We start from the raw sequence: 144,179 nt of genomic DNA on the forward strand, positions 1-144,179 counted from the left end.
TTCTAACTATTCTACTGGAATAGTTATGGTTCTCGAAATTTATGGAAGAGGAAAGTGTTTCTGGAAGAGGAAAGTGTTTTGGTTCTCGAAATTCCGAATATAATTCACCAATCTAGTAGCAAGGGTACAGTGCAAACGTTAAATTCCTGTCCCTCACATGATTTTCAAGCGAAAGTTAATGCCAGTTAATTTTGCGTTCTCTTATACTGGCATGACAACCCCTCTTGGTATCTCTCTTCCACCTTACAAGGTTAGGGCTGCCTTTCCAACCGTCATGTTCCCAGATATCGCTTGAAAAATTATGATACCTGTTTTCACTTACCTCAAAAATATTTATTTTTTTGAATAAGTTGTCCGAAAAGAAGCTTATTTATTAAGAGTATTTAAACATCATTTATAAGAAATTCCTCTCCTACTGAAATTAAATTTCGGTGTAAGAAAATGACAAACAATTTCAATGAAGGAACAGTGTAAGCTTAAATTGATTTCTTTCACTGGGAAGTGGAATCAAGAGTAAAATTTTTAATTTTGCTTATCTAATGTAGCAAGTTAACACACAATCTTCACAACAAGTGTCGGCCCCTGTCGGACGGTTATCACAATTTCTTTCTTTAATTGTATAGTACTGTATATTATTATTATTATTGCTCTTATATTATTTCTCCCTGATTGGGGGGATTCCACTCCATGACGGGTACTGCTACCAAGTACACAAGGTGGTTGTAATATTGTATCTGGTGTTACTGTTGTTCAGGATTATTATTATTATTATTATTATTATTATTATTATTAGTCATATGGTGCAAGGAAGCCTGAGGCTTATGCTGCACCAGCCAAAAAAATAAAATAAAATAAAATTCCGAGTTATCCTGAGAGAGAGAGAGAGAGAGAGAGAGAGAGAGAGAGAGAGAGAGAGAGAGAAGTAGAAAGGAATCACCAAGAAAAAGAAGAATGATGATGTCAAGCTCAGGACCCTGGGTGTAGCCAGCCCACACTTGCCAGATGTGAACCCCTTAGGGTGATTTAGCATATATAATGTAGTATGTTTTATGCACGTTTTATTCATGCATTTGAGTGAAAATGGTGTAGCTTGCTCGACAATTGATGGTGGACTGCAGTTAGTTTTATTAGATGACATTTGATTAGATGCATTCAACTGTGTTCTTTAACGGCTGGTTACACAATTTATGTAACAAAAATGGTGAGGTTGATAATTACAAGTGGACCCAGTGTTTTTAAGACAGTCAGAAAAGCTGATATGGTGAAATCCGTCTGAATGTCGAAATTCAGGTACACATATGGTTAAAGATAAGTTCTAAACTTATTTTTGAACTTTAAATATCCCTGACCGATCGCGGGGTTTAGAAAATTGCAAATGCTCCGATCCACAAATCCGCGAACGGTAAATATTTTGTAAATATTGGCAGTTGAAGTTTAACATTGACAAATGAAAGGTAGTGTATATGGGTAGCAATAATCGCAGAGTACCCTATCAGTTGTGTGATACTGCACTCACGGTAACGGAAAATGAAAAAGGCCTGGGGGGTAATTGTGCAGTCAGATATGAAATTCTCTGCAAAGTGCAGACATGCTGCTAGGACAACTCATAGGTTTTTGTCAGTTATGTACAGAAACTTTGCTAGCAGGGATATAAGGAGGCGATTGTCACTTTCTTCTTGAAGGAACTTGACCTGCCTTGGGTTTGCTGACCACCCTTCCCACCATTCCAATGAGAACTGGTATACAATTTTCCATTTTTGGGTAAAAAAAAATCTTATTCTTCGTGTTAGAATAGTGCATTAGTGGTCAAATTTTTCACTTTTTACATCCATAGATTCAATGTTGTTTTTAAAGATTCCGTCTGTTGCCCCATGAAATTGGTTTTATTAGCTGAAAATTAACTCGTTTTCCCATTTTTTTGCTGTCAACCATCTGAACGGCAAATAACCAAAAAAAAAAACTAAATATTACGCGCAAATAAACTGAAAATGGTATAGTTGACTGCAAAGCTTTCCAAAGGTGGGTGTGACAAAAGCAATGGGAGCTGTGTTGTGTCCCGACGGGTGTCATTCTCATTTCCTTTCACTACATATATTGACTTACCCTAATTGATTGACTGAAATAAAATGATTGACTAATACATTAAAATTTAAGACACTTATTCCTTCGTGTGCTTCATATTAAGCGGCCAGAAGAGTAATAACATGAACATGTTCTTTCTCTTTTAATAACTCATGTAGTTGATTTCAGATGGCCAGGACCACAGAGTATTACTACTCTGGCCAGCACCATGCACTAATATCCTGGCTCCATAGTTAATTTTTGCCCCCACTCCGCTTTCTTCTGTTATAGCCAAGTTATACCAAAGAATGCATTGGGACTCCCTTCTGTGTTGCTGCCTGGGGTGCATTCATTTAGTGATCCCTTGTTTCACGCCCCTGCAGCCTTGTACCTAGTTTTGTTTGTGCATCCGCACATCGTACATGTTTTGTCTTGAAATAAAGGAAGTTGTGGATCAGATGGAGGACATTTGGGGAAATGCGGTGCTGGAGGAAAAAAATATTATGGAACAATTGGACAAGAGAGGATCTAAGTGCTGTGCTGGATGAAGTAATTCCGAACAAATGTTGACTTCAAAATAAATACTGCATATTATAAATAAGAGCTTGTCCTACTATAAAATTAATTCGTGGGCACGCTAAATAAAACATCTGTTCATTTGAATTTTTTAGCGACCAACATCGTTATCCTCCTTTGTATAAAACAAAAGATTATTTTTACTGGTTTCCACAATACTTTTACAAGCTATGAAACAGTTGTTCACATGCACCAAGCAAATAGTCCATGCTTTTGAAACATATTGCTATTGTTTGATTTTTCATTAGAAACCATCAGTCCTTGCATGCTCCATCCACATTATTTACCATCAACTTAGAGAGAGAAAGAAAATATGGCTATCTTGATAATTACAAAATTCTGGGCAGTATATGGAATTATTTCTAGTACGTACACAAGGTGTCGACTACGAAAGCCCTGGCTTGCTGCATTGAAAATAGTTGATTCATCTCCAGTGATTTGCAGAACACAGACGGGGAACTAGTGATTCCCCATCTGTGTTCTGCAATCTCGTTTAGAGAGGAGCTCTGTATTCGAATCTCATCAGACTGCGGAAATCTCCACTCATCATTTGAGAGTGTAGATGATCAATTTCAAAAGTATTTAACTAAATAGTGGGCTTGTAACCTCTTAAATCCTAAGATACATTGGCAATCAGGGCTGCCTTTTGATGTTCGTAGGCCCTAGTACTGCATTACATTATATAACGCTTATTAAAATACTCTTGCTTTGATATCTAATTTTATTTTTAAAAAAATTCGAAAGCGGAGGTACTTCCACAACACTTATTCCAGAACTAACTTACTTGCTATTTGAAATTTGATGACAATGTTAATGATTTTGCTAACAGGATAAAGCCAAAGAAAGAATTTAGAGATCTGTGTTTTAAAAATATTTTGCTATTTTATTTTATTGCTGGAATAAAATCATTAATTCTATTGGAACTGTGTTTTTTTATCATTTTTTTTCCTTTTTTTCCCGTGGGCACAGTGCCTAATGGAATGGCCCTATTGGCACTAATCTGAAATTTTAGTATAAAGCGGATATGTTATTTACTTTGCTCTGGAAGAAAACCAAAGTGAGCATTTAATTGATGATAATATACCTCCATAGCTGAGTGGTCAGGGACGAGATTGGAACAGCATATGCTCTTTAAGTCGATCGGGGTTCCAGCCCCTGACTGCTAAATACGGTTGATCCAGCGTGGCGGGTGATGGTCCATTTTCCTCAACGTGACTTGTTGAGGAGCACAGAGAAGTAAGATATGTTACTACTCTGTGTTGAGGAGGTTCCATCCTGTGGTGGATTGACAATGACTGCAGATTTATTTATATATATATAACAAAACTGCAATTTTTAATCAAACCTGGTTAAAAACAATTTTTATTTATGTGCTTCCCATTTCGCGTCCTGGTTTCTGTCCATCATTTCTTTCAAAGATATGCATGATACAAGAAATAACATTACAAGAAGACGATTGCAATAAAAAAATTTTAAAAAAAGTACAGTACTATGGAAATTATAGAAGCATTGGAATGTTGGGAACCGAACACTGTTAAAGATGAACCATTTTCATTATCACAGAATTTGCGTTGTTTTTATGTCTTTTAAACCTCGACTTAACACAAAAACTTGTTTTTATTTCAAATTAATTCAGCCAAAGTGAAGCCGTGTAAAATTTGGCCAATGATTTTAAACAAGGTATATAACGGGTAAAAGTATTTGCTTCTGCCCATATATTAGGAATAAAAATTATTTTGCATCGAGCTCGCTTTCATCTACTTGTTTATTCAGTGAAAATGGTGTCTTTTATTTATCAGTAAAATTGTCAAAATCGGGACTACAATACCAATTGTAGAAATATGTGTTCTAGAATACCAATGCGAGTTATATCGTGGTGTTTAATTTATAAACATTAACTTTACATTACAATTTTTAACTTTATAAATTTTGTAATTGTGAACCCTTAATAAATTGAGTATGAAACTATATGATCTGAAAGAATAATGTTATAATATATATTAAATTGGTTTATCTAATTATAGCTTTCATTTTATTCATCATTAGTACTTTACTTTCAATAAGTTTTATAAATTTTTAAAATACTGGGATCTAATTTAAGTTGTGATGCGAGATTTTGATACTAAAATTTAAACTTGGAAACAGCATTCTTTGATACGTTAATTATTTATTTACAAATTTCTCACCCAGAGAGTATGCACACACTAGATAATGGTGAAAATGCCGAGAATTACAGGGAATCAATATGAAACAGTCATTAGTATTAAAATATATGCGAAATTATATATATACAGTATATCCTCAGTAAGAGGGTCAGAAAAACCTTTTCTGCTTGGGCGCGTAAAAACCTTGGTCCGGCTCTCAGGAAACGGAACAGAGGACTTCCAAGTAAGAGTACGAGGGAGAGGCAGTGAAAAATTAGATTTAGAACCAGAATTCATGCGGGGTATAGTGAAAGGTATTTGTTCAAGAAGAGACGGAGAATCGATAATAGAATTTATGATACTGTAGACCAAAAAGAGACCCATGGAGTTGTCGGCTGGAGTGAAGAGGATCGATTCTGAACCTACCACAATGAGCTCCATAGTTTCGACGATGATATGCAAGCCGAAAGCATAAGAATTTAATTTGACTTCTTTCCAGTCTGTGAGAAAGATATTCCTGTTGTGGGTACCAAATAATATCACAGTAATCAAAAATGGGAAGTATAAGCTGCTTGTAGAGAAGAATTATAACTTTGTCACTCTTGAAAATCGAGGAAGAACGCTTAATTAAGCGAAGAAGTTTGGAAGTCTGAGATATGTGATCAACATGGGAAGAGAGATGAAAGTTAGATTGAAATAGGACGCTGAAGTCTTTGAATGTGTCAGTACTTGCAATTAGAGAGTTTTCAATTAGAGAGCATTCGAGCGAAAGCAACATATTTTACATTTTAATGGGGTTACTGAATGGGGTATAGCTTTTTATGAAATATAGCTTTTTACTTCTTCCCCATCCCTTGATATCAATGCAGCTGCAGTATAATGAATGGGATATTTATTTAGCTTCAAATAATTAAAATTTAAAATTATATGACAGCAGCACATACGGAACTAAGTGATGTTCCTTCTTTATAATAATAAATGTCATTGTCTACTACATATGTACTTTGAATTAAACATATCTGAAAAGAAAGCTTCCAGAATACAAAAGAGGTATTGATTCCACCCAATACGAACGAGTTATTTGTTTCTGTAACAAATACGTTGACCTTCCACACTGCACTTAAAGGATTAGACAAATTGAGGGCAGAGGGCAATTAGCTGTACTTATCCTGAGCACCTTGGTTTAATCAGTACCGCTGTTTGACAGACCATGAAGTGTTCAAAATATATCTTCCTTCTGTCCTTCCTTCCTTCACAAGCCACAAGGGAAATGAGTAATTTCTTTTCGGCGCGACCCTGTCGCGTGCAAGGGGCTGGACAAAAGTCCCCGCCAAATACATCCCACTGGCAATTATGACAAATCACAGGTGGTGCCGCTAAAGTAGAATCAAACACTTCCGACTGAAATCACGTGAGCGTCGGAAAAGTCATTCTGTACTTGTTTACCCAGTAGTTTCAACATTGTGATGTGGTTCTAATGTCTAAAGGGTTTGGTCTGACCCCACCCAATGGCGGAAGTTTCAAATGGGAACATCTGTAAACAAGCTTGCTGTCCATTAACCATCCTGACCTCGTAATTCTCTAGGCCCTTTCAGAACACAATAAAACTTGTCCTTCTGTGGGATCCTCAGAAAAACAAAGGAACAGGACATGCGCAGTAAGCTGGATACAGTGCAAATTTGTTCCAAAGATTTTAATACTATCGTCTTGGAAATTTATTTTAAAAATATTATAATATATATTTAAATATATAAAATAATAAAAAATATATAAAGACATGCTCTGGGATAACCACACAGTCAGAGGAGTTCACAAGTTAGAGAGAATAATATAAACAGCACCGTATTTAGCAGCTACGGGCTTGAACCAGGTCAATTAAAATAATAGTTACGTTTCCATTATCTTAATGACAAAATTACAAAAATGTATATGATCACTGGGGGAATAATCTATGAGGGAAATAAAGCAGTATTCTGGGCAAGAATTAACCTTTAATCATACTATAGCATTAAAAAATCGACATTATTTTGATTATAAGGGGGAGGGGATATAACCGCTTTATTCCCTGTCTAAGACCACTCCTGAATATCATTAGGGAGAATGGAGTGGGAGCCATTTTTACCCCTGATTTTCACAGAAGTAAATTCTATATTTTTTTCTTTTTTTCAAACAACTAGTGTGACTGAAGAATAGACAAGGACTGAAAATTGAAATAAATACCCTTAAATTTTTTTTTTTTTTTAATCAAGTCCAGACATTTTGTCGCTTGAGGAGAGATTCAAATATGGCGTTCCAGCGGAAAAGGTGGGAAACAGGGTTAGTTGCTTAGGACCTCGTGTTTTATAGGGCCCCATGCATTTCAATTGATATAAATCGAGTTTTCTACCCACAAATCCAGTACGCAAAATAAACGAATGGTAAATTAAAAATTTCCCAGTTATGTCACTGAATAGAACATACTGTCTTATTTTTTTCTAGTGATGGGCATAACCTAGAGTCATTTAAATAATGGACTATGCCATTTTCATTATTAATTATGTGTAAATTAAGTGATTACGAAATCGAAAAAAGGAAAACTGAAAAACAAAATCAAGGGATTTGATCCGCTGTTTTCAAAATTTACAGATAAAGTGTTGGGACCACGTGGCTAATTATTGATTATACACATATATAATATATAAATAGTAAAAATTTAATATATATATATATATATATATATATATATATATATATGACTAAATCGAACTATTGCCTGAGCGGATTTCATAGTCGACTAATTTGCAAATAATCGATTATTAATCTTTGATTAACCCCTTTTACTATTTCATTCCTCGTTTGTTTTGTTTTCTCTGTGTTTGTATGTTTGTAAACTCCTCTGGCCCAGTACGACCCGGGCAGGGACTTTTCTTTTCTATCCTTTTCCCCCAACGCTAATTATTGCATCCAGGATCCCTTCTCTCCTGAACTGTAGGTCTCTATGGCCGACCCTAGTGCATTATCATGAAACATGATTATTCATTCTATTAGCTTCTCCGGGCAGTTTTTTTTTTTTTTTTTTTTTTTGTAAAGCCTAATTAAAAAAAAAATACCATGGTTTCAAAGAAACTGTTATAACTTTTTTCTGTATAAATCCAATATCAACATTTTAATTCAACATGCAGCCGGAAAATTCACTGGTTCCATTTCTTGTGATTCTTGCTTTACTGCAGTTAACGATCTGAATCACTAAATTTGAATCAAACTCATTGATCCTTTTATGTACCCAGTTTATTTGAAATTTAGACTTGTTGGTTGAACTGAATTGACTTATGTGTCATGTGAAATAGAGAACTGTAAATAAACTACCAGATGGGAGATTTAAAAAAACAACAAAACTTTCCTAAATTCTATGTAAAAAACACTGAGTGGAGAAGAGACAGCATGGGAACGCTGCTTTTTCAAATAGACTGAATAAATAAGACAGGGAAAATTCTGAAATATAGATCCTGAAATTAAATCAGAAGTTATGTAAAAGAATGCCAAACACATTTCGAAACCGTACGGCCCAAGATATTATAATAAGTGAATATAACAAGAAAATTGCTATAAAAATCTTAGCCACATTTACGTGTTAATGAAACGTAAATATTGCAAATATAGCATGCGGGATGAAATTCCTGAATAATTCACAAAGTAAATTTTATAGCAGATGGGCTGAGAGGTGGCAAATGAAGTTTAACATTGACAAATGTAAAGTACTACACATGGGAAACAGCAACCCCAGAGCAACGTATCAACTCTGTGGTACTACACTGACAGTGGTAGAGAATGAAAGGGACCTGGGGGTGGTTGTGCAGGCAGATATGAAGTTCTCTGAGCAGTGCAGACGGGCTGCAAGAGTAGCTCATGGTGTATTGTCAATGATATATAGGAATTTTTCTAGCAGGGATAAGGAGGTGATTATTCCCTTGTATAAGGCAATGGTCAGGCCACACCTAGGGTACTTACTGTATACAGGTCTGGAGGCCTCATTTCAAGAAGGATGTAGAGCTGCTGGAACGAGTACAGAGAAGGGCAACAAGATTAGTGAATGGAACAAAGGGGTGCTCTTACGAAGAAAGACTTAAGTTTTGCAAATTACAGTGTCTGGAGACTAGGCACCAGCGAGGTGATCTGATAGAGGTGTATAAAGCATTGAATGGTTTGAGCATGCTCAATGCTGATGGGATTCTTCCTCTCGCTCAGAATAATCACCTGAGAGGGCATAAATTCAAACTGAGGAAAGACAGATGTAGGATAGACGTGCGGAAATTTGCCTTTAGCCAGCGAGTGGTTGGTTGGTGGAACAGACTTCCATCCCTTGTCGTGGAAGTTGATAGCCTAAATAAGTTTAAGGCTCAGCTGGACAGGTATTTTGAACGAACAGAGGGGTGAAGTGGAAGTGTTTTTTTTTTTTTTTGGCTGATGCTGCATAAGCTTTCTTTCTTGCATCAAATGCCTCTACTAATGCTAAAATGCTAATGCTAATGCTATACTCCTAGCTCCAGCAAACAGTCAATCAAAAAGCATATTTTGAACGATCGCGGTGCATAGATTAAAAATATTTCTTTATATAAAAATAAAATTATTTTTTTTTATACTCTAATTTATAACACTTCGTTCGTTCAATTTTTCTGGCAAGGAATAATTACAAAATGAAAAATATTGTAAATCGTAAAGAAAATATTATAATGGATGATCATGGGTGTAATTTAAACGAGTTCCGGCTCATCTTAGGGGGTTACAGCAATGATTACTTTACACCCCCTCCCCCGGAGGGGGTGTAAAGTAATGTTCTCTTTTTTTTTCTTCTTTTATGTATTTTTTCTTCTCTCCAAATTACTCATGGTGAACCAACAGCTTGATTTTTAGTTCCAGTGAAATGATAGCATATTGGGGCATAATGTTTAGGGAATATGGGTAAATTCTGATTTCTGGTAGCGTTAGCCGTTTTTTAAACGGAGAGCAAAACATTTTGTTGTTGGTAGTGGTGTTAATACATGAAGGAAACCAACCACCTGTAAAAAAGCTCCTTTTATAATAATGATTTTGATTATTTTCAGTTTAATTTACGTTGTACTTTATTTCGTTAACGATAGAATATGATTATGCTGGTCATGACTGCTGGACCAGATCTTTTTATATTGAGAGAACATTTTCTTATAATTTTTTTGCTTAAATCTGTCTGCGAAATTTTGAAAGCAAAATTTCATATTGGTTTATTGAGTTGATAATCAAAACGCACCTTGAAGATTATTCCAAATGGTTCAAAACCTATGACTGAATTTCTTCCTTTTGTAAGAGTAAATTACCATTCAATTAATAGCCACTCTACGGATATCTCAACATCTGAGAAACTCAGTGTTGGAACTTTCACTTGATGGTAGGATGTCAGCAGTTAGAAGATTATTCTGCCTTCTGACAACATTTGATTTACATTTTGCTGTACGGTTCAAGATATTGAATCATACAGCAAAAAAGAAGCTGGCGCTGGCCTTCTCAATATTTCGGGATTATTTGAAAAAAAAGTTACTTGTTAAAAGACTTGGTGATGGCGGGTTATTACGTAGCAGAGTGGCGCAGTGGAAGCGTGCTGGGCCCATAACCCAGAGGTCCGTGGATCGAAACCACGCTCTGCTATATCATGTTTTTTTAACTACAACTTGTAAATCACTAATTTGTAAAGGACAGTTGGCATTATTAAGAGGAATTCATCACCAATATACGTTTTTAATTATATATATTTACTTATTTAGCTAGTATCTAATATAAGTATTATAAAACCTATTTTGTTTCTCATGGACAGAAACCACGTAACATTTCCAATCTAATTTATTAATTGGAATAATTTATAAAACGAATAAATTTTCAAAATCTTCACTTTACAACTTTCATTTGGTGAAGCACAGTTAAAAAAATGTTTAATTATTATTATTTTTTTTATTTAAACCTTAGCCGTTAATTGGCGCTGGTGTCTAATTGCGATAGTCGTGTTTGGTCAGTGTGAAAAGAATTATCACAACAGATTAGGAATTTGAATGCGACCTTTGCTACAATTACAAAAACTTCCATAAAAGGTAAGGGATGTTTCCTACACCATCTGTCTGACCTTTGACATTCAAGCTGCTCTTTTACCCAGTCTGACCATTCTATTTTCAAAATGTAAAATTAATTCAAGAAAGCTGCCATGTATGGTTATCATTTATCTTTATATTCAATGCCACTCCAGAGCTGTTATTTTCGTATACTTTTATTTATAAAAACACGATTTTGTAATTTCTGTTAAAGTTTCAATTGAAAACTAAATGTGCGATGTAGTTTTAGTTATATTATATAGTATATACAATACTGTACACGAAATGAAAAAAAAAGAAGAAAAAAGTATATGAGCCAAAACTATTACAATATACAGTATACACATGGTTGGTTATTTATGGGAATATGAAATTTAGAAATTAATAGCTTTTCTACAAAGATGTAATATATATAAATACGAATATTTCGTTATCATTTTGAAACTCTTAAGTCAGGTTTTACAAAAATGTACAAACGTTGCCATGGTAGTCGATTACGCGATTTCCTCAATTTTACAGCTTTTTTTTTTTTTTTTTTTTTTAAACAAGAAAAGTATTTTATTTTTACTGTGATTGACTTTTTTACATTTACTTTGAACTACTATTTAGGTTCGTCAAAACTAAGAGTTTGAAGTATGTGGCAAGATATTAATAAATACTTAAAAATTCGTTACAAATAAACACGTAAAAGATGATGCAGTCGATTTCGATCATAAATATAGAAGTTCTAAAATTCTAATCCTTAAATACAAATATAAATAAAATATTTGCTGTCTGTGATTTCTATTGAAGTAGATGATTGTGAACCATGCCTTTTTCCTACTACTCAGCAAGAAAATTTGCCAATCCTATTAATATAGATAATTAATCATATACGATTAATAGGAACTGGTTACTTATTTTTAATGCACCTAAACCAGATCTCCATTCATTCATTCATATTATTCCTTTATTCTTAATGACATAACATTGCATTTCAATATATCAAAAAAGTAACCTGCAGCCAGAGGTGTGCAGACCCTGGAAACTGGCACTAGCCCTTCTTAATATTTCAGGATTTTACAAAAAAAAGAGTTGGTTGTAAAAAAACTGGGCGTGCTGGGCCCATAATCCAGAGGTCCGTGGATCGAAGCCACCCTCTGCTTCATTTTACTTTTTTTTATAATTTTTAAACCACAGCTTGTTGTAATTACTGCATATTGTTGACTTTCTAATTTGTAAAGGACAGTTAGCATTATTAGGCCAACTGTCCATGTCCAATCTCTCATTTCAGTCATTTCTACTAAACCAATCCTCATTCACTTCGTATTTGTTTTTCATTCATATTTAGCCCGATTGCAGTTCGTTTTCCGGCCGAGGCAACCGCCAATTTTTGTGGTCCCTTTAAAACTACTGTCTACAATTGCACTCTCCATAATTTTATCCTTGTTACCGAGAAATAGTTTATTCATTTTCACACTTTTTCCGCCCAGTGACCTCCATCTATGACAAGAAATGGAACATGAATACGTATGTCATAGCATTGCATTACCCTGATGTAAGTCAATATCTAAACGCAGCAGAGTGGCGCAGTGGAAGCGTGCTGGGCCCATAACCCAGAGGTCCGTGGATCGAAACCACGCTCTGCTATTTGTGCTTTTTGATTAATTTTGAAATCAATAATTACGTAGCCCCTTTCTTTGGAACGCTCTTTGAACTTGAATAACTTAAACACTAAACAAGCTTTTCAGCTGATTCCTTTTGCAATAAGTTTTATTTAGCGGTATAATTGAGAGGGGGGGAGGAATTTTTACGAAGCGAAGGTAGCCGAGGGAAAGGTTTTGTATTTATAATTATTTACTTCAATATTAATACTTACTTCTTCTCTGAAACAGTTTACTTAACATTTTGAATCCCTAAATCAAGTTTAAAAAATTCACAAACGTTGCCATGGTAATCGAATAAGGGATTTCCTCACTTTTTTGTAGGAGGGATCGCTGGAACCTGGTGCTAGCCGTTTTTAATATTTTTGGGATTTAAAAAAAAAAGCTGCTTTTCAAAAATCCTGGTAATACAGATTATCATGTAGCAGAGTGGCGCAGTGGAAGCGTGCTGGGCCCATAACCCAGAGGTCCGTGGATCGAAACCACGTTCTGCTATAATTATTTACTTTTCTTATTATTTTTAAACCACAGCTTGTTGTAATTACTGCATATCGTTTAACTCTCTAATTTGTAAAGGACAGTTGGCAATATTAAGAGGAATTCATCATCAATTTCTCATTTGCACATAAACCTCCTCGCCAACATGGTATCTCTTTTTACATTCCTATTTAGCCCCGGTTCCAGGTCCTTTCTCACCCGAGATACTCGTGAATTTTTGTCGTCCGTTTAAAACTATTGTCTACAATTGCCCCCCCCCATAATTTTATCCTTGTTACCAAGAAATATTTTATTTGTTTTCATAGACACTGATTGATATTTTGGAATAAAACCAGGTTTATGAGAGCAATCAGCAATTCCGGACGACTGTAACTTCAACATAATTGCTGGTGTCTTCCAAGGCTAGTTGCACTCGATTTGCGCACCAAATTTTTATTATTGGTTATGACTTAATTATTGAAATATCCATATCTACTAATGTCCAGAGACCCTTTAGTTCACCTTTGTTAATTTCTGCGCTATCAGTAACTAGCGGCGTTTTTCAAAAATCCATTTATAATCAAATTATTATTTAAATTCCTTCACCCAATTAAATAACCCCTATCGCTTTTCTTTCAGTCAAAAATAAAGTTTTTCCTTTTTCCATTATCATTTATAATCTTGGCCAAAATGTAAATTTAGTCCATTTTTGATGGATCTACTGAACCATATTTTCTATACAGTAGCGTAGCTACCGTTTTTCTGGCCCGGAGCCAAAGAACATGTTCGGGCCCCTACTTAATTAATGAAAATTGCAAAAAGAGGAGACAGCCAAAGACGACGAGCCCCTAAAGGCTCGGAGGTAATTGCCTTGCCTGCCTACATGGTAGCTACGCCACTGATTCTGTGATAATGTGCAACAATTTTCAATTTTCTGTATGAAATTATCCCGATCCGCTTTACAGAATTAATAAATTTACTTACGATGGCTCGCCATGAGAGTTACATCATTTCCCTGATGTAAGTCAATATAAGCATTATCTAAACGTAGCAGAGTGGCGCAGTAGAAGCGTGCTGGGCCCATAACCCAGAGGTCCGTGGATCGAAACCACGCTCTGCTATGTGTTTATGTTTTTTCAGCTTTCAGTTAAGGGTTGCCAGCAGTATTATTTGACGCTGAAAATAATTTAATATACTGAAAATTTTATTTTTCTATTTTTGTTCAGTAATTCAAGTAACAGGTGTTTTCTTTTGCTTATAACCCTCCACCTCGGATAATTTTTCTTCGAGGCAACATCGATGGAAAATCTCACATGAAGTTTTGAACATTCAATGTTCAAAACCTTGAGTGAGGTTTTGAACAGTTTGACTAGGAGAGATAGTATTATTGTTAAGATAAATTATTGAAAATGATTCCCCCTTAATAAAAGAAATATCACAGGAATGGTGCAGTGAAAGCTTGCTGCCCCTCCCCTTAATTCAAATAATAAAAGATAATAAAGCTTTACAGATCAAAGACAATAGTCATGATTATAATAATAATTATTATTATTATTGTTGATGGAGAATTTTAAGCACGGCCTCAGGCAAACCGAACGAAATCTATTAGCTAAAAATGGATTTAATGATCCCACTTTTTTTTAACTTAAAGGCTTAAGAGCCGATATTTTAACTGACTCATTGAGATTCAGGACAGGTCCGAAGGTTACTATGCTTTATGGGCTGTTCTTGTTAGGTTTTAGGAGCATTGGCAGCTAAGGCCATAGTGCTCCGTATATATTGTCTGTAAATTTAGTGTGTTCTCAGGTCGATGTTCTGTTTGCTGGGCGAAAACCCCGAGTCTCCTGGAGAAGAAACCATGTTACCTCGCCTGAGGCCGACTAACTCAGCCCCGTTGTGAAAAAGACCTGTAAAAATACCTCCCATCATCAAGGGAATTCGAACTGGTGTCTTTTCCACCCGGTGTGGGGAAGACGAGATCCTACCAACTGTGCTACCCAGGAGGGCTGCTTTTTGGGCAAGATGGACAAAATCGTTAGGTAACTGTTTTTCGTTAAAACAATGAATGAATCATGTGGCCAGTTGGAGTATTGCGTAATAAAAGGGGTGTGAGTGAGAGCTGTTGTTCCAGACTATTATGGAAACAGTGGATGTTGAATTTCCGTCAGGGCTGGGTTTACCAGAGCGCACTGGCACAGTTATTGTCAAACTCGATGGGCGCCGGCTAATGATAACCCATTTACTGTATGGAGTAAAGTTTTTAACATTATTTAATTTGCTGTAAATATTGTTCATTTCTTTTATTGTATAACAATCTATTCGAAAATAACGGGTGCTTAAAAAAAATGCTAACTCTTGAGGGAAATTTGGTTTTCTTTGTACGAGATTTATATAGGGGAAAAAAATGGTTGCTGCGTGGATGGAGGTCTTTCAGTCATCCACGTTGGTTCGCAACAGATATTGAGAGCATTTCAACTGCGCCTAACCCTTAAGATTGACAATTTATCGCGTTCATTTACAAAGTCGTCAAAGCTGGTGAGTTGTTTACAATTACACAGGGAATAGCGGTCAAATTACAGAGCAAATAGAGGTCGAACCGCGAACAGGCGGTTCGACCTTATTTGTTCGACCCTTGAAAACATAGCTGTTACACAAGACGTTTTCTTGCGTAGTGCAAAGAAATTAACCAGGCGATACAGCACCTAGAATGTGATCTTCTCTGGGAAACTATGTGGAGAATCTTGAATAAGTACCTGGAAATGCGGCCATATCATTTGCAGATTATACAGGTCTTATCTCCTACCAACAAAGCCGCTCGTGTTGATGTTTGCAACATTTTCTTGGAGATGAAGAATTTTTAATCCGAAATTTACAGGCTAGTGGTATTCAGTGACGAGGCAACCTTTCACATAAGTGGACACGTATACAAACAACTGTGTCTTCTCGGGTGTTGAGAATCCTCATGTCTTGTGTGAACACGAACGAGCCAGTCCTAAAATTAATGTCTGGTGTGCAGTCAGTGCGGAAGGTTGTTGTTGTAGGATTTTAGGAGCATCAGCGACTAAGGCAATATTGCACCATACATACTGTCTGTAAATTGCGTGTGTTCTGTGGTATATTTTCTGTTTGCTGGACGAAAAATTCAAGTGTCCGGGGGGAGAGGGAAGAACCATGCTACCATCAACTGGAACTGACTAACTCAGCGACGTTGTGAAAAAGACACATAAAAATTCTTCATGTCATTAACGGGCTCCAATTCAGGTCTATTACACCCTGTGTGGGGAGGACAGCGATTGTACTAACTATGCTACCCACGAGGGCCTGCGGCAGCTGTAGGGCCGTACTTTTTTTTTTTTTTTTCAGAACACTACAATTAACAATGGCAACTTCTAGCACAAGTTGAAGAACTATGCTGAGTACAATCTAGCACTAGGAATCCGACTTACCGGGACTAAGAGCACTTTATTTTAGAACAATACACAGTGTATAATTGTACCCATTACACACCAGATTGGAGGTTAGTTGTATGACATACCACACAAATGTGTAATTGATGCTAAATCACTGATGGGCCGATAAACCACCAATAGCAGTCAATAACTGCATGAGCCAACAATCCTACACAAGGCTTTTGGCACGTCATGGAATTCGTACCAGGAATTAATAGCTTTTCTACAAAGATGTAATATATATAAATACGAATATTTTTATCATTTTGAAATTCTTAAGTGAGGTTTTACAAAAATGTACAAACGTTGCCATGGTAGTCGATTACGCGATTTCCTCAATTTTACATTTTTTTTTTTTTTTTAGCAAGAAAATGATTTTATTTTTACTGTGATTTTCAATTTTTATGCATATCTTTAATGAATTAATTTTTGTACATTTACTTTGAACTACTATTTAGGTTCATCCCAACTGAGAGTTTAAAATATATGGCTAGATATTAATAAATACTTAAAAATTAGTTACAAATAAAAAAGATGATGCAAGCGATTTCGATCATAAATGTATTAACCCAGAAAAACATAGAAGTTCTAAAATGCTAATCCTTAAATACAAATATAAATAAAATATTTGCTGTCTGTGATTTCTATTGAAGTAGATGATTGTTAACCATGCCATTTTCCTACACTCAGCGAGAAAATTTGCCAATGCTATTAATATAGACAATTAATAATATACGATTAATAGGAACTGGTTACTCATTTTTAATGCACCGAAACCAGATCTCCATTCATTCATTCATATTATTCCTTTATTCTTAATGACATAGCATTGCATTTCAATATATCAAAATGTGCAGACCCTGGAAACTGGCGCTAGCCCTTCTTAATATTTCAGGATTTTACAAAAAAAAAAAAAAATTGGTTGTATTAAAAACTTGGTACCGTGGCGCTGTGGAAGCGTGCTGGGCCCATAATCCACTGGTCATTCGATCGAAGCTACCCACTGATATATTTTTACTTTTTTTATAATTTTTAAACCACAGCTCGTTGTAATTACTGCATATCGTTTAACTCTCTAATTTGTAAAGGACAGTTGGCAATATTAAGAGGAATTCATCACCAATTTCTCATTTGCACATAAACCTCTTCGCCCATATCGTATCTGTTTTTTCCATTCCTATTTGTCCCCGGTTTCAGGTCCTTTCTCACCCGAGATAAACGTGAATTTTTGTCGTCCCTTTAAAACTATTGTCTACAATTTCCCCGCCCATAATTTTATCCTTGTTACCGAGAAATAGTGCTAGTGTCTTCCTAGGGTAGTTGCACTCGATATGCGCAACAGATTTTTATTATTGATTATGACTTAATTATTGAAATATCCATATATACTAATTTATAAATTAGTAGATTTATAATAATTAATAAAGGTGAACTAAAGGGTCCAGAAACCCTTTAGTTCACCTTTATTAATTTCTGCGCTATCAGTAACTAGAGGCGTTTTTTCAAAAATCCATTTATAATCACCAAAATTATTATTTAATGATTCCTTCACCCAGTTAAATAACCCCTATCGCTTTTCTTTCAGTCAAAAATAAAGTTTTTCCTTTTCCCATTATCATTTATAATCTTCGCCAAAATGCAAATTTTGTTCATTTTTGATGGATCTACTGAACCATATATTCTTTGCAGTAGCGCAGCTATCCTTTTTCGGGCCTGGAGGCAAAGAACATGTTCGGGCCCCTAATTTTAATTAATGAAAATTGCAAAAAGAGGAGACAACCAAAGACACCGGGCCCCTAAAGGCCGAGAGGTAATTTCCTTGCCTGCCTACATGGTAGCTATGCCACTGATTCTGTGATAATGCACAACAATTTTCAATTTTCTGTATGAAATTATCCCGATCCGCCTTAACAATAAAGTCTAATGTTTGCAACTGATTTACAGAATTAATATATTGCAAATTTACTTACGATGGCTCGCTATGAGAGTTACATCATTTCCCTGATCTAAGCCAAAGTTAAGCATTATCTAAACGTAGCAGAGTGGCGCAGTGGAAGCGTGCTGGGCCCATAACCCAGAGGTCCGTGGATCGAAACCACGCTCTGCTATGTTAGCATTAGCATTAGTAGAGGCATTTGATGGAAGAAAGCAAGCTTATGCAGCATCAGCCAAAAAAAAAAAAAAAAAAACCCACTTCACCCCTCTGTTCGTTCAAAATACCTGTCCAGCTGAGCCTTAAACTTATTTAGGCTATCAACCTCCACTACAAGGGATGGAAGTCTGTTGCACCAACCAACCACCCGCTGGCTAAAGGCAAATTTCCGCACATCTATCCTACATCTGTCTTTCCTCAATTTGAATTTATGCCCTCTCAGGTGATTTTTCTGAGCTAGAGGAAGAATCCCATCAGCAATGTGTTTATGTTTTTTCAGTTAAGGGTTGCCAGCAGTATTATTTGACGCTGCAACTAATTTAATATACAGAAATAAATTTTATTTATTTATTACTGTTTTTTCTATTTTTGTTCAGTAATTCAAGTAACAGGTGTTTTCTTTTGCTTATAACCCTCCACCTCGGATAATTTTTCTTCGAGGCAGCATCGATGGAAAATCTCACATGAAGTTTTGAACATTCAATGTTCAAAACCTTGAGTGAGGTTTTGAACAGTTTTACTAGGACAGATAGTATTATTGTTAAGATAAATTATTGGAAATGATTCCCCCTTAATAAAAGAAATCTCACAGGAATGGTGCAATAAAAGCTTTCTGCCCCTCCCCTTAATTCAAATAATAAAAGATAATAAAGTTTTACAGATCAAAGACAATAGTCATGATTATAATAATAATAATTATTATTGTTGATGGAGAATTCTGAGCACGGCCTCAGGCAACCGAACGAAATCTTAGCTCAAAATAGATTAAATGATCCCACTTTTTTTTTTTTAACTTAAAGGCTTAACCAATATTTTAACTGACTCCTTGAGATTCAGGATAGGTCCGGAGGTTACCATGCTTTATGGGCTGTTCTTGTTAGGTTTTAGGAGCATTGGTAGCTAAGGCCATAGTGCTCCGTATATATTGACTGTAAATTTAGTGTGTTCTCAGGTAGATTTTCTATTTGCTGGACGAAAACCCCGAGTCTCCACGAGAAAAAAACGATGCTACCTCGCCTGAGACCGACTAACTCAGCCACGTTGTGAAAAAGACCTATAAAAATTCGAACTGGTATCTTTTCCACCCGGTGTGGGGAGGACGAGATCCTACCAACTGTGCTACCCACGAGGGCTGCTTTATGGGCAAGATGGACAGGATTGTTAGATAACAGTTTTTTCGTTAAAACAATGAATAATGAATCATGTGGCCAGTTGGAGTATTGCGTAATAAAAGGGAAGTGAATGAGAGCTGTTGTTGCAGACTATTATGGAAACAGTGGATGTTGAATTTCCGTCAGGGCTGGGTTTACCAGAGCGCACTGGCACAGTTATTATCAAACTCGATGGGCGCCGGCTAATGATGACCCATTTACTGTAAGGAGTAAAGTTTTTAACATTATTTAATTTGCTGTAAATATTGTTCATTTCTTTTATTGCATAACAATCTATTCGTAAATTCCGGGTGCTTAAAAAATATATTAACTCTTAAGGGAGTAATTTGGTTTTCTTTGTACGAAATTTATATACAGGGTGATTCACTGCCAGTGCGACAAACTTGCAGGAGATGTAGGGGGCACAAAGACGAATCGGAATCACATAGTATTGCAGGGTCCGAAATGCCTTCGCCATGCGGTAAAGGACGTTGAACGGGAGGTCGCGTGAACAGCGATCCCGCTGGAAGTGAGCATTTGCGAACCGGTTCCCGAGGCAGTAAGATGGACGAGTATTCAAACGTTGAACTGGCCGACATGCACCTCGCGTATGGAGCTGAGGACTGTAACGGGCGCGCCGCTCTGCGCCTGTACCAGGAACGTTCCACGCACAGGCGTGCTCCTCATCATACGATTTTTGCACGTGTGCACAGGTTACGTGAGACTGGTTGTTTCACGAGAGGTACCATGAATCGAGAGCGAACGACGAGGACGCCAGACAATGAGGAGAATGTCCTATGTCTTGCAGAAGGCAATCCGAGTACGAGTACTCGACCGATAGGCCAACGATTCGGTATTTCCCAATCCACTGTATGGAGGATACTGTCAACAAACCAAGTGAGTTCATACCATCTGCAACGCGTCCAATCATTGGAGCCTGCGGATTATCCACTCTGGAGGGCCTTTGCTACTTGGTTTCTTCAACAGAAACGGTTCGCAAATGCTGACTTCCAGCGGGATCGCTGTTCACGCGACCTCCCGTTCAACGTCCTCTACCGCATGACGAAGGCATTTCGGACCCTGCAATGCTATGTGATTCCGATTCGTCTTTGTGCTCCCTACACCTCCTGCAAGTTTGTCGCACTGGTAGTGAATCACACTGTAGAAAAAAAAAAATAGTTGCTGCCTGGATGGAGGTCTTCCATCATCCACGTTAGTTCGCAACACATATTGAGAGCATTTCAACTGCGCCTCACCCTTAAGATTGATCGCATTCATTTACAAAGTCGTCAAAGCTGGTGAGTTGTTGACAATTACAGAGGGAACAGCGGTCAAATTACAGAGCGAATAGAGGTCGAACCGCGAACAGCCCGATCCCTTGAAAACATAGCTGTTACACAAGACGTTTTCTTGTGTATTCCAAAGAAATTACCAGGCGATACAGCACACAGAATGTGGTCTTCTCTGGGCAACTGTGTGGAAAATCTTCAATAAGCACCTGGAAATGCGGCCATATCATTTGCAGATTGTACAGGTCTTATCTCTTGCAAACAAAGCCGCTCGTGTTGATGTTTGCAACATTTTCTTGGAGATGAAGAATCTTTAATCTGAAATTTACAGGCTAGTGGTATTCAGTGACGAGGCAACCTTTCACATAAGTGGACACGTATACAAACAACTGTGTCTTCTCGGGTGGTGAGAATCCTCATGTCTTGTGTGAACACGAAAGAGCCAGTCCTAAAATTAATGTCTGGTGTGCAGTCACTGCGGAAGGTTCTTGTTGTAGGATTTTAGGAGCATCAGCGACTAAGGCCATATTGCTCCGTATATACTGTCTGTAAATTGCGTGTGTTCTGTGGTCTATTTTCTGTTTGCTGGACGAAAAATTCAAGTTTCCGGGGGGGGGGGGGGAAGAACCATGCTACCATCGCCTGGAACCGACTAACTCAGCGACGTTGTGAAAAAGACCCATAAAAATTCTTCACGTTATTGACGGGGCTCGAACTCAGGTCTATCCCACCCTGTGTGGGGAGGACAGCGATTATACTAACTGTGCTACCCACGAGGGCTTGAGGCAGCTGTAGGGCCGTACTTTTTTTTTTTTTTTTTGAGAACTCTACAATTAACAATGGCAACTTCTAGCACACGTTGAAGAACTATGCCGAGGACAATCTAGCACTAGGAATCCGACTTACCGGGAGTAAGAGCATTTTGTTTTAGAGCAATATACAGTGTATAATTATACCCATTACACACCAGATTGGAGGTTAGTTATATGACATACCACACAAATGTGTAATTTATTCTAAATCACTGATGGTCCGAAAAACCACCAATAGGAGGAATCGTACACGTGCGAGAAGTACTGTTTTGTTTTTAAAAATCCAACGGGTTAACGGGCAAGGAACTCGTGATGAATAAGTTATCTCCTACAATCTCGTCCCACATATTGATGCTAAACCCCCATTTGGAAACGAAATTGCCAAATGGTGTGAGGATTTTCCATGTATGGAGATTGTGCATGTTGAGTATCCCATCTCGTGTTATCTCGTCGATCCACAGGATATTGACAAGAAAGTCAGGGCTGTTATTGATGCGATTAAGGATCCATAAACAAAATTCGTAATTAAAGCGAGCAAGTGAATCTTCTGCTTGCAAATCCTTAACTCAGCATATGGTATGCTTACCCGTATTCATGCAGTGTGCGCCAAATGAAGGTTCTGGGATGGCCTGTTCTTGCAGCAACTCTTCGTGTGTTGCTGGAGGGATATAATGTCACGATGTCCCATTCACTCAAATTATGGTGGACGTTGACAAACACACACCAATTAGGGTATCGCCTTGTTGGAACGAGGTTGGTATTCGGTGACTACAGTTTGGCAGCTCTGTTATCTTCACAAACAGAAAAATGAGTGTTTGAATATCGTGCTGATGCTTTTCTAATCGCCATAATGTAAAGTTGCTGTACCACAGAAACAGTTCGTTCTTTGCATCCTTTGTTTCATCACGCGTTATATTGCTAGTTGCTCATTCCTGGTACTTCAAAATAAGTGTATACTTTTCTTCATGTATTTTAGCGAACCATTCACTTAATAAATATCGACATTGATTTCAAGGATACTCTGTATATGTGTATATAAAATGAATAATAAACAAAACCACAGTTCCTAAATCTTTTTTGTTTACGAGGAAGACATCAATGTCTGTTATTAACAGAAAATTAAAAACACTTAAAGCAAAAAATAAGAGTATAAACTTATTCAGACACACTGAAAAGTAAACTTATGTCAGGAGTGGGATTCGAACCCACGCCCACATACGTGGACCAGAATTCACATCACCTGTTGTTATACAGGGAAAGTTTCGAAACTTGAGTCTGGCGCCTTAGACCACTCGGCCATCCTGACATTACTATCACTTTTCTCTATTGCATTTATTTATGAGATAATTTTATATATATATATATATAATATTATGGTGCTTTTGTCAAAGTTGAACCTTTTCGACTCTTGTCAAATTGGAACTTTTCAACATTGACAAAAGCACTCATTGTGCAACCACATTGTCATTGTGCAACCTCTCATTGTCCTCCTAACTAACATAATAATACAAACTATACAAGGCATGTTTCGTTTACATGCAATTTTTTTCCTTTGTTTTCAAACCTCAGTAGTTTTAAACATTAATAAAAAAAACTGCCTTTTATAGAACTGTTTCAACAACGAAGCCAGCAACGGGCCTTAGAAATCGCACCACTCTATAAAAGGACTCGAACCCAGACATCTCCAAATGAGCGAGAACTCACAAATTCACCCTCCTACTCCTGGAATCATTCCGAACCAACGAAATAATCCAATTGACCACACCATTCATTATTTCTTGTTTTAATGAAAGCACTGTTACCTCACTCTCCCACTAATAACGCATCGTAATATTTTATCTGACTCTCCTGCTTCTCCTTCGTACGTAATTTGTGAATGGTCCCATATGCCCTTGTTTACAGACCAGAACTGTTAAATCTAATGCTGCGTATCCCCTGGCTCTAGATCACCAGCCTTGAAATATTCCACTTAAGTCCTTGTATATTGAAAATGTGGACTGAAAATTGAAAATCATTCATTTTGGAACAACATTTCGTCTTCTGGCCAGGGGCTTGCCATTATGGACGCCATAAACAAAAATAATTATTATAATAATCATAATTATTATCTTTGATCTGTAAAAGATTACAGATACCGTTAGGAACGATATCTCAAAGTGTGGTCTATGTATTTTTAAAACCCAAAGGTCAGATATTTGAAGAAATATTTATTACCATTTATAGTAAGTGCCCTGAATGAGAGAAAGGTCATATTCCAGTTTCCCACCTTCTGTTGTTGTGTGGTCAACTTGAAACCGATATTGTTATGTGATATTCAAGAATGAGTGAAAGAATAAATTAGATTGGAAAATTTGATTTATGTACGAATGAGAAATTAGTGGCAAGTTACAAATTGAAAGTGTTTGAAAAAAATCACATCCAAAAAGTTAAAACTCGGGGTGGTTTCGAACTATGGTTATGAACTAACATAACCATATGTGAGTCCATAACCAGGGAGAGTGAAGGGCACAGTATTAAGAAAATAAAACGCCTGTTACCTTAATTACTAAATGTATTAAAATAAAATACTGCATGTCACAAAAAAAGTAAACTGAAACTTTTTGGATTGAGGCACGAATACCATGAAGTGCCAAAAGCCTTCTGCAAAGATTGGCCCATACGTTTATTGTTGATGGAAGTTTTTAGGCGCATCAGTGACTTCATATGTAGATAATATAACTAGATAATATAACCTAGATAATATAACACTGACCCTAGAAAAAAAAAAAAATAATATACATATAGCAGAGCGTGGTTTCGATCCACGGACCTCTGGGTTATGGGCCCAGCACGCTTCCACTGCGCCACTCTGCTACATGGTATACTCACCTTCCAATTTCTTAAGATCATTTGATTCAACAAGCACTTTTTTTTTTTTTTTTTTAATTCCGAAATTTGCAACAAATTTCTATGGCATTAAAAAAGGAACAATATAAATGAATGAATGAATGAATGAATGGAGATTTGGTTTGGGTGCATTAACAATGAGCAACCATTATTAATTGTATAATCTGATATTCTATATTAATAACATTGGCAAAATTTCTCTCTCTTAGTCCAAGGAGAATCGCATAGATTACAATCACGTACTTAATAGAATCAATTGGCAAATATTTTATCCATATTTGTATTTAAGGATGGTATTTTAGAATTTACTTCCATTATTTTTTTCTTGGATAATCCATTTATGATCGAAATCGCTTGAATCACGTTTTACATGTTTCTAGACTGAGTCTAGCATACATGCGATCCCTAAGGGTATCTAGTGCTTCCATCACAGCTGTATATGATAGAACGGCAACAGTGGCTTCCTCCTCTTCTTCCCTTTTGCTTCAATTTTCTTGTTTCCAAGACCAGTACATAAAAACAATTTTTCATGGCTTGGGGCATCCGTTTTGTGGGATGTGAAATTTCTCTAGCGGGATCTGTACTTTACGCTTTCGCATAACCATGTCTCTGTTGAATTCTGTGAGCCACTCTTTTAAGAGGTTATCCAGGCGCTGTAGTTGAACGCATATTTCAGTGGTATTGACTGCAATTCATATTGGCATACTGGATTGGCTAATTTACCGATGATGGTTTCTATTATCTGTTCCTGTCCACTTGCACGCAACGAGGGCTGTTATGCTTACTTTTCTTACCTTGACACTAGATGGTTCCTCATTTGCGAACACGAGACCACCGCGCGGGATGACACGGTAATAGACCCCATCATCTTATAGATGTCCTCTGCTTTGTAGTGCTCATGGTGGTTAGGTCAAGCATTACGTAGCCAAGGCTTCGATGCCTCCTCGTTATGACTTTGCTTTTCGCTATATGATTTTTTGAATTGAACCTTTCATCACTGACACCATAAATGAATTCATTATCGATCAAACGTTCCTTGCACATCCAGTTGCTTAGCTAAAGTATCTGCTTTTTTCGAGGGGTGGCACAGGAATTGAAGTTCTAAGAGGCTTGGGTGCACCACGTTGACATGTTCTCTGGTTGAATCTCTTTGTCGTTTCTTGCTCAGATTAGCATTTCTTATAAATCGATCCATTATTGCCTACGTGGAAACAGGTACGTATGCATTACCTGGTATTTATGCTGCTGCTGCTGCTGCTTTTGGCAACCCACAACTGAAAAGACTGAAAAAAAAAAAAAAAAAAAAAAAAAATCACATATAGCAGAGCGTGGTTTCGATCCACGGACCTCTGGGTTATGGGCCCTGCACGCTTCCACTGCTTAATTTACACCATGCAAATACAGTGCTACGACCATGGCCGCGTTATGCAATTACACTGAAAATATTTTTACATATATTAAAGAGGCCGCAAATTAAAATATGGCCGGGGTCTGTTTCATCCTTAATCCGTCCCTGGCTATGACATTAAGACTGAACGAATAATATGAATGAATGGATGAAGATTTGGTTTGGGTTCCATAGAAATCAGCAGCCAGTTCCTATTATCAAAAATTCTCTCTTAATCTAAGGAGAATCGCGTGGATACAGTCTCATGCCCAATAGAAATCACAGGCAGAAAATCTGTTATTTATATTTGTATTTATGAATATAGTATTTTGGAATTACTTCCATGTCCCTCCCCCCCACCTTGGATAATACATTTATGATCGAAGTCACCAGAATCACCTTTTACTTGTTTATTTTAACTATTTTCAAAAATAATCAAAAACATTAATTTCAAAAAAAAAATAATGCTGCTTAAAAAAAAAAAAAAACCGCGTGTGTACCCTGTACGAACAAAAGATATTTTATATTATGTGAAATCATCTTTGAAGAAAATCAAAATCGTTTAAAATTTTAAAATTAAAGTTATTAACGATGTAATGTTTTATGCTCACGCCCGCTACTTTCTCTACTAAATCAACGTTACTTTGCAGCAAACTGGAAACCCAAGAGGGGATTTTGAACAATGCATCGATGGTGTGACTAGAAGAAAAATTATCAGAGGTGGAGGGTTATTGAATGTGTAAAGGTGGAGGGTTACATCAATTATAGAATGTACTGAACAAAAATAGAAAAAATAATAAATAAATAAAATTTTCAGTATATTAAATTAACTAAATATTTTTAAAAGATGACTATCAGTTATATAAGAAATAGTAATAATAATAATAAAATAAATCACAAAAAAGTAAACATCGAATAACCCCAGGGGCTCACATCTGGGGGTTATTAGTGTTCTGAGCTGGATATCATCATTCTTCTCTTTCTTGGTGATTCCCTTCTACTTCTGTAGTTGAAGGCAACTGAGAATGTTTTTTTTTTGGCTGGTGCAGCAAAAGCCTCAGGCTTCCTTGCGCCATAACTTATAAGATCTTAAGCAATCAGTGAGCACCCCATCCGGGTTTAAGATGGTATTTGATATGACCGCAGCGACTGCGTCCTTGAAAGCACAGACATATTTCTTATATTTGTTTCTTTTCTGCGGTGCACACAAGTTTCTTATATTTTGTTTTTGTTATATCACAAAAATAAGATACAGTATGTCATAAAAAATGTAAACAGGAGAAATAAAACCGGAGCTCCCGAACAAGTCTCGAAATTCAAATTTCCGGATTAAAATGGCACTCAAATCGAGTTATAATGCAACTGAAAGAATAGAATTTATGGGATACCTAGTTCCTGAGCAACGCGACGCTGTCATCTCTCTCGCTAGTGGACGAACCCACTGCTTGGCAGTTATATAGGTACACTGCATTCACGTAGACGGTAATTCGATGTCAGTATGGATAAACGTCATGAGTTAACTGACTTTGAAAGAGGGATGACAGTGGGTGCCCAACGCATGGGTCACTCTGTCGCGGAAGTGGTATAGAAATTGCACTATCCCCGTTCAACAGTATCAACAGTGTATCGGGATTACGCCATTTCTGGAATAACATCTCATAGTGGACAACGCTGTGGGCGGATGAACGTTACAGCACCCGTCATGTTAACAAGGAACTGCTCAGGAGAGTGGACGGTCAGTAAAGGTCTGAGGCGTGTTCAGCTGGCACACGTGGGACTTCTGGTACGTCTAGACCCATCTCTGAATGGTCCAGGTTACGTGTCCATCCTTGCAGACCATCTGCATCCCTTAATGGGCATCATGTACTCACAGGGCAATGGACTCTTACAGCAGGACAATGTGCTTCCCCACAAAGCCGTGGTGACTAGAACATGGTTCCAACAGCATGTCGCAGATTTTACCACCATGGAATGGCCTTCCCGCTCACCGGACATGAAGCCTGTGGAGCAACTTTTATGCTGTGGGAGGGTCCGTTTGTGGTTTCGATCCACGGACCTCTGGGTTATGGTTCCAGCACGCTTCCACTGCGCCACTCTGCTACATTTTCATAAAGCTCTTTTAGTAAGGGAAATGCAATCCTACGATACTATCATGCATAAATGAAAGTTTTCTTTTTTTTTAGGTTGGGGGCTCGTATTCCATTACGTGGCGAAAGCCTTCAGCAGGGATATTGGCCCATGCAGTTGTTGTTGGTGGTTTTTAGGCTCATCAGTAATTTACGATATTTTCAGCCTTTGTGTATTACGTCCTAAATGTGTGTGTTCACAGGAAGATTTGCATGTTGTTGTCCCGGAATTACTGGGAAAAACAATATTCCCTCTGCCTGAGATCAGTTACCTACCTCTCCGATTGGTTGAATGCTCGATTATTTAAACTTAGATCTTTTATCAACGACCATTCAGCTTTATAAAATTATCCATTTCACCCCCTCGGCTCCCTCTGAAACCAAGAGCAGTTTCAGAATTTTCTAAAGATATGGGAGTGAGTGTTTTGGGGAATCATTAAACTTTAATCATCAGGCAGTTGTAAAAATAATTTTGTTGATAAGGAAGGGGGGGGCTATAGCAATTTCAGCCTCTGTCTGGGGTTGCCCATGTGCCAACTTAATTTTACTGAAAAAATAAAAAGTGATTGTGTTTGCTAACGGTCAAGGACACATCCGTGAATCCCATAAATTGATTGTTTCCCATTCAAATTCTGTCCTCTTCTAGTTTGTTTATTTTTATAAAGTTTTGCTTCCAAGGGAACATTTTTCTTATTATAACCTTGGGAAATATACAATGTATTGATTATTTTAAAAATAAATTTTCAAAACAATCAATATAAAAATAATTTATTTTTATTTTATTGTTTTTTGGATGATTTTCAAATTTTTAAAAAAAATTTAAAACTTACAAAAAATTTTTCTGTATTGTTTATTGTAATTATCATTATACAATTAAAACATAATTTTTAATTGTCATATAGTAGAAAAAAAGTTAAATTTGAAAAACAATTTCAAAAGACGTGAGAATACCAATCTACAAATCGAAAATAAATCTGTTATTAATCAAATTTGTTTTTAATATAACATTACAAAACACCTACACCAAAAAAAAACACCTGAAATGATCATTATAAATGAAGATAATTGTAAATAAAATTTATGTCAGGAGTGGGATTCGAACCCACGCCCACATACGTGGACCAGAATTCACATCAACTGTCAGATAGTTGAAGGTATAGACAACCTTGAGTCTGGCGCCTTAGACCGCTCGGCCACCCTGACATTGCTCTTATGCTTCTCTATTGCTTTTATTTATGAGAGTAAAAATTAAAAGTTTTATTTTGTTTTCAAACCTTAGTAGTTTTAAACATAAAAAAAATAAAAAATGCCTTTAATAGAATCGTTTCAACAGCGAAACCAGCAAAGGGCCTTAGAAATTGCACCACTCTATAAAGGGACTCCAACCCAGACCTCCAAATGAGCGAGAAGGAATGACAAAGTCATCTTCCTACACCTGCAATCATTCAGAACCACCCGAACTTGTTGACTTATTCATTCTCCTCCTGGAAGTATCCGTCTGCTTCCAAAGGTTTCATGATCAAATTCATTTATTGTTTTAAGTTTCCAAAAAAAAATTATTCCAATTTGAGCTATCAATCAGTTGATAGTGGATAAACCTAGTTGGCAACAGTTTCAAATTATCTGTGGCATACTTAAACATTGTCTGACTATGCAACTTCTAATCTGGTTTAAGTAATGGATGAAATGTTATATTGTTCAAAATCAAAGTGGTATCCTTGAAATTGGGTAATAGGCCTGGCACAATATATTGCTGCGATATATTGTGTTTACAAAAAGATTTTTATGCAATAAACGAAAGGAGCAATATTTACAGCAAATGAAATGCAATGAAAAGCAAAAAACTTTACCCTTTACAGTAAATGAATTAGTCTGATGGCTTGCGTAACCATGGGGTCCGTAGTATGGCACCACTGGGACCCATCATTACACAAGGACCATTTGACCACACCATTCATTATTCAGTTTTAATGAAAAACTGTTACCTGACAGTCCTTCTCATAACACATCGTAATATTTTATCTGACTCTCCAGCTTCTTCTCAGTACGTAATCTTGTGAATGGTCGCATATGCTCTTGGTTACAAATCAGAACTGCTAAATCTCAGGCTGCTTGTCCCCCCTGGCTGTGTCGGCTCTACAACCCGCAATCTTAATCCACCTTAGGTCCTTGTAGATTGAAAATATGGACTGAAAATTGTAAATTGAAAATCATTTATTTATTTTGGGCAACATTTCGTCTTCTTGCCTGGGTCTTTGCCATTATGGATTCCATAAACAAAAATAATTATTATAATAATCTTAATTATTATCTTTGATCTGTAAAAGATTACAGACACATTCTGTTAGGAGCGATATCTGAAAGTGTGGTCTATGCATTTTTAAAACCCAAAGGTCAGATATTAGAAGAAACGTTTCTTACCATTTATAGTAAGTGTCATGAACGAGAGAAAGGTCATATTCCAATTTACCACCTTCCGGAGTTGTATGGTTAACTGGAAACCGATATCGTTATGTGACATTCAGGGATATGAGTGAAAGAATAAATGAGAGCGTAAAATTTGATTTATGTACAAATGAGAAATAAGTTACAAGTTACATTAACAATATTAATAATTCTGTGTAAAGTGGAAACGTAAAAAATGTACATAAAACTGAAAGTGTTAGAAAAAAATCACATCTGAAACGTTAAAACTAAGGGTGGTTTCGAACTGTGGTTATGGAACCATATGGTTATGTGATTCCATAACCTATCAAAACTATATGAAAATAAATAAAAATATACGAAAATATTTCTGGCAATAGAGATAAAATTATGGAGAGCAATTGTAACAAAACTTTTAGATATATCTCGGGGGGCTATCCTGACCCGGGGCTGCAAATATGAATAAAAGTAAGGATACGATTTGTTTTTATGCACATGAGAAATCTTAATCGAACAAAAATGACCATACAGAAGAGCGTGGTTTCGAACGACGGACCTCTGGATTATGGGCCCAGCACGCTTCCAGTGCACCCCTCTGCTCCCTTTCTATAATATTTTTTATTAAAATAAATGCAATCCTACGATACCATCATGTTGGGTTGAGGCACGAATACCATGACGTGAGAAAAGCCTTCTGCAGAGATATTGGCCCATGCATTTATTGATGATCATCGTTCTCCCTACACAGGATTGGATCGAATCTCGTCAATGAGACGAGTAACTTTTATGGACTTTTGACGAATAATAATAATAATATAAAATGGATCTTTTATCAACGACCTTTCCCTTTTATAAAATTATCCATTTCGGCAACCCTCACCCCCTTGCCCATTTATAACTAAACACGAACCAAGAGCCGTCCCAGAATTTTCTAAAGAGGTGGGAGTGAGTGTTTTGGTGAATAATTAATCATTCATCAGGTAGCTGCGAAAATAATTTTGTTCATAGGGGGGGGGGGATTAGCCCTTTCAGCCTCTGCCTGAGGCTGCCCATGTACCAACTTGATTTTATTGAAAAAAAAAAAAAAAAAAAACGCGGTTGTAACTGATACAGGTCAATAACCCATCAATGAATCCTATAAATTCATTATTCCCCATTCAAACTGTGTCCTCTCCGAGTTTGTTTATTTTGATAAAGCTTTGCTTCCAAGGGAACATTTTTCTTTTTATAATCTTGGGAAATATATAATTTATTGACTCTTTTAAAAATAAATTTTTCAAACAATCAATTAATATAAATTTTATTTATTTTTATTCATTGTTTTTCAAAAGTTTTAAAATTTTTTATAACTTACAAAAATCACATAAAATACTCTATTTTGCTGTATTGTTTATTATAATTATCATTTATACAATTAAAACATCATTTTTAATTGTCATGTAGTACAAAAGAAGGAAAATTTGAAAAACAATTTGAAAAGACGTGGAATACCAATCTGACAATCGAAAATAAATGTTATTAATATAAAATTACAAAACACCCAGAGCAAAAAAAAATAATAAAGTGATCATTATAAATGATGATAATAGTAAAAAAAACATTATGTCAGGAGTGGGATTCGAACCCACGCGGACCAGAATTCACATCAACTGTCAGATAGATGAAGGTATAGACAACCTTGAGTCTAGCGCCTTAGACCGCTCGGCCACCCTGACATTGTTCTTATTCTCTATTGCATTTATTTATGTGAGTAAGAATTAAAAGTTTTATTCTGTTTTCAAATCTCAGTAGTTTTAAACATAAAAAAATAAATAAATAAAAAAAAGTGCCTTTTATAGAATCATTTCAATAGCGAAACGAGCAAAGGCCTAAGAAATTGCACCACTCTATAAAGGCTACATCTGGAGGGTTGGTAACCCCCCCCCCCCAGAAACAATATACACATATTTTTTTTTTTTTTAATTTAAATATAAAAAATATTCACATACAAAATATAAATTCAATACATTGACTTCTTCGAACTAAACTTATAAAATAAAATGTCTTTAAAAAAAACAAATGTAGTCTAACAAAAAAAATATATATATATATTTTTTAAATTTTATTATTATTTTTTTTTCACAGAAAGGTTGAAATTCAGTATACGGCACCCCTCGTGTTACGCTACGTGACGAACAGAGGGTTGCGTGGTGGATGTGATTTCCGGCAACAGAGATAAAATTATGGAGAGCAATTGTAACTGTAACAAAACTTTTAGATATATCTCGGGGGGGGGGCATCTGGACCCGGGGCTGCAAATATGAATAAAAGTAAGGATACGATGCCGGACAGGATTTGTTTTTATGCACAAGAGAAATCTTAATCGAACAAAAATGACCATACAGAAGAGCGTGGTTTCGATCGAAGGAACTCTGGATTATGGGCCCAGCACGCTTCCACTGCGCCCCTCTGCTCCCTTTCTATATTTTTTATTAAAATAAATGCAATCCAACGATACAATCATGTTGGGTTGAGGCACGAATACCATGACGTGAGAAAAGGCTTCTGCAGAGATATTGGCCCATGCATTTATTGATCATCATCGTTCTCCCCACACAGGATCGGATCGAATCTCGTCAATGAGACGAGTAACTTTTATGGACTTTTAACGTCATTTCCGTTTCATAACAAAGAAAAACGGAGTAGGGGAGGAGATCGTGCAAAGGATCATGGTAAATGATCTTGGATGTCCTCAGAACTGGCATAAACTAGCCGGTTGCGGAAAAACGTTTATGATTCGGGGCATACCAATTAGGTGGCTTTGGACCAACCATTGCCACCCGTGGCAGAAACCTTTGGGTAACCAGAGAAATGGATATCTTGAGAGCAGTGATCTTGAATGTGCGCCGAGCTGGTTTATGCCAGCTTTGAGCACACCAAAGATCATTACATTACCCGTCGGTATTACTGAAGCGGTTGTATATTCCCACGAGGCGAATCATAAACGTTTTTCCGTAACCAGCGGGGCCTGTCAAGGATATTTGAATCAGTTCGCGATTGAGAGATAACAGACTCCAAATTACATGTATGAGTATCTTTTGCTTGTCATTGGCCATTCTCATTAAGTTGCAGAAGTCCTCGTTGGTCATCAAGTTTTCGCATTTCTTTGAATTGCGCTGATTGGGTTGAGCGTGGTGTGCTTTAGATCCTCATTCATCTGCTGTTTGGATGATTGTAAAAGTTTCGAAAGGGGTCTTCTTCTCGCAGTCGCGTTACAAGGCTATACAGGTCATTTTAGTCAGGGTCACCGTCGTCATTGTCTTGACACGTCTCTTAAATATTTCAATCGTTTTGCGAATGTCCAAGTCCGATTCAAACAATTTACGATCTAATATGAGCTCTCCATTGTCGTCGTAGATCTTGACATATTTCATCTTTGACAATATCTCTGTTTCCTCATTGCGAAATGAAATGTGGAGAATTACCATCTCGTGCTTGTACTTCTTAAGATCCTGAGCCGTGATGGTTTCGATAACGTATTATGCGTGGATACTGTCGTTTCTTGCAGATCTCGTTAGCGCTGCATGTGGAATTTGCGACAAATAATGACAGAGTAACATGATCCAACGTGATAGTATGATTGTAACAATACAAATACTTGTATTGTAGCAATCATACTATTCAACAAATGGCCGCAATCAAATGGGTAATTAGGCTATTGGCCTAACCTCTTCAAACGTTGATTCGGTACAGTAAGCAGCGGTCGCGTGTATACTATTTATCACTAACGTTGATTCGGTGGAGTAAGTAGTGGGCGTGAGTATAAATTACATTGTTCATGATTTCCGTTCTAGGTGTTCGAAATTTAGTAGATGTCGTCAAGGATGTTTACATATAAAACATCTTTCGTGCGAATAGGGCAAACACGCGATTTTTTTCAGAAAAACTGGCAAACCGACCAGATAACACTTGCAATAACTGTGCCACTGCGCTCTGGTAAATCTGGCCTTGACGGCAGTTCAACATCTGCTGTTTCCCAAAACAATCTGAAACAACAGCTCTCACCCATCCTTTTATTAAGGAATACTCCAACTCGCAACATGATTCCTTAGTCATTGTTTTAATGAAAAAACCTATCAGTTTTGCCCATATTGCCCATAACATATCGTAAACTTCAGTCTTGTCCTGGCTCTCAACACGTCAGTTAAACGATCGGCTCTTAAGTCCATGTAAATTGAAAAAGTTGGGTCATTTCATTCATTTTGGGCTATTAGATTTCATTCAGGTGGCGGTGGCCTGAGGCCGGGCTTAAAATGTCAGGCCTGTGTGGTTTCTTTTATTAAGGGAAATGCAATGCAGTTCAATGATTTCCAGTGATTCCTCGTAATACTAACTTTCCTATGTAAACATCTGCAACTTATAAGAGTGAATAAAACAATGTGCAGACATATTTCTTAAATTTTATGTCATAAAATGAATAAATAAATATTATTCGAAAACTTCGTTGACCAGAAGACAAAATTCGAAAACTGGAAGGTGCAAACTGGATAAACTCAATGTTTTAGTGTTAAATGATATTGGTGGTAACAATTAATGTAAAACTGAATGCAGGGGAAAAAAAATACTCAAATAGCAGAGCGTGGTTTCGATCCACGGACCTCTGGGTTATGGGCCCAGCACGCTTCCACTGCGCCACTCTGCTACGTTTAAGTTGTTCTTATATTGATTTATATCAGAGAAATGTAATGTTAAGACATTCATAAGTATCCGACTTCCACTGCTTGTGAATGTCGTAGATGGGGTAGACTGGTTGCAAAAAGAATAAAAATAAATAAAAGTATTTTTTGGCAACAGGGATAAAATTATGGGGTGGTAGTAGTAGCAGTAAACGAGACGTGTGAAGCTATCAACTTCCACAACGACAGATGAAAGTTTTTTCAAGCAATCAACTACCCGCTGGCTAAAGGCAAATATCCACACATCTATTCTATAACTATCTTTCCTCAATTTGAAAGTATGCCCCCTCGTAATCTGAGCAAGCGGAAGAATCCCATCAGCATTGAGCTTGCTGAACCCATTCAAGGCCTTATACACCTCAACCAGATCACCTAGCAGTGCCTGTTAGTGCCTAGTCTCCAGATGCTGCAATTTTCAGCAATTTAAGACCACTCGTTCGTTCCCCTCACTAATCTTGTTGTCCTTCTGTGTACTCGCTCAAGAAACTCTACATCCTTTCTAAAATAAGGCCTCCAGACCTGTGCGCAGTACTTAAGCCGTGGCCTGACCATTGCTTTATATAAAGGAATGATCACTTTATTTTCCCTACTAGCAAAATTCTTATATATCACTGACAATATAATGAGCTGCTCTGGCAGCCTCCCTCCACTGCTCAGAAAATTTCATATCTGACTACACTATTACTCCCAGGTCTTTTTCATTTTCTACCACCCTAAGTGTAGTAGTGCCACACAGTTGGTTCATTTCTGTGAGGGTACTTCTACCCATATCCAGTACTTTGCATTTGTTTCCAATGGTTTAAAGGGTAAAAAAATTCAGGTGTTCCTCGGGGGGGAGAAAAGACTGGGAACCGCGACCAAGTATGAATTAACAAAACAGATATAATGTGGGCGAAGATTAATTTAGAGGCAAATGAGATATTGGCGAGGACTATCTCCTAATATTATGAACTAAAGTTGGTGTTATTAGGAGATTAATTGGTATTAGTAAATAATATTAATATTACTTCTGATAATACCAACTGTTAAACAATACGCATTAATTACAACAAGCTGAGATTTAAACATTTTCAAACAATAATCAAAACATATAGCAGAGCGTGGTTTCGATCCACGGACCTCTGGGTTATGGGCCCAGCACGCTTCCACTGCGCCACTCTGCTACTTTTCAGTAACGCTGCTTCGTTAAGTGAAATGGAATCCTACGATACTATCATTCATAAATGAAAGGTTACTTTTGGGGGGGGGGCAAGTATTCCATTACGTGGCAGAGCTTTCTGCAGGGATATTGGCCCATGCAGTAATTATTGTTAGTGGTTTTTAGGCTCATCAGTAAGTTAGGATAGGCGATTTGGATGTGCAGGAACCCGGAATTACTTACTGGGAAAAACAATATTCTCTCTGCCTGAAATCAGTTAACTACCTCTCCGATTGGTTGAATAGTCGATTATATAAACATGGATCTTTTATCAACGACCCTTCCCTTTTGTAAAATTATCCATTTCGACAACCCCCACCCCTTCCCCATTTATAACTAAACACGAACCAAGAGCCGTCCCAGAGTTTTCTAAAGAGGTGGGAGTGAGTGTTTTGGTGAATAATTAATCTTTTATCAGATAGCTGTGAAAATAATTTTGTTCATAATGGGGCGGGGGGGATTAGCCCTTTCAGTCTCTGTCTAGGGCTGCCCCTGTACCAACTTGATTTTATTGAAAAAAGAACCCAAAAAACTGTGGTTGTAACTGATAAAGGTCAAGGACCCATCAATGAATACCATAAATTCATTATTCCCCTTTCAAACTGTGTCCTCTACGAGTTTGTTTATTTTGATAAAGCTTTGCTTCCAAGGGAACATTTTTCTTTTTATAATCTTGGGAAATATATAATTTATTGACTCTTTTAAAAACAAATTTTTAAAACAATCAATTAATATAAATTTTATTTATTTTTATTCATTGTTTTTCAAAAGTTTTAAAATTTTTTATAACTTACAAAAGATCACATAAAATACTCTTATTTTGCTGTATTGTTTATTATAATTATCATTTATACAATTAAAACATCAATTTTAATTGTCATGTAGTACAAAAGAAGGAAAATTTGAAAAACAATTTGAAAAGACGTGGAATACCAATCTGACAATCGAAAATAAATCTGTTATTAATATAAAATTAGAAAACACCTAGAGCAAAAAAAGTAATAAAGTGATCATTATAAATGATGATAATAGTAAAAAAATATTATGTCAGGAGTGGGATTCGAACCCACGCCCACATACGTGGACCAGAATTCACATCAACTGTCAGATAGTTGAAGGTATAGACAACCTTGAGTCTGGCGCCTTAGACCGCTCGACCACCCTGACATTGCTCTTACGTTCTTCTATTGCATTTATTTATGAGAGTAAGAATTAAAAGTTTTATTTTGTTTTCAAACCTCAATAGTTTTAAACATAAAAAAAATAAATAAATAAAGTGCCTTTTATAGAATCGTTTCAACAGCGAAACCAGCAAAGGTCTGACAAAACTGTAAACAAAAAAAAAATATATATATATTTTTTTTTTTAAATTTTATTATTATTTTTTTTCACAGAAAGGTTGAAATTGAGTATACGGTACCCCTCGTGTTACGCTACGTGACGAACAGAGGGTTGCGTGTTGGATATGATTTCCGGCAACAGAGATAAAATTATGGAGAGCAATTGTAACTGTAACAAAACTTTTAGATATATCTCGGGGGGCCATCTGGACCCGGGGCTACAAATATGAATAAAAGTAAGGATACCATGCCGGACAGGATTTGTTTTTGTTTTTAAGAAATCTTAATCGAACAAAAATGACCCTATAGCAGAGCGTGATTTCGATCGACGGACCTCTGGATTATGGGCCCAGCACGCTTCCACTGCGCCCCTCTGCTCCCTCTCTATAATATTTATTAAAATAAATGCACTCCTACGATACTATCATGTTGGGTTGAGGCACGAATACCATGACGTGAGAAAAGCCTTCTGCAGAGATAATTGGCCCATGCATTTATTGATGATCATCGTTCTCCCCACACAGGATTGGATCGAATCTCTTCAATGAGACAAGTAACTTTTATGGACATTTCGTTTCATAACAAAGAAAAACGGAGTAGGTTAGGAGATGATGCAAAGGATCATGGGAAATGATCTTGGATGTGCTCAGAGCTGGCATAAACTAGCCGGTTGCGGAAAAACGTTTATGATTCGGGGCATACTAAGTAGGTGGCTTTGGACCAACCATTGCTACACGTGGCACAAACTTTTTGGTAACCAGAGAAATGGATATCTTGAGAGCAGTGATTTTGAATGTGCGCAGAGCTGGTTTATGCCAGCTTTGAGCACACCAACGATCATTACATTACATGTGCTTCAACATTACAAGTTTAACCTTACCAGTTGAAGCGCATGTAATGTAAGCGTTACAGTACCCGTCGGTATTACTGAAGCGGTTGTATATTCCCTCCCACGAGGCGAATTATAAACGTTTTTCCGTAACCAGCTGGGCCTGTCAAGAATATTTTAATCGGTTCGTGATTGAGAGATAACAGACTCCAAATTACATGTATGAGTATCTTTTGCTTGTCATTGGCCATTCTCATTAAGTTGCAGAAGTCCTCGTTGGTCATCAAGTTTTCGCATTTCTTTGAATTGCGCTGATTCGGTTGAGCGTGGTGTGCTTTAGATCCTCATTCATCTGCTGTTTGGATGATTGTAAAAGTTTCGAAAGGGGTCTTCTTCTCGCAGTCGCGTTACAAGGCTATACAGGTCATGTTAGTCAGGGTCACCGTCGTCGTTGTCTTGACACGTCGTCTTAAATATTTCAATCGTTTTGCGAATGTCCAAGTCCGATTCACACAATTTACGATCTAATATGAGCTCTCCATTGTCGTCGTAGATTTTGACATATTTCATCTTTGGCAATGTCTCTGTTTCCTCACTGCGAAATGAAATGTGGAGTATTACCATCTCGTGCTTGTACTTCTTAAGATCCTGAGCCGTGATGGTTTCGATAACGTATTATGCGTGGATACTGTCTTTTCTTGCAGATCTCGTTAGCGCTGCATGTGGAATTTGCGACAAAGCATGACAGAGTAACATGATCCAACATGATAGTATGATTGTAACAATATAAATACTTGTATTGTTGCAATCATACTATTCAAGAAATGGCCGCAATCAAATGGGTAATTAGGCTATTGGCCTAACTTCTTCCAAACGTTGATTCGGTACAGTAAGCAGCGGTCGTTTGTATCCTATTTATCACTAACATTGATTCGGTGGAGTAAGTAGCGGGCGTGAGTATAAATTACATCGTTCATGATTTTCGTTCTAGCTCTTCGAAATTTAGTAGATGTCGTCAAGGATGTTTACATATAAAACATTTTTCGTGCGTATAGGCCTGTTTTTCAGAAAAACAGGCAAACCGACCAGACAACACTTGCAATAACTGTGCCACTGTGCTCTGGTAAATCTGGCCTTGACGGCGGTTCAACATCTGCTGTTACCCAAAACAATCTGCAACAACAGCTCTCACCCATCCTTTTATTAAGGAATACTCCAACTCGCAACATGATTCCTTGAGTCATTGTTTTAATGAAAAAACAGTAATCTAACAGTTCTGCCCATCTTGCCCATAACATATCGTAACTTCAGTCTTGGCCTGGCTCTCAACACGTCAGTTAAAAGATCGGCTCTTAAGTCCATGTAAATTTAAAAAGTTGGGTCATTTCATTCATTTTGGGCTATAAAGTTTCATTCAGTTGGCCTGAGGCCGGGCTTAAAATTCTGCATCAAGAATAATATTAATTATTATTATCATCATAACTATTATAATTTGTATTAGGGGATGGAACGCTTCCCACATGTCAGACCTGTTTGGTTTCTTTTATTAAGGGAAATGTAATGCAGTTCAATGATTTCCAGTGATTCCACATAATACTAACTTTCCTATGTAAACATTGTGCAGACATATTTCTTAAATTTTATGTCATAAAAAGAATAAATAAACATTATTCGAAAACTGGAAATTGCAAACTGGATAAAATCGACGTTTTATTGTTAAATGATATTGGTGGTAACAATTAATGTAAAACTGAATGGAGGAAAAAAATACTCAAATAACATAACGTGGTTTCGTTCTACGGACCTCTGGGTTATGGGCCCAGCACGCTTCCACTGCGCCACTCTGCTACGTTTAGGTTGTTCTTATATTGAACTTATATCAGAGAAATGTAATGCTAAGACATTCATAAGTATCCGACTTCCACTGCTTGTGAATGTCGTAGATGGGGCAGACGGGGTGGAAAAAGAATAAAAATATATAAAAGTATTTTTTGGCAACAAGGATAAAATTATGGGATGGTAGTAATCGAGACATGTGAAGCTATCAACTTCCACAACGACAGATGAAAGTTTTTTGAAGCAATCAACTACCCACTGGCTAAAGGTAAAGTTCAACACATCTATTCTATAACTATCTTTCCTCAATTTGAATTTACGCCCCCTCGTAATCTGAGCAAGAAGAAGAATCCCATCAGCATTGAGCTTGCTGAACCCATTCAAGGCCTTATACACCTCAACGAGATCACCTAGCAGGTGCCCAGTCTCCAGATGCTGCAATTTTCAGAAATTTAAGACCACTCGTTCGTTTCCCTCTCTAATTTTGTTGCCCTTCTGTGTACTCGCTCAAGCAACTCTACATCCTTTCTAAAATGAGGCCTCCAGACCTGTGCGCAGTACTTAAGGCGTGGCCTGACCATTCATTGCCTTATATAAAGGAATGATCACCTTTTCCCTACTAGCAAATTCTTGTATACCATTGACAATATAATGAGCTGCTCTGGCAGCCTCCCTCCACTGCTCAGAAAATTTTATATCTGACTACACAATTACTCCCAGATCTTTTTCATTTTCTACCACCCTAAGTGTAGTAGTGCCACACAGTTGGTTCATTTCTGTGAGGGTACTTCTACCCATATCCAGTACTTTGCATTTGTTTCCAATGGTTTGAAGGGTAAAAAAATTCAGGTGTTCTTCGGGGGGGGGGAAGACTGGGAACCGCGACCAAGTATGAATTAAAAAAACAGATATGATGTGGACGAGGATTAATTTAGAGGCAAATGAGATATTGGCGAGGACTCTCTCCTAATATTATGAACTAAAGTTGGTGTTATTAGGAGATTAATTGGTATTAGTAAATAATATTAATATTACTTCTGATAATACCAACTGTCAAGAAATACGCATTAATTACAACAAGCTGAGATTTAAACATTTTCAAACAATAATCAAAACATATAGCAGAGCGTGGTTTCGATCCACGGACCTCTGGGTTATGGGCCCAGCACGCTTCCACTGCGCCACTCTGCTACATTTCAGTAACGCTCCTTCGTTAAGTGAAATGCAATCCTACGATACTATCATTCATAAATGAAAGGTTAATTTTGGGGGGGGGGCACGTATTCCATTACGTGGCAGAGCCTTCTGCAGGGATATTGGCCCATGCAGTAATTATTGTTAGTGGTTTTTAGGCTCATCAGTAATTTAGGATAGGCGATTTGGATGTGCAGGAACCCGGAATTACTTACTGGGAAAAACAATATTCTCTCTGCTTGGGATCAGTTAACTACCTCTCCGATTGGTTGAATAGTCGATTATATAAACATGGATCTTTTATCAACGACCCTTCCCTTTTGTAAAATTATCCATTTCGGCAACCCCCACTCCCTTCCCCATTTATAACTAAACACGAACCAAGAGCCGTCCCAGAGTTTTCTAAAGAGGTGGGAGTGAGTGTTTTGGTGAATAATTAATCTTTTATCAGGTAGCTGTGAAAATAATTTTGTTCATAATGGAGGGGGGGGGGGGATTAGCCCTTTCAGTCTCTGTCTAGGGCTGCCCCTGTACCAACTTGATTTTATTGAAAAAAGAACCCAAAAAACTGTGGTTTTAACTGATAAAGGTCAAGGACCCGTCAATGAATACCATAAATTCATTGTTCCCCATTCAAACTGTGTCCTCTCCGAGTTTGTTTATTTTGATAAAGCTTTTCTTCCAAGGGAACATTTTTCTTTTTATAATCTTGGGAAATATATAATTTATTGACTTTTTTAAAAATAAATTTTTAAAACAATCAATTAATATAAATTTTATTTATTTTTATTCATTGTTTTTCAAAAGTTTTAAAAATTTTTATAACTTACAAAAATCACATAAAATACTCTATTTTGCTGTATTGTTTATTATAATTATCATTTATACAATTAAAACATCATTTTTAATTGTCATGTAGTACAAAAGAAGGAAAATTTGAAAAACAATTTGAAAAGACGTGGAATACCAATCTGACAATCGAAAATAAATCTGTTATTAATTACAAAACACATGGAGCAAAAAAAAAATAATAAAGTGATCATTATAAATGAAGATAATAGTAAAAAAAAAAATTATGTCAGGAGTGGGATTCGAACCCACGCCCACATACGTGGACCAGAATTCACATCAACTGTCAGATAGTTGAAGGTATAGACAACCTTGAGTCTGGCGCCTTAGACCGCTCGGCCACCCTGACATTGCGCTTATGTTTTTCTATTGCATTTATTTATGAGAGTAAGAATTAAAAGTTTTATTTTGTTTTCAAACCTCAGTAGTTTTAAACATAAAAAAAAAATAAATAAAAAAGTGCCTTTTATAGAATCGTTTCAACAGCGAAATCAGCAAAGGGCCTTAGAATTGCACCACGCTATAAAGGGTACATCTGGGTGTTGGGACCCCGCCCCCAGAAACAATATACACATATATTTTTTATTTTTTTTAAATATAAAATATATTCACATACAAAATATAAATTCAATACATTGACTTCTTCGAACTAAACTTATAAGATAAAATACTTACAGAAGCTTTCGACTCTGTGTGTGTCTCTTCCTCAGCCATGAATACATAAATACGTTAATATATGTATATAATATCGGTGTAGATACACCATACACAACTCTTAAAGAAAAACTATGTTAGTAGTGTAAAGGGCATCATTTCATCTGTATCTCATATTGTGCTCATCCTTCACAACGTGTTACCATGTATTGTACTACCTCAAATAAGTAACACTTCACTAATAGAGAAGATTATTGTCACTTATTCTCGATGGGCACCACCACCCAGACGGCACCGTTTCAAAGCTAGTTGGCTTTTCATCGGTGGGGGCCTTTCACACTACGATCGTAGTTTTTCTTTAAGAGTTGCGTATACTGTATCTCCACCGATATTATATAGATATAGAATCTTAAACTCTTAAAATATTATGCCTTGTTGCATTTAGTTTATTTAAATAAATACGTTACATATGGAAATCAAGAACGGTACCGCGTGGTCATGTTAGATAAACATAGCACGTGACCTCACTTAAACAGAAGCTTGTCTTACCACATAAACAAGCTTTTCTTACGTATTTTTGTATTCATTTCGAATTACCACGCAACCCGCATCTCTCTTCTCCCATTGGCTGAATAAATATCATTAGGAGGAAAATTATTTTGATGTATAGAAAGATAATAATAATAACAGAGGCCATAATAACCTCAAAGAAAGAAGAAAGAACCTGTACACCCTCACCCACCTGATGTACATAGATGACATCAAGCTCTACGGGGCAACCGAGAAGCAACTCCAGCAACCACTCCGGATCACGAAAGAATTCAGCAATGATATTCGGATGGAAATCGTTTAGACAAATGCAAGACTCACGCAATGCACCAGAGAAAATTAGTCAACCAAAAACTACCAGCTGCAGACTGGTAAAGAGATCGAAGCCGTGACAGAGGGAGAGGCCTAAAAATACCTTGGGATGATGCAGGCTCATCAGTTATAGCACAAGGAAATTAAGGCCTGCCTGACCGAAAATACCATCAGAAACTCAGAAGCCTGCTGAAAGCAAAGCTGAACGGAGGGAACACAATTAAAGCCATAAACACCTATGCGGTCTCAGTGCTAACATACTCCTTCGGGGTAATAGATTGGACTAACGCCGAGTTGGAGAATATCATGAGAAAGACAAGAACAATGATGACCAAGAGCCGCCAACACCACTCGAAGTCAGCCGTGAACAGACTGACAATTGCTCGGAAAGAAGGAGGAGGGGCCTGAGAGATCTCATTAAGCAACAGAAGACAGCGATTGCTAACCTGAAGGATTACTTCCAGAAACACACAGCGGCACTCCATCAGGCCATAAGGAAGATAGACAAGTGGTATATCCACTCAACCTAAGCAAGGAGTTCCCCCAACCAGGAGGCACAAACGAAGCTAGAAAGATGGGCAGAGAAGACACTCAATGGCAGACACTACAATGATCTCCATCAAGATCACATAGATAAAACTGCTTCCAATGCATGCTAGCGAGCAGGACGCTCTTCCCCGAGACTGAGGGATTCATGATCGCCATCCAAGACCAGGTAATGAACACCAGGAACTAGAAAAAATGCATCGCCAAGGAGCCCGGAGTGTCAGATGACACCTGCAGATGATGCCACCTGGCCTCAGAAACGATCCAACACATCACTGAGTACACTCGTAGACACGACAGGGTAGCCAGGTTAATACTTCAGAAGCTAGAAAGGAAATACCAGTTGATCAAAGAAAGCGTACCGTACTACAAGTACTACCCCGAGGCAGTACTAGAAACCCCAACCCACAAGCTGTACTGGAACCGCGCCATAATAACGCATAGGACAAACCCGCACAACAGACCGAACATAACCCCTTGTGGACAAGAAGAAAAAGACTACCTATCTGATTGACACAGTGGTACCCAACACTGGCAACCAGCAGAAAACTCATGGGTAAAAAATCAGGAAGTACACGAACCTAAGACAAGAGATCAAACAGATGTGGCATATGCAACAAGTAACGACCATCCCGATCATCATGTCGACCACTGGTACGGTACCAAAGACCCTACATAACAGCCTAGCAGCAATAGGTCTCCCAGCGAACACATACAAGGAACTCCAGAAAGTCGCAATCCTAAACACCTGTAGGATAGTCAGAGAGTTCCTCCACCAACAGTAGGACAAGACGTAAGAACAACGACCCTGTGTACTTGGTAGCAATACCCATCACAAGGTGGAACCCCCAATCAGGGAGAAATAAAATCACGGTCAGCTGTGTTTTTTTTTTTTTTTTTTTTTTGACATCGACGGCTTATTTACCAACGAAAAAACTCTTTCCGTTGTACCGTTGGTTCCTGACAAACATAACGCAAATCATTTGCATTATATGCAGGCTACATGTCCAATCCGGGACATTTTCTGGGACAGTTTTCAATGCGGGGCAAACGACTGAAATCCGAGACTGTCAGGCTTAATTCGGACCTCTGGTCACTTTAGTTTTGAGGGATGAGAAATTATCTAGCAGGATCCGTACCTTACGCTTTCGCATAACCATGACTTTTTTGAATTCTATGAGCCACTCTTTTCAGGGGTTATCCATGCTCTGCAATTGGAAGCATATGTCACCGCTATTGACTGCAATCCACATTGGCTGATTTACAAATGATGAGCAGCTTTCTATTATCTGTTCCCGTCCATTTGTGCGCAACGAGGGTTGCTATTCTTACTTTTCTTACCTTGGATCCAGATGGTAATTCATTTGCTAACACGAGACAACTGGGAGGCATGGCAATAGACCCCATCATAATTATAGATATCCTCTGCTTTGTAGTGCTCATGACGGTCAGGTCAAGCATTACGTAGCCAAGACTCCGCTACTTCCTTGTCATGACTTTGCTTTTTACCATGGAATTTTTTGAATTACATGGTAAAAAGCAAATGAATCCATTATCGATTAAACGTTCCTTGAACATCCAGTTTCTTAGCTAAAGTATGTGCTTTTTCGAGGGGTGGCCTGGGAATTGAAATGCTAAGAGGTTTGTGTCAACACGAAATAGGGCTTCGTTGACATCTTCTAGGTTGAATCTCTTTGTCATTTCTTTCTCGGATTAACATTTCTTATAAATCTATCTATGATTGCCTACGTGGAAACATAGATACAGTGTATGTATTGCTTGGTATTAATGTCTATGCTTGTGGGAAACATTTTCAAAAAACAGCAAATCGAAGAACAAATAATTAATGAAGTATTAAAAACATAGAACAACTAAAAATATATTTACCTGCAGGAAAACAATTAGCCAGTACAAGATACTACTGGTAACGGTCAACGGTTAACCCAAGCACGGTACTAAGTAGTATAGGTTCTAATGCCTCTCGTGCTTGGGGTTCACATAAAAAAAAAAAAAAGAACTCAAACTGAAGGGGGAAAAAAAAATCAATTATAGCAGAGCGTGGTTTCGATCCACGGACCTCTGGGTTATGGGCCCAGCACGCTTCCACTGCGCCACTCTGCTACATGTGGCAAACATGCTCTCATTAAGGGAAATGCAATACTACGATACCAGAATCATAAGCGAAAGATTTACTTATTTTTGGTTAGATTTGGACACGAATTCCATTGCGTGGCAAAAGCCATCTGCAGGGATATAGGGGCAAATGAGATATTGGCGAGGACTATCTCCTAATATTATGAACTACAGTTGGTGTTATTAGGAAATAACATTATTATTACTTCTGATAATACCAACTGTCAAACAATACGCATTAATTACAACAAGCTGAGATTTAAAAATTTTCAAACAATAATCAAAACATATTGCAGAGCGTGGTTTCCATCCACGGATCTCTGGGTTATGGGCCCAGCACGCTTCCACTGCGCCACTGTGCTACGTAACTTCCTCTTCAAGTTAAAAAGCAGCTTTTTTTTTTTTTTTTTTTTTTTAATTCCGAAATTTTAACAAGAGCTGGTGCAAGCTTCTGGGGCTCCCTCCTACACATCCGAGGATGAAGGTCACTTTTTTTGGTACTCGGAAATGCAATTCTATGACATTAATAGAGGAACAATATAGTCCAAGGAGAATCGCATAGATTACAATCACGTACTTAATATAATCAGATGGCAATTATTTTATCCATATTAGTATTTAAGGATACCGTATTTTTGAACTTCCTTTTTGTTTTTTGATCGAAATCACTTGAATCACGATTTATATGTTTATTTTTGAACTATTTTTTGAATATTTGATCATATATTAACAATTTCAAACTTTTAGTTATGACTTACATAGTGGAACAAAGTACATTAAACGAATTTAATTTATTAAACTAATTTTGTGGGATGTGAAATTATCTATCAGGATCTGTACCTTAACGCTTTCGCATAACCATGTCTTTGTTGAATTCTATGAGCCACTCTTTTAAGACGTTATCCAGGCTCTGTAGCTGGATGCATATTTCACTGGTATTGACTGCAATCCACATTGGCATACGGGATTAACAGATTTACCGATGGCGCTTTCGATCAGTTCCTGTCCACTTGCACGCAACGAAGGCTGTTACTCTTACTTTGTCTCCAGATGGTACTTCATTTGGTAACACCAGACCACCTCGCGGGAGAACACAGTAATAGACTCCGTAATAAACCCTTAAATGTCGCTTTTCTCCACTAACGATTAGGAAATTTGACTGGTGGAAAAATTCATGAAAATAAATAAAAATATACGAAAATACTTCCCAAAACAGTGTTAAATTATGGAGAACAATTGTAAACATCTGGATCCGGGGCTGCAAATATGAACCAATGTATGGATACGATGTCGGAGAGGACTGGTATTTATTCATATGAGAAGCCGGTAAAGAATTAAACAAAAAAGAACATATAGCAGAGCGTGGTTTCAATCTACGGACCTCTGGGTTATGGGCACAGCATTCTTCCACTGCGCCACTCTGCTAGGTTTCAATAACGCTCTTTCGTTAAGGGAAATGCAATCCTACGATACTATCATGCATAAATGAAAGGTTACTTTTGGGGGGGGGAACGTAATCCATTACGTGGCAGAGCCTTCTGCAGGGATATTGGCCCATGCAGTTATTGTTGTTAGTGGTTTTTAGGCTCGTCAGTAATTTAGGATAGGCGATTTGCATATTGTGCAGGAACCAGGAATTACTTACTGGGAAAAACAATATTCTCTCTGCCTGAGATCAGTTAACTACCTCTCCGATTGGTTGAATAGTCGATTATATAAACATGGATCTTTTATCAACGACCTTTCCCTTTTGTAAAATTATCCACTTCGGCAACCCCCACCCCCTTGCCCATTTATAACTAAACACGAACCAAGTGCCGTCCCAGAATTTTCTAAAGAGGTGGGAGTGAGTGTGTTGGTGAATCATTAAGCCTTCATCAGGTAGCTGTGAAAATAATTTGGTTCATAAGGGGGGGGGGGATTAGCCCTTTCAGCCTCTGTCTAGGGCTGCCCCTGTACCAACTTGATTTTATTGAAAAAAAAAAAAAAACAAAAAAATGTGGCTGTAACTGATAAAGGTCAAGGATCCATCAATGAATCCCATAAATTCATTGTTCCCCATTCGAACTGTGTCCTCTCCGAGTTTATTTATTTTGATAAAGCTTTGCTTCCAACGGAACATTTTTCTTTTTAAATAAATTTAAAATAAATTTATTTAAAATAAATTTATTTAAAATAAATTTTTAAAACAATCAATTAATATAAATTTTATTTATTTTTATTCATTGTTTTTCAAAAGTTTTAAAATTTTTTATAACTTACAAAAGATCACATAAAATACTCTTATTTTGCTGTATTGTTTATTATAATTATCATTTATACAATTAAAACATCATTTTTAATTGTCATGTAGTACAAAAGAAGGAAAATTTGAAAAACAATTTGAAAAGACGTGGAATACCAATCTGACAATCGAAAATAAATCTGTTATTAATATAAAATTATAAAACACCTAGAGCAAAAAAAATAATAAAGTGATCATTATAAATGATGATAATAGTAAAAAAATATTATGTCAGGAGTAGGATTCGAACCCACGCCCACATACGTGGACCAGAATTCACATCAACTGACAGATAGTTGAAGGTATAGACAACCTTGAGTCTGGCGCCTTAGACCGCTCGGCCACCCTGACATTGCTCTCATGGTTCTCTATTGCATTTATTTATGAGAGTAAGAATTAAAAGTTTTATTTTGTTTTCAAACCTCACTAGTTTTAAACATTAAAAAAGTGCCTTTTATAGAATCGTTTCAAAACAGAAACCAGCAAAGGGCCTAAGAAATTTCACCACTCTATAAAGGGTACATCTGGGGGATTGGGAAACCCCCCCCCCTAGAAACAATGTACACATATTTTTTAAAAGTTTTTTTACATATAAAAAATATTCACATACAAAATATAAATTCAATACATTGACTTCTTTGAACTAAACTTATAAAATAAAATATCTTAAAAAAAAAAAACGAATACAGCCTATATATATACAGGTAGCCAGGATCGGAGGAAGAATACATCAGAAGCTAGCAAGGAAATACCAGTTGATCGAAAAAAAGTGTTACTACAAGTACATGTACAAACCCCAGGCAGTACTAGAGACCCCAACCCACAAGCTGTACTGGGACTGCGCCATAATAACGGATAGAACAGTCCCGCACAACAGACTGGACATAACCGTTGTGGACAAGAAGGAAAAGGCTACCTATCTGATTGACATAGCTTTATCCAACACTGGAAACCTGCAGAAAACCCATGGGGAAAAAATCAGGAAGTACATCAACCTAAGACAGGAGATCAAAGAGATGTTGCATATGCAAAAAGTAACGACCATCCAGCTCATTGTGTCAACCACAGGTATTGTGACAAAACCGCACATAACAGCCTCGCAGCAATAGGTCTCCTAGCAAACACCTACAAGGAACTCCAGAAAGTCACAATCCTGAACACCTGTAGTCAGGTGTTCAGGATTTCCTAGTCAGGGAGTTCCTAGACCATCAGTAACACCAGACATAACAACAATCACCCTGTGTACTTGGTAGCAATACCCATCACGAGGTGGAACTCCCCATCAGAGAGAAATAATATAAAAGAGTAATAATAATAATAATAACAACAATACATTTGCATTGTATGCAGGCTACATGTCCAATCCGGGACATTTTCCTGGACAGTTTTCAATGCGGGGCAAACGACTGAAATCCGAGACTGTCAGGCTTAATCCGGACCTCTGGTCACTTTAGTTTTGAAGGATGAAAAATTATCTAGCAGGATCCGCACCTTACGCTTTCGCATAACCATGACTTTTTTGAATTCTATGAGCCACTCTTTTCAGAGGTTATCCATGCTCTGCAATTGGAAACATATTTCACTGCTGTTGACTGCAATCCACATTGGCTGATTTACAAATGATGAGCAGCTTTCTATTATCTGTTCCCGTCCATTTGTACGCAACGAGGGCTGTTATTCTTACTTTTCTTACCTTGGATCCAGATGGTAATTCATTTGCTAACACGAGACCACTGGGAGGCATGGCAATAGACCCCATCATAATTATAGATATCCTCTGCTTTGTAGTGCTCATGACGGTCAGGTCAAGCATTACGTAGCCAAGACTCCGCTACTTCCTTGTCATGACTTTGCTTTTTACCATGTAATTTTTTGAATTACATCGTAAAAAGCAAATGAATCCATTATCGATTAAACGTTCCTTGAACATCCAGTTTCTTAGCTAAAGTATGTGCTTTTTCGAGAGTTGGCCTGGGAATTGAAATGTTAAGAGGTTTGTGTGCAACACGAAATAGGGCTTAGTTTACATCTTCTCTCGTTGAATCTCTTTGTCGTGTCTTTCTCGGATTAACATTTCTTATAAATCTATCTATGATTGCCTACGTGGAAACATAGATACAGTGTATGTATTGCTTGTGGGAAACATCTTCCAAAAACAGCAAATCGAAGAACTAATTAATGAAGTATTAAAATCATAGAACAACTAAACATATATATATATATATATATATATATATATATATATATATATATATATATATGTATGTACCTACAGGAAAACAATTAGCCAGTACAAGATACTAGTGGTAACGGTCAACTCAAACTGAAGAAAAAAAAAAAAAAAATCACTAATAGCAGAGCGTGGTTTCGATCCACGGACCTCTGGGTTATGGGCCCAGCACGCTTCCACTGCGCCACTCTGCTACACGTGTCCAGCAGCTCTCTTTAAGGGATATGCAATTAACGATACCAGAATCATAAAAAAAAGATTTACTTATTTTTGGTTGTGTTGGGGCACGAATTCCATTGCGTGGCAAAAGCCATCTGCAGGGATATTGGCCCATGCAGTTATTGTTGTTGGTGGTTTTTAGGCTCAGTAACTTAGGATATACAGTATTATGCTTTGTTATTGACCGGGTTAGTGCCTTTTCACCACGTTTTGCTCGTAGTGGACTGTCCAAATCGATTATTGGTATCGTTTTAATTGTATATCATATTGTGAATACTTTCACAACGAGTGGTAGAGGTATTGCACTGCTTTGAATAAGTAACGCTTCACCAGTTGAGAAGACTAATGTTAATTATGCTCGGCGGATACTACCACCCAGACGGTACCGTTTGAAAAATGGTATGGGACAAAACATTGTGTTATCCCTATTAAACTTAGGAAAGCAAAAAGGTGTAGGAAAGTGACAGTAGGAGAGGAAGATTAAGAAATGCGGTCGAAAGAGAGAAGGGACAGTTACTCCTCACACTCACTCACTCACTGAACCAAGCCACTCATAAATCCCCCGAATAGGTAACACTTCCTCATTAGGGAAAACTTTTGTTACCTATTCGCGGTAAGGAGAGTCCCATAAAGATCCCACAAAGCCACACCATTTCGAAGCTGATTGGCTTCTCATCCGTGGGTGGGCAGGTGTTGCAATAGTGACGACCCATTTATGAAGTATAACTCCCCAATATGAGAGATGACTGATGGTTTGTAATAGTATAAACGCCCCATGCTTCATGCAAAATAATCGCATTAAGCTTTTGAGTATTACGTCCTAAATTTGTATTCACAGGACGATTGGCATGTTGTGCAGGAACCCGGAATTACTTACTGGGAAAAACAATATTCCCTCTGCCTGAGATCGACTAACTACCTCTCTGATTGGTTGAATACTCAATTATTTAAACTTGGATATTTTATCAATGACCGTTCTGTTTTGTAAAATTATTCATTTTGATTACCCTCTCCCTCTGCCCGTTTATAACTACAGGGTGTCTCAAAAATATTGGTACAAACGTTTAAGGGAGGTAGGGAGGTAACATCTAAAGGAATGTGAATCGCATAGGAACCCATAGCCGGAAACTTCACCGTAAGTCGGTAGATGGCGCTGTTCATCAGTTCGCGAGAGAGAAAATTTCTGGTTTACTCATTCAAGCAGTAGTCGCCGCACGAAGAGCATGCATCGATATACGAACTGTGAGCTGGCAGACATGCACCTAGTGTATGGATTAGCAGAGGGAAATGGACGAGCCGCTCAACAAATTTATGGAGAACGTTTCCCAGACAGACATGTACCGGACCACCGTTTGTTTGCGCGTGTGCATCAAAATTTGTGCGATTATGGGTCATTTAGAGGTAACAGGAGTAGTGCGGGCAGACCACGTTCGACGCGAATTCCCGCCATGGAAGACAGTGTGTTGAATGCCGTCCAGAATAATCCTACTACCAGCACACGTGCCGTTGCCTCTACCTCAGAAGTGTCTCGTTGCAGTGTACAGCGTGTCTGGCACGGCGATTCCTTACACCCCTTTCATCTCCAAAGGGTTCAGTTACTGCTCCCCCAAGATCATCCTGCACGTATGGCTTTTGCGCAGTGGTTTCTCCAAGAAAGTGTTCAAGACTTAAATTTTCCAGCCTATGTTTTGTTAACGGATAGGCTTATTTCACTCGGGAAGGCTTATTCAATCAGCGCAATGCTCATGTGTGGGCGCACGACAACCCACACGGTGTGCGCCCCCATGCGGCACAACATCGCTTCGCAATAAATGTGTGGGCAGGTATGGTCGGTGACTGCTTAGTCGGCCCATACCTGTTACCATCCCGCAATAACTTCGCTAAATATCGGATCTTTTTTGAACAAGTTCTACCAGGGTTACTTGACGATGTTCCAGAAAATGTGAGACACAATATTTGGTTTCAACATGATGGGGCGCCTGCCCATTATGGAAGGTGTGTTCGTGACCATTTGAACAGGCGTTTTGGGCGTCGATGGATTGGCCGTGGTGGACCGGTTGCGTGACCCCCACGCTCACCTGATTTCTTTCTGTGGTGGGCCCTCAAATCTATCGTGTATGAATCGCCTGTGGAGACAGATGGATCTCGTGGCGAGACTCGTCTTTGCTACTGTCAAAGGAACTCCGGGTGTGTTCGACCGTGTCTGCCAATCCGAGCTGCGTCGGTGTCACGCATGCATCGCGTCTCATGGTGGAACCTTCGAGCATCTGTTGTAACATCAAGAAATGCATCCATCTCGTACTCCATTGTTAATATTAGGTCAAATAAATGTTTGCCACTAATTACTGTCTTGTGTCATTTCTGCTTCTTGTGCCTCTGCTACTTCTTTCCCGTGACGTTTCCGGTTATGGGTTCCTATGCGAGTCGCATTCCTTTAGATGTTACCTACCTCCCCTAAACGTTTGTACCAATATTTTTGAGACATCCTGTATAAACGAACGAGAGCCATCGCAGAATTTTCTAAAGAGGTGGGAGTGAGTGTTTTGGGGATTCATTAAACTTTAATCATCAGGCAGTTGTAAAAATAATTTTGTTGATAAGGGGGAGGGGCTCTATAGCCCTTTCAGCCTCTGCCTGGGACTACCCCTGTACCAACTTGATTTTATTTTTAAAAAAATTGTGGTTGTGATTGCTAACGGTCAAGGACTCATACGTGAATCCCATTTATTGATCGTTCCTCATTCAAATTGTGTCCTCTCCGAGTTTGTTTATTTTTTTAAAGTTTTCCTTCCAAGGGAACATTTTTCTTCTTATAATTTTGAGACATGTACAATTTATTGATTGGCTAACTAAAAATAAATAAAGCGATCATTAAAAATGATGATAATAGTAAATAAAACATTATGTCAGGAGTGGGATTCGAAGCCACGCCCACATAGGTGGACCAGAATTCACATCAACTATCAGATAGTTGAAAATAGACAACCTTGAGTCTGGCGCCTTAGACCACTCGGCCACCCTGACATTGCTATCATTCTTTCCTCTTGCATTTATTTATCAGAGGAAGAATTAAAAGTTTTTTTTTTTTTTTCAAACCTCAGTAGTTTTAAACATTAATAATAATAATAAAGCTTGCTTTTTATAGAACCGTATCAACAGCAAAACCAACAAAGGGCCTTAGAAATTACACCACTGTATAAAGGGACACTAACCCAGACTTCTCCAAATGAGCGAGAAAGAATGATAAAGTCATCCTCCTCCTGGAAGTATCCGTCTACTTCCAAAACTATTTTGAGGGCTAGTGCAAGCTTCTTGGAATCGTCAGTTTTCACTCCTTTTTAGAGGTATGGAGGAATTTCTAAAGAGAGAAAGGTCATATTCCATTTTGGTAAATCATCAGTAAATCAGCCAGTCCAATATGCCAGCGTGGATTGCAGTAAATACCAGTGAAATACGTGTCCACTGCAGCTCCTAGATAATCTCTTGAAGAGTGGTTCATAGAAATCAACAAAGACATAGTTATGCGAAAGGGTAAGGTATGTATCCTGCAAGATAATTTCACATCCCACAAAGCTGATGTTAAGACCCAAGCCATGGAAAACTGTTTTTATGTACTGGTCTTGGAAACAAGAAAATTGAAACAAAAGAGGAGAAAGTCGCTGTTGCCATTCCTTCAAATACAGCTGTAATGGAAACACTATATACCCTTAGGAATCGCATCTATGCTAAAGGACCACAGCAACTGAGAAATCCTTTGGCTGCTTCATAAAACGGCCTAAGAGAAGAAATATGTAAAACCACTAAGAAAAAAAAAAAAAAAACTTTATTTACTTAATTGCATAGAAGAGACGTTTCCATTAGCTATTTTCGTACTGAGAATCTTTTGATTTCACAATTTATGCTATTATTCAATTTATATATATTGAATTTATAAGAAATTGAAATTTTTTTTTGCCGCTACTGCCGCATGCCAGCATATATTTCATGTCAGAAACAGATGCCCTACTTGTTGCGGTCTTTCCTGTGATTTCGATGGTTGACCCTTGATGAAGACATTAAAATCATGAGATTTTCAGCAATTAATACTAATTATTATTTTTTATTTTTCCATGTTTTCCGTAGTTCCAATCCCCGTTTTGTAGCTCATTTTGTATTCTTATTCTCTCAATTAACTTATATATATATATATATATATATATATGAAAGAACAAAAAATATATATATATATATCATAATATTTATTGGAATATGAAATTTAGAAATGAATAGCTTTTCTACAAAGGTGCTATATACATATATATATAGGAATATTTAGTTAATATTTTAAATCTCTAAGTCAAGTTCAAGAAAAAATGTGCAAACATTGTCATGATAATCAATTAAGGGATTTCCTCAATTTTCAAGATTTTTTTTAAAGCAAGAAAATGAATTTTTTTCTGTCATATTCAATTTTTATGCATAATTAATTTCATTTCATGTACTTTGTTCCACCACGTAAGTAACTGAAAGTTTGAAATTATGCTAAGATATAATCAACTATTTAAATAATAGAGAATAAACATGTAAAACGTGATTCAGGTGATTTCGATCATAAAGTTATTATCCAAGAAAAAAAAAAAAAAAACATATGGAAAAACATGGAATTATTAGTAGAAAGCCATCGCCAATTTCTCATTTGCACCTAAATGAATCCTTGCCCACATCGTATCCGTTTTTTAATTGATACTTGGCCCAGGGGGGCGCTTTTCCGGCCGAGGAACACCTGAATTTTCTCTGAGGTCTTTTAGCATTGAAAGGATGTTTTATGATGAATAGGGAGCTCACCCATTGCATCAATTTCGAACCTGGAGGACCAGGGTATCTTTTTTCGTCTGGTCTCTAGCTACAAACCTTTCTGGCTTGGGAGGCTCTACCGGTAGCAAGCTACCACCTTCATAACTCTGTAAATCATTGAGACTCCCTTGAATTTCGATGTTAGGTTGAGGAGAACCGTTGTAATAACGGAATAAATTCTAAGAAGAAGAAAAGGAACACCTGAATTTCTGCAACCTCTTTAAAACTATTGGCGACAATTTTATCCTTTATGCTAAAAAAAATAGTTTATTTCATTCTTTCCTGCCAGTCAGTGCCATCCACGACATTACCCTCTTATCCCTCCCCACCCTACTGCTTACTACTCTTACTCCTCCCTACTACAGGTTTTCCTAGCTCCTACTTGCCTCAGGGACATGTCTCTTGAATATTTTTCTCTTCATTCATTTGGGGCTTCTCCTGGCTCTGCCAGGGGCCAGCCTCGTCAGACGTTCTTATCCTCTTCTGGTGTAGTTCATTGTGCCGTGGACAGATGCTGGGAGGTGTCTTCCTTGGTGATCGCACCTCCCAATAACTAAGAAGCCAGATGAACAACACAAACAACACACCAACGCATAACTTACGGTACCCAACATAATTAATTCCTATCTGGCTTTGCAGAGTCTTGCATCTTCACAGTGCCACTAAGTGCGGTTTTGTGTGGATCCTTCGGAATGGATCCATTCTGCATGAAGCTGTATGCCTGAAAGTATAATAGTTTCAGCTGTTTTCACTCGTTTATGGGTTCAATTTCAATTATATACTGGAGGAATTTCTAAAAACTCCTTTAATCGGACAGGTAGTTAGCCGATCTCAGGCAGAGGGAATATTGTTTTTCACAGTAAATCATTCCGCGTAGGGGCACGAATATGATGAATTCCTTCATGGTATTCGTGCCCCCCCCCACAGTAAATCTTACATTTAAGCAAGATAGTATCGTAGGATTGCATTTGTCTTAATAAAAGATCTTATAGAAATGTAGCAGAGTGGCGCAGTGGAAGCGTGCTGGGCCCATAACCCAGAGGTCCGTGGATCGAAACCACGCTCTGCTATCTGATCCTTTTTGTTAGCTTCATCACCAATTTCTCATATGTATAAAAACTAATCCTCTCTGACATTATAATTTCAAATTGTTTCGAAGTAAACTATTATTACTCGAGTTTGATTTCTATTAATCGAAGGAATTATACCCATATAGGAGAGTGGCTAAATGGGAGCGTGCTGGCCCCATAACTGTAGTTTAAACCAAGCTCAATTTTAGCTACGATTTTTTTTTTTAAGTTTCAATCTTATGTACATTTTTTCCATTTTCACTTCATACAGAGAAATTAATATTATTAATGTAACTGGCCACTAATTTCTTAATTGCACATAAATCAAATATATTCAACAAATCAACATTCATATTCGTGAATGTCACATTTCGATATCGGTTTCCAGTTCCAGATGCCAAATTGGAATATGACCTTTCTCTCGTTCATGCCGCTTACTATGAATGGTAAGAAATATTTCTTCAAATATCTGACCTTTGGTTTTTAAAAATGCGTAGAGTCCACTTTGAGACATCGTTCCCAACAGAATGTGCGAGTGTGTGTGTGTGTGTGTGTGTGTGTGTGTGTGCAAACTTTTAGAGATCAAAGATAATAATTATAATTATTTTTTGTTGATGGTACACCCTTTATAGCAAGGCCCCAGGCCAAATGATGAAATCTGTTACCCCAAAATATCAGTCCCATTTTCAATACACACTTAGATCTACAAGGACCTAAGAAGGATATTTCAAGATCGTGGGATCTCGAGCCGACAAAAGCCACGGGACACAGATTCAAATTTAAGAGTTCTGATTTGTGATTCGTAACCGAGGGCATATGAGACCATTCACAGATTACGTACAGAGGAGAAACAGGAGAATCAGATAAAATATTATGATGCGTTATTAGCAGTTAGGTGACAGTGTTTTCATTAAAACAAGAAATAATGAATGGTGTGGTCAGTTGAATTATTTCATTGTGTAATAATGTGGTCCAAGTGGTGCCATGGCCCACATGGGCCACATGGAACACCACCAGACTAATGCATTTACTGTAAGGGATAAAGCATAAAGTTTTTTGCTTTCAATTGCATTTCATTTGCTGTAAATATTGCTCCTTTCGTTTATTGCATGTCTCACAATATAACCAAAAAAAGAGAGAAGTTTTTCGTTTCTTAATTAGAAACAGAAATTTCTTTCTGTGCTGACTGATCTCAACACTTCCACATTTGTAACTTTAGCTCTCCATGGAATTCATAATATTCTTCTACACATGTACATCTCGAATGTCCACAATTTCTTAATTGTTGCTTTTTTTTAATGCCCAAGTCTCACAACCGTAGAGTAGTGTGGACCAGATGGAGCACTCTATTACTCTTAGTTGAAGATTTAGATCCAACTGCAGATTGCATAAAACACCTTTCATTTTCAAAATACCGATCTTGCAATTTCAACCCTTCTTTTCGTTTCAGTTGAATCATCTCCTTTGTCATTAATTTCTCTTCCTAAATAGATATAACTGTTGATTTTTTCAATCAGTCTTCCATTGACCATAAGTGTGAGCATTCATCTTTAGCATGATGAATGCTCAATGGGCTGATGAAAGAAATAGATTGGCTGTCGACTCCGTGAAAAAATTTTTAATGGTTCATTTTAATTTCAAAGAATTTGATTGCTTACAATTTTACAATTATTGTATGAAGAACCAAAAAATGTTAGCCGAAGTTCGAAGTAACGCAAAATATTCATTCAACTTTATATTTATATTACAGATTTTGTTAATGCTCTAATTATTGACCTCTTTGATAGCTGTTTATTGCAAAAGCATTTGCAATGTAGATAGTTACCTACTTTAATTTGTGATATAATTTGATTTTTGTGATACTAATAAAAATTTAATATTTTCGCTCATAAAAATTACGTTCTACATTTTTTATTTGAAATTACTGCCCCTCCCACTCGCCCATTCCCTGATCACCTGATCTGTACTGTACTCTTTTCTCATGATCCAGGGATGGTAACCCTACCTAAGAGGGATATTTCAAGAATGCGGGTTCTAGAGCCAACGCAGGCCATGGGACAAACAGCTTCAGATTTAACCAGTGGCGTAGCCAGGGTAGGGTCAGCAAGTACATTGTACCCCCCACGCCGAAATCTGGTATTGTGTGGCGCTTTTCAGCTTTTGGCAAATGGCGCCTTTTTTTTTGTGAATATATCTGCTGGAAAAAAATCCTGGCTACGCCACTGGATTTAACAGTTCTGATTTGTAACCAAAGGCACATTGGACCATTCACAGATTACATACGCAGAAGAGTCAGATAAGATATTACGATGCGTTATGAGGAGTGTTAAGTAACAGAGTTCTATGAAAACAATAAATAATAGTGTGGTGAATTTGATTATTTCGTTGTGTAATAATGGGCCCAATCATAAAACGGAGCCCATGGTAACTAGGTGCATTCCTTTTTTGCTCACAGTTTATCCAACTGTTAATGGTTCCCCATTCAAACTGTGTCCTCTTTAACATTGACAAATGTAAAGTACTACATATGGGAAACAGCAACCCCAGAGCAACGTATCAACTCTGTGGTACTACACTGACAGTGGTAGAGAATGAAAGGGACCTGGGGGTGGTTGTGCAGGCAGATATGAAGTTCTCTGAGCAGTGCAGACGGGCTGCAAGAGTAGCTCATGGTGTATTGTCAATGATATATAGGAATTTTTCTAGCAGGGATAAGGAAGTGATTATTCCCTTGTATAAGGCAATGGTCAGGCCACACCTAGAGTACTGTATACAGGTCTGGAGGCCTCATTTCAAGAAGGATGTAGAGCTGCTGGAACGAGTACAGAGAAGGGCAACAAGATTAGTGAATGGAACAAAGGGGTGCTCTTACGAAGAAAGGCTTAAGTTTTGCAAATTACAGTGTCTGGAGACTAGGCACCAGCGAGGTGATCTGATAGAGGTGTATAAAGCCTTGAATGGTTTGAGCATGCTCAATGCTGATGGGATTTTTCCTCTTGCTCAGAATAATCACCTGAGAGGGCATAAATTCAAATTGAGGAAAGACAGATGTAGGATAGACGTGCGGAAATTTGCCTTTAGCCAGCGGGTGGTTGGTGGGTGGAACAGACTTCCATCCCTTGTCGTGGAAGTTGATAGCCTAAATAAGTTTAAGGCTCAGCTGGACAGGTATTTCGAACGAACAGAGGGGTGAAGTGGAAGTGGTTATTTTTATTTATTTATGTTACTTTTTTTTTTTTTTTTTTTGGCTGATGCTGCATAAGCTTGCTTTCTTGCATCAAATGCCTCTACTAATGCTAATGCTAATGCTAATGCTCTCCGAGTTTATTTATTTTGATAAAGCTTTGCTTTCATCGGAACATTTTTCTTTTTATAATCTTGGGAAATATATTATTTATTGACTCTTTTTAAAATAAATTTTTAAAACAATCAATTAATATAAATTTTATTTATTTTTATTCATTTTTTTTCAAAAGTTTTAAAAAAATTTTATAACTAACAAAAATCACATAAAATACTCTATTTTGCATTATTGTTTATTATAATTATCATTTATACAATTAAAACATAATTTTTAATTGTCATGTAGTACAAAAGAAGGAAAATTTGAAAAACAATTTGAAAACACGTGGAATACCAATCTGACAATCGAAAATAAATCTATTATTAATATAAAATTACAAAACATCTAGAGCAAAAAAAAATAATAAAATGATCATTGTAGTAAAAACATGTTATGTCAGAAGTGGGATTCGAACCCACGCCCACATACGTGGACCAGAATTCACAACAACTGTCAGATAGTTGAAGGTGTAGACAACCTTGAGTCTGGCGCCTTAGACCGCTCGACCACCCTGACATTGCTCTTACGTTCTTCTATTGCATTTATTTATGAGAGTAAGAATTAAAAGTTTTATTTTGTTTTCAAACCTCAGTAGTTTTAAACATTAAAAAAGTGCCTTTTTTTAGAATAGTTTCAAAAGCGAAACAAGCAAAGGGCCTTAGAAATTGCACCACTCCATAAAGGGTACATCTGGGGGATTGGGAAACCCCCAGAAATAATGTACACACATATTTTTTAAAGTTTTTTTAAATATAAAAAATATTCACATACAAAATATAAATTCAATACATTGACTTCTTTGAACTAAACTTATAAAATAAAATATCTTAAAAAAAAAAAAAAAATATAGCCTATATATACAGGTAGCCAGGATCGGAGGAAGAATACATCAGTAGCTAGCAAGGAAATACCAGTTGATCGAAGAAAGTGTTACTACAAGTACATGTACAACTCCCAGGCAGTACTAGAGAGACCCCAACCCACAAGCTGTACTGGGACTGCGCCATAAAAACGGATAGAAAGTCCCGCACAACAGACTGGACATAACCGTTGTGGACAAGAAGGAAAAGGCTATCTATCTGATTGACATAGCTTTACCCAACACTGGCAACCTGCAGAAAACCCATGGGGAAAAAATCAGGAAGTACATCAACCTAAGACAGGAGATCAAAGAGATGTTACATATGCAAAAAGTAACGACCATCCAGCTCATTGTGTCAACCACAGGTATTGTGCCAAAACCGCGCATAACAGCCTCGCAGCAATAGGTCTCCTAGCAAACACCTACAAGGAACTCCAGAAAGTCACAATCCTGAACACCTGTAGGATAGTCAGGGAGTTCCTAGACCATCAGTAACACTATACATAACAACAACCACCCTGTGTACTTGGTAGCAATATCCATCACGAGGTGGAACCCCCCATCAGGGAGAAATAATATAAAAGAGTAATAATAATAATAACAATACATACTTCTTTTAACAATAAAAACAAGAGAAATGAAATAGTATAATTAAAATATATTTTTCTGCCGAGTGAATTTTTCTTAATAATTCTTCATTATTTGCTATTTCTTCGTAAAATTCTTCACTAGAATTAGCAAAATTGTACTTTTAACTTGAAGTATTGGTTTCAGCATTTCTACGGTCAGCTGTTTTTTTTTTTTTTTTTGACTTCGACGGCTTATTTACCAACGAAAAAACTCTTTCCGTTGTACCGTTGGTTCCTGACAAACATAATGCAAATGATTTGCATTATATGGAAGCTACATGTCCAATCCAGGACATTTTCTGGGACAGTTTTCAATGCGGGGCAAACGACTGAAATCCGAGATTCTCAGGCTTAATCCGGACCTCTGGTCACTTTAGTTTTAAGGGATGAAAAATTATCTAGCAGGATCCGCACCTTACGCTTTCGCATAACCATGACTTTTTTGAATTCTATGAGCCACTCTTTTCAGAGTTTATCCATGCTCTGCAATTGGAAGCATATTTCACTGCTGTTGACTGCAATCCACATTGGCTGATTTACAAATGATGAGCAGCTTTCTATTATCTGTTCCCGTCCATTTGTACGCAACGGGGCTGTTATTCTTACTTTTCTTACCTTGGATCCAGATGGTAATTCATTTGCTAACACGAGACCACTGGGAGGCATGGCAATAGACCCCATCATAATTATAGATATCCTCTGCTTTGTAGTGCTCATATGGTGGTCAGGTCAAGCATTACGTAGCCAAGACTCCGCTACTTCCTTGTCATGACTTTGCTTTTTACCATGTAATTTTTTGAATTACATGGTAAAAAGCAAATGAATCCATTATTGATTAAACGTTCCTTGAACATCCAGTTTCTTAGCTAAAGTATGTGCTTTTTCGAGGGTTGGCCTGGGAATTGAAATGTTAAGAGGTTTGTGTACAACACGAAATAAGGCTTAGTTGACATCTTCTCTGGTTGAATCTCTTTGTCGTTTCTTTCTCGGATTAACATTTCTTATAAATCTATCTATGATTGCCTACGTGGAAACATAGATACAGTGTATGTATTGCTTGTGGGAAACATCTTCAAAAAACAGCAAATCGAAGAACAAGTAATTAATGAAGTATTAAAATCATAGAACTATATATATATATATATATATGTACCTATAGGAAAACAATTAGCTAGTACAAGATACTAGTGGTAACGGTCAACTCAAACTGAAGAAAAAAAAAAAAAATCACTAATAGCAGAGCGTGGTTTCGATCCACGGACCTCTGGGTTATGGGCCCAGCACGCTTCCACTGCGCCACTCTGCTAAACGTGTCCAGCAGCTCTCTTTAAGGGATATGCAATTTACGATACCAGAATCATAAAAGAAAGATTTACTTATTTTTGGTTGTGTTGTGGCACGAATTCCATTGCGTGGCAAAAGCCATCTGCAGGGATATTGGCCCATGCAGTTATTGTTGTTGGTGGTTTTTAGGCTCATCAGTAACTTAGGATATACAGTATTATGCTTTGTTATTGACCGGGTCAGTGCCTTTTCACCACGTTTTGCTCGTAGTGGACTGTCCAAATCGATGATTGGTATCGTTTTAATTGTATATCATATTGTGAATACCTTCACAACGAGTGGTAGAGGTATTGCACTGCTTTGAATAAGTAACGCTTCACCAGTGGAGAAGACTAATGTTACTTATGCTCGGCGGATACTACCACCCAGAGGGTACCGTTTGAAAAATGTTATGGGATAAAACATTGTGTTATCCCTATTAGACTTAGGAAAGCAAAAAGGTTTAGGAAAGTGACAGTAGGAGAGGAAGAAGAAGAAATGCGGTCGAAAGAGAGAAGGGACAGTTACTCCTCACACTCACTCACTCACTGAACCAAGCCACTCATAAATTCCCCGAATAGGCAACGCTTCCTCATTAGGGTAAACTGTTGTTACCTATTCGCGATAACGAGAGTCCCATAAAGACCTCTCCCCCAGGCGACACCATTTCGAAGCTGATTGGCTTCTCATCCGTGGGTGGGCAGGTGTTGCAATAGTGACGACCCAGTTATGAAGTATAAGTCCCCAATATGAGAGATCACTGATGGTTTGTAATAGTATAAACGTCCCATGCTTCATGCAAAATAATCGCATTGAGCTTTTGAGTATTACGTCCTAAATGTGTGTTCACAGGACGATTTGCATGTTGTGCAGAAACCCGGAATTACTTACAGGGAAAAACAATATTCCCTCTGCCTGAGATTGGCTAACTACCTCTCTGATTGACTGAATACTCAATTATTTAAACTTGGATATTTTATCAATAACCGTTCTGTTTTGTAAAATTATCCATTTTGATTACCCCCCCCCCCCTCTGCCCGTTTATAAGTATAAACGAACGAGAGCCGTCGCAGAATTTTCTAAAGAGTGGGAGTGAGTGTTTTGGGGAATCATTAAACTTTAATCATCATGCAGCTATAAAAATAATTTTGTTGATAAGGGGGAGGAGCTCTATAGCCCTTTCAGCCTCTGACTGGGACTACCCCTGTACCAACTTGATTTTATTAAAAAAAAAAAAAAAAAAATTGTGGTTGTGATTGCTAACGGTCAAGAACCCATCCATGAATCCCATATATTGATCGTTGCCCATTCAAATTGTGTCCTCTCCGAGTTTGTTTATTTTTTTAAATTTTCCTTCTAAGGGAACATTTTCCTGTGACGTTTCCAGTTACGGGTTCCTATGCGATTCGCATTCCTTTAGATGTTACCTACCTTCCCTAAACGTTTGTACCAATATTTTTGAGACACCCTGTATAAACGAACGAGAGCCGTCGCAGAATTTTCTAAAGAGGTGGGGGTGAGTGTTTTGGGGATTCATTAAACTTTAATCATCAGGCAGCTGTAAAAATAACTTTGTTGATAAGGGGGAGGGGCTCTATAGCCCTTTCAGCCTCTGCCTGGGACTACCCTTGTACCAACTTGATTTTATTTAAAAAAAAACTGTGGTTGTTAACGGTCAAGGACCCATACATGAATCCCATCTTATTGATCGTTCCTCGTTCCCCATTCAAATTGTGTCCTCTCCGAGTTTGTTTATTTTTTTAAAGTTTTCCTTCCAAGGGCACATTTTTCTTCTTATAATTTTGAGACATGTACAATTTATTGATTGGCTAACTAAAAATAAATAAAGCGATTATTAAATAATGATGATAATAGTAAATAAAATATTATGTCAGGAGTAGGATTCGAATCCACGCCCACATACTTGGACCAGAATTCACATCAACTATCAGATAGTTGAAGGTAGACAACCTTGAGTCTGGCACCTTAGACCGCTCGGCCACCCTGACATTACTATCAAGCTTCCCTATTGCATTTATTTATGAGATTAAGATTATGAATTAAAGTTTTTTTTTTTTTTTTTTTTTTCAAACCTCAGTAGTTTTAAATATTAATAATAATAAAGCTTGCTTTTAATAGAACCGTATCAACAGCAAAACCAACAAAGGGCCTTAGAAATCACACCACTGTATAAAGGGACACTAACCCAGACTTCTCCAAATGAGCGAGAAAGAATGATAAAGTTATCCTCCTCCTGGAAGTATCCGTCTGCTTCCAAAACCTTCATGATCAACAATGCCGGATTAAGGTACGCGATAGTAGGGCTCTTTCCCGAGGCGCCATTCTTTAAGGGGCGCCAAAAAGCAGAAGAATGAGGTAAGAAATATATATATCATCAGTAAAAGTGCGCGGTAAAATCTTCGTGTTCGGGGCGCAAAAATACTTGGTCCAATAAAAAAAAGCAATACTAGGATACTCTCATGCAAACACGAAAGATTTACCTTCTGTTTTGGGAAGGAGGAGGGGTAGTTGAATTACACGCAAATAGGAAATAAGTTATTTTTATTTTAATCTCTTTTTATTTGTAAAAGAATAACTGCAGAAAGTAAATGTCATTCTCAGTGTCTCAAAATAAATACAGAAACAAATAATTTAAATGATAATATCAGTATAAATGGTACTGCTGACAACCCTCAACTCAAAATGAAATAGCAGAGTGTGGTTTCGATCAACGGACCTCTGGGTTATGGGCCCAGCATGCTTCCACTGCGCCACTCTGCTGCCAATTTCTTAAGATCGTTCGAATAGCATTCTAAGGGTGACTCCGATTTAAATAATCTGTTACATTTTATCAAATTAAGTTTTTTAACAAGCAAGTTAAAATTTCCAAATTTTGAGGGCTAGAGCAAGCTTCTTGGATACGTCAGTTTTCACTCGTCTTTAGAGGTATGGGTTGAGTTTTGGAGGAATTTCTAAAGAGAGAAAGGTCATATTCCATTTTGGTAAATCATCAGTAAATCAGCCAATCCAATATGCCAGCGTGGATTGCAGTAAATACCAGTGAAATACGTGTCCAACTGCAGCTCCTAGATAATCTCTTGAAGAGTGGCTCAAAGAATTCAACAAAGACATAGTTATGCGAAAGGGTAAGGTATGTATCCTGCAAGATAATTTCACATCCCACAAAGCTGATGTTAAGACCCAAGTCATGGAAAACTGTTTTTGTGTACTGGTGTTGGAAACAAGAAAATTGAAACAAAAGAGGAAAAAGTCGCTGTTGCCATTCCTTCAAATACAGCTGTAATGGAAGCTCTATATACCCTTAGGAATCGCATTTATGCTAGAGGACCACTGCAACTGAGAAATCCTTTGGCCGCTTCATAAAACGGCCTAAGAGAAGAAATATGTAAAACCACTAAGAAAAAAAAAAAAAAACTTTATTTACTTAATTGCATAGAAGAGACGTTTCCATTAGCTATTTTCGTACTGAGAATCTTTTGATTTCACTATTTATGCTATAAATTTATGCTATTATTCAATTTATATATATTGAATTTATAAGAAATTGAAATTTTTTTTGCCGCATGCCAGCATATATTTCATGTCAGAAACAGATACCCTACTTCTTGCGGTCTTTCCTGTGATTTCGATGGTTGACCCTTGATGAAGATATTCAAATCATGAGATTTTCAGCAATTAATACTATTTATTATTTTTTTATTTTTCCATGTTTTCCGCAGTTCCAATACCCGTTTTGTAGCTCATTTTGTATTCTCATTCTCTCAATTAACTTATATATATATATATATATATATATATGAAAAAACAAAAAAAAAAAAAAAAAAACATTAGATACACATGGCATGATATTTATTGGAATATGAAATTTAGAAATGAATAGCTTTTCTATAAAGGTGCTATATATATATATATATATATATATATATATATATATATATATATAGGAATATTTAGTTAATATTTTAATTCTCTAAGTCAAGTTCAAAAAAAAATGTATAAACATTGTCATGATAATCGATTAAGGGATTTCCTCAATTTTCAAGATTTTTTTTAAAACAAGAAAATGAATTTTTCTTCTGTCATTTTCAATTTTTATGCATAATCAATTTCATTTCGTGTACTTTGTTCCACTACGTAAGTAACTGAAAGTTTGAAATTATGCTAAGATATAATCAAATATTTAAATAATAGTCAGAGAATAAACATGTAAAACGTGATTCAGGTGATTTCGATCATAAAGTTATTATCCAAGAACAAAAAAAATATATATATGGAAAAACATGGAAGTATTAGTAGAAAGCCATCGCCAATTTCTCATTTGCACCTAAATGAATCCTTGCCCACATCGTATCTGTTTTTTAATTGATACTTGGCCCCGGGGGACGCTTTTCCGGCCGAGGAACACCTGAATTTTCTCTGAGGTCTTTTAGCATTGAAAGGATGTTTTATGATGAATAGGGAGCTCACCCATTGCATCAATTTCGAACCTGGAGGACCAGGGTATCTTTTTTCGTCTGGTCTCTAGCTACAAACCTTTCTGGCTTGGGAGGCTCTACCGGTAGCAAGCTACCACCATCATAGCTCTGTAAATCATTGAGACTCCCCTGAATTTCGATGTTAGGTTGAGGAGAACCGTTGTACTAACGGAATAAATTCTAAGAAGAAGAAGAAGAAGGAACACCTGAATTTCTGCAACCTCTTTAAAACTATTGGCGGCAATTGCTCTCCATAATTTTATCCTTTATGCTAAAAAAATAGTTTATTTCATTCTTTCCTCCCAGTCAATGCCATCCACGACATTACTCTCTTATCCCTCCCCACCCTACTTCTTACTACTCTTACTCCTCCCTACTACAGGTTTTCCAAGCTCCTACTCGCCTCAGGGACATGTCTCTTGAACATTTTTCTCTTCATTTGGGACTTCTCCTGGCTCTGCCAGGGGCCAGCCTCGTCAGACGTTCTTATCCTCTTCTGGTGTAGTTCATTGTGCTGTGGACAGATTCTGGGAGGTGTCTTCCTTGGTGATCGCACCTCCCAATAATTAAGAAGCCAGATGAACAACACAAACAACACACCAACGCATAACTCACGGTACCATTCCTATCTGGCTTTGCAGAGTCTTGCATCTTCACAGTGCCACTAAGTGCGGATCCTTCGGAATGGATCCATTCTGCATGAAGCTGTATTCCTGAAAGTATAATAGTTTCAGCTGTTTTCACTCGTTTATAGGTTCAATTTCAATTATACACTGGAGGAATTTCTAAAAACCTCTTTAATCGGACAGGTAGTTAGCCGATCTCAGGCAGAGGGAATATTGTTTTTCACAGTAAATCATTCCGCATAGGGGCACGAATGCGATGAATACCTTCATGGTATTCGTGCCCCGGCTCCCCCAAAATACAGTAAATCTTACATTTAAGCATGATAGTATCGTAGGATTGCATTTGTCTTAATAAAAGATCTTAAAGAAATGTAGCAGAGTGGCGCAGTGGAAGCGTGCTGGGTCCATAACCCAGAGGTCCGTGGATCGAAACCACGCTCTGCTATTCTGGTTCTTTTTGTTAGCTTCATCACCGATTTCTCATACGCACAAAAACTGATCCTCTCTGCCATTATAATTTCAAATTGTTTCGAAGTAAACCATTATTACTCGAGTTTGATTACTATTAATCGAAGGAATTATACCCATTAGGAGAGTGGCTAAATGGGAGCGTGCTGGACCCATAACTGTAGTTTAAACCAAGCTCAATTTTAGGTACGATTTTTTTTTTTTTTTTTTTTTAAGTTTCAATCTTATGTACATTTTTTCCATTTTCACTTCATACAGAGAAATTAATATTATTAATGTAACTGGCCACTAATTTCTTAACTGCACATAAATCAAATTTATTCAACAAATCAACATACATATTCGTGAATGTCACATTTCGATATCGGTTTCCAGTTCCAGATGCCAAATTGGAATATGACCTTTCTCTCGTTCATGCCGCTTACTATAAATGGTAAGAAATATTTCTTCAAATATCTGACCTTTGGTTTTTAAAAATGCGTAGAGTCCACTTTGAGACATCGTTCCCAACAGAATGTGCGAGTGTGTGTGTGTGTGTGTGTCTGCAAACTTTTAGAGATCAAAGATAATAATTATAATTATTTTTTGTTGATGGTACACCCTTTATAGCAAAGCCCCAGGCCAAATTATGAAATCTGTTACCCCAAAATTTCAGTCCCATTTTCAATACACACTTAAATCTACAAGGACCTAAGAAGGATATTTCAAGATCGTGGGATCTCGAGCCAACATAAGCTACGGGACACAGATTCAAATTTAAGAGTTCTGATTTGAGATTCGTTACCGAGGGCATATGAGACCATTCACAGATTACGTACAGAGGAGAAACAGGAGAATCAGATAAAATATTACGATGCGTTATTAGCAGTTAGGTGACAGTGTTTTCATTAAAACAAGAAATAATGAATGGTGTGGTCAGTTGAATTATTTCATTGTGTAATAATGTGGTCCAAGTGGTGCCATGGCCCACTTGGGCCACATGGAACACCACCAGACTAATGCATTTACTGTAAGGGATAAAGCATAAAGTTTTTTGCTTTCAATTGCATTTCATTTGCTGTAAATATTGCTCCTTTCGTTTATTGCATGTCTCACAATATAACCAAAAAAAGAGAGAAGTTTTTCGTTTCTTAATTAGAAACAGAAATTTCTTTCTGTGCTGACTGATCTCAACACTTCCACATTTGTAACTTTAGCTCTCCATGGAATTCATAATATTCTTCTACACATGTACATCTCGAATGTCCACAATTTCTTAATTGTTGCTTTTTTTTAATGCCCAAGTCTCACAACCGTAGAGTAGTGTGGACCAGATGGAGCACTCTATTACTCTTAGTTGAAGATTTAGATCCAACTGCAGATTGCATAAAACACCTTTCATTTTCAAAATACCGATCTTGCAATTTCAACCCTTCTTTTCGTTTCAGTTGAATCATCTCCTTTGTCATTAATTTCTCTTCCTAAATAGATATAACTGTTGATTTTTTCAATCAGTCTTCCATTGACCATAAGTGTGAGCATTCATCTTTAGCATGATGAATGCTCAATGGGCTGATGAAAGAAATAGATTGGCTGTCGACTCCGTGAAAAAATTTTTAATGGTTCATTTTAATTTCAAAGAATTTGATTGCTTACAATTTTACAATTATTGTATGAAGAACCAAAAAATGTTAGCCGAAGTTCGAAGTAACGCAAAATATCCATTCAACTTTATATTTATATTACAGATTTTGTTAATGCTCTAATTATTGACCTCTTTGATAGTTGTTTATTGCAAAAGCATTTGCAATGTAGATAGTTACCTACTTTAATTTGTGATATAATTTGATTTTTGTGATACTAATGAAAATTTTATATTTTCGCTAATAAAAATTACGTTCTACATTTTTTATTTGAAATTACTGCCCCTCCCACTCGCCTATTCCCTGATCACATGATCTGTACTGTACTCTTTTCTTATGATCCAGGGATGGTAACCCTACCTAAGAGGGATATTTCAAGAATGCGGGTTCTAGAGCCAACGCAGGCCATGGGACAAACAGCCTCAGATTTAACCAGTAGCGTAGCCAGGGTAGGGTCAGCAAGTACATTGTATCCCCCACGCCGAAATCTGGTATTGTGTGGCGCTTTTTAGCTTTTGGCAAATGGCGCCTTTTTTTTGTGAATATATCTGCTGGAAAAAAATCCTGGCTACGCCACTGGATTTAACAGTTCTGATTTGTAACCAAAGGCACATAGGAAAAAATGGAACCATTCACAGATTACATACGCAGAAGAGTCAGATAAGATATTACGATGCGTTATGAGGAGTGTTAGATAACAGGTTTCTATTAAAACAATAAATAATGGTGTGGTGAATTTGATTATTTCGTTGTGTGATAATGGGCCCAGTCATACAACGCAGCCCATGGTAACTAGGTGCATTCCTTTTTTGCTCACAGTTTATCCAACTGTTAATGATTCCCCATTCAAACTGTGTCCTCTCCGAGTTTATTTATTTTGATAAAGTTTTGCTTCCAACGGAACATTTTTCTTTTTATAATCTTGGGAAATATATAATTTATTGACTCTTTTAAAAATAAATTTTTAAAACAATCAATTAATATAAATTTTATTTATTTTTATTCATTGTTTTTCAAAAGTTTAAAAATTTTTATAACTGACAAAAATCACATAAAATACTGTATTTTGCTGTATTGTTTATTATAATTATCATTTATACAATTAAAACATCATTTTTAATTGTCATGTAATACAAAAGAAGGAAAATTTGAAAAACAATTTGAAAAGACGTGGAATACCAATCTGACAATCGAAAATAAATCTGTTATTAATATAAAATTAGAAAACACCTAGAGCAAAAAAAGTAATAAAGTGATCATTATAAATGATGATAATAGTAAAAAAATATTATGTCAGGAGTGGGATTCGAACCCACGCCCACATACGTGGACCAGAATTCACATCAACTATCAGATAGTTGAAGGTACAGTTAACCTTGAGTCTGGCGCCTTAGACCGCTCGGCCACCCTGACATTGCGGTATTCCTTTTCTATTGCATTTATTTATGAGAGTAAGAATTAAAAGTTTTATTTTGTTTTCATACCTCAGTAGTTTTAAACATTATAAAAGTGCCTTTTATAGAATCGTTTCAAAATCGAAACCAGCAAAGGGCCTTAGAAATTGCACCACTCTATAAAGGGTACATCTGGGGGAATGGGAACGCCCCCAGAAACAATGTACACATATTTTTTAAATATAAAAAATATTCACATACAAAATATAAATTCAATACATTGACTTCTTTGAACTAAACTTATAAAATAAAATATCTTAAAAAAAAAAACAAATATAGCCTATATACAGGTAGCCAGGATCGGAGGAAGAATACATCAGAAGCTAGCAAGGAAATACCAGTTGATCGAAGAAAGCGTTACTATAAGTACATGTACAAACCCCAGGCAGTACTAGAGACCCCAACCCACAAGCTGTACTGGGACTGCGCCATAAAAACGGATAGAACAGTCCCGCACAATAGACTGGACATAACCGTTGTGGACAAGAAGGAAAAGGCTACCTGTCTGATTGACATAGCGGTACCCAACACTGGCAACCTGCAGAAAAGCCATGGGGAAAAAATCAGGAAGTACGCGAACCTAAGACAGGAGATCAAAGAGATGTGGCATATGCAACAAGTAACGATCATCCAGATCATTGTGTCAACCACAGGTATTGTGCCAAAGACCGCACATAACAGCCTAGCAGCAATAGGTCTCCTAGCAAACACCTACAAGGAACTCCAGAAAGTCACAATCCTGAACACCTGTAGGATAGTCAGGGAGTTCCTAGACCATCAGTAACACTATACATAACAACAACCACCCTGTGTACTTGGTAGCAATATCCATCACGAGGTGGAACCGCCCATCAGGGAGAAATAATATAAAAGAGTAATAATAATAATAACAATACATACTTCTTTTAACAATAAAAACAAGAGAAATGAAATAGTATAATTAAAATATATTTTTCTGCCGAGTGAATTTTTCTTAATAATTCTTCATTATTTGCTATTTCTTCGTAAAATTCTTCACTAGAATTAGCAAAATTGTACTTTTAACTTGAAGTATTGGTTTCAGCGTTTCTACGGTCAGCTGCGTTTTTTTTTTTTTTTTTTTTTTGACTTCGACGGCTTATTTACCAACGAAAAAACTCTGTCCGTTGTACCGTTCGTTCCTGGCAAACATAACGCAAATGATTTGCATTATATGGAGGCTACATGTATAATCCGGAACATTTTCTGGGACAGTTTTCAATGCGGGGCAAACGACTGAAATCCGAGACTGTCAGGCTTAATCCGGACCTCTGGTCACTTTAGTTTTGAGGGATGAGAAATTATCTAGCAGGATCCGTACCTTACGCTTTCGCATAGCCATGACTTTTTTGAATTCTATGAGCCATTCTTTTAAGAGGCTATCCATGCTCTGCAATTGGAAACATATTTCACTGCTGTTGACTGCAATCCACATTGGCTGATTTACAAATGATGAGCAGCTTTCTATTATCTGTTCCCGTCCATTTGTACGCAACGAGGGCTGTTATTCTTACTTTTCTTACCTTGGATCCAGATGGTAATTCATTTGCTAACACGAGACCACTGGGAGGCATGGCAATAGACCCCATCATAATTATAGATATCCTCTGCTTTGTAGTGCTCATGGTGGCCAGGTCAAGCATTACGTAGCCAAGACTCCTCTACTTCCTTGTCATGACTTTGCTTTTTACCATGTACATCCAGTTTCTTAGCGAAAGTATGTGCTTTTTCGAGGGGTGCCCTGGGAATTAAAATGCTAAGAGGTTTGTGTGCAACACGAAATAGGGCTTCGTTGACATCTTCTCTGGTTGAATCTCTTTGTCGTATTAACATTTCTTATAAATCGATCTATGATTACCTACGTGGAAACAGATACAGTGTATGTATTGCTTGGTATTAATGTCTATGCTTGTGGGAAACATCTTCAAAAAACAGCAAATCGAAGAACAACTAATTAATGAAGTATTAAAAACATAGAACAACTAAATATATGTACCTACAGGAAAACAATTAGCCAGTATAAGATACTACTGGTAACCGTCAACTGAAACTGAAAGAAAAAAAAAAAAAAAATCACATATAGCAGAGCGTGGTTTCGATCCACGGATCTCTGGGTTATGGCCCCAGCACGCTTCCACTGCGCCACTCTGCTACATGTATCCAACAGCTTTCATTAAGGGAAATGCAATACTACGATACCAGAATCATAAACGAAAGATTTACAAATTTTTGGTTGGGTTGGGGCACGAATTCCATTGCGTGGCAAAAGCCATCTGCAGGGATATTGGCCCATGCAGTTATTGTTGGTGGTTTTTAGGCTCATCAGTAACTTGGGATATACAATATTATGCTTATTGAACGGGACAGTGCTTTTTCACCATGTTTTGCTCATAGTGGACTGTCCAAATCGATGCATGGTATCGTTTTAATTGTATATCATATTGTGAGTACCTTCACAACGAGTGGTAGAGGTATTGCACTGCTTTGAATAAGTAACGCTTCACCAGTGGAAAAGACTAATGTCACTTATGCTCGGCGGATACTACCACCCAGACGATACCGTTTGAAAAATGGTATGGGATAAAACAGTGTGTTATCCCTATTAGACTTAGGAAAGGAAAACAAAAAGGTGTAGGAAAGTGACAGTAGGAGAGGAAGAAGAAGAAATGCGATCGAATAAATGTGTGGGCAGGTATGGTCGGTGGCTGCTTAGTCGGCCCATACCTGTTACCATCCCGCATGAACTCCGCTAAATATCGGACCATTCTTGAACAAGTTGTACCAGGGTTACTTGACGATGTTCCAGCAAATGTGAGACGCAACATTTGGTTTCAATATGACGGGGCGCCTGCCCATTATGGAAGGTGTGTTCGTGACCATTTGAACAGGGGTTTTGGGCGTCGATGGATTGGCCGTGGTGGACCCGTTGCCCCACGCTCACCTGATTTATCGAGTCTTGATTTCTTTCTGTGGGGGCCTCAAATCTATCGTGTATGAATCGCCTGTGGAGACGGAAATCGATCTTGTGGAGAGACTCGTCTGCGCTGCTGCTACTGTCAAAGAAACTCCAGGTGTGTTCTACCGTGTCCGCCAATCCAAGCTGCGTCGGTGTGACGCATGCATCGCGTCTCATGGTGGAACCTTCGAGCATCTGTTGTAATATCATTAAATGCATACATCTCGTACTCCATTGTTAATATTATGTCAAATAAATGTTCGCCACTAATTACTGTCTTGTGTCATTCTGCTTCTTGTGCCCCTGCTACTACTTTCCCATGACGTTTCCTGGTTCCTATGCGATTCGCATTCCTTTAGATGTTACCTACCTCCCCTAAACGTTTGTACCAATATTTTTGAGACACCCTGTATAAACGAACGAGAGCCGTCGCAGAATTTTCTAAAGAGGTGGGAGTGAGTGTTTTGGGGATTCATTAAACTTTAATCATCAGGCAGCTGTAAAAATAATTTTGTTGATAAGGGGGAGGGGCTCTATAGCCTTTTCAGCCTCTGCCTGGGACTACCCCTGTACCAACTTGATTTTATTTTTAAAAAATTATGGTTGTGATTGCTAACGGTAAAGGAGCCATACATGAATCCCATTTATTGATCGTTCCCCATTCAAATTGTGTCCTCTCCGAGTTTCTTTATTTTTTTTTAAATTTTCCTTCCAAGGGAACATTTTTCTTTTTATAATTTTGAGACATGTACAATAGATTGGCTAACTAAAAATGAATAAAGCGATCATTAAAAATGATGATAATAGTAAATAAAATATTATGTCATGAGTGGGATTCGAACCCACGCCCGCATACGTGGACCAGAATTCACATTAACTATCAGATAGTTGAAGGTAAACAACCTTGAGTCTGGCGCTTTAGACCACTCGGCCACCCTGACATTATTTTTAGTCTTTCCTTTTGCATTTATTTATGAGAGTAAGAATTAAAGTTTTTTTTTTTGTTGTTTTAAACATTAATAATAATAATAATAAAGCTTGCTTTTCATAGAACCGTATCAACAGCAAAACCAACAAAGGGCCTTAGAAATTACGCCACTGTATAAAGGGACACTAACCCAGACTTCCCCAAATGAGCGAGAATGATAAAGTCATCCTCCTCCTGGATAAAGTATCCGTCTGCTTCCAAAACTTTCATGATCAACAATGCCGGATTAAGTTACGGGATAGTAGGGCTCTCTCCCGAGGCGCCATTCTTTAAGGGGCGCCAAAAAGCAGAAGAATGAGGTAAGAAATATATATATCCTCAGTAAAATTGCGCGGTAAAATCTTCGTGTTCGGGGCGCAGAAATACTTGGTCCAATAAAAAAAGCAATACTAGGATACTCTCATGCAAGCACCAAAGATTTACCTTTTATTTTGGGAAGGAGGAGGAGAAGGAAGGGTAATTCAATTACACGCAAATAGGAAATAAGTTATTTTTATTTTAATCTCTTTTTATTTGTATAAAAAAATACCTGCAGAAAGTAAATGTCATTCTCAGTGTCTCAAAATAAGTACAGAAACAAATAATTTAAATGGTAATATCAGTATAAATGGTACTGCTGACAACCCTCAACTCAAAAATGAAATAGCAGAGCGTGGTTTCGATCCACGGACCTCTGGGTTATGGGCCCAGCACGCTTCCACTGCGCCACTCTGCTACTGATTTCTTAAGATCGTTCGAATAGCATTCTAAGGGTGAGTCCGATTTAAATAATCTGTTACATTTTATCAAATTAAGTTTTTTAACAAGCAGCTTTTTTTAAAATTTCTAAATTTTGAGGGCTAGAGCAAGCTTCTTGGAATCATCAGTTTTCACTCGTTTTTAGAGGTATGGATTCAGTTTTGGAGGAATTTCTAAAGAGAGAAAGGTCATGTTCCATTTTGGTAAATCATCAGTAAATCAGCTAATCCAATATGCCAGCGTGGATTGCAGTAAATACCAGTGAAATACTTGTCCAACTGCAGCTCCTAGATAATCTCTTGAAGAGTGGCTCATAGAATTCAACAAAGACATAGTTATGCGAAAGGGTAAGGTAAGTATCCTGCAAGATAATTTCACATCCCACAAAACTGATGTTAAGACCCAAGTCATGGAAAACTGTTTTTATGTACTGGTCTTGGAAACAAAAAAATTGAAACAAAAGAGGAGGAAGTCGCTGTTGCCATTCCTTCAAATACAGCTGTAATGGAAGAGCACTATATACCCTTAGGAATCGCATCTATGCTAGAGGGCCACTGCAACTGAGAAATCCTTTAGCCGCTTCATAAAACGGCCTAAGGGAAGAAATATGTAAAACCACTAAGAAAAAAACAAACAAACTTTATTGACTTAATTGCATAGAAGAGACGTTTCCATCAGCTATTTTCGTACTGAGAATCTTTTGATTTCACTATTTATGCTATAAATTTATGCTATTATTCAATTTATATATATTGAATTTATAAGAAATTGAAATTTTCTTTGCCGCTACTGCCGCATGCCATCATATATTTCATGTCAGAAACAGATGCCCTACTTCTTGCGGTCTTTCCTGTGATTTCGATGGTTGACCCTTGATGAAGACATTAAAAATCATGAGATTTTCAGCAATTAATACTAATTATTATTTTTTATTTTTCCATGTTTTCCGTAGTTCCAATCCCCGTTTTGTAGCTCATTTTGTATTCTTATTCTCTCAATTAACTTATATATATATATATATATATATGAAAGAACAAAAAAAATATATATATATATCATAATATTTATTGGAATATGAAATTTAGAAATGAATAGCTTTTCTACAAAGGTGCTATATACATATATATATAGGAATATTTAGTTAATATTTTAAATCTCTAAGTCAAGTTCAAGAAAAAAAGTGCAAACATTGTCATGATAATCGATTAAGGGATTTCATCAATTTTCAAGATTTTTTTTAAAGCAAGAACATGTACGGTATTTTTTTCTGTCATTTCCAATTTTTATGCATAATTAATTTCATTTCATGTACTTTGTTCGACTACGTAAGTAACTGAAAGTTTGAAATTATGCTAAGATATAATCAAATATTTAAATAATAGAGAATAAACATGTAAAACGTGATTCAGGTGATTTCGATCATAAAGTTATTATCCAAGAAAAAAAAAAAAAAACATATGGAAAAACATGGAAGTATTAGTAGAAAGCCATCGCCAATTTCTCATTTGCACCTAAATGAATCCTTGCCCACATCGTATCCGTTTTTTAATTGATACTTGGCCCGTGGGGGGGGCGCTTTTCCGGGCGAAGAACACCTAAATTTTCGGTTAGGTCTTTTAGCATTGAAAGGATGTTTTATGATGAATGGGGAGCTCACCCATTGCATCAATTTCTAACCTGGAGGACCAGGGTATCTTTTTTCGTCTGGTCTCTAGCTACAAACCTTTCTGGCTTGGGAGGCTCTACCGGTAGCAAGCTACCACCATCATAGCTCTGTAAATCATTGAGACTCCCCTGAATTTCGATGTTAGGTTGAGGAGAACCGTTGTAATAACGGAATAAATTCTAAGAAGAAGAAGAAAAAGGGACACCTGAATTTCTGCAACCTCTTTAAAACTATTGGCGGCAATTGCTCTCCACAATTTTATCCTTTATGCTAAAAAAATAGTTTATTTCATTCTTTCCTCCCAGTCAGTGCCATCCACGACATTACTCTCTTACCCCTCCCCACCCTACTTCTTACTACTCTTACTCCTCCATACTACAGGTTTTCCTAGCTCCTACTCGCCTCAGGGACATGTCTCTTGGACATTTTTCTCTTCATTTGGGGCTTCTCCTGGCTCTGCCAGGAACCAGCCTCGTCAGACGTTCTTATCCTCTTCTGGTGTAGTTCATTGTGCCCTGGACGGATGCTGGGAGGTGTCTTCCTTGGTGATCGCACTTCCCAATAATTATGAAGCCAGATGAACAACACAAACAACACACCAACGCATAACTTACGGTACCCAACATAATTAATTCCTATCTGGCTTTGCAGAGTCTTGATCTGCACAGTGCCACTAAGTGCGGTTTTTGTGCGGAAACCAATTGCACCGCCTGAAAAGTTCACTATGTCCAATACAGATGCTGCTTTGGTGAATAAATACCAAATACAGTTATAAACCAGGATGGGAGTATGCATTGTTTTCTTTATATAAGTGCATTGAATGGATCCTTCAGATTGGACCATTCTGCATGAAGCTGTATGCCTGAAAGTATAATAGTTTCAGCTGTTTCACTCGTTTATGGGTTCAATTTCAATTATACACTGGAGGAATTTCTAAAAACTCCTTTAATCGGACAGGTAGTTAGCCGATCTCAGGCAGAAGGAAAATTGTTTTTCACAGTAATTCATTCTGCATAGGGGCACGAATACGATGAATACCTTCATGGTATTCGTGCCCCGGCTCCCCCAAAATACAGTAAATCTTACATTTAAGCATGATAGTATCGTAGGATTGCATTTGTCTTAATAAAAGATCTTATAGAAATGTAGCAGAGTGGCGCAGTGGAAGCGTGCTGGGCCCATAACCCAGAGGTCCGTGGATCGAAACCACGCTCTGCTATCTGGTTCTTTTCGTTAGCTTCAGCACCGATTTCTCATATGTGTAAAAACTAATCCTCTGTGACATTATAATTTCAAATTGTTTCGAAGTAAACCATTATTATTCGAGTTTGATTTCTATTAATCATAGATATTATACCCATATAGGAGAGTGGCTAAATGGGAGCGTGCTGGACCCATAACTGTAGTTTAAACCACGCTCAATTTTAGCTACGATTTTTTTTTTTTTTTTTTAACAGTTTCAATCTTATGTACATTTTTTCCATTTTCACTTCATACAGAGAAATTAATATTATTAATGTAACTGGCCACAAATTTCTTAATTGCACATAAATCAAATATATTCAACAAATCAACATTCATATTCGTGAATGTTACATTTCGATATCGGTTTCCAGTTACAGATGTCAAATTGGAATATGACCTTTCTCTCGTTCATGCCGCTTACTATAAATGGTAAGAAATATTTCTTCAAATATCTGACCTTTGGTTTTTAAATATGCGTAGAGTCCACTTTGAGACATCGTTCCCAACAGAATGTGAGAGTGTGTGTGTGTCTGCAAACTTTTAGAGATCAAAGATAATAATTATAATTATTTTTTGTTGATGGTACACCCTTTATAGCAAGGCCCCAGGCCAAATTATGAAATCTGTTGCCCCAAAATTTCAGTCCCATTTTCAATACACACTTAAATCTACAAGGACCTAAGAAGGATATTTCAAGATCGTGGGATCTCGAGCCAACATAAGCTACGGGACACAGATTCAAATTTAAGAGTTCTGATTTGAGATTCGTAACCGAGGGCATATGAGACCATTCACAGATTACGTCCTGTTTCTCCTCTGTTTCTCCACAGAGGAGAAACAGGAGAATCAGATAAAATATTACGATGCGTTATTAGCAGTTAGGTGACAGTGTTTTCATTAAAACAAGAAATAATGAATGGTGTGGTCAGTTGAATTATTTCATTGTGTAATAATGTGGTCCAAATGGTGTCATGGCCCACTTGGGCCACATGGCACACCACCAGACTAATGCATTTACTGTAAGGGATAAAGCATAAATTTTTTTGCTTTCAATTGCATTTCATTTGCTGTAAATATTGCTCCTTTCGTCTATTGCATGTCTCACAATATTACCAAAAAAAAGAGAGAAGTTTTTCGTTTCTTAATTAGAAACAGAAATTTCTTTCTGTGCTGACTGATCTCAACACTTCCACATTTCTAACTTTAACTCTGGTGAGTATGGGCTTGGCACACCCAGGGTCCTGAGCTGGATATCATCATTCTTCTCTTTCTTGGTGATTCCTTTCTACTTCTCTCTCTCTCAATGTAACTCGGGAATTTTGTTTTTTTTTTTTGTCTGGTGCAGCATAAGCCTCAGGCTTCCTTGCACCATATAGCTATAATAATAATAATAATAATAATAATAACTCTCCATGGAATTCATAATATTCTTCTATACATGTACATCTCGAATGTCCCCAGTTTATTAATTGTTGCTTTTTTTTTTAATGTCCAAGTCTCACAACCGTAGAGTAGTGTGGACCAGATCGAGCACTCTAGTACTCTTAGTTGAAGATTTAGATCCAACTGCAGATTGCATAAAACACCTTTCATTTTCAAAATACCGATCTTGCAATTTCAGCCCTTCTTTTCGTTTCAGTTGAATCATCTCCTTTGTCATTATTTTCTCTTCCTAAATAGACATAACTGTTGATTTTTTCAATCAGTCTCCCATTGACCATAAGTGTGAGCATTCATCTTTAGCATGATGAATGCTCAATGGACTGATGAAAGAAATAGATTGGCTGTCGACTCCGTGAAAAAAATTTTAATGGTTCATTTTAATTTCAAAGAATTTGATTGCTTACAATTTTAAAATTATTGTATGAAGAACCAAAAAATGTTAGCCGAAGTTCTAAGTAACGCAAAATATTCATTCAACTTTATATTTATATTACAGATTTTGTTAATGCTCTAATTATTGACCTCTTTGATAGTCGTTTATTACAAAAGCATTTGCAATGTAGATAGTTACCTACTTTAATTTGTGATATAATTTGATTTTTGTGATACTAATAAAAATTTAATATTTTCGCTAATAAAAATTACGTTCTACATTTTTATTTGAAATTACTGCCCCTCCCACTCTCCCATTCCCTGATCACCTGATCTGTACTGTACTCTTTAGTCTTTTCTTATGATCCAGGGATGGTAACCCTACCTAAGAGGGATATTTTAAGAATGCGGGTTCTAGAGCCAACGCAGGCCATGGGACAAACAGCCTCAGATTTAACCAGTGGCATAGCTAGGGTAGGGTCAGCAAGTACATTGTACCCCCCCACGCCATTGTACCCCCTGTGTTAAATCCTGGCTACGCCACTGGATTTAACAGTTCTGATTTGTAACCAAGGGCATATGGGACCATTCACAGATTACATACGCAGAGAGTCAGATAAGATATTACGATGAGTTATGAGGAGTGTTAGGTAACAGGTTTCTATTAAAACAATAAATAATGGTGTGGTGAATTTGATTATTTCGTTGTGTAATAATGGGCCCAGTCATACAACGGAGCCCATGGTAACTAGGTGCATTCCTTTTTTGCTTACAGTTTATCCAAGTGTTAATGGATACTTCCAGCAGGAGTATATACATGTCACTTGATTCGGATGGTTCGAAATGATTCCTGGAGTAGGAGGGTGACTTTGTCAGTTCTCGCTCGTTTGGAGACGTCCGCGTTGGAGTCCCTCTATAGAGTGGTGCAATTTCTAAGGCCGGTTTCGCTTTTGAAACAGTTCTATAAAAAGCAGGTTTTTTTTTTTTTGTTTTTTTTCAGTCCTCTGCTGCTCTCCAAATTCTTTCTTAAAAATACTTTGATTTTTTTTTGTAGTTACACAATCAGTGCTTTTGTCAAAGCTGAAAAGTTTAACTGTGACAAAAGTAACGAAAAAAAAAAAAAAAAAGAAAAAGAAAATGAACTTTAATTCTTATCTCATAAATAAATATAATAGGAAAGCATGACAGTAATGTCAGGGTGGCCGAGCGGTCTAAGGCGCCAGACTCAAGTTATTGAAATTTCACTGTAGAACAGGTGATGTGAATTCTGCTCCACGTATGTGGGCGTGGGTTCGAATCCCACTCCTGACAAAGTTACTTTTATTATTTTTTTAAATGTATCTGTTTATCTCTTTTTTTGGTATAAGTGCTTCGTAATTTTCTGCTAATAACAGACATTGATCTCTTCCTCGTAAACAAAAAAGTTTAGAAATTGTGCTTTGTTTATTTATTTTTATATATTTGAAGATTCAAGAAAACCTTAGAGGCTATAACTTGTCAGTTTTACTCTACAAAATTTAAAAAAATAATAAATAATTCTGTATGAAAAGTAAAATATTTGTTTTTTTCCATTGAAATTATCTTCAGTTATTTTGTTAAATTAAATTATTGGAATTAATGAATGTAACACCACCATTCTCTGAATTATTTTATATAAAAAATAAATAAAAAATCCCTGCTATATAGATAACGTGAAAAGAAGGGTCATTTTTTGTACTTTATAGTTTCATAGCTTTACCAGGAGGGGTTTCCGTTTGATATGGCAATCCTACTTGAGTCTATTAAGAAGGCTAAAGGAGCTATTTCTTGCCATTAGATTCGTGCAGTGCACCCGGGTCCTACATTAAATAGCACTGAAATTCCACTAAAGGGGAAGGAGTCACAATACAGAGAACTGGTTATCGTCCTATTTTCAAATACTAATTCTCTCACCTGGGTCCCTTGCTATAGGACCAGCCATTGGATTGTGTACCTAAACGACTGGTCATTTAGTGTATATAATTTTCTAAACGTTTTTCGACATTTCCAAAAGGGTACGTAAGGTTTTTTTTTTTTTTTTTTACCTGTTATAAAGAATTACGTAGCATGTTCTTTTGTAAAAAAAATAAAAAATAAATAAAAAATACCCAGTTCGGTTTGTTCGGGATCTTTAAAGAGCATTTATCTCAAGATCCTGTTTCTGCTCAATGCGTGTCGTGTACTGAAAACTGAAAGAAACCAAGTACTTCCGCTTTGTGTTAATAAATATATAAATAAATAATGTGTTTACTTAATGTAACCTTGTTTTACAATTTGAATTTGATTTTTTTTCTTTTATGTACAAATATAGTTCCAGAACACTTTAATAATTCAAATAAGCATCTATTAAATGTTTTTAAAAAAAAAAAAATATATATATAGTTTATTATTTTGTTTCTTTTTATTATTTTGTTTCTTTGTTGCATTTAAATACAGTGGTAAATTTTCTATATATGCGTACACTTTTGAAAGAAAATTTGATATTACTTAATAATTTTTATAAGTGTGTATTTTTGTATCTGTACCTTTATATATAGTTCTTATTTTTATGCTTACTGTTCCTCTCCCCCCCCCCTCTTCTTTCGATTATGCATTCTTTCTGTAAGCTTAGAATTAAAAAAAAAAAACAATAAATAAATAAATAATAATAAAAAGCCAGTTGCAATGAAGCTCTTTCATTTATCTCAGTGGCATCTACTTCATCAGCTCAAAAACAAAACAGAAAAATAGTTAGTGGTACAAAAAGTATTAAAAATTTATCTGGTCATATGTTTAATTTTTTTTTTTTCTTTTTTGATTTGCAAAAGCAAAATGATTCAAAATCTTTTGCGTCTGTAAATGCATTATTTTTTAAATGATTTTTGAAAATTTTTTAACCTTATTATTGTAGTAGTATATTTTAAAAATACAGAATGGTATTTAATGTTTTTATATAAATAGAGAACATAGGAAATTTGTAATCGTTGTCAGGATGGCCGAGCGGTCTAAGGCGCCAGACTCAAGGTTGTTATACCTTCACTTGTGAAAGGTGATGTGAATTCTGGTCCACGTATGTGGGCGTGGGTTCGAATCCCACTTCTGACAAAATATTTTTAAATTTTTCTTCTGTTTTAATTTTTTAACTTTTCCTTTTATTTTTTAAATTTTTCTTTTGTTTTAATTTTTTAAATTTTTCTTTTGTTTTAATTTTTTAATTGTTTCCTTTATTTTTTAATTTTTATTTTCTTTTTTAATTTTTTAATTTTTCTTTTATGGTTTCATTTCATTATAATTTTATTTTTTATTCTTTATTTATTTTCTTTTATTGTTTCATTTTATTTTAATTTTATTTTTCATTCTTTTTTATTTTTATTTTATATTTTTCGTTTATTTATTTTTTATTTTATTATTAGTTTCTACATTTTTTTTTACTCTAAGTGTTTTGTAATTTTTTATTAATAACAGATATATGATTTATTTTCAATTGGCAGACTGAGCTTGTTTAAAATTTTTTTTTCTTTTTTTTATCATGACAATTAAATATGATGTTCTAATTGTACAAATTATAGACAATAGAGCAAAAATGAGTACTTTATGTGATTTTTTTGGATGATTTGAAAATCATCCAAAAAAATTAATAAGAATAAATTTTTTTTTATTATTTGTATATTTTCCAAGATTACGAGAACAAAAATATTCCCTTGGAAGCAAAACTTTATAAAAATAAACAATCTTGGAAAGGGCCAGTTTGCGTGGGGACAATGAATTCATTGGGTCCCTGACTTTTTTTTTTTTTTTTTTATGAAAACCCCAAACACGAAAGGTATCAAAACCTATAGTACTTAGTACCATGCATGGGTTGAAGGAGAAGTATGAGGGGAGGTGGGGGGTGCCGGAAACTTTGCTCTAGAGACTAAACATGGGTTTCACCACTTCCAGCCTCCAATAAGCAAAGTGGTGGTATTTCACCGGTTGATGAAAGTCATCTACCACCGTTAGTAATTACAACCATCGTTTTTTTTTTTAAATAAAATCAAGTTGGTATAGGGGCAACCCCAGATAGCAGCTAAAAGGGCTATGGCTTCCCTTATAAACAAAATAATATCCAGTATTTTTATAGCTGCAAGATGATTAAAGTTTAATGAATCCCCGAAACACTCCGGCCCCTTTAGAAAATTCCAGGACCACCCCTAAATTCGTTTATATTTATACACGGGTGGGAAGGGGGGTAGTCGAAATGGATAATTTTACGAAACTGAACGGTCCTTGTTCGTTCAGTTTCCAGTTCAATCTAGTATACTGTATATACAAGGTGTCATCAAAAAGTTCGGGGAATGAACTAATATTTGGAAAATTGTGTAGGTTCCCGACTATTTAGAAATCAGATCGATCTGCTTCGAGGGGCTCCTTGGCACTGGCATTGAAATGTGTGTATTTCAAATGGCATTGAAATGTGAAATGGCATTCCTAATAGGGTTCTTTTGGAATTGCTAATAGTTTCTGTGTCGCCTTCTAATAGTTTTCTCAGATGGTGTGAGTACGGCAGACCACAGGAAATTCTTGAGTAGAATGCACCAAGTGTACATAAGTGTGTTTGTTCAACGGTTCCTGTGGTTTCCGACAAATCCACCTTAAATACTCCGTGATGTTACACAACTCCGCAAAACCAGTTAGTGTGAATAGTGCCTGGTTCGACTGGTCACTTAGTTATCGGGATGCATGATTACCAGGAGGAGGACCCCCCAGGCATCTGTCCACGGCACAGAAGATACGAACCCTTGATAGATAGGACCCTGACGGCCACCAACACTCTGGGCAAGTGGCATGAGGGAAGAGGAATTTGGATGTATTGTAGCAAGCGGTTCTTGTGTTTCTCATAAAACAGCATTTAGTATCTCTGTGGTGAATGTAACTCTGCCAAGGCCAGATGAGTGTGTGAATTGTGTTTGATATCGTGTACAGTGTATTCATCTGCGCTGCATTCGGAATTACTTACTCAGCTCTGAGACATTTTTCCTTGTGTTCGAGCCTTTCTAAGTTCCACTTACTCACTGAGAGGCTCGATCATCAGGGAAGGAGGCTCCCAGCATCCGTCTATTGGTGTGGGGAGCTTGGTCAGAGACAATGGAAGGACACCTGTTGAGCTGCCTACAGTCTTGCAATAATTAGTAAGTGCGATGTAAGCCAGCTGAAAGGAGCATTTTACAAAAAAGATGAAAGCAGGGAAGGCATAGGGAGGCAGCAGTATGGAATACACCATAAAGGTAAAAATAAGGAGGGGAAATGCTTAATGCAAGAGACTGATGTATCTAGTGAAGGGTGTGGGATAGGGAAGGAAAGATGGTTGGTTGTAGTAAGTCCTTAGGCGCATCAGCAACTTAGGCCATATTGCGCGGTAACAATATGTCTGTAAATTTCGTGTATTCTCTGTTCGATTTGTTCTTTGCTGGACGAAAAACCCGAGTTTACGGGAGAAAAAACCATGCTACCATTGCCTGAGACCGACTTACTCAACTATGTTGTGAAAAAGATCCATAAAAAGTTGAGTCTTTTCCACCCGGTGAGGGTAGTACGATGATTATATCAAATGTGCTATCCGCTAGTGCTTGGGAAGGAAAGACAAAGTGCAAAAACGTGAATAAAATTTCTGCGTTCTGTATGGAATCATCTGGGAGGTTGAAGTATCGGTTGAACTTGAGTGTATGTAATATGTAATCGAGTGTGGAAGTGTTGATTAACTGGTGTCGGATAGAACAATCATTGTGGTGGAACAGACTAAGATGGACCACCAGAAACGTCGTCAAATTCCATCAGGATATTCGCGTCCCTTGTTAGGAATGCGCCGAATGTGCAGAGATGTTGAAAACGCTAATTTCTTGAACCCCACTTTTTCGGCCATATTTCAAAACAGCATTGCATTCACCGAAGAACTGTTTTATTGTATCCCTATTTCACTTTTTATATTGATCTTATTGATGATTTGTGTGTTTTTTTTTTTTTTAATGTTTATTAGTTGTAATAATTATAAATACTGGTTTATGTATTAATGATCTTTGCGATTTCAGGTGGTTAATGTAATACTGTAGGGCTCTTAAGACATCCCTGTGCACAAATATCGATGACATGGCAACTGCATTCCAAGATTTGATATTTGTTTCAGATTTAATTCTGTTTTTGTTCATTCCTGGATTAATCAAGTTTGTCATGCAGTTAAATTGGATCTTCATATTGAACTTTATCTCCGCATTGCTTCTTTAAATGGTAAGATATCATTAGCGATTATCTGTTATGATCTTTGGATGTTCTGTTATGATCTTTGAAAAATAGTTTGATGTTCTGAGGCGAGTAAAAGCAAATATCAGGTGCGCAAAATACCATTTGCATCATCATGAAATATCATGTGCCTCACCAAATATCATGTGCTGTACTGTCAAGTCCAGTGCTAAATTTTGTAGAAATATCTGGCAATTCTAATTTTTCCTCGATTCTCGATTACCACATTCTTCTGTCTATAGTAAAAGAACTTCTATTTTTCTTTTGAAATTTAATGGTTATGTTTATTATTGCACCCAATAATTTTGTTCCTTCAGCAGCTTCCAACATTACTACTATTATTTTGTTTTGTTTATATATAAAATCAAACTCCTTCCATTGCTGTTTTGATTGTTTTCAATTTGGTCAGCACACCCTATGATTCGTCCCTGATGAAATATTTTCTAAAGAAAAAAAAAAAAAAGAAATAATGAATTATATTTAAAATAAAAGACTGCTGCATAAATTGGCATATGGGTAGCAGTAATTCCACATTAATCTCAGTTCTTTGAGCAGTGCAGACATGCTGCTAGGACATCTCATTGGGGTTTTGTCATTGATATACAGAAAATTTACTAACCGGGATAAGGAGGTGATTATCCTATTGTACAAAGCAATGATTAGGCCGGATCTTGAGTACTGCTTACAGGTATGGTACCCTCAATTTAAGAAGGATATAGATCCGCTGGAAAGAGCGCAGAGAAGGGCAGTGAGATTGGTGGGTGGTCTTAAGCAAGAAAGGCTTAATTTCTGCAAATGCTGCATCTGGATAGGCAACTGGGAGGTTCCGCCTGTGGTGTTTAAGGCTTTGAATGGATTGAGAAATCTCAATGCTGATCAACTGAACATGAGAGGGCATAAATTCAAACTGAGGAGGGATGGTTGCAGGATAGATGTGAGGTGGTTTGCTTGTTGGAACCAACTTTCATGTGTTGTGGAAGTCGGTAGATTGAATAAGTTCAAGGAAGAACTAGACATATTATTGGAGGGGACGGAGAGTGATGTGGTTTATTTTTTTCCTTTATGGCTGATACTTTTTAAACCATATGCCACAAACATTCCTAATACTAAATACATATTTAAAAGAGTACATGATTATTTTTTCCGACTTTTCATTGAAAATATGTGTCAAAATGATAAAAAACATTTAACATGAAGTTTTTAAACTCCAAATTAAATCGAATTATTAAAAAGCATTCAGGTAGTGAAAAATAAAGCTTACAAATAAAAAATATATATGTATTTTTAGTACTCATCTGGAGCCAAAACAATAATGCATATTCTTATCTTAATACTATAAAATGTGTCCAATGAGGTTAGATCTCCACTAGTTTAAACTAAAATTACATTAAATTAATTTTTCATTGTATATTAATTATATATCTAAGAGGTCGTTCCCGATGGACGCTCTCTACTAAATTAAAAAAATATAAATTCTATATAAAAAGTGGATCTTCGAAATGTGGATCTACAGACGCATGCTAAAATCTGTCCATTCTGTCTATCTTGGATAGACAGAATCACCAACATTGAAGTCTTGAAAGGAGCAGGAAGAAAACGTGAATTTTTGAGCTTAGTGAAGACAAGGAAAACTGCCTACGTGCGCCACATCCTTAGAAATGTGAAATATAAATTGCTTCAAGTAATAATAGAGGGGAAAATAGAGGGAAAGAGAGGAATGGGGAAGAGGAAACTTTCTTGACTGAAAAACATCTGCAACTGGACTGGAAGATCAGCTAAGGATCTTTTTCATCTCGTCCAATATAGAGAGAAGTACAGCGTGGTGATCGCCAACCTCGAATAGGAGACGGCATCAGAGAAGATATGAAAAGTAAAATATTTGTTTTTTTCATTAAAATTATTTTCAGTTATTTTATTAAATTAAATTAGTGGAATTATTGAATGTAGCACCACCACTATCTGAACTGTTTGACTGGCTGTCTACTTAAAAAGTAATTATTAAAATTATGATAATAATAATAATAATATATATATGTTTTTTTGTGGCGTCCATTGTGGTAAGGCCTCAGGCCAGATGGCGAAATCTGTTGTATGACACCACTGGACCCCATTATCACACAACGAAATAATCCAATTGACCACACCATTCATTTTCAGTCCACATTTTCAATCTACAAGGACCTAAGAGGGATATTTCAAGAATGCGGGTTCTAGAGCCAACGCAGGCCATGGGACTGCCTCAGATTTAACCAGTGGCGTAGCCAGGGTAGGGTCAGCAAGTACATTGTAGCCCCCCAAGCCGAAAATTAACCTATTAAACATAGCAGATTATAGGTTGCTCAGTTAGTAGGTCACAGATTAATTCAAAGTGTTGTCACAGTTTATCCAACTCTTAATGGATACTTCCAACAGGAGTATATACAGTACCAGTCATGTGATCTGGATGGTTCGAAATGATTCTAGGAGTAGGAGGGTGACTTTGTCAGTTTGGAGAAGTCCGTGTTCGAGTCTCTTTATAGAGTGGTGCAATTTCTAAGGCTAGTTTCTGGTTTCGCTGTTGAAATGGTTTTATGAAAGGCAATTTTTTATTAGAGGTTTGAAAACGAAAAAAAAAAAAAAAAACTTGTAAACCTGACGTATTAGCAAGGAGGAGCGAACTTGCTGGGTGACTGGGCAGTGATCGCTTGTGGGACCAACTGAGTAAAAAGAAAAAGAAAGAGATAGGGCGAGAACCTTTTTTGAAGCCACCGGCGCCGACTACATTCAGTCCTCTGCTGTTTTCTAAAATCTTCCTTAAAAAGAGATTCTTTTTTTTTTTGTCGTTGCACAATCAGTACTTTTGTCAAAGCTAGAAAGTTGAACTTTGACAAAAGCTTGAAAAAAAAACAAAAAAAAAAGAACTTTAATTCTAATCTCAAATAAATATAATAAGATAGCGCGATAGCAATGTCAGGGTGGCCGAGCGGTCTAAGGCGCCAGACTCAAGTTCCTGAACTTTCCCTGTATAACAGGTGATGTGAATTCTGGTCCACGTATGTGGGCGTGGGTTCGAATCCCACTCCTGACAAAAGTTCTTTTTAAGATGTATCTGTTTATACCCTCTTTTTTTTCCTTTTGGTTTAAGTGCTTTCTAATTTTCTGTTAATAACAGACATTGATGTCTTCCTCGTAAACAAAAAAGATTAAGGAACTGTGCTTTGTTTATTTATTATTTTTATGCATTTATATATTTGAAGATTCAAGAAAAAATAACTTAGAGGTTTTAACTCGTCAGTTTTACTCTACTAAATTTTAAAAAAATAAATTCTGTACGAAAAGTAAAATATTTGTTTTTTTTTTTCCATTGAAATTATTTTCAGCTATTTTGTTTAATTAAATTAGTGGAATTAGTGAATATAGCACCACCATTATCTGAACTGTTTTATATTTAAAAAAAAAATCCCTGCTATGTAGATAACGTGATAAGAAGGGCACTTTTTTGTATCTTACAGTTTCATAGCTTTAACAGGAGGGGTTTCCGTTTGATTTTGAAATCCTACTTGAGTCTATTAAGAAAGCTAAAGGAGCCATTACTGAAATCCCACTAAAGGGGAAGGAGTTTCAATACAGGCAAAGAGAACTCGTTATCGTCCTTTTTCTCAAATTCTAATTCTCTCACCTTACTATAGGACCAGCCATAGGATTGTGCACCTAAACGACTGGTCATTTAGTGTATATAATTTTCTAAACGTTTTTCGACATTTCCAAAAGGATACGTAAAGTTTTTTTTTTTTTTTTTTTTGTTTACCTGTTATAAAGAATTATGAGCATGTTCTTTTGTGAAAAAAGAAAAAAAAAATTAAAAATACCCAGTTCGGTTTTATCGGGGTCTTTAAAGAGCATTCATCTCAAGATCCTGTTTTAGTTGTTCTCTGTTCGACGCGTGTCGTGTACTGAAAACTGAATAAATAAATAATTAATGTGTTCACTTAAATGTAACCTTGTTTTAAAATTTGAATTTGAATTTTTTTTCCATTTTATGTACAAATATTATAGTCCAGAAAGCTTTAATAATTAAAATAAGCATCTATTAACCCACTGTTTTCGACTATTCATTCTTTCTGTAAGGGTAAAGTTTAAAAAACAATAAATAAATAAAGAATAATAATAAAAAGCCAGGTGCAATGAAGTTCTTTCATTTATCCCAGTGACATTTGCTCCATCAGCTCGTAAAGGAAGGGGGGTCAGAAAAAGAGAAAAATTGAGTATTTTATGTGATTTTTGGGTAGTTTTTAAAGAGTTAAAAATTTTGGAAAATCTTCCAAAAAAAAAAAAAAGAAACGAAACAATAAGAATAAATTTCATATCCCCTCTACAGCCCAGACTTAGCGCCTTCAGATTTCGACTTCCATTTGTTCGGTCCTCTGAAAAAACACCTTTCAGGAAAGAATTTCACCACGGATGAGGAAGTTCATCAGCCAGTGCGATGTTGGCTACTGCTTGTGGGCACGGACTTCTTCAGTACTGGTATTGATAAACTGATCAATTCTTAGTGTGTAATTTCAACTTCGTATTATTAAACATCATCGAGAGAAAAAATGCGTTACGTTACTTTTCGGAAACGCCTCGTAGTATTGCCTGGTAACATAGAGGGATGGCATTCCTCTGTGTGGTATGGGTGCCACACCTCGACCCCTGCTTACGCTAGTCTACACCTGGGTAGTCACCCACAGTGTGCTTGCACACAGTTTAATGTTTCCCCCGAAACAGTCCGACCCCTTTAGAAAATTCTGGGACCCTGAATTCGTTTATAGTTATAAACGGGTGGAGAGGATGGGGGTAGTCGCAATGGATAATTTTACAAAACAGAAACAGAACAGTCGTTGATAAAATATCCAAGTTTAAACAATCGGAGATATATACAAGGTGTGAACAAAAAGTTCGGGAAATGAACTAATATTCGAAAAATTGTGAAGGTTACCAGCTGTTTAGAAATTATATCGATCTCTGAAGGTCTCTTTGGCACTGTATACAACCATTTCAATGCCACTTCTAGAAGCATTACTAATAGGTTTCTTTTGGAATTGATAAGAGTTTCTGTGTCGCCTTCTAATAGCTTTTTCTTAGATGGTTTCAGTATGGCAGACCACAGCGATGGCGTGCTTCACAAGAAATTCTTGAATAGAATACACCAAGTGTACATAAGTGAGTTTTTTCGGCGGTTCCTGTAGTTTCCGACAAATCCATCTTAAATACTCTGTGATGTTGCACAACTCTGCAAAACCAATCGGTGTGAGTAGCATTAGCATTAGTGGAGGCATATGATACAAGAAAGCAAGCATATACAGCATCAGCCAAAAAAAAAAAAAAAAAAACATTCCCATTTCGCTGATCCATTCATTCCAAATGTTTGTCTAGGTTCTGCCTTGAATTTATTTAAGCTCTCAACTTCCACAACAACAACAGATCGAAGTTTGTTCCCGCAATCAACTACCCGCTGGCTAAAGGAAAACTTCCACACATTTATTCTGCAACTGTCTTTCCTCAGTTTGAATCTATCCCCCCCTCAGGTTTGTAATCTGAGCAAGAGGAAGAATCCCATCAGCATTGAGCCTGGTCAATCCATTCAAGGCCTTATACACCTCAATCAGATCCCCTCGCAGGTGCCCAGTGGCGGATTAAGGATAGTTGGGGCCCCCTAGGCAAATTATATTTGGGGGCCCCCAAAAATAATAATAAAAATAAAAGAATAATAAATAAATAAAAGTTAGGTGGCAAATAAATGAAATTTTGTACTTTTGAATTTATTGCTTAAATTTTCGCTTAAATTAATCAAGATTTTTTTGATGTTTACTGAAAATATTAATATATTTTAGAACACTATAAGAAAATGTATTGGCTTGGGGCCCCCAAAAGCATGGGGCCCCTAGGCACGTGCCTCATTGCCTTAATGGGTAATCGCCACTGCAGGTGCCTAGTTTCCAGAAGCAGCAATTTGCAGAACTTAAGCCTTTCTTCATAAGAGAACCCCTTTGTTCCCTTCACCAGTCTTGTTGCCCTTCTCTGTACTCGTTCTAGCAACTCAATCCTTCCTAAAATTAGGCTTCCGGATCTGTGCGCAGTACTCAAGGTGTAGCCTGACCATTGCCTTATTACAAGGGCATAATCACCTCCTTATACCTGCTTGCAAATTTCCTGTATATCCTTGACAAGACCCCATGATCTACTCTGGCTCCCTGTCTCCACTGCTCAGAAAACTTCATATCTGACCGCACAATTACTCCCAGGTCTCTTTCATTCTCCACTTCCCTTAGTGTAACAGCACATACTTGGTACATCTCTCTTTGGAGTTATTGATACCCATATGCAGTACTTTGCATTTGTCAATGTTAAACTTCAGTTGCCACTTCTCAGCCCATCTACCCAACTTTTCCAGATCCTGTTGCAGCAGCATAATATTATTACTGTCATTAACAACCCTGCCAACCTTTGTATCATCTGCAAACTTTGGCATCAAGCTTGATATACCTTTAATATCATTAATAAATATACAAAACAACAAAATGGGCCCAACATCGATCCCTGAGGGACACCACTAGTAACATTAGTCCACGTAGAACAGTACCCATTGATCAGCACTCTCTGTCTTCTCCCACTTAACCATCCTTTTATCCATTGTAGCAACTTGCCCTTAATGCTTTCAGCTCCAATTTGTACAGTAGTCTTCCATGTGCAACAGTATCAAAAGCTTTCCTGAAATCCAAGTATATGATATCGAAATTAATTTTTGCATCCAGTTCCTTTGTGACCACATGATAGTATACAATCAAATTGGTCAGACCAGACTTCCCCTTGACAAACCCACGCTGCGTCTCAATTTTTACTGCTGTCTTGTCTAGATGATCCTGCAATGCTTCTTTAACCAGTGACTCTATTATTTTCCCTGGAACAAAAGTGAGCTAACAGGTCTGTAATTACTCGTGATGCCTTTTGAGGTATATAAGGCCTTGAATGGGTTGAGCACGCTGAATTTTGATGGGATCCTTCTACTTGTTCAGATTACGAACCTAAGGGCGCATAAATTCCAATTAAGAAAAGACAGATGTAGAATAGATGTGCGGAAATTTGCCTTTAGCCAGCGGGTGGTTAATTGCTGGAACAAACTTCCATCTGTCGTTGTGGAAGTTGATAGGTTGAATAAATTTAAGGAGGAACTGGACAGGCATTTGGAGGGAATGGTGTGATTTTTTTTTTTTTTTTTTTGGCTGATGCTGCATAAGCTCATACACTTGCTTTCTTGCATCACATGCCACTACTACTACTACTACTACTACTACTACCCTTTGAGTAGTTAACTGTTTGTGTTGTTCGACTGGTCACTAAAGTTATCGGGAACATGATCACCAGGAAAGGACCTCGGGGCATCCGTCCACGGCACGGGTAGTCGAACCTGGCACGGAAGATACAAACCTTTGTTAGGTAGGACCCTGACGGCCACCAACGCTCTGGGCAGGTGGCGTGAGGGAAAATGAATGTGGTTACACTGTATCAAGCGGTTCATGTCTTTCTCATAAAACGGAATTTAGTATTTCTGTGGTGAATGCATATCTGCCATGACCAGATGAGTGTGTGAATTGTGTGGGGTATCGTGTTGTTCATCTGCGTTGCATTCTGAATTACTTACTCAGCTCTGATACTTTTTTCCTGATGTTCGAGTCTTTCTAAGTTCCACTCAGTTACTGAGAGGCTCGAGGGAAGGACGCTCCCAGCATCCGTCTATCGGCAAGGAGAGCCTAGCCAGAGACAATAACAGGACGCCTGTTGAGCTGCGTACAGTCTTGTAATAGTTAGTAAGAGTAATGGGAGCCAGCTGAAAGGAGAATTTTACAAAAAAAGATGAAAGCAGGGAAGGCACAGGGAGGTAGCAGTGTGGAATACACCATAAAGGTAAAAAGAGAGGAGAGGAAATGCTTAGTGCAAGATGGGGATGTCTCTAGCGATGGGTGTGGGATGGGGAAGGAAAGATAGTTGGGTGGTTGTTGTAAGTCTTTAGGGTCATCAGTAACTTAGGCCATATTGCGCAGTATATAATATTTCTGTAAATTTCGTGTATTCTCTGGTCGATTTTCTCTTTGATGGACTAAAAACCAGAGTTTCCGGGAGAAAAAACCATGGTACCTTTGACTGAGACCGACTTACTCAGCCACGTTGTGAAAAAGATCCGTTAAAAGTTGAATCTTTTCCACCCGGTGAGGGCAGTACGATGATTATACCAAATGTGCTATCCACTAGTGCTTGGGAAAGAAAGACAAAATTGCACAAGTGTGAATAGAATTTCTGCATTCTGAATGGAATCATCTGGGAGGTTGAAGTATCGGTTGAACTTGAATGTAATCGAGTGTGGAAGAGTTGATTATGTGGTGTCGGAAACTTGTCTGATGGAACAATCATTGTGGTACAGCATGCTGAGGTGGACCGCCAGAAACGCCGTCAAATCTCATCACGATATTCGTGTCCCTAGTTAGGAATGCGCCGAGTGTGCAGAGGTGTTGTCATGATGCAAGCGCTAATTTCGCGAAGCTCACGTTTTCGGCCATATTTCAAAACAGCATTGCATTCACCGAAGAACTATTTTATAGTATCCCTAGTTCACTTTTTATATTGATCTTATTGATGATTTGTGTTTTTTTCTTTCTTTTTTTTATGTTTATTAGTTGTAATAGTTATTAATACTGGTTTATATATTTAGGATCGTTGCGATTTCAGGTGGTTAATATAATACTGTAGTGCTCTTACCATATCACTTTAATATAATTAAGACATCCTTGTGCACAAATATCGATGTCATGGCAACTACACTCCGAGATTAATTCTGTTTTTGTTCATTCCTGGCTTAATCAAGTTTGTCATGCAGTTAATTTGGTTCTTCATATTGAACTTTATCTCCACATTACTTCTTTAAATGGTAAGATATCATTAGCGATTATCTGTTATGATCTTTGGATTTTAACCTTTGGAGATTTTGCGATAACCTTACAAGTACGATAAGTTTAAGGGGATAGCGAAAGAAGGGATCACCTAGGCATGGTTTGAGCAAGAGTTTGATGTTCTGAGAGGAGTAAAGTAAGGTAAGGTAAATTCCTTAGTCGAGTGGTCATGGACGAGGTGAATAAATAAACACATGCCTTGAGTAACTAGGCTTAAAGCGCATGATTGCTAAATACGGTGCTATTTCTTGTATTCTTTCTATCTTGTGAACTCTCCTGATGTGGTCATCCCGGAGTATAAACAGAAAATTGATTTATTGTTTCAGCATCAGCAAACATCGTGTACCGCCAAGTTAACATCAATGCCAAATTTTGTAGAAATATCTTGCAATTCTAATTTTACATCGATTATCGATTAATACACTCTTCTGTCTACGCTAAAAAAATTTCTGTTTTTCCTTTAAAAATTTAGTGTTTATGATTATAATTGTACCCAATCAGTTTGTTTCTTCAGTGGCCTCTAATATTTCCATTATTATTTTGTTTTATCATGACTAGCGCATACAGGTATGGAACTCTCATTTTAGGAAGGATGTAGATCTCCTGGAACGTGTGCAGAGAAGGGCAAGAGACTGGTGGAGGGAACGAAAGGGTGGTTTTAGCAAGAAAGGTTTCAGTTCTGAAAATTGCAGCGTCTGGGCAACTGCGAGGTGATCCGATTGAGGTGTTTAAGGCTTTGAATGGATTGAGCAAGCTCAATGCTGATGGCATCTTCCTCTTATTCGCACTACATACATGAAAGGACATAAATTCAAATTGAGAAAGGATGGTTGCAGGACAGATGTCCAGAGGTTTGCCTTCCAACAATCAACGACCCAAGAGTGAATGACTGTTGGAACCAACTTCCGACTGTTGTGGAAGTAGTTTGAATAAATTCAAGGAAGAAACAAGGAAAAACAAGGAAGAACAAGTGATGTGGGATTTTTTTTCTCTCCTTTGGCTTCTGTTTTTTTTTAACCATATGCCACTACCAGTTACTTTTAACCTTTGGAGGAGATGATTTACTAATAAAAATACTAAATACACATTTAAAGTATTTAGAGTACATGCTTATTTTTTCCGATTTTTAATTGAAAATGTTTCAAAATGATAAAACATTTAACATGAAGTTTTTAAACTCCAAATTAATTCGAATTATTAAAAAAGCATTCGGGTAAGCAAAAAATAAAAAAAATTAAGCTTACAAAAATTTTTAAAAAATCCTAAGTTTATTATCCATTTGGAGCCAAAAAAATATTTATAGTCCTATCAAATTGTCCAAGAATGTTAGATCTCCACTAGTTTAAACTAAAATTATATTAAATTAATTTTTCATTGTTTCTTAATAGATATTTAAATAAAGAAATAATTAAAATATAATAACTATTTTTCTTTTTTTACACATTTCCAGATTGTCTTTGCTGGTGTCATCATAGCCATTGTCACTTCAGGCCTGGCACCATCCATTCCAATATTTTTTGACGTACCTTTACGAAAACTCCTGGAAGATTTCAGATTCCATTGCAAAAGACCGTATCATCTCTACAGCATTCCGTCTCCTAAACAATTAGGAATACAAGAAACGAATTTTCAGCAGGATAAACTACTTATCCATACAGGAAATAGCCATAAAGAAGACCACACTGTCTAGTAATAGTAGTAACAAAATGATGCAAGGAAGCAAGCTTATACAGCATCTAAAACACACACATATATATACGCACCTTGCTCATCTTCTAATAATTTGTCCAATCCTTTAAATTTATTCAAACTATCCACTTCTACACACCTAACGGAAGTTTGTTTCAACAATACGAGTACCAACTGCTCTCTGGCTGAAAGCAAATTATGGCACATCTGTCTGTCCAATTTAATTTCATGTCCCCTTATGAAAGTTGTTTGAAGGATATTGTCAGTATTTAGCCTATTCAAGCCATTTTAACACTTAAACAGGGTCTTATAGTAAAAGGCTGTCCAAATCCTCTTTGATTTTGCCAAACATTCGCTCGACTACTTGGCAGGCAAATCATTTCAATTATCAACAACATGCTGCCCGAAATAAACTTCATGAAATCTAGCTTACTGTTATTCCCTGAAATGTCTTATATCTACCGCCTAGTTCCTTTTTCTTCCAGTGACAATATATCTCCCTCATTCATTTTATTAAATCCTTTCTTGGCCTTATACACCTCTGTTAGGTCTCCCTAAAGAAGTCTAGTTGCTATCAGCCCGCACTTTCTAAGCCATTCCTCATGCGAACATTGATTAGCAAATTTGGCTGGCCGTTCTACAAGCTCGAAGTGGCTTCCAGACCTGAACACAATATTCTAAATACGGTCTCACCACCGTCTTATATAAAGGGACAATGGCATTTTTTTTTTCGACTTGCGAAAGCCTTATACAGTATATTGTAGATAGGACATCATAGCTTTCTAGCTGCTTATAAGTACCTCCTGAATATCGGTTGTCTAGGTGCATCTTACTTTAGAAGCATGAAATTTCAGTTACCATTTATGCAATCCATATAAGTCAATTTTAAGCAAAAAAATCCTGGTTCTGGTTAAGTTATCAACAAACTTTAGACAATTTCAACTGTACTCTCCCTTTAATGTGGTTAAAACAAGATAAGAAACAGAGGTGATACTATTCGATCTCTGAGGGAATCCATTTGCACACTAGTCTACCCTGAGGACTATTTATGTACGATTTTCTCCAGTTTACGTATTAGCTTTTCATGGGAGAACCGTATCAAAAGTTTTACCAAAGTCAAGGCAAATAATGTCAAAATTGTTTCTTGCATCCAACTATTTTGACTTCGTCATAACGATTAAGTCAGGTAGGACTTCCCCTTCCCTGTTAAGTATGTATTGGGATGATTAGATTTAGACAAATAACTTACACTGAGTGATCAATGAATTACGACATCTACCTAATACCATGTTGGGTAGATGTCGTAATTCATTGGCATTGATTCCATTAGATGTCTGAAGACGTACGTAGGGATCTGCCGTCATGTCGGAATAGATGACATAGAGTACAGTATTATCATATTCCGTTACTGTTAGCAGAAAAAAATGCAACGTGGCAGGGTGCACATGGTGTTCTTAGAGATGCCAGTAGACCTCACCAGTGATACGTTGGTCCATATGCACCAGGTGTTCTAGTTCTCGCCAGCAAAACATACCCTATATTAAGCAGACACCGCCACCTGCCTGGATAGGGTGCACCATACACGAGGGCCATGGAATCGTATTGCTTGCAGCACACATGAAGAGGAGAGTGTCTCTTGTGTCGTCTGCTGTGGAGCCCCACAAGTCCGAATGTGCGGCGCATTGTCATTTGGAACATTGTTCTTGCATTCCCCATACTGCATTGCGATGTCAGCTCTCACATGGTCACCTTCCGTTGAGTCCGTACAATGCGCTGCACCCTTCGCTCACTACGAACACATCCACCTTGCGTAATCCTTTACAGTTCTGTCGGCGGGAGGTGGTTTGATTCGTTCCAGAGACACTCTTTGTACACTTGAACCACAGTGGGCCGTGAGCAGACAAGACCGAGAAACTCCATGATATCTTTACTACGTCCCAGAACTACAACTTTATCACTTTAACTTTCATGACCAAATGCAAATTACCACTGCTCTAGCATAGGAAACTGTTCAGCATTTTATACTGCGAGCTATGCAGAACAGTCCCTTACGGATAGGGTGGTCATAATTCAGTGATCACTGAGTGTATACACTTCAACACTGCTACACGTGCAGACAAATTTTTAGTCTGCACGTGTAGCACAGTGGTCTCGTCACCGTCCTTCCCACACCGGGTGGAAAAGGGCCGGGTTCGAATCCCGTCTACGACGCGAAGAACTTTAGTGGGCTTTTTTCACTCCGTGGCTGAGTTAGTTGGTCTCAGGCGTAGATAGCAAAGTTTTTTCCCCAAGAAACAGGCAAATCGACCAGGGAACACACGCAATTTACAGACACAAATACGGGTTTATGTATTAAATTACGGGTAACCCTAATATAATATAATAATAAAAAAAAAACAACAAGCATCACTAATATCTGTTAAGCGTATTATGTCTGTAGAAATATGTGTTAAAGGGCCGATTTGCATGTTGTGCAGGCTGAAAACCCACCTCGCTCCCTCCCTCTATCCGATATCCGTGTATCCATAAACAAAAAAACTTGAATAGAACTAAATAAATTACTTTCAATTCCAACAAGTAATTTAACTCTCATTTTATCAAGTGTATGAAGTGTATTCCTTCCTGTCTAAATAGAAATAGAGTATTTAGTTCAAAGCTTTTCTCCAATTAATGATTTATCAGATTAAATGCTTGTGTTTATTCTGTTAATTCATATCAGGTTTTATCATCTCAGATAAGTGTTTAATCTCGCAAATGATTAATTCATCATAACACGTGATAACCCGTAAACTGGAAATTAGAAATATGTGCAAATAAATGATAATAAAGAAATTCCTTTTAATTTTTTCCTAATAAATAACATTTAAAGGACTTTCTTTTTCAATAAAAAGTAGTCTAAAATTGCTTATTTTACACAAAAAAAATAAATAATAAATAATTCAGGATTGCCTTCACTACTTCCCCCCCCCCCTCTGCCCACAAATAAATTCGAAAATAATAGATTTGCATTATATGACACACATTTTGACTAAAATTAAAATTATTGATACATATTAATTAATATCATTAATTAATATACTTTAATGCTATTAGCATTAACATTAGTAGAGGCATACGATGCAAGAAAGCAAGCTTATGCAGCATCAGCCAAAAAAAAAAAAAAAAAAGCACTTCCCATTTCACACAACCATTCGCTCTAAACGTTTGTCCAGTTCTTTGAATTTATTTAAGCTATCAATTTCCACAAAAACAGATGGAAATTTGTCCCAGCAATTAACCCCCTCCTGGCTAAAGGCAAATTTCCGGACCTCTATTCTACAACTGTCCTTTCTCGATTTGAATTTATGCCCCCCAGGTTCTCACAATCTGGGCAAGAGGAAGAATCCCATGAGTCTGCTCAACCCATTCAAGGCTTTATACAACCTCAACCAGATCACCAGGCAGGTGCCTAGTCCCCAGACGCTACAATTTGCAGGATTTAACCCTTTCTTGGTAAGAGAACCCCTCCAGATCTGTACGCAGTACTCAAGGCATTGCCTGACTATTATACACCACATATATTAATAAATATATTTTTAATTTATTTCATACTATTAATAAATGTACTTTTAATATATTTAATGCTATTAATGTGATTAATTGTAGGGGATTAAAAAAGTTGATAGGCTTATCGCAGTTGGCGTCTGATCACGCCAATGACGTCATCTCATTGAGTTAGTCAATAATAATAAACTGTCTTTTGTCATTTCCAGTGACCTCTAGTGACTAACGATACCTCTTCTGTACTGTTTAAATTCATCTCAAAAGCAGAGTGCGTGTTGTGTAATTTTGTAAAAAGTTTTAATCCGGAATATTTCGAAAATGTTTTTAACCAGCACTCAACTCAAGAATTGGACATTCAGTAGCAGCGAGCAGTTAGAAAATTTTAGAAAGGAAGCAAATACTCAGTTTATTCAAAATTTTAATGATGGCAGATCAGAAAAGATGTGTACTGTTTATTTTTTATCGCCAGCAGAAGAGAAATGTTTATGTAAACATTACGAGTTTTTGCTAAGAGACTTTTGTAACAAATTTCAACCACCAATGCCGAGAGCAGTTATGGGTACTTCCTTCCATTATTTTAAGCGATTTTATCTTCGTAATTCGGTAATGGATTACCAACCAAAGGAAATTTTAGTAACTTGTGTATATTTAGCCACTAAAGTTGAAGAATTCAATGTCTCCATTACTCAGTTTGTTGCTAATGTAAAAGGCGATAGAGAAAAAGCTACTGAAATAATTTTGGATAACGAATATCTATTGATGCAAAAACTCCATTATAACCTTACTGTTCACAATCCATTTCGGCCGATCGAAGGACTGTTAATTGATATGAAGACCAGATTTCAGAATATAAATCCGGAAGACTTTAGACCTTTTATTAATGAATTCCTTGACAAGATATACTTTACAGATAGTTGTCTATTATACCCACCGTCACAGATTGCTCTTGCTGGAATACTGTATGCTGCAAGCAAAATGGAGAAGAGCATAGAATTTTATTTATCGGAAATCCTTTTTGAGAACAGGCCTGGTGAGTTAAAAAACGTAAAACAGGCTAGTAATAATATGTGGATTCTGATAAAGGATTTGGACGTTCCTCCAAAGGATTATGTTAGGACCTTGGATAAGAAATTGCATGCATTACGGAATCTACAAAACAATTCAGACACTATACATTGCCAAAATACGGAAGAACAAGAAAAAATGGATACATCTATGAATTAAAAGCTACCCAGAAATGGTGTAATTAGTTTATTAGTGCTTTAACATATTTGTAATGTTTTAATCAATGTAAATGTAACGATGTGTGCAATAAAAGATATACAAACCATAAAAAGGTCAGTTTAATACTTATTTGTTTCAATAATCACTTATTTTGATGGATGAAAAATTTGCGTAACCACACTTTTATGCATTCAAATTAAATCATAATAAATACAATAATTTAAACCACCACACCGAAAATCACATATTCCTTACTAAGTTTGGGATCGTACCTTCTGGTTATTTGAGATGAATCATTTATTTTAGCAGCTTGTGAAGCATTCCACAACCATTAAGGATGGTTGTGGAATGCGCAGATTTATTACTAACACCCAGTTTTCAGCAGTATTATTTCATTGTATTATTATTAATTTTAAAGTAAGTGTGGTGTACAAGTTAGTGCAATTGCAGTAACTTATATCGTAAGTGTAGTCTTAAACAGACATTGGTAGTTTAAGTGCATTATATTCACGAGGTGTGATAAAAAAGTTCGGAGATTGATTTTGTATTTTGAAATTGTGGCGTCTTAGTGGAATGATGTGACTTGTCCGGGAGCAGACAGACTTTTAACGCGGGTTTGTTTGTGGGAAACCACAGAAACCGCCTAACAAATACACTATGTCCACTTGATGCTTTGCATTCAAAAATTTCTCGGGAAGCGCTCAATCACTGTGGGCTACCATTATTTACCTAATGAGGAAATTATTCGGGACGCAATACAGAAACTACTAGCAATTCCAAAATAAATCTACCAGGAATGCTTTCAGAAGCAGCTTCTGAAAGCATTCCTGTTAGGCTGAATATTTAAAAAAATCAGCCTAAAACATTAGGCTGAATATACTACCTCGAGCTGTATATACTACAATTGTATAAACTACTTCAAAGGAGATCCACATGAATAATCTGTAAGCTGTATTAGTCCACATGAATAATCTGTAAGCTGTATTAGTTGACAGTGAACTTTGTGACCTTATCATGTATGGTTGCAAGTATCTGGCAGCTAACTGGCTAGTACTTCAATTACAATACGTATTGAATGAAAGTCAATAGCGAAACTAGGAATCCTGTGGCCCCCGCGAGACGTTAGAAGGGGTCTCTGTTCTAATCCCTCACCAGCGGTGGTGGATCTGGCGGTAGGTAGTTTCGCCATTGATAACTGAAGTAACAGAAAATAGTGATCCAAGCTGGGTATTTTGGATCGATTGCAAGTATTGTACTGCAGCATTTGGATAGATAGTAAATACAGAAGTATTTGGAACGATAGTAAATATATCGATAGTAAGTACAGCAGTATTTGGATCGAGAGGAAGTACCGTATTTAGAACGATAGCAAATATATTGATAGGAAGTAATGCAGTATTCGGATGGATAGCAAATATATCAATAGTAAGTATTTTCAGTATTTGGATCGACAGAAAGTACTGAAGAATTTAGATCAATAGCAAGTACTGCAGTACTTGAATCGACAGCAAGTACTGCAGTATCTGGATCGACAGCAAGTACTGCAGTACTTGGATCGACAGAAAGTTCTGCAGTATTTGGATCGATAGCCCAAAAAAAGGACATTTCTAGCAGCGAAACGCGACCGTGATTCATTCACCTCAAGGAATTCGAACAAGAAAAGAAAATCAGTAATTTTTCTCTAGGTGAAAACAGCGGCTCTGTTCCTCAGCTCCTTCCCCCCAAAGAAAACCCGTCTATTAAAAAAAGCAGTTAAACCAGAGCGTTTCATAACATGTGGGCCGTACTTTTTAAGACATAATAGTGCGATCTACATTATTATGAAGATTCTGTTTGAATTTTAAGAAATGCTATCGCGATTTCACTGGTAAAAAATAAGAATTGATTAGAAATGGTAAAAACATAATCAATAAGAATTGATAAGGCACCTGGAAAAATCTTCATTCGCACCAAGTACATGTTTGATTATTTTTTAACGTTTTTTGGATTTTTTTTAATCAAAGAGTCATAGCTCCTTAAAAGGTTCAAAATCGGACACGTATATATATTTTTTAATTGTTTTCAGGTCCTGAATCCTGAAAGTACAGCCTAAATGTAAAACTTCCTATCATAACGTTGTTGAAAAAAACATTTATATTGAATGTGCCTCAAATCATTAATACTCCGGTAGAAAATACAAAAACACAGATACAATAAGATATGCTTTTCAAGAAACGCGGGGAGAATGGTTATTTGAAATTCATCCTTTCTCAATGTAGCATTTTTGATTAAACGGTTTTTAAGAACTACCTTTTTTTTTTTGTGACTCCAAATACGAATAGGTTAAAATTTATAATACCTTTAACTATACTCTGTACTTGTGGTACTACATAAAAAAAAAATCAATCCAAACTTCACCATCTGGAAAGGGGACTGTTACGAATAATTAAGAAGCGTATCACCTGGAAGACCATGTATTTATAATTGCCATACGTATTAACCGTGTGGCAGTTATAAAAGTTTTGTACCTCGGCTGTTTCACTATCGCGAAGTGTGGCAGAGTATTGTATACAGTTGTTGTTGTAGGGTTTTAGGGGCATCAGCGCCTAAGACCACATTGCTCCGTGTATATCGTTTCAAAATTGCGTGGGTTCCGAGGTCGATTTTTTGTTTGCTGGACGAAACCGGAGTTTCCGGAGAAAAACCTACTAACTTTGCCACGTTGTGAAAAAGGGCCATAGAAATTCCTCAAGTCATCGACGGCACTCAAACTCAGGTCTTTTCCACCAGGTGTGGGGAGAACGACAATAATACCAACTGTGCTACACACGAGGGCGTATACAGTTCTGTACATTTACTGCATCCATAACTGCCACACTTCTGATTTTGGAACAGAAGCGTGGCAGAAAAAAGTCCAATGTCAATACGTATCTTCTATTTCTCAACTTTCATCCCATACAGACCGAAAAGTGAAGTGCATTCTGAAGTGAATTGCTAAGATCTACGTTAATTAAGAAACCTTCACTTGGTTCCCAATCACAAATGAATAGAGGATGTAAAATATAAAAATATCTGCGCTCGCCTTTACTACCTTCATTTCGAGGTTACAGTTCCAAGAACACTCCTTTGGCATTGTCTAAATTTTGTAAAAATTCCCTAAAACATTAATCCTTAACAGGATTAATTGGATAGAGGATTAATCACAAAGTTAACTATATTGTTCCCACACACCTAAGTACTGATCCTTCAGTACTTACGTAATATGCCCTCTAACAATTTTCGCCTAAGTGTGCCATCCTTATATAGTACTGTACATAATTTATAACCACATTTTTGCTATTTTTCTCAAGTGATTCCTTCAGGGTATCGCCTCTTCGCCTTATGTACTGTTCGACTTTGGCTCCAAACGTTTATCCTTCCCAGATTTTTTATTAATGTACTTTTATTTGACATTTTAAATTCGCTTTATCTCAAAAATAATGCATTTGATATTGGAGATATCGAATACATAATTTCCTCCATTTCTTTTCGGAGTGTCCAGACTTTGAGCAAATTTCTAAATTGAAATACAGAATATTTATCTGACAAGCTTTCATCAGATGGGGTAAATTAATTCCCGGATATTTTGTCTTTTAAAAGATTAATACCTACTGTTTGCATATACGAAATGGTTAATCTCTATTTTCACGTTTTTAACAAGCTTAAATTGACTTTCACCTTGCCTAATGGCAGGAGCAACAACCAGAAACTTAGATTATTCTCTTTGGAGCAAGGGGAAACAAAGACACCTTTGGGACTTCCCATTGAAGGATATATTTGTACTCTTTATTGTGCTACTTAGTGAGGCCAATAAAGATTCTCCACAGACGATGCAGTTTTACAGCCTAGTTCCGTAAACAAGGTTGTCTAAAGGGGTGGGGAGGAGACAGCAAGAGAGCAGGACAACTAACGGTCCGCAGAAACAAAAACAGAGGCTTAAACTCTCATTCATTGTACGTATTCTTATTGACGATCTCCAAGGCCAAAACTATACGATGAGAAAAACGACTACAAAACAATTCAGTTTTATTTTGATTCTTTGACACAGAATAGGATGTTGATAGAAGTCTTTTTTAAGATGACTTTTTTATTGTTAGACGTTATATATTCATTTGGATTCAAGAGTATTTTTTTTTTTAAAATTCAATCCTAATCAATATTTTATCAGTATGCTTGGGAATATGATCGGGATAAACGTTAGATGGTAAAAATTTTTATAATTTCTTGAAATAAATCTCTTATTTTTACGGAATGTCCTGTCCAGACAGTTCACAGCCGGAGAACAAATACAGGGATGTGCCATCTGTGCCTTAATCGATTTCGCTGATCGGGTTAGTAATGGGAGTATGATTGATTACAAGCCTTAAGACACAGCGACGATGCAGTTGCTCGGTTTTGGTGTTAAATTAAGAAGGATTTTGGTGTTAAATTAAGGAACGTTATTTGGACATAAAAAAATACCAAACCTTCCCTTTTCTGATTTTAAAATTTTATATCGAAGACGGGGGAAAAGTTTCCCATTCAGAAAAAAAGCAGTTGATTTGGTAAATTTTAAATTTATAATAAAAACAATAATGATACTACTCCAAATTTTCAAGGTGGAATCATCTTTCATGGTTTTATCTCTTTGAGAGTGGCGTGAAGGTAACACCATAGGAAAATTGTACTCTCTCTATACAGTTAATGGAGAAGCAGACCTGCTTTCGGAATAATCTTAGTGGGTACTTACCCCTCCCTCCATGATTATTCTTTTAGAAATGGTAAAATATAATAGCAGCAGTTTTCCTCTAAATTTTAACATCTGGTTTCAGTAAGTGCCTGTGAATAGAGTATATTCAAAAATCTCGACCTTTTCCAAATGGATGGCAAATGACATACTGCTATCATCCTTAAGGTACCCGTAATAGAGCACTCGTAGGTAGCACAGTTGTTACAATCGTCGTCCTAGGTACATTGGGTGGAAAAGACCTGAGTTCGGATCCGGTTAATGAGGCGAGGAATTTTTCTGGCCTTTTTCACAACGTGGCTAAGTTATTCGGTTTCAGGCAAGGGTAGCATGGTTTTTTCTACCAGAAACTCGGGTTTTTTTGTCTAGCAAACCGACCACAGAATACACGCAATTTACAGACAGATTAAGGGACAATAGGGTCTAAGTTGCTGATGCGCCTAAAACTTTACAACAACAACATAAAACAATAAGGGACATGATTATATTTTGAGTAACGTAACGCATTTACTGATCCTGACGACCAAGCAGCAATCGTTGCCGAGGCCATGAGAAATTTGGGCCAAGTCAGGCCCAGCATTTACTATATTATATATAAAACCTTTAATGTTACTAAACCCATTTTTCGTATGCGATAATTTATCTTGAAATGAAAGAAAGCACTCAGTGTATTTGCTTAAATGATTACTTAGATATTTTAAAGCTTAACTTGTCCTTTCTTTGATCTATTTTGCGATGTTCCTCTGCAGAAATGAATCCCTTTTCTTATCTAATACAAATAAGACATGATGGGTTCAAAGGTAGTTAACGATTCAAGTAAGGGAACTGAAATACCTTGTAAGGATGTGCATTTATTTACTCTGTTTACGAGATACTGACTTGTTTTCATTATGGGACCAATATAAATGCGATAAATGATTTTCATTTGTTCCTCTTGTTGTAGTATTTCGTCTTAATTCAATTTACCTCAAAATAAATGAACCACAGTAAGTTAAATATGGAAAAAAGGGAATGACATACGACATACTTTTATATTGTAAAACAATATAGATTGCATTTATCAAGAAATGTATATACAGTTATAATTCATTAAAAATAGATTATATTTTTTACTATAATCTTTTATTTCTTTGAATTTTCAAAATTACGTGCGTTTCTGTCACTGTTGCATGAATTTCAACAGCAGTCAAAAAAATACCCATTTCGTTTTCCATCTCTTTAACAATTTGTTCATCCTCCTTAAATTTAGCCCTTGTGGGTCTCACAGTTGGTAGAATCATCGTCCTCCCCACAACGGGTGGAAAAGACCTGAGTTAGATTAGGTGAGGAATTTTTATGGGCCTTTTTCACAACGTGGCCCAGTTAGCCGGTCTCAGGCGAGGGTAGCATAGTTTTTCATCTAGAAAACAGAAAATCGACCACGGAACATACGCCGTTTACAGACAATATATACACAGAAAAGTGCTATGGCCTTAGTCGCCGATGCTCATAAAACCCCACTACAATAACAACAGCATCCATGTTCCATATAAAATAATCCAACGCTATATTCTGAAAGATGTTTTACAGGACACAGCCAGTGTTTCGAATGTAATTGTAACTGTAAAAACCACTGATCCGTATGCAGTACAGCTACCGATAAGCTGCCATTGAGCCAGAAGTGGTTGTGTTTCAAGGTCGGATTTGAGAGTTTGTACTATATCGCTCTTTGGGCCTCTCTCTGTTGTTGATTGTTCAACAGAAACATGTTTGCATATCATTCATTGACTTCTCGTGTGCGCTCTTCCGCGGGCAGATCGCTCCATACGAGAACGATCCTACAGTACTTACATCTAAATAAATCATACCAAGCAAAGGAAGACGTCACAAAAATAATATTAAAAATCGTTTACTTTTTTCTTTATGAACAAAATCAATGGGTGTTTTCTAACTGCCAACCAAGAAATATCCTTCAGGGTTTTGTATCACATATGCGCACAATATTTTTTAAAATAAAAAAAGTCATTTTTTTTTTAAATGGGACTAATCATTGAGCCATTAAATTCATTCAGAAGAATTTTTGACCTCCAAAACGCTTCGAAATGAACTTGTGACATTCACTGAGTGCCAGTTAGGTACTTCTAATAGCGAGTAGGTTCCCCCTTTTGCCCTGAGTTCGATGTCCCATAAATTCAGCGAATTATCAAAGACAACTACAGAGATGCTGGTTCACATCGACAATTGTTCCCACAATTGTTGCAAAGTGGATGATTGCAGATCTCTACTCAGAATAGATCGCCCCACCTCATCCTACAGGTGCTTGATACTGCGTTCAAGTATGGGGACCGCACCTATAGAAAGACATTGTGCCTCTTGAAAGGATCCAAAGACGGGTAACTCGCCTGGTAAGATCGGCAAAAGGGCACCACTTTTGAGGAAAGACTTCGAATATGTGGGTTACAGAGCTTGGAAATCAGGCACTTTAGAGGAGACTTAATGTGTTTAAGGCTCTGAGAGGCATAAGCAAAATGAATAAGGACAAATTTTCATGGTTACAAATGATTCTGAAACAAGGGGCCATAATTTCATGTTACTGGGGGATGTTTAGACTGGATTTCAGAAAGTTTTATTTTAGCCAGCGAGTTATAAATTACTGGAATAAGTTACCTACATGGGTGGTAGAGGCTGACAGTTTGGGGAAATTCCAAGGTCAGCTGGATAATTACCCATGGCAGGAGAGAAATGCATAGTTTGTCTATTTCCTTTTCTCTTATTTTATTTGTATTCTTATTACTTCGTTTTATTATTATTTTTTTTTTTTGTTATTTTATTTTATTACTATTTTTCTTATGCTACCCCCCAGAAAGGTGGGGGATGCAGCATAAGCCATAGGCTTCCTTTGCACCATGTGGCCATTGCTAATACTAAAATATTAATACTAATACTAATTATACTGAGATCTGCTGGCTAGGAAAGTCACCACATTGGGCTGAATTCACTCTCATATCACTGAAACTAGTTGTGTACAGGTTTGGCCTTGTGGCATGGCGCATTATCCAGTTAGAAGAATTCGTACATAAATACACTGCGGCCATGTGTCTGCAGGTATTTATCTACACTATCTATAATTATGAAAAATACCCATAAAAATTCCTCGCGTCATTAAGCAAGAGAGCGGACCGTCCGGTATCCTGCACCAGCTGGACACAAAAATAACCTGGAATTCCGCAACGAAGCGAGATAACGGTGTGGACTAGCAAATGCTGCGCCCCACCGCCTCCCACAAATATTCAACGGTTCAATGGGATTGACGTCTGGGAGAATTTGGCGGCCAGGGGACCACACGAAATGCTTGAACATGATCCTCGAACCATTCCTGAAGTGCTGATCTTGTGACATGGGACTCTGTCGGGTCCATCGAGTCCAGTGCTATTGGATGCAGGTCACCGTGCAGGGCAAAATTCGTTACGAAACAATGTCGACGTAAAACATGTAGACATGTATAGTAAGTATCTTACGGCGATACATGAATGCCAATTCAACCCAGCCTTGGTACACTGTGATGAATACAGAATTCTGTAAAAGGCCAGAGATGTGCACAACGTTATGTTTCTGTCGTGTGCGTTTTGTTATGTTGTTTTTGGCCACTTTGCCCCAGGAAGGCGTCACCTGGAATGCCTGCCCAGCGTCCGTGTACACCGCTGGGAGGTGGGACACAGCTAAGTATGTACCGTAGCCCATCTTAACAAGCTCGTGATCCGGTCCTGAAACGGACAATATGCCGCACTCACTGGAGTAGTGCAATACCGGTTGATGCCAGCCATCCTGTAGTTAAGACAGCAAAGGTCTTAACTATTAGTAGTAAAATTTTAAAAAAATAGAAAATAACACAAGAAAATAGGGAGAGTGTTAAAAAAAAAAAAACTTGATCCTATACACGATCGATAACTAGGCATTGGTACAATATCACAAACAAGAGTTGAAAAGTACAGCAAAAGGCAAATAATCAGTAACAATCAATCTAAAGAAAACACCAGTTGGAGTGTACAAAAACAAAATTAGAAGACAAGCAGGTCCGTGTCATTTGAAATTAGTTCCTACAATGCGTATCATCGGAACTTATAGTTCTTAACAAATAGTCTTAAATGATAAGATTCAATTGTCAACAGTATATGTTTTATCACAAGGTCCAGAACTGTAGTATGTTTAGTCACAATTAAAATTTTTCAGAGTTTATAATGAGGAATGAGCAGTTAACGTCTTTCTTAGGGAGAACACTTCGACAGCCAACTCTTGCAGTGCATGAACAATGTTGAGGTACGATCTAGCAGTTAGGGTGTGTTCAATGGGGATGAAGGGACCCAGTAATGTTCATAAAAACACCTCGCAAACCATGATACCACTGCGGCCGGCCTGTTTTCATCCAACAGTGCAGTTTGGTTGTAGATGTTAACCTGCTTGCCGTCGAATACGCATCCATCTATCGGCATAATGGAGCTGGAACCTTGATTCATCAGACCAAGCGACTTTTTTTTTTTTTTTTTTCAGTTGTCCAATGTCGAGGAAATTTCGTGTGGTCTGAGGTTGATTTTGTAATGCTGAACGAAAAACCCGAGTTTCCGGCAGAAAAAAAACTATGCTACTCCCGTCTGAGACCGACTAACTCAGTCACGTTGTGAAAAGGGCCGATTAAAATTCCTCCCGACATCGACGAGACTCGAACTCAGATCTTTTCCACCCGGTGTAGATAGGATGGCGATCCTACCAACTCTGCTACTTACGAGGACCTGGATATTATGATTATGTGGTGTTCTTTTCGGCAGTGATTACGAATGTTGCTTTTTGACTGTGACTTTGCATCTGATTCCGTAAAGAGTACGCTCACTGGGCCAAATTTCGAAACTTTCATTCACCTTTTGCCTGAATTACAGCTCGTGCACTTCGTTGCGTGGATTCCACTTGGTGTCAGAGGGAGCTCCACATTTTATCATTCTACTTTCAGGATATTTGTCAGCTACTAAATTGTAGTAGCTAAACTGAGAAGCCGAACTGCGCTTTCCAACACTTCTCAGACGTTCTCAATTGGATTCAGATCTGGAGAATTTGGCGACCAGGATACGCATTGGAAACTTGGGAATTTTCCTCGACACGTCACATACAATTTTTGCACGGCGAGTAGTTGCGTGTCGTCTTGAAAGTATCATTCCCGGGTTCGAATCCCGTCGACACAAGGAACTTTAATGGACTTTTTTTACTCCGTGGCCGGGTTAGTCGATCTAAGGCGTAGATAGCAAGGTTTTTTACCCCGGAAAGTCGGATTTTTCGTCCAACAAAACAGGCAAATCGACCATAGAACACAAGCAATTTACAGACATAATACACAATGCGCGGCAAAATCCAAATTATGATATTTGGGTCCCCTGAAAATGATTACATCTACCCATATATTTATTTTGTCTGTAATTTGTGGTGTTCTCTAGTCGATTTGCCTGTTTGCTGGGCGAAAAAACCCCAGTTTGTGGGGGAAAAACCTTGCTATCTACGCCTGAGACCGACCACAATGCAAGACAGATCAATTTAATTATTCGAGTTTGAAAGCATCATTCGCAAGCAAGGTAAAAATGAAGCATTGCGGGAATAACCTGCTCCAACACCACAAAAGAATATTCGCTACAGAGAACACTATCTTCTAACGGCATGAAAGAACCTAGTTTGTACCACAGAACATACTCATACGATTTTTAGGCCGCCGTAGCCTAGTGGTCAGGCGCGCGGGTGCATACGTACACGTGCCTTGAGTGACCGGGGTTCAAACCCGTGACTGCTGAATACGGTGCTGTTTCTTGTATTCTATCTTGTGAACTCCTCTGACCGTTTGGTCGTCCCGGAGTATAAACAGAAAATTTATTTATTTTATTTATGTTACCACTTCCAGCTGCTTGATTAGTGGACAAGAGACAGTCTGGATGCATTGTTTTTTGATGTCTACACTTTCACCCTACCTTTGGTGCAAAAAAGGGTAAATGGAAACCTTTAATCTTTTTCCACTGTTCATAGTCTAGTCTTGGCGTTGGCTGCAGCACTCCAGTGGATTTTTTAAATTTTTTTTCTTAACTGATAATTCGTGTGCATATACAAAACGCTTTTGTATATGAACACGGCTACCAAATTCCAGATTGTTCAGCTCGCGCTGTATAGTTTGAAAGCAAATGGATCTCTTATTGCCTAAATTGAATTTTTCATTTGCTGCAATGTGGACCTTCAATTCTGATGCCCAATTCACTTCAAATATCTGTGATCTCGTTCTTGGAGTACGGAATTTCTATCGCATTTCTTCCTTTTAGCCTTTTATTCTCCTTTCGTTTCCACTCATTGCATATTTTTGAGAAACTGAGATGGTTGCTTTAGATACACCGATTTCCTTTCTTTTCTCAATTGTGGCTTCTGCTAAACGTGCTCGAATAACACCTTTCTGGATATCTGAAAGATCATTATAGACTAAAAAAAACCCAAACTATTATATCAGGCCACCTAAATATTTAAATTCATATGCCATGCTGTGTGTCTTATGTCTGTCAATTGCGTGTGTTCTATGGTAGATTTGTCTGTTTTGCTGGACGAAAAATCCCAGTTTCTGGGTGGGGGAACCTTGCTATCCACGGAGGGGAAAAAAACCCATTAAAGTTTTTCGTGTCATTGACAGAATTCGAATCCGGGTCTTTTCCACCCGGTGTGGAGAGGACGGTGACAATACCACTGTGCTATCGCGCAGACGCATCATCCACTACGAAGCCCCAGCAAAGCGCATAGTACAGTATTTACGATAGTACCACGTGGCAACTTATATTTGCATATCGTACGTTTAATTATCTGTTGTTGCCAAGACTGGTAAGAGGAACAAATGGGCGCTCTTACGAAGAAAGGCTTAAGCTCTGCAAATTGCAGCGTCTGGAGCCTATGCACCTGTGAAGTAATCTGATTGAGGTGTATAAGGCTTTGAGTGGTTTCAGCAGGCTCAATGCTGATGGGATTCTTCCTCTTGCTCAGATTTCAAACCCGATGAGCAGAAACTCAAATTGAGGAAAGACAGTTGTAGATTAGAAGTGCGGAAATTTGCCTTTGGCCAGCCAGTTGATTACTGGAACAAACTTCCATCTGTTGTGGAAGTTGATTGATTAAATAAATTCAAGGAAAAGTGGAGAACCCCTTTGGAGCGAATGGATGGGTAAATAGGAAGTTTTGTTGAACAATTCAAAACATGCTCATAATTGTATTCTCGGTACAGCCTTTCAGAGACCAGAAGAGTTGACAACTATCAGTACAAACAGCGTGAGAATTTAAACAAGCAACACGAGTATCTATAACTATGTACTCTACCCCAGCAGGTAATCAGTGCTCTCTCACAAACTTCCGAATATAGTAGTAGTAGTAGTACAGAAGAGATAAAGGTTCGACTGTGACAATACTTTTGTTTAATGATAAGTCCATGGAGGAGGAGACACATTTTATCTTATCTTGCTAAATCTAACACACAAATGGCGTACAAACTCATCTATCTAAACATCTATTAGAAGTACTGATTATATCTTTTCTGTACTGAATAAATGAATTTTCCGAAGGTTTTAGCACATATTAAAAGCACAAATCAAATTTAAAAATTTAGTTTTTATTTATATAAAAAAAAAAAAACCATAGCCAATTAGTGGAGCTATTTGATAGCTGCATTAATGAACTACGATTTCACAGCTGCACTGCTAGATAAAATTAAGAGAACACAGAAAACGTGGTGTAGCGGACAAAATTTGGTATGGTGGTGTAGGTCAGGAGCAGGACTGCACCTGACCACTTGCAGTAGCACACGCTCTTTGAGTAGACGGGGGTTCAAGCCCCTGACTGCTAAATACGATTGATCTGCCAACCTGCATTTGGCCAGCGTGGCAGATTATGATCCATTTCCCTCAATGTGAATTGTTGAGGAAGCTTCTATCCTGCAGTGGGTTGATAATGGCTGCAGAATTATAATGATGCAAGAAATTTTTATGAGCTTTTTTCACAATGTAGTTGAGTCAGTCGGTCTCAAGCGAAGTAACAAGGATTTTATTCCTGGAAACTCGAGTTTTTCCTCCAGCAAACAGCAAATCGACCACAGGACATACGCAATTTGCAGATAATAATACAATATGGTCTAAGTCACTGATGCGCCTAAAAAAAAAGGGAAAAAAATACACTGACCGCAAAAATTAGACATTCAAATGTACATATAGTTTTTTTGCTTGTAGAGATTACACCTACATGTATTCTCTAGAGAACAGACATTGTTAATAAATCTAATATAGCATTATTTATAAATTTTACTTTTCTTTAATTTCTGAGTAAATAATTGATATCATGCAAAAAGCAGGATTATATTTTAAATCATCATTCCTAAATTCATAAACACCAAGAGGTGCAGATAAAAAAAAAAAAAAAAAAAAGTAGTCACAGTACGCAATACACAGCCTCCACTTTCTTGGTGCACAGTACATTATGTGACGAAACTACCATACCGGCAAGTCTGGCATTGAAGAGAGCCCAAAGAGCCAGAGCCTCACGTTTGATAAAGTATGTTTTTTTTTTATCATATGGGGAAGCTTGGATTTCAAGCAGGTCAGAATATTATTAATAATCCAGCCCTACGAAGACTTCCTTCTTGGAAGACCGGAGGGTTGGATCATGTATTATTCAGTAGTTTCTGAACATTGGGATTATGGACATGTCAGTGGTTTCTGAACTTTGGACTAGTAATTCCACGAAATTCCAATGATAATTTCTACAGCTGAGGCCCCCATATGATTCATCTGCCGATTAAATAATGTTATTTAATCAAGAATGAACTATTCCTGTTTGCAATATTAAAACGTAATAGTCGAAGGGCTCCTTATTAGGGGTTGAGGTAAATTGTTGATGGCTAATCTTTTAATCCTATGTACTAGGGATATATTAGGGGTTGATTGCTGATAGCTAATCTTTTAATCCTAAATATATGCATACAGTTTAATAAATTTTATAGTAGTGCAATAACATAATCCCTTCAGGGCCAATGACCAGGGGTTTATAACGATAAACACTCGGCAATTAATTCCATGAAAATTTCTACAGGTGATAATTCATCACATGATTTATCTGCGGATTAAATAATGCTAAATAATCAAGGGACATACTATTCCTGTTTGCAATATTAAAATGTAATTGTGGAAGGGTTCCTTATTAGGGGTTCGGGTAAATTGCTGATAGCTAATCTTTTAATCCTATATACAAGGGTCCCTTGTACATAAGGATTAAAAGGACTAAATTGCTAAAATAAAGTACAAAGGGCTAAATTGCTGATAGCTAATCTTTTAATCCTAAGTATATGCTACTAAAAGCATATAGTTTAATAAAATTTACAGTTGTGCAATAACATAATCCCTTCAGGGTCAATGGCCAGGTGTTTATAACGATAAACACTCATATACTCCGCAATTAACCGTTAATCTTTTTATTTTATTAATAATAATTACATATCGATTACTGAAAGTATTGGTCTGTGATAACTAAAGTAGGATACATAATTTTTACACTGAAGAGATTTTAGTTCCCGACTAAATACACCATCTACAGTTATTATTATTGGCCCTATGGTGCAAGGAAGCCTGAGGCTTATGCTGCACCAGCCAAAAAAAATTTCGGAAATACCCCGAGAGAGAGAGAGACCCTGGGTGCCAAGCCTATACTCACCAGAGGTGAGCCCCTGCAGTTATTCCATTATGTGTAGTATTTATCGAACAAGTACGATTGCAATAATACACGTTACAAAAATTCACTTCTGGCAGAAACTGAATATGACGTCACTTCTGCAACGTTTTCACATGACGGTTTTTCGTTACAAATTTTTTGGAATAACGCCATTAAAAACGTTTTTAACGTCAAAAGGTTCTTTGTAACATGTAGGCGTCCAATTACTTCTGACAATATAGCGTATACAAACCCTACAATAGTTCAACGAAAAAAGGAAGCGGGTACAATCTGAATACGCATGACTATTAAAGCGATAGTTTATTGGCATAAGACAATATACTAAAGATATATGAAATCTTGAATACTGAAAACCCACTGAATAAAATCTTACTGCAATACGAAAATGTGTCATCAACAAATATTTGAGGACAATCACTCATACCTGAGTTGCTGTGTTTTATAGCTTAACCATAACTAGGTACAGGAAAGCCATAAGACTATTACAGGCATCGCTAAGGTAATATGCTTGGGACCTGATCATTATTTCAAGTAAAAAACTTGTGTTCGAAGATTTTATATGAACTGTTTTGTTTTGTGGAGTTGGACTGCATCCAACAAGGAATCAAGTTAGGTGAGAGAAGGCCGCAAGATTGGATTATGGACGTTCCAGTGGTTTCTGAACTTTGGACGAGTAATTCCGCGAAATTCCAATGAAAATTTCGCCAGCTGAAACCCCAACACGTGTAATTTAATAAAAGGATCAACTGTTTCTGTTTGCAATCTTAAAACATAATAGTCAAAGGGTTCCTTAGAGGTCGAGGTACATTGCTGATAGCTAATCTTTTAATCCTATGTACTGCATGCAAAAGCATATGGTTTAATAAATTGTACTGTAACATAAACCTTTCAGGGCCAATGGCCAGGTGTTCATATGCAAATCTATTAGTATATCTTAAATTGTCAGAGTTATTATAATAATCCTATTATTATAATAATCTTATAATTTAAGATTATTATAATAATAGGAATTATTGGGCTTCATAGTCTCTTTTGATTTGAATTAGTATATCTACATTTGAAATGTTTTCGAATATTCACTGGGTTTTTAAAATTTTTTTTAAAATTCCATATCATTGAAATATAACAGTAATAGTAGAAGCAAGCTTATGTAGCATCAGCCAAAAAAAAACCACACATCCATGCCCTCTAAACGTTTGTTTAGTTCCTCCTTGAATTTATTTAAGCTATCAACTTCCACAACGACGGATGGAACCCGCTGGTTAAAGGCAAATTTCAACATTATGTTTGCAATATTAAAATATAATAGTGGAAGGGTTCCTTATTAGGGGTTGAGGTGTGTTCATACTTTAGAAGACGTGTTGAAATATGTACTTTAGAATAAATGTGAAATACGTGTTAATACTTTTAGATAAAAGCTGACCACAATTACATATACTGGAAATTGTGAAACTTTCAAATTAAGTTTCAGGTTCAAAAAATGTGACGAACGGTCATGATTTTAAACTTTAAAGCATTTTTAAAATTATTGGTGTAATACCAGTGTCGGTCACAGATTGGTGTTAAATTCCTCCAAGATAAAAATTTAGGATTTTTTTTTTTATTGCTAAATGATGTTTAAAGCGAATTATTTCCGGAAACACTGCTATGATTATTAAACCAAAGTTTTTAAAAGCTTTCTATATGTAAAACTTCAGCTCTTCACATATATATTTTTTATTTTTTCACTCTAACAATTTGTAGCAGTTTTTTTTTTAAAGCTCTATCAGCATTTTACATCAATAGGTACAGAGATATTTATCTTCCTTTTGATTTCGCATTTAACTATTCTCGTAGGGCAAGTGATATACAATAGTTTTCGATGAATAATCTAGGATAGCGATGCCTACCCTTTTCTAGTAAGCCTGATAAAAATAAGGGAACCGAAGAATAATAATAAAAGACTTAAAATTAGTTAACAGCTTTTACTGATATTATAAAAAGGAAACAATACCTGAAAGATTTTAATTAGAATTTCTTTGCTGCGTAAGCATAATTTTCACACACAGTTAGTTATATTTTTCGCCACTCTAGCGGTGAAAACCATAATTAGATGAGCTTAAAAGAAATTATTTAAATTAAAAAAATATATATTTTTAATAGAATAAATCATAGCAATCCCACGATTTTCTAAAGGGGAACTAAAGTAGTGTTCCGGGATTCATTAAACTTTAATTGTTATGTAGCAGTGAAAAATAATAATTTTTATTTTGATCATAAGGAAAGTTACAGCCCCTTTAGCAGCGGTCCCGATCTGGGACGACCCTTGGTATAAATTATGAGTGGTTTCATGCTAGTATATTTTCCAATGCGTGCCATTGGTTCATTCATGATACTTTGCAAACAAACTAATTAAAACTTTTATTTGACTTTGGGATTTTTAATCAATTTATCTAGAGTAACGACTAAAAATTTGTCTCCAAACTTCTAGGAAGTTTGGAGACAAATTTATAAGGGAATATTTAGTTTCAAATTGTTGAAAATGTTTACTTTACCTAATTATTGTTTGTAGGCCTGGGGAACTGGTAGGCGTAACAGGGGTGGAGTACAATGCCCTTCCCAACATTTTGCAGCTGGGATTGGACATTTCTAGATAAAGAATGTGAAACTACATATTATAAAAGAGAAGTATTGACAAGAAACGCTTTTAGTATTGGGATGCAACAACTCAGTGTATTTATATTTTTAAAGAGACTTAAAACTAACATTTAAACTTTTTTCATTAAATTCATTGCAAGAATTAATGTTAATTCTTGAAATTAATATTACAAGAATGTCGAGGTGTCAGATTTTGAACAACTAATTTTTATATACAAATAATATTCATTTTTCATCAATTATCAATTTCTTGTTCAAAAATTCATCAATCAGCCACAACGAGAATATAAACGAGAAAGGATGTGATTCGTGACATACTGACGTCATATCGTCCGGTGCGAAACTTGGGAGGGATTCATTAATATGTCCTAGCCCAATAGAAGATCAAAGTCAGCAACCTTCGATTGTGAAACTCCCTTGACCTAGAAAGGTCATTTTACTCTGCCAATAGTCTTCCGGGGATCATCGCTTTTTCTGACCCCTATCGTCACCTGATAATACTAATTACCATAGTGGATTTTGAATAAATAGGAGCTTTAGTAAGTTAATTTTCGCTTGATGTGGTACTTTGTGGAAATCGCTAGTACTATGAAGAGGTGAGTATTGGGGAGGTGAGTATCATCGTAATAGCAGAACGCGAAAAGAAATACAATTTGTTCGTATTTCTTTGACGGTGAACTTAATATGATACGGAAAGCAATGTTACTAATTTCCTTTGGCTGTGGATGAGTTTGTTTCTAGTGCATGTTTTTCGTACTCATGACTAGATCCACACTCATCCATTTACTTGGGAAAAATGTCCTCTGTGTATCGAAAATTACGATCCAGAAATATAATTGAAAAGGGGGGACTTTTTCTCAAATTTGGCCTAAGTTAAGAACATTACTTAAATTAAAATCGTTTAGCGTTATGTTAAATCTTTAAATTGCAGCTTAGTTTTCAGCAATGTTCGAATTATTTGGCCAAGTTCTGCAGACTGGAACGTTCTGACCTACTGATTTTTGCATAATACAGCGAAAGAGGCAGATAGACTTTGGTGCTGTACTTTTGAAATCATCACCGGGTCAATATCTGCCTGATTTTCTGTATTGCACTAAACGATTTTGTTGGCGGCATGGGATTAGTATAAATGTTACTTTTCATGTTTTGACCTGGTATAATCGGACTGGCGGATGTTACTCGGTGGTGTTGACCACAAATCATCACCGGGTAATTATCTGCCAGCCCTGTTATGCTCACCTCCAGAATTCACAAGAATATGTTAAATGCAAATAGTTCTTTCTCCAGGCGGCGAATCTTTGTCTTTGTGGTACTACAGTTAATACATTTGCAGTTTCTATAATTGGGCCTTGCTCATTTCTCTTGGCCATGGTTACAATAATATTTCGCATAACCAGTGTTCTTACGACTTTTGGATTCAGCCATTACATGTGCAGTAGGAGAGACAGATACTACCCGTTTGGTGTGATGTAGATACCACCACCGGGCCAGTATCCGTCTCGCTTTCTGTGCAACTTTCAGCTCTTCGTATTTTGTCTCTGGAGTGGGGCACATGGAAAAGCAAAAACACCACGCGAAGGCAGAATCACCCAGTCGATGTTGCTGTATAATTCATCACCGGGTTGATATCTGCCTTTTTGTGTTGCCATACCTCCCTGATTCTGTAGATCATTCCTGAGTTATTTCAACATTCCTAGGATAAATTCGTTACCAACTACACCTACATTTAAAGGTGTAGTTGGTCACTAAAAAGTAAGTGGTGTTTTTTTAATTCTAGCTTTAAGCCTATTTTAACTTAGCTCTGATTTAAATAGCTGCTGGAAAACTTCAGAAGTGTGTAAGACTACAACAGTGCGAACGAACAGGCAGATATTTGCCTGATTGGTGTATTTTTATTATCATCACCGGGTAAATATCTGCCAAATTCTTTTGCATATAACCATCATAACTTCCAGGGACGTGAAATGACATGCTTGGCCATTATAGCATTTCCAAGTTATTTAAAAATAACAGGATCGTGAATTCCCATTTTTACAAGTGACAGCAACATTCTCTGTATGATTACCTGAAATAATAGGTTGGTTCAACTTCGGATGTGGATTTCGAATACAGTGAAGAGGCTGATACTATCCGATGGTGTAGTAATGATTTCATCACCGGGTTAGTATCTGCCTTTTCTTCTGTACTATTGCAACAAATCGACTTTTTTCTCTCCTTGTATTTAGCCGAAATAAGTGCATTGAAAACTAGCAGATACTGCTCGGTAGGTGTAGTTTAAAATCATCACCGGGTTTAGTATCTGCCTCGTTTTCTTGCATTCCATCTACAAAGTTACTAATACTCATGTGTACAAAGCAGGCTGCTTTCATACACGTTCCATTTACGTTATGTGAGTTAAAATACTAGGCTGGTTCGAAAACAACTTCCGGAGTTAAAATTGGAACTTTGTTGTTAAATTGTTAATGGGAAATCTGCTCGTAAATCTTTTTTCTTCTTCATAAAAATAGCATTCATAACCAGTCTGCAGAATTGTTGGACTATTGGAGTTAAATCGTTTAAATTGAAAAAATTTCCCGTTTTTGTTTCCAACCTTCTGAACGTTTTGTTACTGAGACTAAGATGCAAGATGCATTTAGAACTAAAGCCTCAAGCTGCGAGCAAATTTGGACAAATCTGTATATTATGTGCAATAGCATCATTAATACACACTTCTGAATAAACAGAATATTTATTACGCGGCATTTTGAGTTTTCATTTTGAATCATTTTTGATTACCTTCATGGCTCTCATTTTGAATACCTTCATGGCAACTGATTGTGAAGATATTCACAATATGATTCACAACTTAAAACGTTGCCGCCGTATGATTCACAATATAAAACGTTATTTTCAGTTTATTCAGAAGGTTAATTTTCGGGTTGGCACTTATTATTCTAAGCTTATTTTATTCATTCTGAGTTTTATATTAATTCTACAGCGCATTAATTGTGTATAATGGGAAATTTAGCTTATTTATAGGCAGATAAACTGAGAGGAAAGTTTCTGAGGAATTGTTTTGGAGCCCATTCTAAGAACTGTGCGATATTGGAGGCCAAGAGCAGGAATAGCAGCAACCATCCTTGTAGACGATTTGTTTCCAAGTCTACAGCCGCATCCGGCGGGGGAAGTCGTGAAGAATTACAGGGCAGGTATTTTTCGGTTTATTTTGGTTCGATTTTGGGACACAAAGTCTCGCAATGCAGAACTTATATAGTTTTTGGAGAGTTGACATTTCGATAATATTGTTCTTGATCATTTTTCACAACTCATCGCATTAGGATTAAAAAAATAAACACGTGACAATTTGGGAATTGTGAATTATTGATACCCATTGGTTTCACCGCTCCTTTTTCCAAATCGGTATGGACCTCTTCTGAGGCTTTTAATTTGAAATCTACAAATGAAATGGAACTTCTTCAGTATTTTCATAAAGTTGTCGTGCCGAAATCTTTCGGGTAATAATTGTCATGTCACCTTGAGGGGTTTCCCGTCTTTCTTACATTTGTGGCTAATGTAACATCTGGCGAATCAACCAGACGCGATCTTTTCATATTTATCAGTGTTCATTCGCCCTCGTTTTGCGTATGACATACTAGAAATTTGTCTGTAATGGTTTTGATTCGGAAGTTCGCCACAGCGCACAAGATAGGTGGTTATAGGTGACTCTTGTGCCACTAGCGACGAAATATAAATATATAATTAATAAATTTTCTGTTTATACTCCGGGACGACCAAGCGGTCAGAGGAGTTCACAAGATTACAAGAAACAGCAATTGTCCTGTTAATTGCATAAATGACTTTCCCAACCTCATTAGTTGTAGTAACTCAAATTAAGAATTTTTAATTCTGCCACTATTCCAGCAACGTGGGAAATCTTGTATTTTAGTTTCCTATTCTGACAAAAAATTTACTCACTGAAATGAACTTGTCTGCTCCACAGCAATCTGCAATGTTATAAATTTCAGGCTAAAGCATTTTTTACTTGGCATTGACAGGTAAAAGTCAAACGATGCTCCTGCCCATAACAGATGAACTCAATTCACTAGAAAATCACAGCAAAATGTGATGAGCTGATCTTTTTTACCTAAGGGTATGGAAATAGTATCTGCATAAATAAAAATAAATGATCAGTCATTTCAACCACTGCGGGATGAAGGCCTCTCCAGTTCTTTCTGTTTTGTACACAATGGACATCCATTTACTCACCACGAACTCGTGAATTTCATGTCCATCTCCACTGTTTTGTTCCAGGTTTTGCTATTAGCTCCTTGGGTACCATTTTGTTTTTTTAGTCCAATCTGTCATGTCTTTCGAGCAACGTTTCCTGCACAAGCCCGTTTCAGTTCTCGATAAGACTACGCTTTACGTATGTGACTTTTCTGAATGCTATCGCTATCCATCGGAAATTCTTCTCTTAAAACTTCCCAGCCATTTATCATTATTACAGCTAATAACTTGTCTGAGTTAAGTATAGAAATCCACCCTTTCAATTACCACTTCTTCAATCATTGTCCCTTTCTGTGGCATACTTGTTTATTATTATTTTTGTTTTAGCCGTATTCATTCTTTTGGTCCGAAATCCTTGCTAACACTGCGTAACTTATTGCTTATGATCCCAAAGAATTAGAGGAAAACAGTTATGCAGAATAAGAATTTCGGTCTAAATTCTTACTTTCGTTCATTACTTTCGGAATAAGGATGAATCTTTATTCCGAAAGTAATGAACTTTGAACTAACAATGAACTAAAATTAATGTTCAAGTATGTACACAAGTACAAAAGTAATGAGTAAAGTATATCACAGAAAGGAATGTAATCATGGCTTATCTGCAAATCGGACCTGAAAGCTTCCTTCCTCAAGGGCAACAGAACTTCGGAGATATTGTCTCCTTGTCGAACTCCTTTCACATCTTTAAATTTGTTACTGTCTTGGTGTCCTCTAATAAAGGATGCAGCATTCTCATTTAAAATCATGTATGGTGAGGGTATCTATGCCTTGTCTTTCCAGTGCCTTTTGCTGTATAGAGTCAATGCCAGGCATAATGGTGTTTATATTTCGTTTAGCAATTTCTCCACTAGTTACGATATTAGGCGGTGATCCATAGTTGAATCCTGTCCTAAAGCCAGCTTGCCCTTTCGGTCGATTCTCGTTGCGCATTCTTTCTAATGTTAGTGACCTTTGTGAGCAACTTGTAAGTGTTTTGCTAATTTGATCCATCTCCCTACTGCTAGCATCATTCCCTCGCTCCTTATTTTTATGTCCTCTCTTTGCATAACTCAGTATACTCAATTTTGTCCTTGTCGGTGTTTTTGTTCTTCATTTGTCTTCGGTTCATCATAAGTCAAGTGTTTCTTGACTTATATCTTTTCTTTGGATTTCTTTTTACTTATAAGTTTCTCGGGCTTTATTGCATTCAGAAAATTATATTACTCATCGATACACTGTATCTTGGTCTTAAAAGGTTTGCAGAAGCTGACAACTTGTTCTTTAAGTTCCAGTACATGTACTGCTTTTTTCCCTCTTCTGTTATATCAAACACCTTTGTATTATTTATTCGATTTAATTCTATTCTATAAATATTATTTATTCGATCTTTCCATTCTGTGTTTCACTTCCAGCATTTATCTTCAAGACAGTATCTTCTGTTAGTGAGAATGAAGTCGATTTTATTATTAGCATTTGGGCTCTTCCTTGTCTCTGTTCATCCTTTTCTTTAAAAGAAAATGCTGTTTTATTTTATGTGACGAGGTTAAGAATGAAAGTAATAACACGTTTAAAGCCATTTTTTTGCAGCTTGTTCTCGTTTTTTTTAAAATTGAACAGCACAATCGAAGTTAGGTATGCTTACTTGTTATTTAGCCATGTTTCAGAAAGTAGAAGTAAATTGGATTGTTGTAGGACTGCATCAGTGAGATCGTCACTATGATCACGTAAACTTTTGACAATTTAACATTAGAATGGAAAGTTCTTATCGTTTAATGAAGTATCTTGCGTAGTAAATAGAGGATTACTCGACGACCAGGTCGTTTCAAGTGGATGTGGCGTTTCTCATGATAAAATTTCTTTTCTCCATTTGCAGCAATAATGTAAATATCAGTATAGAATGTAAGATCATTGATATCAGTAGTAACTCCAGATAACGTAACTAGTTCGTGACATTTCTCGTATTCAGAAACCGTGCGATCGGCACCGTTTCTGAATCGATTTCTCTAGCCATAACAAATAGACGAGCCTTCGTTCTAGCAGGTCTCAAAGTCGAAGCTGGTTGTTACAGTATACCTTGTCTAGCCGATTCAGGAATCAATTGAAAATCCTCAGGGAATTCATTTGAACTCAAATCTTCTGGACAGAAATCATCAAGAGGTTCTTGCATCAGGAGGTTTCGTGATATCGACGGTCCAGCTTCTTGATGAGAAGTCGATGTAGAAGTTTGTTAATCAATCTTGAAGCAGATTTTATTAAACTGCACATTTTTTTTTCGTTGTTTTTTAACTCCTTTCTTTTGTCGACATGGCGAAAATCCATTTGAAGTATGACGTCATAACCAAAAAACTGCTGCAAGAAGTTTGTTACGCACTTGAATCAAAGCCGTTTTAAGCAATGAAATGGTATTGTGTTCAAGAATATTCTTTAATAAAATTGCAGATTTTATTAAAGTCTGCATTTTTTTCATTCTCCATGTTTTTGAACTTGACTTTTCGATGCGAGATGCTTCTTCGGTGTCTTCGAAGTTTTATTCTTGCAAATTACTACTCGCTGTTTACTCTACCGAATCATCGTTAGCGCCATTTAGGAAGGACGTCATTTGAATCTAAACTGTCAACTTTCTTCGTTACCAATAAATGCGTCGCTTCTGTTACAAGAAAATTTCGTTACAATTGCGTCATTTCCGTTACCGATCGATTTTACTCTAGTGCCGCTATGGATGTTTTCACATCAAAAGGTGTTCATTATTGACATTCCTCAAGATTCTGCAAATTCCAAGTCTCTTTTGCCAATTCCAAAATTCCCTATGGTTTCTGTTTCTGCACTGTTTCATCTCTTTCCAACTTTAGCATTGAAATCCCCCATATTGCTGTGAGTTTTCTGTTCATTAATAAGTCTCATTTCGGTGAACATTTTTTTTCATCCTCTTCATATGGCTCTTGTAAAATGAAATGATACACATTTTAAGTACTATTTCAGTATTAAAATATTTAAGGTTTATAATGAGGATTACCAAGTTGGAAGAATGAGTTTCAACATCCTTAATAACAATTAAATGCCATAAATCACAACACATTTGTGAACTCCTGAAAAAAATAAGAGGTAAAACATGTAATTAGAGGGGAAACTTTATAATGTTTTATTTCTCATAAGTTTTAAAAGAACTCCGTTATTAACGTACCACCAGTTTTTCTGCATACCATTGTTTGAGAAATGCTGCACTAGGTAATTCAGAACTTTGCAACCATCAGAATTTAATGCAGTCAATGCATCCAATTATAGATTTCAGTGAAAACAATTGCAACATGTCATTTCCATTTTGTGTTTCTGAACATTAGTGATGTTATTTTCATATGTAAATTGCTAGGGCTGTCTGAATTATTTTGATTTCCTATTGCTCACTAAAGATACACACTAGTTACCTGTTTTCAGAATTTTGTTTTAAGTCATTGGTGCCACAGTTATGACCTTTAGTCAAAAAGTCAAATTGAAGCTAATAGTAGCCAGAGTAACACTAAGCAATAAAAATATGGATTAAAGAATGTTTTCCAGCTCACAATCCTTGGGATATAAATACCAGTGCCCCTTATATCCCGCCCATGGAAGTAGAACATCAGAGCAGATTATGAATGGCAGATCTTGTGCAAAATTGCAAATCTTGAGAACGAAACTTTGCTGCTAAAAACTTATCAGAAAAAGGCCAAAGGTGAACCTATTTTTATGTCCACATTTTAAACCACTGCTATCTGGTGCAGAGATATCTAATGATCTCTATCCTGTACAGCTAGTCTTGCAACCACAACAAACAAAAGACTACATGCTGTCCAGAAAGTGGGCATTCTATAAAGTTTAAAGCATAATTTGTAGTTAATTTGTATCCATATAAAAAATTTTTATGTGAAGGATAATTTTCCTCCAGGTTTACACATGACTCCAAGATTTGGGTTTTGTTGTGCAACTTCTAGAAAAAAACAATTGTGATATTTGAGGTTCTCAAAGTGAACTTTTGAGATGGTTAACTGCTTTTGGTAAATGCACTTTCACATTGAGTCATTACTTATTGTAAAGCCAAGCTGCAGAACAATAATGACTTGGTTATAAAGCATCCTGTGTACACAACACTAACTTTACTGTAAAACATGAGAAGGATGATGGAATAAGGGCATCTGCATGGCAAATACATAGCACAAAAAATAGCAAATAGAAGCTGAAAGTTACTTATACAGCAGAATGTATGGTATCACAAAAGTTCCTTAAGTAATTTTTTCTTAGATATTTAGCAATTTAATGTTTTTGTCACAGTATATTTAGAAAGTTTTTGGTTACAGTATAGTTATCTTTAGTTAGGAAATTTAGGATTTGTGTTTGTTACCCTCTTTTGCCCTTTTAAAAATCTGACCTGCAGATTTTGAAAAGGTGGGTTTAGTAATTATATGGGATTTACAACTGTACTACACTGCACTGGATCTGAATATTTTGGAAAGCACTTTTATGCCTATGCATAAAATGCACTAAATTAAATTTAAAATATTTGTTAGATTGTCATCAGTAGTCCGTTATTTATATATTACAGTTGCACCATGTTTGAATCAGAAACCCACAAATTCTATGAACCAACATAGCAAACATTACCTAATTTTTTTTTGCCAGTATATGCACTATATGGCAAATACTGTTTTGATTTGTTACCTACTTATGACCTGGGACAACAGTCCCAGGCCATAAGTAGGCCTGGGACTGGGGCCATAAGTAATAAAATAAGTGAAATAGGAGAGGGTACCCACTCTCATGGCTGGCCCTGTTCCACATCAGTACTGGCTGGTTTCTGCAAATCAAAGCTGTTTCAGCACAGGTAAGTATGCCGTACTCACCTGTGCTAACGGCATACCTACTATGTAGGCACTGAATTCATTGCTACTATGTAGCAATGAATCAAACTCCAAAAGTTGGACAGAAATCAAAACACTATGCAGGAAAACAGAGTTCCAGAATGCAATCACTGACAAACTAAAGGCCCATTTACACTTATCATCTCAAGGTTCGTGCCAACTGAGCTTTCAGGTTACATTTAGACAAACCAGTTATTGTTTCATTTTTCAAGGCAGAGTGTTAGCAAAATAAGACTTTGAGGCAAAAGAAAAGATCCAAGAAGCATTTGGCTCCACCATTTTAAGCTTCTCTAACGAAAGATTATATACTGCAATATCATTATCAAGATTGTAGTAATTACTATCCATAGTAATATTTATGAAATATGGATTATTTTATTTATTTTTTGGTAGTTGTTGGCGCATCGGCTTCTGTGGCCATAATGCACCTCCCAAAGTTTTTGCAGTACTTTTATCCAAGCCAGAGGCGGGATTCGAACCCGCGACCTTTGGGTTGCCAGGCAGGCACTTTACCCACCCGGCTATAGCCCGGTCGGCATGGATTATTATGGAAATTTCATAAATATGGATTATTTTTATAAATATCTATAAAATCTTCCAGAAATTCCCTGTCATTACTCATTTTAACGTTTGCAACAGATGAACTCAATTCACTAGAAAATCACAGCAAAATGTGATATATGAGCTGACTTTTACTCAGTCATGCAGCATGATGCCAAAAATGAAGCAATGAGGTTGGACCATCGAGCTTCATTCCATTTCACTCTTTCAGTTCTGGTGTTTAGGTGATCATTGTGCATGTGAAGCTTGAAATGAAGGGGTAAATGGGCCTTAATACTTTAAGCAACAACAAGAGAGCAGCTCTTTGTCACAATTTTAATTGTACAGTTTTTGTGGTTGCATGAAGCACTTGAAATTTATTATGCAAGTGTTTTTTGACAAATTTAAAATTTTGCCAATAGTAGGTCTTACTTCATATTGGAATTCTGGCTATTGCATTATAAAAAAAAGTTTAAATACCAAAGTATTTGCCAAAAAAAAAAAAAATCACCCACCTCTAATTCCTTCCATAATTTGAACCTTCCTTACATTTATGCTAACTAGCCACCCCAGTACACTAGGTGTAAGTTTATTCCAATAACTAATACTCTTTGGCTGAATGCAAATATTTGCAACCGTGTGTGTTCCATCTGAGAAAGAGTAAAGATTCCATTAGTATTTAATGTGCTTAATAATTTTAAAGCTTCATACATTTCAAAAAAGATACCATACAGATTCCTAGTTTAGAGATTGCAAATTAACAGAACCCCAGTTAAGAATAGAATAGTAGGTAAGAATATCTATCCTCTTGTACCCACTACTAACCATGTTGCTCTTCTCCCCACCCTTCAAAAAGAGGTTTACAAACCTGTATGCAGGTTCAATGCTGATGGGATTCTTCCCCTTGCTCAGATTAGAAACTTGAGGGAGTATAAATTAAAATTGAGGAAAGACAGTGTAGATGTGTGGAAATTTGCCTTTAGCCAGCAGGTGGTTGATTGCTGGAACAAACTTCCATCTTTGTGGAAGCTGATAGCTTAAATAAATTCAAGGGAGAACTAAATGGAGCAAATGGATGGGTGATATGGGAAGGGTGTTGTGTTTTTTTTTTGCTGATGCTATATAAGCTTGCTTTCTTGCGTCATGTGCCTCCACTAATACTAATATCAATTCAGTGATATCAAACTCAATGTAGGAGTGTGAAAAAGATCTAGTGGTAATTGTACACCCAACAATTCTCTGATCCAGTGATATACAGAAACTTTGCCAGAAGGGATGAAGAGGTGCAAGAATATTTTCTGATTCTGTCAGGGCAGTTCTAAGTAGTCCCAAAGAATGCTAGTATTTTGGGTGGAACGAGTGGCACGTTTCTAATCTGAGCAAGAGGAAGAATCCCATCAGCATTGAGCCTGCTCAAATCATTCAAGGCCTTATACACTTCAATCAGATCACCTCCTATTCTGGGATTACTGCTACCCAAAAGTACCATGTATTTATCACTGTTAACCTCCTGAATTGCCATTTTCTAGTCCATCTGTTTTGACAATCACTTTTAGTTGGACTTCTGCTAATTCCCTAGAAACTTCATCTGTGAAAGTATATGCAAATATTTGTTTATCAGCAATCTGTACAGGATCATCAACACATTTATATCTAGTGGACCGTGATTTGTCCTTTTGCAGCATTAACATGCAAAGAATTCCTTTATGCTTTTCTTAGCACTAAGTCAAAAGCTTCCCATAATTTGCTTTAGCCTACCTAACCACCCGAGTAACTTGATTAAAGCATGTTTGTACTTACTGTAGGACTCTGTATCCAGGGGCATTCCCAGGATTTTCTAAAGCCATTTTTTAAAGGGTAGGATTTTCCAGGGAATGATTTAGTTTTAATCATCACACAGCAGTAAAAAAATCCATATTTTGTCAAAAGGGAGGAAAGGGCTAGAGCCTCTGCTCCTGTCTTTCCTGATAATTTATAGTCATTCCATGCATTATTTTTTTTCCATGCCACTTAGCTTATCTGACATCTACTTTTCTAAATCTTGAAAGGCATCTCTGGTATAAAACTCTTTCAGAGGCTTCTATGATTACCTCTCTGAACTTGTCACTTTTACAAAAACAAAATCCCTTCCCTTTACACTCGACAGACAGTTATTTCTTTCAATAAATTTCACATCAATAAGCTAAGGTCACTACCACCCAAAGGTTCCTTTACTTGAAGATTCTTAATGCACAATGGATCACTGCTAATATCTAGATCAAAAATATGGCTTTCTCTTTTTATTCTCTAACATGTTTTTTAAAAAGCTGTCATTCATTTAAATCAAATGTTTTGCTACTGAATGAGTTGTCAACCCAAGAGTTCCAATCAGTATCTCAAATTAAAATCCCCCATAAAAAGGCATTCTATAATTTGCTGGTCCACTCTGTTAATCTATGAATATATAATTCTTGTTTATGCAAGTGAAAATAACAAAAGAATTTATATAATACTGAAGATAGATTGGCACAGTTGAAATCAGTGACAATAGGTAGTGGAAAAAAGTTAAGGAAAGAATGGAAACCACCATTTCAGAGTAAATATAGCTGAACTCGGGTACAAGATTGCCATTCATTTACTGATCCAAAAGAATTGAAGAGGTGTAACAAATGCTCTTTATACAGAAAACACATACTACACTTGAAGTATATGCCAACCGCACTGGACCATCATGGCAACATGAACCAGCAACTCAATCTGCCAACCCGCACTGGACCAGTGTGGCAGATTATGGTTCATTTCCTTCAACATGGATTGTTGAGGAGGCTTCCATCCTGCAGTAGGTTGATAATGGCTGCAGTTTACCCTTTTTTAACACTTGAAGAGGTGCAAGAATATTTTCTGATTCTGTCAAGGCAGTTCTAAGTAGTCCCAAAAAATGCTAGTATTTTGGGTGGAACGAGTGGCACTTATAGTTCAACTGTAACCATAAGTAGAAATGTAATTGATTCTTACTGGATGATGATGTAGCTTGTGAGGCAAGGAGGGAGAGGAATGGGGGGATTGCAAGGCCCTTTGAGGGATCCATGAATGTGCTTATACACAACACAAACGAACCACTTTCCAGGAACCAGTAGTGCCATCATGAAGTTTATGTATCATGTAAGTTAATGGAAGTGCACATGTGCACACACAGTAACAGTGTATCAGGACTAGTCATAGCTGGTTGTGCTAAATCTTCCTACTTACTGGAATGAATTTTAGTTTAAGCTTGCTGGTTGTCAATGGCTGGAGGAATGAATGGTCAATATGGCAGATATGCAAAAATTAATCTCAGAACATGCAATTTACAGACGATAAACACAGAGCAACATGGTCTTAATCATCAATGCTCCTAAAATGCAGTAACAATAACCTGCATTTTACATGTAAGCACCCTTTGAGTTATTAAAAGCACAAATAAACATGAACATGCTAGAAGCATAGTAATTTGACCAAGTAATTATATTATTTAATGATTACATCGTTGGAAACAGTCACTCTTAATAAAAGTGATGCAGAATTTGTATATGGCAAGTATGTGCACTGCAACAGCAGATATGACAGAGAAAAAGTAAGTTATGCCATTGGTTAAAAAGCTTGTAGATTATAAAATAGTACAACTAATAGAAACAGGTTGCTAGTGTTAATATTGAGTCAGTTTGGAACAAACACTAGGAAAACAATGCAGTATTTTACAGGCCAAACGACTATGATGAATACAATGAACATGTAGAGTCGGTCATCAAATAAGAATATCCTATAATGGGGAATTTTAATTTTCCAAATACTATTGGAACTTCTGGGTTGGTAGTTCATTCATCAATAGAACATTTCTGGACCACAAGCAGTAACCTTGATCTTGTTATCAGCACTGATCACTGCACTGACATGAGATTTATTCAAAAAACAATTACTGTTGAGAATAATGGATTTTGTTTTCCTAAAGGTGATTACAATGGTCTTAGACATTTTTCTGATTTTCTTCAGTGGGACCAAAGAATTGTTGCAGCTAGAAGTAAACCAAGTCATCTTTCAGTCATATCAAACCTTGAGTGGCAGGGAAATTAATGGAAATAATAGTTAGAGAGTAATGCAGAATCATCTTTAAATGGAGTTATATGCAATCACAGCTAAATGTTTAGCTGAGATTGGCATATTACTAGAAGAGAAGAATCATTTTGACATAACACAGATTTCAGTAAAGGTGTTGATAATGTTCTTTGTGTTATTACATTGTATGAAGTGTAAGGGCAGATTTACTGCAGTGAGATTGCTCCAGAGCCCAAGGTTTGGAGGCCCTCAAATGGAATTATTATTGGTCTGGGGCAGGCTCCTGCAACCTTATTTTTAGGGTCCATACAAATATGTGCACCAGGCTTAGACTACCTAAATGTAGCATAGGTTAAGCAGTAAAATAGTAATAAATGGCCACTGCTCTTTGTGGACTAATGTTATGTGGGTGTATTACAGGGTTTGGTGCCAGGAATCTTTCTTTTCTTTCTTTTTTTTTTAATATTAATAAATAATCCTTACTAAAGGTACAAATTTATGTGCCAGAGTGTTAGACTAACTGAATCAAGGGTGACCAACCTTTTTTTGTAGTGGCCCACATTAAATTGGAAATGTGTTGCATGCCACCTAAGGAAACCCAGAAGCTACCGGAATCTTATTCTCCTGCAGTGATCTATGCCTGGTGCCACCAAATGTTTTTGATAGCAGCAAAAATGCTAATGTTTACAATATAAAACAATTTTACATTTATGAAATAAATCTGATGTAAGCTAATGAATAAATGTTTTGTCCTTACAGAATCAACTGTCATGACAGCTTACTAATGTCTCTATATACATGCACTAAATTAAAACTACAAGGAATGGCTCTTAGGTTCCCATCATATATGCTGAAACTCAAGTTTTTGGCGTTAAATGTATAATCTAAACTGAGTTCAGCTTTGTTTCTGATTTTTAAAGTCAGTTGTGTGCATAGTATATATACATATATGTATTTTCTTTCCACGTTGGGACTCATGCTACCAACATTTGCCACACAATCTATATAAATTATACAGATGGACTGAAATATGGAATTTAATGTGTTAGGATTTGATGCTTTTTTCCAGTCTGAGAACTAGGTTCACTGCACCACTCCAACCTGGTACACCTAATGATGATTTATCCACTTGAATTATGTATTTTATTATTAAAATAACAAGAAATTCAGCACCATGGCCCACTTTCACGACTCATAGGGCATGACCCTATCCTAGTTCCACCACTGTGTGTGTGACAAAGCTTGACAATTTTACCCCACTGATGTACAAGGCCCTGAAGGGAATGAGTGAAATAGACCAAGAAAGATATTCTTGACTTATTTCACTCCATTCGTGGAGTCTTACAGGGATCATTTCTTATTCTCCCTCTTATCAAGGATCTTAACTACTGTATTCCCAAAAGAACTTGGAATTCAAGTTCTCATCCACAGGGATGGCATAACATTTTCTGTGATCGACTCGATTAATGATGCCACCATCTAAGAAAGGTGCTACAACTCTTTTGTTGACTAAGAATTCCTACAAATGTAAGACTAGAAAGAGAAATAAAACTGAACCTTTTATTATTTCTGGAGAAGTCTGATTAAAAAAAAAATTCCCTCACAAAAACCTTCGAATTGTTTTCTTTGAATGATTCCACTTTAATAGCCAGGATTTATTAAAAGTAATTTTACAGGTTCTGAAACTCTTAACATTGCAGTTCTGTTGTTTAAAGCTTCAGTCATAGTTTCAACTAAATCTGCCTATTTGGTCTCAAAAAAAAAAAAAAAAAATCACTGGGTAACCCCTCAAAATCTGTCCTGCAGAACCAATTTTACCAAGAGCACTGTACACATCTTCACCTTCAATCTAGAAATCAATATCTGATATCAGACTTCTAGATCCACTGTCTTCATGTTTTATCACTCCCAAACAAATTTCACTCTTCCTACTGAAACGGATGAATATTTCCATCATTAACAGATTTTATTTCACAAATATCAACTCTTAACAGATTTTATTTCACAAATATCAACTCATCTACTCAAAATTTGTCTCTAACAGAATAACTAACATGCTTAGAGGTTTCTATTCTAAGTGAAAGCAGACCCTATTCATTGTACATTCATATTTTTAGTGATTGCATGCATCTGATTGTTTTATGAAAATGTGTTATGTTTATGGCCAAACTCCATTAACAAAACAACGATGTAGGCCAAAAGAAAACAAAATAACTATTTTGTTAGTTGTTGGGGCATCAGCTTCTGTGGCCACCTCCCAAAGTTTTTGCACTACTCTGATCCAAGCCCGAGACCTTTGGGTTGCCAAGCAGGTGCTTTACCCACTTGGCTAGCCCAGTCAGCACAAAATAACTGAGGACTGCTAAAATTGACACTAATGTCAATATTGGGTAGATAATTTTTTATTTACGCACCATGGCACATTTTGACTATTAATTTTCCAAATTGGGCTAACACAATTGGGGTTTCCCAAAGATCACACTGCTGTTGTTTTTGATTTTTTTAAATGACATTGAAGGGGTACAGAGCATAACAAAAAAATTTGCAATGATGTGAAGTTCAGTAATGTAGTTATTGATCAGTGCCAAGCGGCACTTCAGAAAGCCACTCATGGTAGTGGAGAGAGAAAGGAACAAAAGAGGGTGCTCTTACCAGGAAAGGTGCCAGTTCTGCAAACTTCAGTGCCTGGAGAGTAGTCACCTGAGATCTGATTAAAGTATTTAAGGTTTTGAATGTATTGAGCGAGCTCAATGCTGATTGAATCCCTCCTCTTGCTCAGACTACACACACACACACACACACACACAAGAGAGCATAAATTCAAACTGAGGATGGTTGCAGGGTAGACATCAAATTTCCTTCATCCAGAGGGTATTTGATTATTGGAACAAACTCCCATTCGGTGTTGTAGAGATGGGTAGTTAGAATAAATTCAAGGAAGAACTCTTTATTGTATGCAATAAAGAGTTCTAGATAAACTGTTAAAGGGGAGAGATAAGTGAAATGGGGAAGTGTTGGCTTTTTTTGCTTATGCTACATAAGCTTGCTTTCTTGCATCTTTTGCCACTATTAATACTCTTTATCAGTGTTTCCCAAACCGGGGTCTGCAGACCAGTTCCAGAAGGTCCGCCAAACGTTTAGAAGGGGTATCAAGTAATGTGTTCACACACACAGGCCTGTAAACTTTTTTTTGAAGAGGTTTTAGTGAAATGGGGAAGTGTAGGCTTTTTTTGCTTATGCTACATAAGCTTGCTTTCTTGCATCTTTTGCCACTACTAATACTCTTTATCAGTGTTTCCCAAACCGGGGTCTGCAGACCAGTTCCAGAGGGTCCGCCAAACGTTTAGAAGGGGTATCAAGTAATGTGTTCACACACACAGGCCTGTAAACTTTTTTTTGAAGAGGTCCATAGATCTCAGTAGTTTGGGAGCTGCTGCTATATAAAAGAGCAAAACTAAACTGCAGAAAAGTATTTTAAGCAATAAAAATTAAATTATAAACAATATTGTTATAATAATGTTTGAGGGTTATTTAAATGATCGCATGCATTAATATCAAGACGAAATTGGCTGGCTAGATCATCTTCAGGAGACTACAGGAAAAAACCCACCAATCTGGGAAAATACGGAGAGTAGTCTCTGTACTACTCTGATACAAATTCAACCCTTACACAACTAGCTACACTGCTAGTCTTTTCTTACCTTATCCGGACTCCTTTCCACCATTATAAGCCAGCATTTCCCAAACATTTTTGCTTGCCTTTTGGCTTCAAAAAATAAACACCAATCCTTATATCCCAGCCCACTTGAATATGGGGTGTCCAGATGAAAGTATCCAAAATCAAAATCTCATAACTGAGTAATTATATATTTACAATCTACCTTTTTCAGCTTGACACAAAAATAACTGAATAACAAACTGTCACTATTGGAGTATAGAATCAATTGTACTTCATAGGTTACTAGTGTGAAGAAGTGTTTTTTGTCTCACAAAGTCCTTTAAAGTTGGGAGTGATTGTAGACAACTGAATTTTCAACGTTGGGCTCAACAAAGTCTGTATTTAGATTTTGTTTTAAAAAAAATAAGTAAAATTCAAAGACGAAAATATGCAGATCTCTTGTGCACAGTTTGGGAACCACTGCTCTAGACTGTCCCAGATATATTTTTTGGCTGTAGTCTCCCAAATCTAGTCACCTAATTTATTCATGGTATTAATGAGCTGCTTTGTCTCTAATTTTGACTTCCTTTAAAACATCAAAATTAAATATCCCCCCCCCCCATTACAACAGGATCATTACTTCGAACTTAAAAACCTTGCTCAAAATACTTTATATACCGTATTTCCCCACGTATAAGACACCTTAATTTGAAAAAAAATGTATTACATAAAGTTATTGAACTCAAGTTTTATTCATCATAAAATTCATACAACTCCTCATCACTGACAAAACAAGCCATTTCTGGGCAGAACGTGGCAAACCGTAACCTAATATACCGGTAACAAGTGCGAAACAATGAGCGCAAAGACAAAAAGTGGGAAATGCAAGTAAAAAAATCTACAACCACTGTAAGATGCACCCAGTTTTTAGACCCCAAATTTTTCGAAAAAGGGTGCATCTTATACATGGGGAAATACAGTATACATAGATTTTCTTTTCAAGTTAATACAACATACTACTTATTTAAAAGTTTCTATTTTCTTTATTTTTCTCACCATCTTCTACTTCTTATAGCTTCAGCATTCAATGCCCTGAACATTTCACCCACACCTGCTTTTGTATATCATTAACTGTGTGGGGTGTCTCCGTAGCCAGGTGGGAAGGAGCAGCATTGCGTAGCACACGCTTCTTGATTAGACCGGGGTTCGAGCCCGTCACCACCAAATACGCCAGATGCGGAAAGGTCAGGGAATGACCACCGCATATCCCAGAGCAATTATGGCCTTAGTTGCTAATGCTCCTAAAAACCAAATAACAAACAAACAACAATTAACTTTGTGTGTGTGGAGGGGTGGTTACAGAATCAGTGTCCCAAAAGTGTGAGGTCTGGCTTTTCTTTTTACTGATATTTAGACACCCAAACACTAATAACATAACAAATCCTCACCAATTCAGAATAATGGGAGGGATTACAAATTATAGAATATAATTATATGAAAATATTCTGATGTTAATTTTGAGGGTATTTCAACACAAGATGAAAAGAAAATGTTTACATTCAAAATAAAATTGTACACAAAACAAAGATGCGGGCTTGAACCATGGCAGCACCAAGGAACGACTATAACCACAATATTGTACCATATTGGGCTTCAAGAGAGTTCTACAATGGGAACAAGTTTTGATAGGTTTGCTTAAAAAGCTGCTGACAAAGACTAATGATACGTAATGAAAAAGAAACAAAATGATACCACTCTCTCAAAAGAAAAATAGAACCATTTTAAATATTTTTAGGATAAGAAAGTAGTGTTCATGTTTTTTTAAGAAAACAACCCTCAAATTCTGGTTTGTAAACTTTTCAATTTTTTTAGATTTATCTTACTAAATATGATAATCTTAAGAAACAAAGCACCTATTTGTAAGTTTAAATGCTGACTTAACTGCACATGTACATTTTTAGCATCATAAGAAAGGAATAACCATTTCAACAGTTCATGTACTAATGCTGTTTCACACATTTTTCACTATCATTTTGTAATGCATTACATGACAGAAATTTTAGAATACAATCAAGTAACCTTTTCAATTTTTTTTTTTTTTAGAAAAAAATTTCTTTAACAACCGATTCATTTATACTTTCTGAATGACCCATGTAATGATGCTAAGTTTTTGATAATGTGATGTTTCAGCAAGTGTTGTTCTTGGGATTTTCTCACATTAGATATATCAGTATTTATTTAAGTGGCAGCTATGTCTCTATTCAAGTCACCTGAAAGAGCACTGCCTGGCAATGTTCATTAATCATTTATAAAGATGACAAACAAGAGTGGTCCAAGAACAATGCTTGGGGGACCCCACTCCTGATGTTACACCGATCTGAAGAATATCCATTAATTACAACTCAGCCTGCCCTATAAGCACCCACCTTACCAGTACGTAATCCCAACCTGTTCAAGCTTATACAGTAAGCTCTCATGAGGGATAGAGTAAAACCCAAATAAACTAATAAGCAATTGCTCTTTACATCCAGCTCATAACTGTAAAAATAGCCTACTAAGTTAATAAACATGATTTTCCATTAACAGTTCCATATCTATCTAAATGTCCATGGATTTCACTTTTAATCATTGCATGTAAGATTTTTCAGACTGTATTTATCAACGCTATGCTTAGACCCACCTTTATATACTGGCAATAAGTTGGCACTCAGAGTCGAAAGATGTACCCATAATTAACCTCAATGGTTTAATGGACTCCCTGAAAACTACTAGTATATGCCATCAACTCTGGAAGCCTTACTTGGCTTTATGCTCAAGTTTTCTAATAATCACTGTAATTACTACATCACTAATTTCGTATAGCTCAGCCTGTCCTCAGCATGGTCTTTCGTCAGCAAAGACTGATGCAGTACCTATTCAATTCATCCGCAACATCATCTGGGTTATCTAAGACTTTCCCCACACCCAGTGCACAAGGGTCCAATGTGATTAGTTTTCTTCTTCACTGGGTTCATATACACGAAAAATTCCTTGTCTGCCTTCTTTACACTGTTAGCATTTTCTCATACGCAGTATTGAAGTTTATTTTTTGTGGTAATATTATAGATACCTCGGTAGCTGAGTGGTCAAGAGTAGGAGTGCTCTTCGAGTAGACCAGGGTACAAGCTACTGCTAAATAGTCGATCTGCCAACCTGAACTGCACTCCACAAATTGCTGAGGATTGCAGTGGATTGATAATGTCTGCGACTTACCCCCACCCCCTTTTTTTCCTGTTTATACTCTAGGATGACCAAGTGGCCAGAAGTTCAAGTTCACAAGATAGAATACAAGAAACAGCACAGGTTTGAACCCTGGTCACTCAAGGCATGTGTACTTATGCACCCGCTGCCATAGCAGAGTGGTCAGCATGAGGGTGATTAAGCACGCATGCTTTGAGTGACTGGGGGTTCAAGCCTGTGACTGCTGAATATGGTTCTGTTTCTTGTGAACTCCTCTTACCATGTGGTTGTCCTGGAGTATAAACAGAATTTTTTTTTTTTAAATTACAGATAAACTTTGTACCTGTTGTAGGCTTAAGTACATTTATCACTCAAACTATCCCATGCTATCTTTTCTGCTCTATTGAACTAGCCAGCTCTGCAGCCATCCCCTTCTACAATATTTTCTGAATGATACACATTCATGGCATCTGATTTTTTGCTTTAAAAATATTCCGTAATTCAAATGTATTTATCCTCCCTTGGCAATCCACTCAATTCATAGATGCCATATAGCACCTCAAACTATCAAAGTCCTCTTTTCTGAAGTAAAAACCCGTGCCTTTACCTTTAACTAATGCAACATCTTTCTTCATCTTCCAACTGACGATTGCATGATCACTTCCTGACAATGGTTCCAGCACTTTAGCCCTGTGGTGTCATCTGATTCATTAGTAACAATGAAGTCTAGAATATTCTTCCCTGTAGTACTTTCTGACATGCTGGTACAAATAATAAATTTAAAAATCATTTATTAAAGTCATCAGTAATAAGGCATTCACGCTTGCTTGCCCATTCCATCTGCACATAGTTTCGTGTCATACTTTTCTGGTCTATAGAATACTCCCACTCTCATTATACCTTTGCTTCCAACTAACTCACACCACACACATTCTATGTGTATAATTTCAGACTCAGATTATGCTCAGGCTGCTTTTGTTAAGTATGCCGCTCCACCCCTTATATCTCCCCTAAGTACATTATACATACTGCAGTGGAATTCTTCATCCCCAATTTCTGGGTGGCACATTTCTGTTAGACTTGTTATATCAGCATTAGTTGTCCTAACCAGAAGTTCAAATTTGACCATTTTATTAACCCTCTCGACATTACTGTAGACACCCCCCTTGAAGTTATTTAGGTTTGTATCCCAAGCTTTAGTCTCCCCCTAATTTCAAACACTGCTACACTTAGAACATCTTATCAAGATAGGCTGTTGTGGCAACAAACAATAATTCTTGAGACACTAGATGCATTACTGCATCTAGCAGTACCTGTGGCAAGTGCACCCCTAACACCACCCCTGCTAAGAAGCTCTGTTCTGATTAGTGATGCTTGGCATATGGCCTTATAATTCCAACATTGAGACATTTTTTTTTTTTTTTATCACCTGCAGTGTGTTCAGCAAGTGTAGTTAATTATGCAGTGGGTGGGGAAGGAGGTATTAACCTTGCAGTGGTGGTGTTTTGTTACAACCACAGTGACACCTGGTCTGACATTGAAATCTTAATTTAAATTTTTTAGTACTTATTTACAATGAAACAAGTTTTATTATATCTGCTGGAGTGGGAAATAAATATGAAACTACAGCAACTTCCATTTTCAACTTTATAAAGCTGTTTAAGTATGTAAAAATTCAGACCTGCACACGCACACACTAACGTATCAAATAAATTAATAATTATGTAATAAAGACTAAGATCATGTAATTTCTGTAGGATTAACAGCAATGTCTGGTGAGAAACATTGCATTACAGTGAACCTCAAAGTAGCATGACTGTGACGAAGGGAAAGAAATAGTAACACAAATGGCAATGTTTTATTTCTCAGGATGTTTCACTTAATTATGCTGTATAATTATTCAGCAATTTGTGACTTCTAAACTTGTGTGTATGTACAGTTAGAAAGGTAAACAGCTTTTTAACTTTGAACTTTCAATTAATGTGCAATAGTTACTCCTCTAAGGGTCTACTGATCAGGTGGCACTGCTGCAGAGTTAACGCTCATTTCATTTTTAAAAATAAAACCTCATAAGACAATTATCCACTATCAGGTTTAAATGTGATAAACCTCAGAGTATAACAAAATACTTTCAATGGCAAGACACTGTCTACAAATAAAATGTTCCAATTTCAACCTGGCAGCAGGTATGTATGTTCATGCTAAAATTTCTGTTTGCTAATTTTTTTATTATAATTTATCTATTTTAGTTTTAATAGGCAGTAGATATAAAATATTAATATTTGGCTAAAGTGACATTTTTTGCTCCCTCAATATGCAAACAAAACTAATCTTTGGAATGAAATTATGCCCAAGAAAGATTCAGCAAAAATGAGTGCTCCAAACATATAGAACAAGTTCTTTATTTGTAGACCTGATGCAAATATTAATTATTAGTTTCCCCAAAGAACAAACACTTCAAGTACACCACCAAAAATTTATGACTCTATATATGCTTTTCTACAGTATCTCCAATTTCTGCCATTTTACTCATTCCATTTTATATTATAAAGGGAACAAAGAGGTTTCTTTTGAAGAGAGAGTTTAGTTCTGCAAACTGCAACATCTGGAGACCAAGGCACCTCTGAGGTGTTTCAGGCTTTGAATGGACTGAATAAGCTCAATGCTGATGGGATTCTTCCTCAGACTATGCCCATGAGCAGGCATAAATTGAGAACAGATGGTTGCAGAATAATGTGCATTAGTTTGCCTTCAGCAGGTGCCTGATTGCTGGAACAAGGTTCCATCTGTCATTGTGGAAGTGGATGGACAGGACAGGTGATGCAGGGATTTTTTTTTTGTTATGCTGCATAAGCTTGTATTCTTGCATCATTTGCCACTAGCAATGCTACATATAGCTATGCATATAAAAAAAAATTGATCCTTTTATAACTGGGTTCCAAACAAAATATAGGTAACTATACAGTTCGTGGCTTTGCCTATTTGCAGGTAAGTTTGAGAATCCTTTTCCAGATTATACACA

At 36.8% G+C, this 144,179-nt stretch overlaps 13 non-coding genes and 1 pseudogene across 13 annotated transcripts; 4 read left to right on the top strand and 10 right to left on the bottom strand.

Annotated features, from left to right (window-relative positions):
• Positions 1–23,030: 23,030 nt before the first annotated feature.
• TRNAL-CAA (transfer RNA leucine (anticodon CAA)) lies at positions 23,031–23,152 on the bottom strand. Its single transcript has 2 exons — positions 23,115–23,152; positions 23,031–23,076 (listed from the first exon to the last, which is right to left on the bottom strand). It is a non-coding gene; the product is annotated as a tRNA-Leu (tRNA).
• A 6,174-nt stretch (positions 23,153–29,326) lies between these two features.
• Positions 29,327–29,448, bottom strand: TRNAL-CAA (transfer RNA leucine (anticodon CAA)). Its single transcript has 2 exons — positions 29,411–29,448; positions 29,327–29,372 (listed from the first exon to the last, which is right to left on the bottom strand). It is a non-coding gene; the product is annotated as a tRNA-Leu (tRNA).
• A 2,824-nt stretch (positions 29,449–32,272) lies between these two features.
• On the bottom strand, positions 32,273–32,384 carry TRNAL-CAA (transfer RNA leucine (anticodon CAA)). Its single transcript has 2 exons — positions 32,347–32,384; positions 32,273–32,308 (listed from the first exon to the last, which is right to left on the bottom strand). It is a non-coding gene; the product is annotated as a tRNA-Leu (tRNA).
• A 5,243-nt stretch (positions 32,385–37,627) lies between these two features.
• On the bottom strand, positions 37,628–37,749 carry TRNAL-CAA (transfer RNA leucine (anticodon CAA)). Its single transcript has 2 exons — positions 37,712–37,749; positions 37,628–37,673 (listed from the first exon to the last, which is right to left on the bottom strand). It is a non-coding gene; the product is annotated as a tRNA-Leu (tRNA).
• Positions 37,750–42,857: 5,108 nt separating this feature from the next.
• TRNAL-CAA (transfer RNA leucine (anticodon CAA)) lies at positions 42,858–42,979 on the bottom strand. Its single transcript has 2 exons — positions 42,942–42,979; positions 42,858–42,903 (listed from the first exon to the last, which is right to left on the bottom strand). It is a non-coding gene; the product is annotated as a tRNA-Leu (tRNA).
• Positions 42,980–49,337: 6,358 nt separating this feature from the next.
• TRNAL-CAA (transfer RNA leucine (anticodon CAA)) lies at positions 49,338–49,459 on the bottom strand. The gene is made up of 2 exons: positions 49,422–49,459; positions 49,338–49,383 (listed from the first exon to the last, which is right to left on the bottom strand). It is a non-coding gene; the product is annotated as a tRNA-Leu (tRNA).
• A 5,002-nt stretch (positions 49,460–54,461) lies between these two features.
• On the bottom strand, positions 54,462–54,581 carry TRNAL-CAA (transfer RNA leucine (anticodon CAA)). The gene is made up of 2 exons: positions 54,544–54,581; positions 54,462–54,507 (listed from the first exon to the last, which is right to left on the bottom strand). It is a non-coding gene; the product is annotated as a tRNA-Leu (tRNA).
• Positions 54,582–61,197: 6,616 nt separating this feature from the next.
• TRNAL-CAA (transfer RNA leucine (anticodon CAA)) lies at positions 61,198–61,319 on the bottom strand. The gene is made up of 2 exons: positions 61,282–61,319; positions 61,198–61,243 (listed from the first exon to the last, which is right to left on the bottom strand). It is a non-coding gene; the product is annotated as a tRNA-Leu (tRNA).
• A 10,801-nt stretch (positions 61,320–72,120) lies between these two features.
• TRNAL-CAA (transfer RNA leucine (anticodon CAA)) lies at positions 72,121–72,242 on the bottom strand. Its single transcript has 2 exons — positions 72,205–72,242; positions 72,121–72,166 (listed from the first exon to the last, which is right to left on the bottom strand). It is a non-coding gene; the product is annotated as a tRNA-Leu (tRNA).
• Positions 72,243–76,078: 3,836 nt separating this feature from the next.
• TRNAL-CAA (transfer RNA leucine (anticodon CAA)) lies at positions 76,079–76,198 on the bottom strand. Its single transcript has 2 exons — positions 76,161–76,198; positions 76,079–76,124 (listed from the first exon to the last, which is right to left on the bottom strand). It is a non-coding gene; the product is annotated as a tRNA-Leu (tRNA).
• Positions 76,199–82,901: 6,703 nt separating this feature from the next.
• On the top strand, positions 82,902–83,020 carry TRNAL-CAA (transfer RNA leucine (anticodon CAA)). Its single transcript has 2 exons — positions 82,902–82,939; positions 82,975–83,020. It is a non-coding gene; the product is annotated as a tRNA-Leu (tRNA).
• A 1,672-nt stretch (positions 83,021–84,692) lies between these two features.
• On the top strand, positions 84,693–84,811 carry TRNAL-CAA (transfer RNA leucine (anticodon CAA)). Its single transcript has 2 exons — positions 84,693–84,730; positions 84,766–84,811. It is a non-coding gene; the product is annotated as a tRNA-Leu (tRNA).
• A 6,116-nt stretch (positions 84,812–90,927) lies between these two features.
• On the top strand, positions 90,928–91,046 carry TRNAL-CAA (transfer RNA leucine (anticodon CAA)). The gene is made up of 2 exons: positions 90,928–90,965; positions 91,001–91,046. It is a non-coding gene; the product is annotated as a tRNA-Leu (tRNA).
• Positions 91,047–102,495: 11,449 nt separating this feature from the next.
• LOC150077802 (cyclin-H pseudogene) lies at positions 102,496–103,401 on the top strand (annotated as a pseudogene).
• The last annotated feature ends 40,778 nt before the right edge of the window (positions 103,402–144,179 follow it).

Source organism: Mastigoproctus giganteus, chromosome 11 (assembly GCF_048544385.1).
Source record: "Mastigoproctus giganteus isolate SK-2022 chromosome 11, ASM4854438v1, whole genome shotgun sequence".
Taxonomy (NCBI): Eukaryota; Metazoa; Arthropoda; class Arachnida; order Uropygi; family Thelyphonidae; genus Mastigoproctus; species Mastigoproctus giganteus.